Source organism: Procambarus clarkii, chromosome 53, assembly GCF_040958095.1.
Source record: "Procambarus clarkii isolate CNS0578487 chromosome 53, FALCON_Pclarkii_2.0, whole genome shotgun sequence".
Taxonomy (NCBI): domain Eukaryota; kingdom Metazoa; phylum Arthropoda; class Malacostraca; order Decapoda; family Cambaridae; genus Procambarus; species Procambarus clarkii.
Genome location: NC_091202.1, coordinates 10,468,002 through 10,612,180, shown reverse-complemented (window position 1 = coordinate 10,612,180; position 144,179 = coordinate 10,468,002). Strand labels below are relative to the sequence as shown.

Below are 144,179 nucleotides of genomic sequence, written 5' to 3'. Positions count from 1 at the left end.
AGCCTGGTGTGCTGTGAAATACTTACAATAATGATGATCAATGTGCTGGTTGGTATAGATATGAGACAGAAGATTTTGATCAGGATCAATATCAGTGTGCATAGAGATGCAGAGGGATCACGATACAAGATACACGATAAAGCAAAACACAAGAATAAGAGCAGATACAATAAAATAGTAACAATTTAGAAGTAAAATAAAGATCCAATAGATAGCCAGGGAGGACACAGAAGTTACATAAAATAAAACACAAAAAATCAGTAGAGACTGACAATATAAATGTAAAATAAAAAATAATAAGAAAAATAATAATCATAAAAAAAAAAATGATCTTGAAGATAATTAGCTTAGTAATGGTTAATTAACAGGGTAATAAAACCGGCAGGACACAAAGAATAACTAATAAGTGAGACCACATAACACGTAATGTACCCGGCCAAGAGGCCGTAGGCGGAGTGAAGGCAGAGCCTCTCTGTGCGCCCGTATTTATACGGCCCCAGACTGCCCGCGCAACGCCGCGGGACGCGCTGCGCAAATGTTTCTCTCTCCCCCATCAGAAAAATCCCAGCTTGCGATCAAGCAGTGACCATTTCTAAGGTTTGAGTTGAATTCGGACACATCAGTGTTAGGAATTCTATAAACTGCACCCACAGACAGGATAGACTCGGCACCCTTGACTCTGAAGCTGGCGAAGATATACTCCCCATAGCAGTCTCTAGTTCTAATTTCTTTTAAGCATGTTAGTTCTTGGTGGTAGTAAAGAGCAGTGCCACCACCTCTCTGAAGTTGACGACAGTTGTGGATTGCTGAGTAGTTAGGCATGTTAAAGAGTTGAGTAGTATCATCTTTCAACCATGTTTCAGTAAGTATAATAAAAAAGAACACTGTTTCCCAAAAACGGTGGGTTTTCTGAGTGGAAGAAAACGTATGTCTGGAAGCTGACTCTAACCGCCCCAAGCTGCGCGCGCATTGACCCGAGGTTATATAAACCGGGACGGAGACGGCGTGGCCCCCTTTCTCAAGCCAGCAGCTGCTCTTACATAACGCCCACCCTCCTCTCGGGATCCTCTGCATCCCCTGTTTTAATTTAGAAAGGGATGGCCCACAGATGTGCTCAAGGGGCACTTGCTCTAGCATGCTAAGCATTTGCTGTATCTTTGGGGGTGCTCCGCCAGAACCCCCAAAGTGATAAGCCTGCAGATAGCTAAGAAATATTCCCATGAATTGTAATTAGTCTAATTAATGCAACTTTCATTTACTACCTATGGATGTAGTTATTAATTGTAATTGATCTCTCCTTTATCATTAAGGATTATTCATTATAATTATTCCTTAATACTTTATTGTAATGCACTAGTCAATAATTATTTATCATTCATCCTAATTAGCTATTTGATTCATTAAAAATAATTGCTTATCATTATACTATTTGTTATTATTATTATTTATTATATAATAATAATTTTATTAATTATTAATTTATTATTTATTAATTTATATAATAAATTAATTTATTATATATTAATTTATTATATATCAATTTATTATTTACCATTATAAAATAAACAAGTCCCCAATCTGAGCACGTTTTCTTCCAACCTCAGAAAAGAGAATTTGTTGTCAATAGCTTCAATCAAGGCACTAACATCATCGAAGTGTTTACCTAGGGATCTAACGTTCAAATTGATTACAGAGATATTGTGATTATGAGTTAATACATTGTTTACATCATGTGCTGCAAAATATCTGCAATTTAGATCATTAAAGTGATTATTGTCATAGATAGTGGATAAGAGGTTAAGTTCTGGGTCTATACTTGACTGCATAAAAAAAGCTGATTGCAGGAAAAACAAGAAAAACAAAAAGAAAAAAATGTACACAATACTGTACCAAACAAACACAAAAGGGGCTTACAGGGGTACAATGGAGTAAGGACAAGTCAGACAATCCTTGTAAATATTTGTTGTATGTATGTACCTTACCTAAATAAAATTGTATTGTATTGTATTGTATTGTAAGGGAGTATGGCTAGGCTAGGAAACCTAGGTAATGAATGAGATTAAAGAAAAAAAACATATAAACATGGACTATACAAAACACAAGATATAGATATACAAAACAAAAAAATAAACAAGACTAAGCAATACAAAAAAATTTGAGCAAAAATGAAAAATGAGGTAGGTTGCTTACAGGTACACTGTAAGTAACAATAGACAGAATATATATATCAGTATAGAAAAGAATGTCACAATACAATAAGGTAAGCAATACATGAACAGATGAAAAACAAATCTGCTGTAAAATAGGAAGTAATTATAGCAAAACACAATATAATAATATAACAATACAATACAATACAATTTTATTTAGGTAAGGTACATACATACAATAAACATTTACAAGGATTGTTTGACTTATAGGTAGAGCTAGTACATACAATGCCTAAAGCCACTATTACGCAAAGCGTTTCGGGCATGATAAACTTAAATGACAAGCTTAATACTAATTGAGCATAATGAGTAGAATGAAAACAAGAAATGAAAACATAGATGAAAAAGCAGCACAAATACAATTATGTCGACAAACAGCGCTCTTTAAAGAAAAAAACAGACATTGGTTGACAATAGAAGGGTAAGGTAGGTTACATGGAATTTATTAGGTATAGCTTCGCTTTTAACTTAAACTGGTTGAGAGAGGTACAGTCTTTAACATGGTTGGGAAGGTCATTCCACATTCTGTGCCCCTTGATTTGTAGAGCATTTCTAGTTTGATTAAGTCGTACTCTAGGAATATCAAAACTGTATTTATTTCTGGTGTGATGCTCATGGGTTCTGATACAACCTTCTATGAAGCTTTTGAGATCAGGATTGGCATTATAGTTTAGCGTTTTATATATGTATAATACACATGAGAGAATGTGCAGTGACTTAATGTCTAACATATTCAGAGATTTGAGTAGGGGTACCGAGTGATGTCTGGGGCCAGAATTGGATATTGTCCTAATAGCAGCTTTGTGTTGAGTAATTAGAGGACAATACAATAAGAGCTTACAAAGTATTGAGTCTGCTAAATTAGAGAATAATTATGGCAAGACACAACAATAAATGCAAGTAAACAAAGAATTGAAACAATTAGAGGTAGAATTAAGATCACTAGATAGCCATGGAGGATACACAAGTTTGGCGGAGAGAACAAAAAATCAGTAGAGACTGTCAAGATGAATATATAAAAAAAATTTGACAAATGATAATTGTAAAGTAAAATAATCTTAAAGATAATAAATTTTATTAAGCATAGTTTTAACTTATAATTAGTATGAACTTAATTAAAAGAACAAAAATGAGATCAATAATTGATTTCAATAAATGACATAGATCAATACAAATAAATTTAAAATATAAATGGAATAGGGTAAGATTAGATTTAAGAGTAAAATTTTACAATGAAACTGAGGTAGATGCTTGCATAAGTGCATGGAGACTTGATGGATTATTTACACAAATTAAGTTTGACTCTGGGGATATCAAAGAGATATTTATTTCTGGTGTGGTGATAATGGGTCCTATTGCATCTGTCCAGGGAAAGTTTCAGAGCAGGATTTGCATTTAAGAACAGGGTTTTGTAAATGTAGTTAACACAAGAGAATTTGTGGAGTGAGATTATGTTTAGCATGTTTAGGGAGTTAAACAAGAGGGCTGAGTGTTGTCTGAAAGCAGAATTTGTTATTATTCTGATAGAAGATTTTTGCTGGGTAATGATGGACATGAGGTGATTTGCAGTGTTTGAACCCCATGCACAGATACCATAATTAAGATAGGGATAGATTAGTGCATAATATAGAGAGATGAGAGCAGAGTTAGGTACATAATATCTGATTTTGGAGAGTATATCAACTGTTTTAGTGACAGTTTTGTTTCCCTTGTTTTCTGTAATTCCCACACTGAACATAGATTCATCCCTCCTTTTCCAAGTATAATAATAATAATAATAATAATTTTTATTTAGGCAAAGGTACATACATAAAGAGATTTTACAAAGTTTGTTGGCTTTATAGATAGAGCTAGTACATACAATGCCTAAAGCCACTATTACGCAAAGCGTTTCGGGCAGGAAAAAACACTACTGACTAAAGCTTAAAACTAATGGGTAAAAAGAAAAAAATGCGTTGAGTACAAATAAAAATAGGGGTGAAAGAGGGGGGAACATTGTTGAAAAAACAGCACAAATACAATTACAAATTATTACAGAAAATTACATTAAAACAGCGTTGATTTGAAAAAAAAAAAAAAAACATACATGGGTTGACAATAGAGGGGTAAGGTAGGTTACAGGGAATTTATTAGGTATAGCTTCGTTTTTAACTTAAACTGGTTGAGAGAGGTACTGTCTTTAACATGGTTGGGAAGGTCATTCCACATTCTGGGCCCCTTGATTTGTAGAGCATTTCTGGTTTGATTAGGTCGTACTCTAGGAATATCAAAACTGTATTTATTTCTGGTGTGGTGCTCATGGGTTCTGTTACAACCTTCTATGAAGCCTTTGAGATCAGGATTGGCATTACAGTTTAGCGTTTTATATATGTATAATACACATGAGAGAATGTGCAGTGACTTAATGTCTAACATATTCAGGGATTTGAGTAGGGGTACCGAGTGATGTCTGGGGCCAGAATTGGATATTGTCCTAATAGCAGCTTTGTGTTGAGTAATTAGAGGACGTAAGTGATTTTGGGTAGTAGAGCCCCAAGCACAAATACCATAGTTGAGATATGGATAGATAAGGGAGTAATAGAGAGTCACCAGGGCAGGGCGTGGTACATAATATCTGATCTTAGAAAGAATGCCCACAGTTTTTGAAACTTTTTTTGATATGTTTAGAATGTGTCCCTGGAAATTCAGCTTGTGGTCAATGAGAATGCCAAGGAATTTGCCATCTAATTTGTTACAAATTTGGGTATTGTTTATTTTGAGATTTATTTGATTAGAGGATTTATTGCCAAACAGAATATAGAAAGTTTTGTCAATGTTAAGGGTGAGTTTGTTGGCAGTTAGCCACAGATGGACTTTATTTAGCTTAGTATTTACTGTGGCATTTATAGCAAGGGGATCAGGACTGGAGTAAATGAAGGTTGTGTCGTCAGCAAATAGGATTGGTTTGAGGTGTTGGGAGGCATTTGGAAGGTCATTAATGTAGATGAGAAAGAGGAGAGGGCCAAGTATGCTGCCCTGGGGAACACCAATGTTGATGGGTAGGGTGGGAGAAATTGTATTATTCACAGAAACACATTGGAGCCTGTCAGTAAGGTAGGATTTGAGGTATTGTAGGGAGTGTCCTCTGACACCATAATGATGTAATTTAAGAAGAAGGTTTTGGTGGTTGACAGTATCGAAAGCTTTACGCAGGTCCACAAATAACCCAACAGGGAACTCATTTTTATCAAGAGCTGTATGAATCGAGTTAAGCATACTAATAAGTGCATCGTTAGTGCTTTTTTTGGGCCTGAAGCCATATTGGCAAGGGCTAAGTATATTGAGTTTGGCTAGATATGAGTAAAGCTGCTTATAGATTAGTTTTTCAAAAATTTTTGACAAGTTTGGCAGGATTGATATAGGTCTGTAGTTGTTAACATCTGTGAGATCACCACATTTGTGGACAGGCGTTACTCTCGCTTTTTTTAGAATATCTGGAAAGGTTTGGAGTTCAAGTGACTTGTTGAAGAGCAAAGCAATAGCAGGGGCTAAAGATCTGGAGGCTTTTTTGTAGATTAAAGTTGGTATCTCCTCAAGGGCACCAGACTTGGTTTTAAGGGAAAGGATTATCTCATTGACGTCAATGGAATTAATAGGCTTTAGGTACAGAGACTGGGGATAGTTCCCTGTAAGATAGTCCTTAATGTCAGTACTGGAAGATGGAATATCATTAGCAAGGGATGAACCAATGGAAGAGAAGAACCTATTGAACTCAATAGCAGAATCAGAGGCTGAAAGCTGACCATCGTTATTAGACAGGAGAGTCGGTTTGTTATTTAAAGACTTCTTTGATCCCAATATTTGTGAAATTGTTCTCCATGTTTGTTTAATGTTGCTCTTTATTTGGGTAAATTTATCTTCGTAGTATTTAGTTTTGGCTCGTCTAATTATCTTAGATAGCAATAATGAGTAATTCTTTGAGAATTCTTTGGAGACAATTCCTAACCTATACTTTTTCTCAAGGTCATGTTTTTTATTAATAGATTTAAGTATTCCCTTTGTAAGCCAGGGATTGTTAAGCCTTTTGGTTGTGACTTGTTTTGTAAGCATAGGACAGTGGGTATTATAAAGGCTAAGAGTTTTTTGAAGAAAAGATTGAAATTTTTAAAGTAATTTTGAAGTAATTTGGGGATCAAGTTCCAAGGTTTTAATTATCGATTAATTGGTCCAGACCCCGATTAATTGACGCTTCTGGTTAATGGTCTGGTAGTGGCAGCAGAAGGAGATCCTTGAGTTTGCTAGAAGTCTAGTACGACGTCATGGGGGCTGTAGAACCTTAGCCGATTGAGCGGCTAAGACCACGTGGCGTGGGACTCGGCTAGAGTTAACCCTAGGGTCCCCTTGGTATTAAGTTAAAGTAAATATAATATGGGCGGGTAATGGACGGAGGTAGAGCCAATACCTCCCTCCCCCCCGGTGTTACAATGTACATGACGATGAGAGCAGATCTACTGGCGACAACGTTGAATCCCCCAGACCATCAGGTGTGAGGCAGCAACTCTTTCCTTCACCTTGAAATGAAGAATCATCATCTGACTCGGCTAGAAGACCTCGTAATGTGGATAAACCCGAACGTCTGAACAGAAACTTGAACCATTCTCGAGTTCGTATCGAAAAAAGTTTGAAGTGTCGTGTCTGCTACAAGTAAATAATAAATAAATAAATACATAAATAAATAAATAAATAAATAAATGTTTATTTAGGTAAGGTACATACATACAAGAGATTTTACAAATATTGATGGATTTATAGATAGAGCTAGTACATACAATGCCTAAAGCCACTATTACGCAAAGCGTTTCGGGCATAAAAAACTTAAATGACTAAAGCTTAATACTAATTGAGTATAAAGAATAAAATGTGTTGAGAACAAATAAAAATAGAGATAAAAAAGGGGGGAACATGGCTGAAAAAGCAGCACAAATACAATTAGGTCGACAAACAGCGTTGTTTAAAAAAATAAACAGACATGGATTGACAATAGAAGGGTAAGGTAGGTTACAGGGAATTTATTAGGTAGTGCTTCGTTTTTATCTTAAACTGGTTGAGAGAGGTACAGTCTTTAACATGGTTGGGAAGGTCATTCCACATTCTGGGTCCCTTGATTTGTAGAGCATTTCTAGTTTGATTAAGCCGTACTCTTGGAATATCAAAACTGTATTTATTTCTGGTGTGGTGCTCATGGGTTCTGTTACAACCTTCAATGAAGCTTTTGAGGTCAGGGTTGGCATTACAGTTCAGCGTTTTATATATGTATAATACACATGAGAGAATGTGCAGTGACTTAATATCTAACATATTCAGAGTTTTGAGCACGGGACGTACCGAGTGATGTCTGGGGCCAGAGTTGGATATTGTCCTAATAGCAGCTTTGTGTTGAGTAATTAGAGGACGTAAATGATTTTGGGTAGTAGACCTCCAAGCACAAATACCATAGTTGAGATATGGATAGATGAGGGAGTAATAGAGAGTCACCAGGGCAGGGCGGGGTACATAATATCTGATCTTAGAAAGAATGCCAACAGTTTTTGAAACTTTTTTTATATATTTAGAATGTGTCCCTGGAAATTCAGCTTGTGGTCAATGAGAACGCCAAGGAATTTACCATCAAATTTGTTACAAATTTGGGTATTGTTTATTTTGAGATTTATTTGATTAGAGGATTTATTGCCAAACAGAATAAAGAACACTGTTTTCCCCAAAACGGTGGGTTTTCTGAGGAAGAGAAAACGTATGTCTGGAAGCTGACTTTAACCGCCCAACCTGCGCGTGCAACGGGCTGAGGTTATATAAGCTCGGCCTGCAGACTGCGTGGCCCCTCTTCCCGACAAGCAACCAGCTGCTCACTTACAAAACGTCCACCCTCCTCCCAAGATCCTCTGCATCCTCCGTTTTATTTTGAAAGGGACGGCCCACAGACGTGTTCAAGGGGCACTTGTTCTAGCTTGCTAAGCATTTGCTGTATCTTTGGGGGTGCTCCGCCGGAACCCCCGAAGTGATAAGCCTGCAGATAGCTAAGAAATATTACCATGAATTGTAATTACAGTAGTGTAATTAAACTAATGCAACTTTCAATTACTAACTATAGATGTAGTATTAATTGTAATTGATTTAATACTTTATCATTATAAGGATTATTCATTATAATTATTCTTTAATACTTTATTGTTATGCACTAGTCAATAATTATTTATCATTCACCTTAATTAGCTATTTGATTCATTAAAAATAATTGCTTATCATTATACTATTTGTTATTATTATTATTTATTATATAATAATAATAATTAATTTATTTATTAATTTATTAATTTATTATATATTAATTTATTATTTACCATTATAAAATAAACAAGTCTCCAATCTGAGCACGTTTTCTTCCAACCTCAGAAATAGAAAGTTTTGTCAATGTTAAGGGTCAGTTTGTTGGCAGTTAGCCAAAGATGGACTTTATTTAACTCAGTATTTACTGTGGCATTTAGAGCAAGGGGGTCAGGACTGGAGTAAATGAAGGTTGTGTCGCCAGCAAATAGAATTGGTTTGAGGTGTTGGGAGGCATTTGGAAGGTCATTAATCTTTAATCTAACATAATTTTAGGTAGGTAAATTCTATCATCTCTAGTATGTATGTACCCTACCTGTATAAACATTTTATTTTTATTTTACATAGCTCTTTGATAGTAATTGGGGTGACCACATAGCTAGGTTGCACCAGTTGTGCACAGTTCTGAAAAGTGCAAATGTAACTCTAAATGCAAAAAAGTGTCATTTTGGCCAAGGCACAGTGACGTACCTCGGTTACGAAGTGGGACAAGGAAAAGTGTTACCTCGGTAAGATAAAATGAGCGCCATTCTGGAGTATCCAGTGCTCCGGTCTAAAAAGGATGTTTAAAGGTTTATCAGTATGTGTGCGTACTACCGACGCTTTTGTCAGAACTTTTCCAGTGTCGCCACTCCTCTCACGGACTTGTTGTGGAAAGCTGTTAAATTTAAGTGGTCAATAGACTGTGCAGAGACATTTAAAAATTTGAAATTGATCTTAGCTTCCGCCCCAGTGCTTACTAGTCCAAGGTTCGACCGACCGTTTAAAATTCATGTTGACACGTCTGACTCAGGTGCTGGTGCAGTGTTGTTGCAAACTGGGGATGATCAAGTGGACCACCCAGTATACTATTACTCTGTAAAATTTGACAAGGCGCAACGCAATAATTCAGTACTTGGTAGAAAAGGAAGCGTTGATGCTAGTGTTGACATGTAAAAAATTTGAAGTATATCTAACAACTAATATAGTGGAAGTGTACACGGACCATAACCCACTGATGTTATACACCAGATGAAGGCGAAAAATAAATGCATCCTCAAGTGGGCATTGTACCTACAGGACTTCAATCTTTCCATTATCCACCTACCGGGCCGGCTCAACGTGATAGCCAATGTGCTGTCCTGGTTACCTGAATAACATTCATCTGAGCCATAGGAAACCATATACCAACTGTCACGCTAGTTATTTTTTGTTTTAGGTTCTCCTGTGACATTAAATATTCCGTATCAAATTTATTTACTTCCCCAATTTTTTTTTTTGGTATGTGCTTTTTCTTTTAGAGAATTCCTTTGTGCTTTTTCTTGCAGAGAAATTTTGGTTTTTGTTTGATATTCTTTCATTGCATAGATTTTCCTTTTTATTCTCTGTATACTCTTACAAAAAATATGACTACTATTCTAGTAGCCACATTTTTTCTTTCTCTGAAGGGAGGAGGAGTGTTACAACCATGGGTTCCTTAGTAGGAAACCAGAGGTCAAATTGAGCTCTAAATAATTACTTTACATTAATTGATAGGACTGCTGATGTGTTTTTGTTCCTATCTTCCTTGCCAGACGTAAGACGAATCTTGTTTCTCACAGAGCATTAAGACTATGGGTTTATTGATTATTAAATATTGAACTAGTTATCAGCTATGTTTAGAAATGATTTAAGTAAATAGTAAAGTATGTCTGAGTAAACTTGGAATGATGGCTGCAGTACTATTAGCTGAGTATTCGGCCGGCAGCGATCAGAGGGAGCGCAGAGGCTGCTTCTTTCTTGTCTGGACTACTGTGCTTGGGTCAACACCTCTACTGTGTGGCTCTGTCTCCTCTTCCCTTACCCCATGCTGGGGTTATTTCTCAGATAAGTTAATTAGTATTAAGGTATCGTGCTACTAGCTAGGTGTGTGTGTGTTTGATTTATAAGTATTGTGTAGTATAAGCCAGTGTTTTGGGCATCCCAAAGTGTTTGTGTTGTGACTAGGGTACCACGTGGGGCTTAGCTACCCCAGGCTGCTTCAAGCCTTTCATGTGCCTCTCTTCAAGTAGACTTTACCCTAGTTTTGTCCAAGTTTAAACCTTGTATCCTGTCTAATTGGACCAAGGTAGTTAACGTACGATAGTGTGGTAAAGTGTTGTTATTAAAGTAATGTATATGGGGGGGGGGGGGGTGTTAAGAGGGTTTAATAAATAGGTTAGTTTTTGAGGTGTATCCATTAATCCTGTTGCAGTGGTGTAGATGATTGTATACTAGACAGCAGATCTGCTTCTAAAACCTTGAAGCATTAACAGGAACCTATGTTCTTGGGGGCCGGGCCTATCTATTCCACTATTTTTGAAACATCTTAGATTCAGATGTTTATTCAGGTAAGGTATATACATACAAGTGAAGTTACATTAATGGATTGATATATAGATAGAGCTAGTACATACAATGCCTAAAGCCACTATTACGCAATGCGTTTCGGGCAAGAAAAACATTAATATCTAGAACTTAATACTAATTGAGCATAAAGAATAAAAAGTGTTGAGAACAAATACAAATAAAGATAAAAAAAAGGGGGAACATGACTGAAAAAGCAGCACAAATACAATAGGTTGACAAACAGTGTTGATTAAAAAAAAAAAAAGAAAATAACAGGCATGGGTTGACAATAGAGGAGTGAGGTAGATTACAGGGAATTTATTAGGTAGTGTTTAGTTTTTATCTTAAACTGGTTGAGAGAGGTACAGTCTTTAACATGGTTGGGAAGGTCATTCCACATTCTGGGCCCCTTGATTTGCAGAGCATTTCTAGTTTGATTAAGACGTACTCTAGGAATATCAAAACTGTATTTATTTCTGGTGTGGTGCTCATGGGTTCTGTTACAACCTTCTATGAAGCTTTTAAGATCAGGATTGGCATTATAGTTTAGCGTTTTATATATGTATAATACACATGAGAGAATGTGCAGTGACTTAATATCTAACATATTCAGAGATTTGAGTAGGGGTACCGAGTGATGTCTAGGGCCAGAGTTGGATATTGTTCTAATAGCAGCTTTGTGTTGGGTAATTAGAGGACATAAGTGATTTTGGGTAGTAGAACCCCAAGCACAAATACCATAGTTGAGATAAGGATAGATAAGGGAGTAATAGAGAGTCACCAGGGCAGGGCGTGGTACATAATATCTGATCTTAGAAAGAATGCCCACAGTTTTTGAAACTTTTTTTGATATATTTAGAATGTGTCCCTGGAAATTCAGCTTGTGGTCAATGAGAATGCCAAGGAATTTGCCATCTAATTTGTTACAAATTTGGGTATTGTTTATTTTGAGATTTATATGACTAGAGGATTTATTGCCAAACAGAATATAGAAAGTTTTGTCAATGTTAAGGGTGAGTTTGTTGGCAGTTAGCCAAAGATGGACTTTATTTAGCTCAGTATTTACTGTGGCATTTAGAGCAAGAGGGTCAGGACTGGAGTAAATGAAGGTTGTGTCGTCAGCAAATAGAATTGGTTTGAGGTGTTGGGAGGCATTTGGAAGGTCATTAATGTAGATGAGAAAGAGGAGAGGGCCAAGTATGCTGCCCTGAGGAACACCAATGTTCATGGGTAGGGTGGGAGAAATTGTATTATTCACAGAAACATATTGGAGCCTGTCAGTAAGGTAGGACTCGAGGTATTGTAGGGAGTGTCCTCTGACTCCATAATGATGTAATTTAAGAAGAAGGTTATGGTGGTTGACAGTATCAAAAGCTTGATTCTAGCTATAGGCCCTTCTCATTAATACTCCATACCCCCCATAACTAGTAAACAATTTCATAATAACAACCTCGGTGGAATTTAAAAAAGGCCAAGTGGAATATATATCAAGTAAGTAATTATAAAAAAAGGCACCAAACCGGGAAGGCTATGTAGCATCATCAAATGTGCGGGATAATCAGAGGGCGTTAAATATCACCAAGGATGCCAATACGAGAACAGAAACGCATAAGGCGAACAATATCAAAAGTATCCGAGTCACCAAGAATACTATCAAGGGACAAGCGACCGCGGGGGACGGTCGGAAAACAAGACACATGCTTGTCCCAGAAGTCAGGACATTCAAGAAGGATATGCAAAACTGTAAGAAGGACAATGCAATTAGGACAATAAGGAGCAGGGCGGCGCTCCATCAAGTGACCATGAGTTAAGCAAGTATGGCCATTACACAACCTCGCCAGAGCCGTTTCCCATCGCCGGTTACGATGGTAGGAGGGCCACGAGGACACACAACTCTTAAGAGGACGCAGTTTGTTACCAGTAACAGACGACCAACAAGCCTGCCAATGGGTAAAGATGGAGGATTGAATAACCGGGTAAAAGTCGGAATAAGGAATACCTTTACGAGAGATGGGGAAGCGGACAGCTTCCCTGGCAGCAGCATCCACACACTCATTTAAAGACACACCAACATGGCTGGGAACCCACCAAAACTCAACTTTCCTAAATTTACTGTGAACAAGAAACAGCCAATGCTGGAGCTCGACAACCACTGGATGAACCAGATTAAAGGACTCAAGAGCCATGAGGGCACTATGAGAGTCAACAACAACGACAAAGGAAGATTAACAACAAGAACGCAGGAGACGAAGAGCATAGAGAATAGCATAAAGTTCTGCTGTGAAGATGCTAGTCTCCGGAGGTAAGTGACACATATAAGTCCAATCAGGAAAAACAACAGAGTAGCCAACACCGTCCACAGACTTAGACCCATCAGTGAAGATGGAAACGGAGCGGGAGTGAGAAGAAAAGTGCTCAAGCAAAAGGCGTTTTAGAGCCAAAGGAGGGGTAAAAGCTTTAGTGATCCGGGTTAAGGATGTACAAAACTGCGGAAGGGGGACTCTCCACAGGGGCAAAGAAGGAACAACACAAGTAGAAATATTAGAAATATGAACTGAAAGAAAATCCTGTAATCGAGATAACCAGACAGAAAGAGGGAAGTGGTGAAGAGGAACAGGAAGAATATATATCAAGTGTAACTTGAAAAATGGTATGCAACATACACAGCACCAGAGGATTTGAACATACACGAGACAAATCTCCAGGAAACCATGGCAGCTGCTGCAAACAAAACTATTCCAATCATTATCACAGGAAACACAAAACAAAAGAGCTATTGGCTCTATAATAATGAAGTTGAAGAACAAAACCACAAAGTCAACATCTTCAGAAAACATCTAAAGAGAAACCCCACACCAGAAAGAAAAACTCTGCTAAGAGCGGTGATATCTGAAGCAAGACTAGTTTCTAAAGAGTTTAATGAAGCAAGATGGTTTGAGTGGTGACAAATTCTAAATAAACATAGTAGTCTTGGCAAGATATAGGGTCAGATTAAAATCATATCAGGTCGACCAGCCCGACCACAGGCATGTATTCAACCATTGCAGGAGGCTGAGAGGCTTGCTCTCCAATTTGCAGAAACAACAGCTTCATATGAGCTTCCTGCTATGGTCAGAAGGCAGCAAGAATAATTAAAGCAAGAGAGGTTGACAGCCATTCATGAGAGCATAGCTACAAATGACAAATGTGATTGTCCCTTCACCAAACAAAAACTAATCAGGCCCAAGAAATGTGGTAAGGACACTGCACCAGGTGCTGATAACATTACATACGCAATGATCGCACATGTAGGTCCTGCTGGAGAACAAGGGATATTGGAGACTGGATTGGATTGGAGACAATCAATGCATCTTGGCAGCAAGGCTGTTATGAATTGTTACTTGTTATGGGGGGTATGAAGTATTAATGAGAAGGGCCAATAGCTAGAATCAAGATGTATCAAAAATAGTGGAATAGATAGGCCCGGCCCCCAAAGAACATAGTTTCCTGTTAATGCTTCAAGGTTTTAGAAACAGATCTGCTGTCTAGTATACAATCATCTACACCACTGCAACAGAATTAATGGATACACCTCAAAAACTAACTTATTTATTAAACCCTCTTAACAACCCCCATATACATTACTATAACAACAACACTTTACCGCACTATCTTACATTAATAACCTTGGTCCACTTAGGCACGATACAAGGCTTACACTTGGACAAAACTAGGGTAAAGTCTACTTGAAGAGACAGACATGAAAGGCTTGAAGCAGCCTGGGGTAGCTAAGCCCCATGTGGTACCCTATTCACAACACAAACACTTAGGGATGCCCAAAACACTGGCTTATACTACACAATACTTATAAATCAAACACACACACACCTAGCTAATAGCACGATACCTTAATACTAATTAACTTATCTGAGAAATAACCCCAGCATGGGGTAAGGGAAGAGAGGAGTAGGAAGAGGAGGAGACAGAGCCACACAGGAGAGGTGTTGACCCAAGCCCAGTAGTCCATAGAAGAAAGAAGCAGCCTCTGCGATCCCTCACTCTGATCGCTGCCGGCCGGATACTCAGCTAATCATACAGCAGCCATCATTCCAAGTTTACTCAGACATACTTTACTGTTTACTTAAATCATTTCTAAACATAGCTGATAACTAGTTCAATATTTAAAAATCAACAAGCCTAGAGTCTTAATGCTCTGTGAGAAACAAGATTCGTCTTACATATGGCAAGGAAGATAGGAACAAAAACTCATCAGCAGCCCTATCAATTAATGTAAAGTAATTATTTAGAGCTCAATTTGACCTCTGGTTTCCAACTAAGGAATCCAGGGTCGTAACAAAGGCAAACTGCCGACCTCTTGGAAGAAAGCAGACATCATTCCGACTCCTAAGCCAAAAGAACCTGGCAATTACAGACCCATTTCATTAACATTATGCATTATTAAAAGTGCAAAACGGATGGTCTTAAATAGGCTGCTGTGGAAGACTGGAAACCTGCATAATCACATATTTGGCTACACTAAAGGAGTAGGTACTGCCAACTACATAGCAACATTACTAGAAACAGTTAACTCAGGTCCAACTATAGTGATCTTCCTTGATCTAGAAAAAAACATTCGAACTTACAAGCCCGCAAGCAATTTTACACACCTTAGTTAAAAAAAATTGTAAAAGGAAATATGCTTACATGGATTCAAGATTATCTAAGTTACAGGTATGCCAGAATAAAGTTGAAAGGACTAGTGTTGGACTACCACTTGCATGAGAATGTGACTCCACAAGGAGTCCTCAGTCCTAGCTTTTTAACATCCTTATGGAAAACCTCGTTACCATGACATTTGCAGAAGGTAGTTACATTGCTAAGCTATGCTGATGATATAGCATTAGTAGTCACAGGTCCTTCACTTTTAAATAAAGCACCAGGGGCATTAGATAAAGTAACAGCTGAATGCATCATTTTAGGGTTAAAAATATCTGCACAGACGTCTAAGATAATGAGACTAAGTGGCAACTCCCCAGACAGGCACCTACACATTCAAGACATTAACCTTCAGTGGGTTACACAATATTAATATCTTGGAGTGTGGATGGATTCTAAAATGACATTCAACAAACAAATTCAATATCTGAAGGAGAAAGCAAAATAACTACTGAATATAATGAGAGCAATCACAGGGCCTCGTCTAGGAGCGGAACCCAAAAATGTCAAGAATGTTTTACATACACACTGTTTGTCTATGTAAAACAGGCGTTGATTATGCAATGCCTGCCTTACTCACTTTTTCTCCTGGCCAGTAGGCAAACGTTGAGGTTATTCAAACTGAAGCAACGCGAGTCATAACAGAGGCTCCCAGATGGACTAAAATACTGAACCCAAAACTAGAAACCAAGTTAATGTTGATTGAAATAAGGGTAAAAGGGATTGTTGCATGCATGCTGACCAAGAATCAGTTCACTTAAAGATATAATCACTGGAGCATTAACTCGGGACAGAAAAGCCTCCAATAGCAACAGGTGGACCCATTGTGCAATAAACATCATCAATACATTCGATATAACAAATATAGTCACTGAGAGGGAGTGTCGACGAAATACATGTAGACTTCGTTATGCAAGCCCCTTGGGAATCACTGCCAGCAGAATTTAAGATTATGGTTCTTGAGGGAAAAAAGAACCAGACTAATCCTCATCTGCTAAGTAATATTGCACAGATGCAAATAGAAGTAAATTTGGCATCTGACAGCTTCAAATATTTCAGAGTAGATCAGTAGATCAGCACGGACAAGAAACTGGAGCTGCAGTTAAGGCAGGAAACTGTAAATAGTTGGAGACTCTCAAACGGGTGTTCAACTTTACAAACAGAGATGCTAGCCATTCAAAAGACTTTGGAACATTCTCTTGCTGAACACCGACAACATGTTATCATACATACAGATTCGAAAATTGCCATTGAAACCTTGCAACAAGAACACATACATGACAACATCCATCTGATAACAAATGTCATATCATTAATGCAAACACTCAAACATCAAGGCCGTCGGGTACTTATCAACTGGGTGCCAAGTCATGTGGGAATAATAGGAAATGATATTGTAGACAAAGCTGCAAAACTTGCAACTAAGAGAAGAAATGCAGACATTTACATACCACAGAGTCTATCACAAATTAGGAAAGTAATTAGAAACAGAGCAATGCAAAAGGTGTACAGTGACCACAACACAGCAGCTGTAACATCAGGACCAGCAGGTTGGTACAAGAATTCAACTATGAACCACTTATTTTGATGAAATGGAGCAGTAGAACAACAGAAGTACACTTATATCGTATCAGGCTTGGATACCCATGTGCATGGAAAATATGCATACAGGGTTCCAGAAGATGAGAGTTAATGTCAGCACTGTGGAGAAATGCCCAACAGACCACTAGAACATTATCTAACACAGTGCACAGTTACAAACCCAATAAGATTTCAACTTAGAATCAACAGAGCAGAAGTTGTTAAACACATGGGACAAAATCTTACTGAAGCGCCATACGACCATACGAGTCATAAATACTCACACTCCGCCTAAGTAAAATAGAAACAAGCAACACTTAGTGGGCCAGCCAGAGGCTTAGGGTCCACGCAAGAATTTCCCTGAGAAAAAAGGTGTTTATTTAGGAAGAAATTGTTAAGATGTGTAGAATCCAGATGGTTGAGATAAAAGTAGTTAGTCCATATAACAGGACCAAACAAGGAGTGAAATGTATTAGCACGGGAAGGAATCGTGTGAGTGCGTCTGGTCTGTGGGGGGTCGGTGCCAAGCACCCCCAGTAAGTGTGGGGGAGGGAAGGGGGGAATGGTAAAAAGTGCAGGTGTCACAATGAGGCAAGTAGCTGCTCCAGGTGATGAGGTGGTCACCACTGGATGCTTGGGGCTCAACCCTACCACAGAGGGAGGAGGAGAGCAGAGGGGGGTAGTAGGGTGGGTCAGAGTAGCAGCTTGGTCTGGGCCCAATGTAACAGGGGCTACAGAGCTAGGTCTTCCAACACAGTCCAACTCGGGGGCCGGGTTACCCACCCCACGGGAAGTTATTCAGTGGCATAGAAGCGAGTAGGTAATAATTTAATTCACGAATAAGCCCCCATACCCACCATGAAGCCACAATTAGAGGAAAGTATACATGACAAGGTGGGGTCCCCCAAACAGGTGTATTGTGAGTATATGCCCTGCAATCGCCACCTTAAGAACTTTAAGTATAGTGGTACCTCGGTTTAAAAGTTGAATTCGTTCCTGGAGACAGCTCGTATTCCGAAAACTCGTAATCCGAAGCTAATTTCCCCATAAGAAATACTGTAATGGGAAATGAATTAATCCATTCCTGACTACCCAAAAACCTCACTTCAAACTAAATTTTATACCTAATTCATCTAAATAAACCTACAAAACTATGTTCAAGTTATTACTTACCCTAGCTGATGACTGCTGTTGGCATATGGAAGATGGTGAGGAGGAGGGAGGAGGAGACGTGTTACTGTTCAGAAGGGGCGTCCCCTTCCATTATAACATCAGGCGGTGAGGACTTCACTGGTGTGCACTCTCTGGCACATTTTGCCTGCATACCACTAGGACTTGCTTGTCTTACTAAGAATCTGTCTAAAGACACTTGTTTTTCCCTACATTTTAACACTTGTCTGTAGTAAGTAATTATCAAAAAGAAGGCACCAAACCGGGAAGGCTATGTAGCACCATCAAATGTGCGGAATAATCAGAGGGCGCTAAATATCACCAAGGATGCCAATACGAGAACAAAAACGCCTAAGGCGAACGATATCAAAAGTATCCGAGTCACCAAGAATTCCATTGAGGGACAGGCGACCGCGAGGGGCGGTTGGAAAGCAAGACACACGCTCGTCCTGGAAGTCAGGACATTCAAGAAGGACATGCACAGCACGACTGTAAGAGGGACAATGCAATTAGGACAATAAGGAGCAGGGTGGCGCTCCATCAAGTGACCATGAGTTAAGCGGGTATGGCCAATATGCAACCTCGCCAGAGCGGTTTCCCATCGCCGGTTACGGTGGTAGGAGGACGGCCACGAGGACACAACTTTTAAGAGAACGTAGTTTGTTACCAGTAACAGACGACCAACAAGCCTGCCAACGGGTAAGGATGGAGGAATGGATAACCAGGTAAAAGTCGGAATAAGGAATACCTTTACAAGAGATGGGACAAGAGTGGACAGCCTCCCTGGCGGCAGCATCCGCACACTCATTTAAGTTGACACCAATATGGCTGGGAACCCAACAAAACTCAACCGACTTAAATTTACTGTGAACAAGAAACAGCCAATGCTGGATCTCGACAACCACTGGATGAACCGGATTAAAGGACCCGAAAGCCATGAGGGCACTACGAGAGTCAACAACAACTACAAAGGAAGATTGACAATGAGAGAGCAGAAGACGAAGAGCATAGCGAATAGCTTAAAGTTCTGCTGTGAAGATGCTAGTCTCTGGAGGTAAGCGACACATATAAGTGTGATCAGGAAAAACAACAGAGTAGCCAACACCGTCCGCAGACTTAGACCCATCAGTGAAGATGGAAATGGAGTGGGAGTGAGAAGAAAAGTGCTCAAGGAAAAGGCGTTTTAGAACCGTAGGAGGGGTAAAAGCTTTAGGGATGCGGGTCAAGGACGTACAAAACTGCGGAAGGGAGACTCTCCACGGGGGCAAAGAAGGAACTACACGAGGAGAAATATTAGAAATACGAATGGAAAGAGAATCCTGTAAGCGAGCTAACCGGACAGAAAGAGGGAGGCAGTGAAGAGGAACAGGAACCACAGGAGGGGTAAAAGTTAAAGCACGACAGAGGTGAGAGGAAGGATGTTCCAAGGACCGTGCTAGATAGCGAAGACAGTAGCGATCACGGCAGTCCTGGAGAGATAGGAAGCCAGTGTCAACATACAAGCTGAGGACGGGAGTCGAACTAAAGGCACCAGAACTGAGGCGCAACCCAGTATGGTGCAAAGCATCAAGACGGCGAAGTTGTCTGTAGTAAGACATCACATTGTCATTTAAAAGGTCAATGTAACGGCCTGCTACAGCTTTATCTGGGCGAGTTTTTTCAGCAAAACTTTGCAGTTCTTCCCATACTTCACACATTTTCTTAATCAAAAAGGGACATCCTCTACTGCCTCAACTCACAGCTATTTTCTTAGGTTGAACCTTACCAATGGCTTTCTTGAGACCCATGGCGAGATATATAATAATAACTTTTATGCTCAAATGGCCAAAAACCATTGTTGAATGTAATGAAACGCCATTTTCTGGGTGAGTCCCGGAGGCTCCCCGGAGCTATCCCAGGCTGATATGCTAATGTCAGACTTTGGCATCAGTCATGTGTATGGAGTTCTTAGGCCTACCGGGGACCATGGCCAGAACCGGGCCCCCTCAGAGAGGCAAGGGGAGCAATGGCCTATAGAAGCCCCCGTGTGGTTGGAAGCATTCTATGTCTGCCATCGACCAGAACAGGCACCCAGAAAGGTAAGTGCCTCAAAACAAATCCCTATTCTGGTTAAAATTGCTACCAAAAGCCGAACTAGTGGATAGAACTGCCCAACCGAAAACAAGCAAACTAGTGTGACATCACACACCGCCGCGCCGCTGTCTGCGCAGCTCCCCCCTCCCCAGGAGGGGGAAGGGGGAGCCCCAGACCCCCACGCCGCCTACCCACACCTCAGTTCTTGAGGCTGGATGTCAAAAACGCGAAAAAACGCCGACCGGAGGGAGGAAGGGATGCCAGGGAGCCTCCAGGACTCACCCAGAAAATGGCGTTTCATTACATTCAATGCTGGTTTTCTGGGGGGAGCCCCGTCGGCTCCCCGGAGCTAACTACCCACAGACAGAAAAAAGAGGGACTTACTCGGGAGGCGGTCGTCGCTCACTCCTCAACTCGAAGCCGAGACAACTGGCTGCAACCGCCGACCCAAAGCAACACAGGCCCGACGGGGCCCATGGACATTCACAAGGTAACGAGCAGCCAGGACCCTGTTCGACCGCCAAAATCCCCGCACCCGAATATCAAACCAAGACATATTCCCAAAGACAGCAGCAAGAGCCGCGAACTTACGAACGTCATGGGCACGGAGATAGACAGCAGGCTGGCTGGACTTAATAACCCTGCGGACGACCTGGGAGACCCGAACCCGCGAACAGGGAAGAAGGGAAACCGGATCAACCCACAGCGCGTCCCCGGACACAGAAGCTGTGGCGCGCAAATAACGGCGAAGCGCCGCAATCGGACACAAAACATGATGCACCCCCGCCCTGACCAACCAAGCATCAACCACCCATGGACCCCTCCGGAACGCAGCAGTCTCATTCTTCGCCAGAAAAGAAGGAGACGGCTGCAAACGAACAAAACAATCACCACGACCAAAAGAGCAGAAACCCCTGCGCCGGAGGAGAGCATGAAGCTCCCCTACCCGACCCCCAGAGGCCAAAGCCAACAAGAAAAGTGCCTTGGAAAAACAATCCTGGACCGAAGGGGCCACAACGAAACGAGGAGACGAAAGGAAAGCGAGCACTCTGTCCAAAGACCAGGACGGCTCAGGCGACGCATGAGCAGGCCGGAGGTGAAACAATGCACGAGACAGCTTGCGAAACGGCGCAGACGTAACATCGATACCGAAAGCAAGCTGAAGCGGCTCCGCCAGCGCTGCACGATACGAAGCAACAGTGTTAGGCATAAGATGACGGTCCTGAAACAACCACGAGAGGAAGGACAAGACCACCCGAACAGGCAAGGAACTAACACGACAAAGACACAATAAGAAACGGAAGGACCGCCAGGAAACTTCATACTGCCGCCGAGAAGAAGCCCTCAGGTGGGACACCAACAAGGAGGCCACCTGATCACCATAGAGATGATGATAGACTCAAGTCAAAAAATCCATACGCGAAGACTCGAAGAGAAGATCGAACCAGCCACGTGACGTACCGGCCCGATCTGCTGAAAGAGGCGGAGCCGCGGGAAAACCCTTGGGTTCGGACACCGAGCAACCAGCGCCTGAAACCAAGGCTGGGCCGGCCACCAAGGGGCCAGAAGGACAACTCTCCCCTGGTAAGTCTCTGAGTCATAACCTGGAGCAACAGCCGAACTGGGGGAAAGAGGTACAGGAACCCCCACCACGACCAGTCTAGCCGAAAGTCATCGACCCCGACGGCCTCGCGATTGGGGAAGGGCGCTGCATAAACGGGAAGACGCCGCGACCACGCCGACGCGAAGAGGTGCACCTCGGGGCGCCAACACGTCTGGCAAAGCCAACGGAAGGACTCGTCGTCGACCGTGCACTCCGTGGAGAGGGGAACGAAGCGAGACAGGGCGTCGGCCAAGACGTTGGACACGCCCCGTACGTGAACCGCCAGGAGAGCCAAACCCCGAGAACTCAGCAGATGAGTCACCCGAAGCGACCAACCCCAAAGAGACAAGGACCGCATCGAACCCCCGCGGTTCAGGCAATGAACCACCGGAGAGCAGTCCGAATGGAGCCGAATTGTCGATCCGCGGGCCACCCGAATCCTCCCCAGAGCAAACCACACTGCCGCAAACTCCCGCACCGTGCTGTGAGCTCGACGGAAGGACGGATCCCAATGCCCCTGGCCGGCCTGGTGAGCACTGGTCACAAAACCCCAGCCGAGAGACGACGCATCCGTGTACACATCGAGCGAGGGCTCGGGTAGGCACCAAGGCACTGAACCCCGAAAAACCCGAAGAGGAAGCCGGTGACGCAGCAACCGACGCAAGGCCCCCGGGGGTCGAACTCTGCAATCGCGAGAGAGGCGGAAGGGGGAACCCCGAAGGAACCAGAACAGCCGTCGAAGCCAAACTCGACCCGGCGGGTAGACCACCATCGCGAAGTTCAGGCTCCCGCACAGCCCCTCGAACAACCACCGGGTGACCCGAGGGCCCTCCAGAAACAGACGAAGGCGGGACCGCAGCCGCAGGAGAAACTCCGGAGGGAGAGACAAGGAGGCGGTTCGAGAGTCCCAAACAAGACCCAGCCAATTCCGAACCTGAGAGGGAACCAGATGGACTTCCTCCAGTTCACCAAGAACCCGTACTCGGCGAGCTGGGAAAGAACCAAATCCCTGGCTAGCAAGCAAGCTGACTGGCTGGGAGCCCAAACCAGCCAGTCGTCAAGGTAGGCCAACACCCGAACACCTAGGAGACGCAAACGAGCCACCACAACCCGTGTAAGGCGCGTGAACATGTGAGGTGCCAGGTTCAACCCGAACGGGAGACAACAAAAGCGGTAACTCAGACGCCCCACAACAAAACCGAGCCAGTCCCTGAATCGTGGATGAATTGGGACATGCCAATAAGCGTCCCAGAGGTCCAGGGACACCATCCAAGCTCCTGGCTCCAAGAGGAGCCGAACCTGAGACAGCGTAGTCATCCGAAAGGAGGGGCAATGAACCCAGGGGTTCAGACGGGACAAGTCCAGAATGAACCGCAGGTCCGCGCAGTCCCGTTTCGGAATCAGAAACAGACGGGAAACCCATCTGAGGGACAACGTCGTTTCGACGACGCCCAAGCGTACCCACTCCAAGACGACTCGACAGAGTGCAGGGGAAGAAACCTGCCCTGCCAGCCCCGACCCCCCAAAAGGGGGGAGGGGCCACCCAACGCCACTGCAGGCCGCGAGACACGACCCGAAAGGCCCACGAATCGTGGGACCAAGCACGGGCGAACAGTGCAAGCCGCCCCCCCATTGCCCCGTGAAGGGGGCAAACCGCGAAAGGGCCGGCGACCCTTACGAGACCCAGAACCCCGCACAGCGCGAACACTGCGCCGACCAGACGAGGGAGGGTCCCCAGGAGGAGCCAACCCCGAACCTGACACCAGAGGCCTACCACGACGAGAGGAACCCCGAGCCCTGGCACGACCTTTCCGGGAAGACCCACCCCGGGACCCCCGGAAAACCAACAAGTCCGACATCGGACGACAAGCTGCCGACGCAGCCTGAAAAAACTGCGCCACGGCAGACTCCTCAACAGAAGAGGACAAAAAGGTGAAAAACGCCTAAGAGCCAGAGCCCAAGCAGATTCCACGGAGGAACCCAGCACTGCCTGCCAACACGCGAGACGGGAAGCATAAAACAGGGAAACAGCATCCCGCAAAATCGGCGTGAACAGCTTCAACAAGGCAGCCGACGAACACGCAGCCGAGGACAAGGTGCCGGACCCCGGGACGGACTCAAGCGTCCTCATCCATCCACGAGCCAATCCGAAGACAGCTCCAGGAGGAAAAAGAACCGCAAGGCCGAAGCCAAAAGGCCCCGTGTCATGGCCCTATTGGGTCGCAACTGGGTTCTTCTCTGATGTTATTAGAGTTTGGGTATCCGGCCCCAAGTTAGTAGTGGCTTTCAAGGGGTGCATTCCGTAACGCAAGTAAATTAAAGAGGAAAGGGATACAAATGCACTAATTTTGCATATATAAACACCACCACCATAAATAAATATATAAACTGTCACACGGGGGGGGGGGGGGGGGTATAAATACACAATGTACAGAATCGTCTTCCTCTGAAGACACGGGATGCTCCACGGTGCTCAAGATGAGTAGCCCTGGTTCTCTTTGTCGTGGCCCACGATGAATCCTCTGATTTATCGGCGAATCTACCCCGGCCACAGGCCAGCCAAATCACAGTCCCACTGGGTGCACCGTCGTAGAGGCCTTCAACCACAAATCCAGCCTGTAGCTGGCAGGTTCCGATCAGCTCCGCTGTGTAGGCCACTCCATGATCGATACTAGGGTGGCGAGCCCTAGGCAGGAGCCTCATGTGATTCCACAGATCACTCTCCTCACCACAGTGGCTAGTCTCTTCCACCAGCCAGCCCCCAGATACGACGATTCCTGGTACTGCCACGTCACAGGCAGGCTAACACACTCAACAGTGTTCGTCCGGGGGTAACTAACAGCTTCTGCAGCAAACACGTGGAGAGACTATGGCTGCCTTGGGTAGACTGCCCCACCGTTCAATACAGCAGTCCCAGGTCGACTCTGTAATCAGACACGTCATTAGTACTAGGGACACTCTAGGGCACCTCACTTACAGGCTTAGACACAAACGTCCACCTATCCACTCCATAGATGGCGTTGCTGTCTAAGCGCCACCTCACCAGAGGTCAGCAGCGGCTATGTCACGAGCTGATTAAGACGGGAAACCAGCCCCTGTGGCTGGTATATCTCGTCCTCACTAGATGGCGTCGTCCATTTGGAGGGGGTTTTGGGAGCTGACTCACAGATGGCGTGGTCGTCACTGCTCCGTGCTCGGACGCTGGACTCGGGTCCGTAACACCCCGGGCGCGCAAGTCCTCCGCAACGAGTGCCGCTGAAAGGGAGGGAACCTGCACATGGAGCTGAATAACGCCCACATCGCAGGGAAGGGCAGGGGCAAACAAGCACTCATTCAGGTACTCAAGCTCGACCCCCAGGAAAACCTGAAGCACCGTGGAAGCTTCCCGCCACTCCAGCGTGCGGGAACGACAGAAGGAATGCCAGGAATCCAGACCAAACAAGGGGCAGTCTGCTAGCCAGGACGACTCCGGAACCTCGTAACGGAGCCAGAAAGGGAACGAAGTGTAAAACCTGAATGCGGACGGATCCATTTTTGAGGCATAATCCGGGTCACGCAGGAGGTAAGCTGCAAAGGCCGCTCGCACCACACCAGGTTGGATGCAATAAGCCGAAAACCTCCGGAAGGACGGAACCGACGTACCCGGGAGAACACGGAACCGAACCCGGGGAGGGGCCGACACCAAATCCAACTCGTACGCAGAGGGGGGAAAAGAAAACCCCACTCCTTGTAACAATAAGCCCAGCTCAGAGGGAAGAAAAACCCAGGCGGGGTCCAGCGGGGCCCAAGGCCCCCCAAGTCAGCCCCTCCCCAGCCTTGAGGTCCTTCACCACAGGACCCGAGGCCGAGTCCTCTCCCCAAGCCCCGACCCCACAAGACAAGGACGGAGCAGCCGGAAAAGCTGGAGGAAGGGGGGCCCACTGGTCAGACCCAGAAGCTTCAGCCGGGAGACAAGACTCGAATGCCTCTGCCGCCCCCCCCCCCCCCCGAAGCTGCCCGAGTCTCGAGATCAAGTAACCCCTGCTCCGACCCCGAAACCCTCAGACGCTTCGGGGCCGGAAGCAGGGGGGGGGGGGACCAGAACGAACAGAAGGGGAAGGACGAGGTGCGGACTGAACCAGAATCGAAGCGACCCCCACCCCCAAGTCCGGGTCTCGAAAAGCAAAGCGGGGCAGCCCCGGGGCATCCGGGTGAGCAACCAACCGAGCGCGTTGCAACAGACAAAACCTAGACTGCAACGCACGCGCCACCTGTACCCAAATAGAATCATCAGAGGATTGGGTAAATTGAGTCACAAGCAAGCAGCAACACTCACAGGACTCAGGGTCGAAAGTATCACCGACCCAACAGGCAGCGTGGCAGAGGCAAAAACAATGAGGGTCACCCTGAGACAAGGGAACCGAGCAACCCTCAAACTCACACACAGCGAGTGGGGACTCCGGGGTCACATCCATCGGACCCACGTGCCCCCTAGGGGATTCCCAGGGTCCTGAGCGTTTACTTTAAGAGGACTCGCGCTCAGGTAGTCCCAGGCAGGGTGCTGCAAACCGGCGCCCAAAACTACCAAGCAAACCTCTAAAGCTGAACCCCAGGGACGTGTACACTCACGGGGACCTAGCAGGCGGCGCCACCGAGGAGAACAGAGGAAGGGCAAAAACAAACTGAATAAAATGACAGAACCCCCCACCAGGCAAAAAGAAAAAGAAAAACAAAACCCCACAAGGGGACAGCGAACCCCAAGGAACAGAGCTGGCTGCGATGTCGGGAATTACAAGCTGAGCAGCACCCTGCGCCCCTACCAGTGCAAACTGCCTCTTACCTGCCGGTAACAAGGGAGAACAGAACACCCAAGAGCCCAACAGGCGGCCGAAAAACCGAAAGGTAAAACGGACCAGCAGAGGCAGACCCCGAGGAGCCTGTGGAAGGTGGCCCCAAGCCCCAAGGGCAGTACTTACAGGGCACCTAGGGAAGGCAGCCCTAGGCGCATGCAGCCCGAGTACTGAAGATAACTCCTGGCTCTCGCACCCACAAAACCAACACCACACGCAAAGCACAGTGCAGTAGTGACACCGGAGCCAGGGCACACGACCATCGCCTATAGCATCAGCCTCAAGAACTGAGGTGTGGGTAGCCGGCGTAGGGGGTCTGGGGCTCCCCCTTCCCCCTCCCGGGGAGGGGGGAGCTGCGCAGACAGCGGCGAGGCGGTGTGTGACGTCACACTAGTTTGTTTTCGGTTGGGGAGTTCTATCCACTAGTTCGGCTTTTGGTAGCAATTTTAACCAGAATAGGGGTTTGTTTTGAGGCGCTTACCTTTCTGGGTGCCTGTTCCAGTCGATGGCAGACATAGAATGCTTCCAACCACATGGGGGCTTCTATAGGCCATTGCTCCCCTTGCCTCTCTGAGGGGGCCCGGTTCTGGCCGTGGTCCCAGGTAGGCCTAAGAACTCCATACACATGACTGATGCCAAAGTCTGACATTAGCATATCAGCCTGGGATAGCTCCGGGGAGCCGATGGGGCTCCCCCCAGAAAAAACGACAAAAAACTATAAATCGTTGTGAAGAATTCAGGCGGGATAGTCACTGGGCGTGAGACACTGGTAAACTGAGGCGTAATCGCGGTGCCACCACGCGCTAGTCGGCCTGTACGTGTATCAACACCCTCGTGTTCCGAGGCAACCCCCATCTTCCGAGGCAAATTTTCCGAGCAAATCCTGCTCGTATTTCGAAAAACTTGTATACAGGGACACTCGTATTCCGAGGTACCGTTGTACTTTGAGATCGAATTCAGCAACAAAGATGAAGATTGATAATAAATGCATCCCATTGCTCGCAACATTGGGTACCACAGTTCTACGGGTGAGAGTGTGCCTCCCCAAATACCCGGGCGTTAAAACAGAAGATGTCTGAAAGAATAATCAGGAATGGCAAAAGGTCAGCAGGAAAGACAATGAGAAAGGAGAAGAGAGGGATGGGGGGAAGAAAAATTAAAAATAAGGAAGAGATAATAGCAGCCGGCACAATTAGTGAAGATGGCAGCAGGAGCATAAGGCTTCAAAAGACAGAGAACCGTCCCATGGAGCATCACACCCGGGCAGCCGCCCACCAAGCCCCCTCACGACAATAGCGGGCTGGAAAGGGACAGGGCAACTGGTGGAAGGAAATGGCTCTGGCGAGGTTACGTATTGACCACAGACTTTTAACTCATCAAATTTGATTTGATTAATCTCTCTCATTACTTATGAATTACTCTCTCATCTATCCTTATCTCAATTCTAGTGCTTGGGGTTCTATTACCCAAGTTCATCTACATCCTCTAATTCCTCAACACAAATCTGCTATTAGAACAATAACAAACTCTGGCCCCAGACAGCACTCTGCACCCTTAATTAACTCTTTGAATATGTCAGATATTAAGTCACTGCACATCCTCTCATGTGTACTCCTATATATTTAAAACTTTGAACTGCAATGCCAATCATGACCTTAAATGCTTCCTAGAAAATTATAACAGAGCCAATGGGCACCAAACCAGAAACAAATACCAATTTGATATTCCAAGAATGTGACTTAACAAAACTAGAAATGCTCTGCAAATCAAGGGGACCCAAAATGTGGAATGACCTACCCAATCATGTGAAAGGCTGTACCTCTCTCAACCAGTTTAAGAGAAAAACTAAGTACTACCTAATAAACTTCATGTAACCTACCTTACCCCCAAAATGTCAACCCATGACTCTGTATTTTAAAACAATACTTTTTTTTGACCAACTTGTGTAACTACTGATGTCTGCCATGCTGTTTCCCCCCCCCCTCCCCTCTTTCCCTTTTTCAATGCAATTTATGCTTTGATCTCATATAGTATTAAGTTTTAGTCTATGTTTTTTTCCACACTTATGAAACGCTGTAATACAGTAGTGGTTCTAGGCATTGTCTGTACTAGCTCTATCTAGAACTCCAATATTATGTTTGTAACTCATCTTGTATGTATGTACTTTTACCTGAATAAACATTTGATTTGATTTTGATTTGAATCAAGTCATAAAATTTGCAGATAACATTAAAATCTATGGTACAGTGGGAAGTGAAGATGATATTGAGATCTTACAAAGAGATCTACATGAACGTTACAAATGGTCAGATGACTGGCAAATGTTTTTTAACGTTAATAAATGCAAGATCTTGCATGTGGGGCACAACAATCCACGTCACAGCTACCAAATTGACAGCCCTACCTTAACAGATAGATGAAGAAAAGGACCTTAGAGTTGAATCCATCATTCATTAAAAGTTGCACAATAAGTGGGAGCAGCAGTAAATAAAGCAAGTCAAACCCCTGGGAATAATCAAGCATACCTTTACCTTCAAGGAAAAGAAAGTAGTCATTAAATTGTATAAATCTCTGGGTGCACTTCCACTTGGACTATTGCATCCAGGCATGGAGACTTCATTTTCAGACATAGCTGCTTTGGAGAAGGGGAAAGTGCAACACCAGGCATCAAAAATCATACCAGAGCTTAGTTATCTCACGTATCAGGAACTGTTGAAGCCCACTGGGCTAACAACACTGCAAATCAGACATGGTAGGGCGAATCTCACCGAAACCTTTAAAATACTGAACCATTTGGAGGATATCGATCTAGTCAATTTCTTCAAAAGATCAGATGTAACACAAATGAAGAGCAATGGGTTCAAGCTTAATAAACCACAATGCAGGACAGAAAATAGATGCTTTTTCATCCCATAGGGTTGTAAACCCGTGGAACTGCCTACCCGCTAAAGCCGTAAAGGCCAAACTCTGCTGGATTTTAAAATTCAACTGGAAAAAATCATCAGGGCAAATGGGGACCCCTTTGACAGGCTGCCAGCTTCCTGTCATCATCAAGGCCACTAGTATTAGTGGCCCTCAGGTAAATTCAGGTAAAAACTCACGGGTATTTAATGGAGCACCACCCTGCTCCTTATTGTCCTCCTCCTGATGATGCATATCCTGTTGAATGTCCTGACTTCCAGGATGTGCGTGGGTCTTGCTTCCCGACTGTCCCTTGCGGTCACCTGTTACTCGATTGAATCCTTGGTGAATCAGATACCTTTGATATCATTTGCCTTATGGGCTTTTATTCTAGTATTGACATCCTTAGTGACATTTAGTGCCTTTTGAATATCCCACACCTTTGAAAGTCCTACATAAGTCTCCCCGGCTTGGCGCCTTCTTTAGATAATTACTTACTTCCCATGAGACCAAATGATGATTAGCCTGCCAATTGAGAAGCAAACTGGGTCAAACACAAGGTCAGCTGGATGCACATATATAACTGGAGACATCATTTGTCTGCTGGAGACAAAAGCATCAACAATCGAGTTACAACTCCCATACTAGATGCTACAAGCCATGCTACGAAGCAGACGATCACTACCAGCCTCATCCGAGCTCTCCACTCTCACCCACTCTCTCTCTCTCTCTCTCTCTACTCTCGGATTCATTACAGCTCGCCTCTCCAGGCCTCGCACAAGATCTCTACTCCCGGCCACCTTCAGCACCATATCCTACTTGACTCTACCAGCAGTACGTAACAAGCATCCTCATCCCAATCTATCACAACACCATCCTTCTATTTCTAACATCCAGCTAGTATACCTAAACTACAGCATATTAAATAAACAACTAAATCCACAATAATTTTTAAAAATGTCACTCAGTCATATAAGGTAGATATTTTTGGAGACCCAAACCGGGCCTCACCAATGCAGGACAAAGTATCTATGACAAAGTAGACAAAGGACAGCTGCCCTCCAAAGAAGGGGGGCTACAATGATGCCTGTGGCAGTCTAGGTGGGGTTCCATATATAAGCAACAAGGTGCTTATATGTGAAAATCAGCAGGGTACATGTGTGTTCTTCATGACAAATACAAAAATACTTAGGCTATGCAGCATGTTTGAGTGTGGGGATAGTGCCATGATTGTTCATTAAGGAGGGGTAAACGGTGCAGTTATTACAATGAATGATTGAGCCACCCCAGGTGATGATGTAGTTAGCACTGGGGACTTGGGGTTCAACCCTGTGGAGGAAGTAGGAGGGCAATGGACAAGATCAGTTTGGGTAGCCAAAGAAGTCTGGTCTAGGCCCAATGTAGCCGGAGCAATGATACCTGATCTTCCATTATTGTCCGATGCCTCTATGGGCTGCCCCTCATGGGCAACCCTTCCAGTGGGTGATCCAATGGGGCTCCAGTCATGAATGGGAACTATGTTTGTTCCATTTTGCACATACAACACTTGGAGAGCAGCAGATGGAGGCCAAAGCAGCCTCCACCTGCTCCTCAGAGCCGTACACGAGTCCCGCCCTTCATCACAAGGTGAAACTCTTGTGGGGAGAAAGTGGCGAACTCGCTCTCAATGCCTGGATAGGGGCAGGAGAAGGAGGGGAGGGGGGGCTAAGGCAACCCTCAATGACCCCAGAATCATACCCGAGTCCCCCCTCACCATGACAGTGAAACTCTTAAAAGGGTCTTCTGATAATTACAATGGGATTTCCATAATGACAAGGATGGACAAGGAATGAAATGCTTCTGTTTTCTGAGCATTCAAAACAGCATATTCAGAAAACAGCATCTCCTGTTTTCTGAGTACTGTATAAGTCATAGTGCAAGACTTAGTTGGAGGGAACGTAAAGCCATGAATAGTAGCCCAGGATGACACACTACTGACTGCAAGATGGATTTGGTGTTATATTAGGAAGAAATGAAAGTTCTGTATGTAAAGGCTCATCAGGAAATGAAATGAGCAGCAAGATTCTGTATTAAACATGAGAACAAATGCTGAACTCAAAAGTACAATAAAATATACAAGGAGGATGGGTTACCATGACCATGTTTATCATCCTGTAACTACAATTAGGTATAGTAATTACAATTAAATAATTGCACTAATTGATCAGTGGTCTTTGTGCCAGGCTTAAAATCAAAATGACATCATTACTAACTTGTTCACTAACAATATATGAAAAGGAGTCTAAATTCTTTGGTTTGTCATGATTTTGACTAAATCTTCAAAGAGACTTAAAACCTCAAATGATTTTGTAGATTGTTCATATAACTTAAAAATCTCTATCACCAATAAACTTTAATTATTATTTTCAGTTAAATATATAATGCACCCATTTATATAATTAGTAATTATTATTTGACTGCTAAGTATCATTTGATTTGTTGTCATAAATTTAATTACAGTAATGTTTAGTCAATGCCTTCTCTTTCTCTCCAAGCTTTTTTCATCATTTCTCTTTTCAGTGATTTTTTATGCACCTTTGAATTTTTTAATTCCTGTATTCTCCTGAGCTGAGAATCTACACTCATTTCTCCATTAAAATGATTATCCAATTTTGTTATCATTAACTGCCGTGCCTTCACTCGATTTCTTTGCAAACTTCGGTCTTCGTGGCACTTGACGACAAAACCTGAAGGAAATAATTTTAAGACATTAGTTATTAATTACTATAAATGTTTATGTTTATGAGCTAAAGCCTAATTTTCCTTAAATAAACACACATTACTGTAAAGTACTCTTCGTTATCTTTTCTGGGAGGAGCCTCTTCAGGAGCCCCTGAAGCTATCTCGCCGAGATGGCTCCCAATTAACAGATCGCATCAGCCATAGAATTCAGTTCAGCTCACTGAAGACCAGAGTCAGAATCTGGGCCGCCTAACAGAGGTGCAAAGAGCAGGTAACACATTGCCACCTCAGTGGAGAAGGTTCTGCTGGGTTCAAGAGACACTGAAGCCTCACAAACCACTGAATGAACTCTCTCAACAATGCCAAGCCGGGAAGTCTCGTACTTTAGACAGTACAAGAGAGGAGCGTGCGCTTATTCACTCCCCAAGAAGTATGAGACTAAACCTTAAGTAGGTTAAGGGCCTTAAGAGCATTCAACTCAGAGGTAAGAGATAGGGGCAACCAAGACAAACGAGTGTCAAAGATTAACCCCAAAAGCTTAGCGGAATTTTTGTTCACAAGGGGATGACCATATAGCGACAAAGAGGAATGAAGAACAACATGCTTCCGAGTAAAAGTCAGAGCACAAGTCTTAGTTGCAGAGAACTTGAAGCCAAGATTGGTGGCCCAAGACGACGACAGCATCAATCGCAAGTTGAAGCCACCATTGAAGGAGAGGCGAATCATCACCTCAACAGGAAAGAGTAAAATCGTTGATATAGAGAGCGGAGAAGACACCAGAAGGAAGAGAGTAAGCAAGACCATTGGGGGCAACCAGAAAAAGAATAGTGCTCAGAACACTACCTTGGGGTTCACCTTTGTATTGCCAAAAAGAATCAGTGTGTGTCACCAAGCCTCACTCTAAAGGAATGATGAGGGAGGAAGCTTTGGAGGAAGAGAGGGAGATTACCACGAAGGCCAAAAGAACGAAGTTGGGACAGAATATGGTATCTCCAAGGAGGGAGGGAAAGGCCAGGGCTCATGCTGTCCACTGGCTTAAGTAAGTAAGTCCTTTTGCTAATGCAGCATGTGCAACACATCTGCAGTAGGGTTCCTGGGTCATCAGTAAGCCATTACAGTCCCTGGTGCTTTTCGCCTAAGTGACTTGCTTTTAATCATATGGATGGTGAAATTCTACAGAAACTGTTCTTGATTTTTCTGAGATCAAAATTGGAATATACAGCAGTTGTATGGTGCCCATATCTCAAGTAGCATATAAATAAACTGGAAAAGATGCAAAGGCATGCTACAAAACGGCTTCTGGAGCTGAAAAACAAAGAGTCACAAGGAGAGACCGAGGCTTTAAACATGCCAAACCTAGAAAATAGATGAAAAAGAGCTGATCTGATCACTACTTACAAAATACTAATAGGAATCGACCAAATTGACAAGGAGGAATTCCTGAAATCAGCAACTTAAAGAACAAGGGGGACACAGATTCAAGTGAAGGAAACAAAGGTGCCAAAAAAATATTAGAAAGTTTTCTTTTGCAAATAGAGTTGTAAACGGTTGGAACAAGTTTAGTGAGAAGATGGAGGAAGCCAAAACTGTCAGTAATTTCAAAGCATTGTGACTAAGAGTACCGGAAAGACAGGACACCACGAGTGTAGCTCTCAACCTGTAACTACATTTAGGTAATTACCCAAGTGCAGTTACAGGATGAGAGTTGCACCAATGTTGTCTCGTCTTCCCAGCACTGTCACATAATGCTTTGAAACTACTGACAGTTTTGGCCTACACCACCTACTAGCTTATTCCAAATGTCTAACACACTATTTGCGAGTGATTTTTCTTATATTTCTTCAGCGCTTTGTTTAGTTAGCTTAAATCTATGACCTCCTGTTCTTGAAGTTCAGGTCTCGGGAATTCTTCCCAATAAATTTTGTTGATTCCAGTTACTATTTTGTAGTGTGTAGTGATCATATTGCCTCTTTTCCTTCTGTTTTCTAGTTTTGTCATATTTAATGCCTGTCTCTCCTTGTAGGTTGTCTTTCAGTTCCAGGAGCCATTTAATTGCATGTCTATGCACCTTTTCCAGTTTATTGATGTGCTTTTTAAGATATGGGCACCAAACAACCACTGCATATTCCAGCTATTTTCTCAAAGGTTGTGAACAATTTCTTTACTATGTCACCATCCACGTATTTAAAAGCAATTCTGAACTTGGAAAGCATTGCATAGGCTCCTCTTACAATATTCTTTATGTGATCATCAGGTGATAGTTTACTATCTAGACCACCCCTAGAACTTTTACTTTATCAGAATTTTGTTTAAAGCTTTTTCACCTAATTTGTAGGTTGTGTGTAGTCTATTCTATCCTAATCCTCATTCCAAAACATGGCATTTATTCACATTAAATTCCATTTGCCAAATTAAATTTTCTATTCCTTCTGATAGGTTATGCAGACAATGGACACTATAGGTGCAAAAACTGAACCCTGTGGTAATCCACTCGTGACACTTCTCCAGTCCAATACATTGCCTCTGATTACTACCCTCATTTTTCTGTTAGAAAATTTGTCATCAATGTTAAAAGTCTCCCGGTCCCTCCTCCAGTATGATCCAGTCTCCAGAACAATCTTTTATGTGGAACTCTGTCAAAAGTCTTTTTTAGGTTCAGATAAATGCAGTCAACCCAACCATTTCTTTTCTGTAAAATCCCATGGCTCTATCTTAGAAACTAAGTAAATCCATAACACAGGATCTGCCAGATCAAAAACCATAATGTCTGTTATTGTCATTTTTCTTCAGGTGTTCTACCCATTTAGTTTTATTATTTTGTCCAATATTTGAACTGCTACACTTGTCAATGATACAGGTCTAATTACGGAGGGTCTTTCTTGCTGCCACTTTGTAAGTGGCAACAAGGAAGAGGGGTAATGGTCAAAGTACGACATAAGCGAGAGCGAGGGGTGGGGGGGACCACGTAACTTAGCGAAGACAGTAGCGATCACAGCGATCCTGTAGAAATAGGAGGCCGGTTTCAACATACAGGCTCTGGGTAGGAGTCGAATGAAAGGTACCAGAGCTGAGGAGGCCCAGTATGGTGAAGAGCATTGAGACGACGAAGGGTGGAGGGAGAGGCAGACTAGTAAGCAGAACACCATAACCGAGTTTAGACGGCACAAGAGAGGAATGTAAAGAGAGGAGCATGTGCCTATCAGCTTCCCAGGAAGTATGGGACAAGACCTTAAGTTAAGGGCCTTAGAGCATTCAACTCGGAGGTAAGAGATATGGGGTGACCAAGACAAATGAGTATCAAAGAATAACCCCAGAAGTTCAGCAGAATCCTTATAAAAAGAGGATTACCATAAGCAACAGAGGGGGTCGAAGTACGACCTGATTCCGAGTAAAGGTCATAGCACAAGTCATAGCGGTAGAGAACTTGAAGCCACAATTGGTGGCCCAGGACGACACAACATCAATCGCAAGTTGAAGCCACCATTGGAGAAAAGGAGAGTCATCACCTTGGCAGCATAGGGTAAGATTGTCAACAAAAAGAGCAGAAAAATGTCAGAGGGAAAGGAGGAAAGAAGACCATTGAGGGCCACCAGGAAAAAAAAAAAGAGTAGTGCTCAGAACACTACCTTGGGGCACACCTGTGTATTGCTGAAAAGAAGTAGAGAGTGGTACCAAGCCACACCTGAAAGGAATGACGAGAGAGAAAGCTCTGGAGGAAGAGAGGAAAATTACCACAAAGGCCAAAAAAGCGGAGTTAGGACAGAATATGGTATCTCCAGGTGGTGTCATATGCCTTTTCTAGGTCAAAAAGAACAGCAACCACAGAGGTCTACACAGCAAAGGCAGTACGAATAATGACCTCCAAGTTCACGAGGACATCAGTCATGCTGCGACACTTACGAAAGCCAAATGTAGAAGGGGAGAAGAGGTGATAGCGTTCCAAGAACCACATCAGACAAACATTGATCATACGCTCAAAGAGTTTGCAGACACAACTCGTGAGAGCAATGGGGCGGAAATCTCTAGGGGATGACCCTAGAGAACCAGGTTTCCAAATAGGAAGAACAACTGCCTGAAGCCAGTCCTCAGGGACTGATGACGACTCCCATATACCATTATAAACACTCAATAAATACTGAAGTGTACATGGAGGGAGATGGCGAAGCATCTCATAATGAATATCATCTGAGCCCACTGACGTACAACCGCAGGGGGACCCGGGCAGACTGGAGTTCTGAGAGACAGGATTATTATAGGGATGCCAAAGAGAAGTGCAAAAATCAAAGGGATAAGACTCAAGAAGAGGCTTACGAGTAAGGAAAGGAGGAAGATGAGAACTGGAGATAACAGTCAAAAAGTGTGAACCCTGTTCAGTCGCGACCGACACCGTATCTGCCACAATAGAACCACGGAGGTGAAGGACTGGTGAGACATCTGGAACAACCGCAGCCGCAGGGGGACCCGGGCAGACTGGAGTTCTGAGAGACAGGATTATTATAGGGATGCCAAAGAGAAGTGCAAAAATCAAAGGGATAAGACTCAAGAAGAGGCTTACGAGTAAGGAAAGGAGGAAGATGAGAACTGGAGATAACAGTCAAAAAGTGTGAACCCTGTTCAGTCGCGACCGACACCGTATCTGCCACAATAGAACCACGGAGGTGAAGGACTGGTGAGACATCTGGAACAAACTTACCCACTACCTTGTGGATTTTCTTCCAGATCAGGGGCAGAGGAGTATCAGACGTAGTGGTGGAAATTAAAAATCTCCAAGCCCCCACGCTTAGCTGTTCGGATAGCCCTATGGGCCACCGCACTCGCCTTCTGAAACAAAATAAATGAATCAGGCGTCCTTTGGTGACGGTGTTTTAGGCCGCATGCTTACAGCAGACAATGCAAGCACAGTCTGAATTCCAACAGGTAATGCATTTCCGTGCACCTCAGGAGGTAGAGCAAGGAACGGAGCAGAGGGCAGCATAAAAAACAGTGTAATGGAGGAAGACTCAGGGAAGAGGCAGATCAGAAAGAGTACCGTGTAAGGTGAAGAGGTTCCAGTCAGCTTTGGCAACTGTCACCTTGGGAAGGAGAGGGGAGGGTGAAAAGAGAAGGTGACAAGGATGGGGAAATAGTCACTGTTATGTAGGTCATCAAGAACCCACCAGGTGAAATCCAAATAAAGAGAAGACTACGCAGAGAGAAAGATCAAGACAGGAAAGGGTGCAAGTGTGGGAGTTAACATAAGTAGGTTCACTAAAATTCAGAAGAGACAGAGAAGATGAGAGGACAAATGGTTTAAGAAGGCAGCCCCGGGTGTTTGTCAGAACATCTCCGCAGAAGGTATCCCCGACAGTAAAAATCACCCAAAAGGAGCACAGGCTCTTTTGGGTGATTTTGATTGGGAAGACCCAGAAGAACAAACTGGAGGGCACCGGAGCAAGGGCAGCATCCAAGAGAGGATCAAGGACCAAGGAAACCTCCATAACTGGGACAGGTGACCCAGCCACTGAAATGGGAAGGGAAGCAGGGATAGTATCGGAGTCGGAAGGTGAGAGCTATATAAAAGTCTTCTTATCCGTTGGGAAGGAAGATAGAGAAAAGCCAGGCTAACACTTCTGACGTAGAGAGACAGGCATACTATCAGCAATATAGTGGCACCTCAACTTACGACTGCCCTTACTCATGAATTTTTTGAGTCACGACGTAAATTTCGTCGGAAAATGCGACTCGACATACGACCTTTGCCTCGACTAGCGACTTTGTTGATACACATATGGGTCGATTGACTGTGTGGCACGGCCGACCCCGCCTCAGTTTACCAGAGCCGCCCGCTTAGTGACAATCGTGCTTGTAAAGAATTTCATTATTTTTGTGCCTTTTCATTTTTTGAACATAAAAGTAATTATTATATATCAAGTCAAGGGTCCCAAGGAAATCAGTGGTAAGGTTCAACCTAAGAAAACACATGTGTGGATGACCATAGAGGAAAAACAAGAGATCAATCGTAAACATGAAAATGGTATGAGGGTTGTTGATGTAGAGTACAGGATGTCCCTTCCTCATCTATTAACAAAAATGCGTGCAGAATTGCAAGAAGTGGAAGAATTGCAAAGTTTTGCTGAAAAGTGTCACCCAAATCAAGCTGTAGCAGGCCGTTGTGTTAAGTCTTTTTAATGACAATGTGATGTCTCACTTTAGACAAGTGTTACAATGTAGGGAAAAACAAGTATTGCTAGACAGGTTTTCAGTGAGAACAACAAGCAGTGAGCCACAAACAGGTCCTAGTGGTATGCAGGCAAAACATAGGAGAGAGAGTATCCCAGAAAAGTCATCACTGCCTCATGTTATAATGGAAGGGGACTTCCCTTCCAAACACTAACTCCCCTCCTCCTCACCATCTTCCATATGCCAACAAGAGTCCTCTTTCAAGGTAAGATACACATACAGTACTGTATTATAGCTAGTACAAAATGAGTGTTATTTGGTATAAAATGTATTTTAACCCTTTAACTGTGCAACGCGCCTGCAGGCCCAGGCTTCGGGTGCGCAACGCGCCTCCAGGTGTTTTTATTTTTCACGTTCCATTCAAAACTCCCGCGGATACATGGGGTTCACATCAGCTTCCTCAGGGCTCTTGTAAACAGATGCCATCTTTAAAAAAAATCATGGTCCACATTGCCGGGTGTCAAAGCCTCAGTAGTGAGTGAGCAACCAAGGCTGGTGCTCGCAGCATAAGCGCACAGCTCTGCTGTTCAGCGTGTGACCACAGCATCGCCTAATAATGTCAAAATATATAAATAACCTGCATTTTATTTAGGTTTAGCCGTGATAGTATTATAGAAGAGTTTGAGTGGGATAATGACTGGGTACAATGTTCAAATATCAGTGATTCAATGCTGTTCACGATGTTCACAGCGCTAGCCACAGCACCACAGCATTATTTCGTCCATCTAGGAATCTTCAAACAACTTCTTAGGTTCCTTTTCAAAATAAACTTGTGGTCAATTATTCATTTACAGAAATTAGTGACCAGGATTGGCCCATAGAAGGCAGCTGCTATTGACCCATATGAGGCAGCTGCTATTGGCCCATACATAGCAAATAACATTATAATAGGAGTTATATATAGGCCACCAAATTTAGACAGAATGGAAGCAAAGCATCTATGGGATGAACATAAGAACAAAGGTAACTGCAGAAGGCCCATTGGCCCATACGAGGCAGCTCCTATCTATAACCACCCAATCCCACTCATATACATGTCCAACCCGCGCTTGAAACAATCGAGGGACCCCACCTTCACCACGTTACGTGGTAATTGGTTCCACAAACCAACAACCCTGTTACCGAACCAGTATTTACCCAAGTCTTAACTAAATCTAAACTTATCCAATTTATACCCATTGTTTCGTGTTCTGTCTTGAGTTGATACATTTAATACCCTATTAATATCCCCTTTGTTATGTCCATTCATCCACTTGTAAACTTCTATCATGCCACCCCTAACTCTTCGTCTTTCCAGTGAATGCAATTTAAGCTCTATTAATCTTTCTTCATATGAAAGACTTCTAATTTGGGGAATTAACTTTGTCATCCTACGCTGGACACGTTCAAGTGAATTTATATCCATTCTATAGTACGGCGACCAAAACTGAACTGCATAATCTAAATGGGGCCTAACCAGAGCAAGATATAGCTGAAGAACCACACCAGGTGTCTTGTTACTAACGCTTCGATTAATAAATCCCAGTGTCCTATTCGCCTTATTACGAACATTCATGCATTGATCCTTTTGTTTTAAATTCTTACTAATCATAACTCCCAGATCCCTTTCGCAATCAGACTTCGCAATCTCAACACCATCTAGCTCGTATCTTGTAACTATCATCATTACCTAGCCTCAAAACTTCACATTTATTAGCATTAAACTGCATCTGCCAGTCTTTTGACCATTTTAAAACCCTATTTAGATCAACTTGAAGTGATAGCGAGTCTTCTTTCGTGTTGATTTCCCTACCGATTTTTGTATCGTCTGCAAATTTGCAGATGTTGCTACTCAAACCTGAATCTAAATCATTTATATATATTATAAACAACAGAGGTCCCAGGACAGAGCCCTGAGGTACTCCACTATCAACATTATCCCACTCTGACTTAACCCCATTTATACTAACTCTCTGTTTCCTTTGGAATAGCCATGCCCTTGTAACACTGTAAGGTGTTTGGTTTAGTTGTATTTAAAATACATAGAGATACATGAGTCACAGACAAGGATTTGACAGGCGCCATTCTGGCGGCCTGAATCTCACACCTCTAAGAGTTAATGACCACCAAGCGACCTAAGGTCAGATCATGCGAATTTCACCTTGCTTCTGCTAATCTTATAATTGGAGCCTGGTAGCCTTCAAACATGCTGACGTTTAACCCTTAAATGGCGCATAGCTATATACCATTTGACACCCACAGGCGCACACCAAAAAAAAAAAAAAAAAAAAAAAAAAAAAATTATTTTTTCTTCCTAACCTGTTAATTTGTGTTCACTGATCACGAGAAAAATAATAAAAAACCAGCGTTGAATGTAATGAAACGCCATTTTCTGGGTGAGTCCCGGAGGCTCCCCGGAGCTATCCCAGGCTGATATGCTAATGTCAGACTTTGGCATCAGTCATGTGTATGGAGTTCTTAGGCCTACCGGGGACCACGGCCAGAACCGGGCCCCCTCAGAGAGGCAAGGGGAGCAATGGCCTATAGAAGCCCCCGTGTAGTTGGAAGCATTCTATGTCTGCCATCGACCGGAACAGGCACCCAGAAAGGTAAGCGCCCCAAAACAAACCCCTATTCTGGTTAAAATTGCTACCTAATACCGAACTAGTGGATAGAACTCCCCAACCGAAAACAAGCAAATTAGTGTGACGTCACACACTGCCGCGCCGCTGTCTGCGCAGCTCCCCCCTCCCCGGGAGGGGGAAGGGGGAGCCCCAGACCCCCCGCGCCGGCTACCCACACCTCAGTTCTTGAGGCTGGATGTCAAAAACGCGAAAAACCGCCGACCGGAGGGAGGGAGGGATGCCGGGGAGCCTCCGGGACTCACCCAGAAAATGGCGTTTCATTACATTCAACGCTGGTTTTCTGGGGGGAGCCCCGTCGGCTCCCCGGAGCTAACTACCCACAGACAGAAAAAGAGGGACTTACCCGGGAGGCGGTCGTCGCTCACCCCTCAACTCGAAGCCGAGACAACTGGCTGCAACCGCCGACCCAAAGCAACACAGGCCCGACGAGGGCCAGGGACATTCACAAGGTAACGAGCAGCCAGGACCCTGTTCGACCGCCAAAATCCCCGCGCCCGAATATCAGACCAAGACATATTCCCAAAGACGGCAGCAAGAGCCGCGAACTTACGAACGTCATGGGCACGGGGATAGACCGCAGGCTGGCTAGACCTAATAACCCTGCGGACGACCTGAGAGACCCGAACCCGCGAACAGGGAAGAAGGGAAACCGGATCAACCCACAGCGCGTCCCCGGACACAGAAGCTGTGGCGCGCAAATAACGGCGAAGCGCCGCAACCGGACACAAAACATGATGCACCCCCGGCCTGACCAACCAAGCATCAACCACCCATGGACCCCTCCGGAACGCAGCAGTCTCATTCTTCGCCAGAAAAGAAGGAGACGGCTGCAAACGAACAGAAGGGGAAGGACGAGGAGGTGCGGACTGAACCAGGATCGAAGCGACCCCCACCCCCAAGTCCGGGTCTCGAAAAGCAAAGCGGGGCAGCCCCGGGGCATCCGGGGAAGCAACCAACCGAGCGCGTTGCAACAGACGAAACCTAGACTGCAACGCACGTGCCGCCTGTACCCGAATAGAATCATCAGAGGATTGGGTAAATTGAGTCACAAGCAAGCAGCAACACTCACAGGACTCAGGGTCGAAAGTATCACCGACCCAACAGGCAGCGTGGCAGAGGCAAAAACAATGAGGGTCACCCTGAGACAAGGGGACCGAGCAACCCTCAAACTCGCACACAGCGAGTGGGGACTCCGGGGTCACATCCATCGGACCCACGCGCCCCCTAGGGGATTCCCAGGGTCCTGAGCGTTTACTTTAAGAGGACTCGCGCTCAGGTAGTCCCAGGCAGGGTGCTGCAAACCGGCGCCCAAAACTACCAAGCAAACTTCTAAAGCTGAACCCCAGGGACGTGTACACTCACGGGGACCTAGCAGGGGGCGCCACCGAGGAGAACAGTGGAAGGGCAAAAACAAACTGAATAAAATGACAGAACCCCCCACCAGGCAAAAAACAAAAAGAAAAACAAAACCCCGCAAGAGGACAGCGAACCCCAAGGAACAGAGCCGGCCGCGATGTCGGGAATTACAAGCTGAGCAGCACCCTGCGCCCCTACCAGTGCAAACTGCCTCTTACCTGCCGGTAACAAGGGAGAACAGAACACCCAAGAGCCCAACAGGCGGCCGAAAAACCGAAAGGTAAAACGGACCAGCAGAGGCAGACCCCGAGGAGCCTGTGGAAGGTGGCCCCAAGCCCCAAGGGCAGTACTTACAGGGCACCTAGGGAAGGCAGCCCTAGGCGCATGCAGCCCGAGTACTGAAGATAACTCCTGGCTCTCGCACCCACAAAACTAACACCACACTCAAAGCACAGTGCAGTAGCGACACCGGAGCCAGAGCACACGACCACCGCCAATAGCATCAGCCTCAAGAACTGAGGTGTGGGTAGCCGGCGCGGGGGGTCTGGGGCTCCCCCTTCCCCCTCCCGGGGAGGGGGGAGCTGCGCAGACAGCGGCGCGGCAGTGTGTGACGTCACACTAATTTGCTTGTTTTCGGTTGGGGAGTTCTATCCACTAGTTCGGTATTAGGTAGCAATTTTAACCAGAATAGGGGTTTGTTTTGGGGCGCTTACCTTTCTGGGTGCCTGTTCCGGTCGATGGCAGACATAGAATGCTTCCAACTACACGGGGGCTTCTATAGGCCATTGCTCCCCTTGCCTCTCTGAGGGGGCCCGGTTCTGGCCGTGGTCCCCGGTAGGCCTAAGAACTCCATACACATGACTGATGCCAAAGTCTGACATTAGCATATCAGCCTGGGATAGCTCCGGGGAGCCGACGGGGCTCCCCCCAGAAAAAATCGTAAGTGGCATATATTGCCCACTATAGGGCGGGGAAGTGTGGCAAAAATCAAGTGCTGACTGAGCGTGCGTCCCAGGCGGTCTGTTGATCGCCAGCTGTTAGGCCAGAGTTTCCACAAAGAGATAATTACCTAATTATTTCAATGTCTCTGATTAATTTTTCGTAGTTCTTTTGCTGTAATATTATTCAATAGTGTGTAGTGTGATATAGTTATATAATAAAATGAGCGAATCATCGCTGTACTCAAAAATATGGTGTGCATATTGTTGATTCAATTATGTTCATCAAACAGTGAACAAATACTTTGTTGGTTATTACACCATATACACAGGTTATATATAAGTATCTGCATGTTTTATTCACCATGACAAACCACTAAGTTGGTGTGCTGAGTGGCAGTGGCAGTGGCAGGCAGTGACTGGCTGCCACTGGCTGCCACTCCCTCCCTCACCTCACCTCACCTGACTTGCCACCATTCTCCACCCACCATACTGTTTTTGCTTTTATATACAGACGTTATATATAAGTATTTACATGTTTTGTTCACCATAACTGTACATCTAAGCTTGTATGGTGAGTAAAGGCACAGAGACGTAGCTACTCGCACAGTCAGCTGGTGGCGGCCGCCCTCAAGGCCAGACGCACTAATATTTCTCCTACAACAATACTGTTTATGGTGTTATTACGCTATATACACACATTATATATAAATATCTACCTGTTTTATTCACCATACTTGTACAAGTAAACTGGTATAGTGCCCAAAGACCATCGTGGTCATCAGTAAACATGATAAGTCCTGCAGACGACGCTCCACCCTCACCAAAATGGCGGCTCCCAACCTCCTCCTCTCGCTGTTATCTCACACTATACACACGTTATATATAAGTATCTACATTTGTGTTCACCATAGCAAACCACTAAGCTGGTATGGTGAGTGCAGTCAATAAAAGGTGGCCACACACACTCAAAAGACAACGCCACCATCCTCCCTCCCACAGCATTACTCCTCCCTCCATGGCGCACAGCGCCAAATATCACCACAATCCTGCTATTATCAGAACCCTGGTCAGTTTTATCACAGTCAGGGGTCTTCTGTAATAATATCATCGCTACATAATAGCATGAACAAGTATATTATGGCATTTTTAGGCGATGCTGTGGTCACAAGCTGAACAGCAGTGCTGTGAGCTCATGCTGCGTGCATCAGGCTTGGTTGCTCACTCATTAATGAGGCCCCTAACACCCGGGAGTTTGGCCCACGATTTTTTTTAAAAATGGTGTCTGTTTACAATAGCCCTGATGAAGGTGTGGTGAACCCCGTGTATCCGCGGGCCATTTAAATCTTGCGTAGTACTCCAAAGCATCACATGATGTGATGCGCAATTTACTGCAAGTCGGTCAAAGCATCATATGATGCGATGCGCAATTGAAGGGTTAAGGAGTGGCTTGGTAGAGTGCCTGAGGCTATCTACCTGTGGGCGGAGTTAGTTACTAGGTTCCCCAATATATACTCTGAGAGCTATCGATTCGAGAGATTAAGAGAAGAACAGCAGCCAGCAGAGGAGAGAAGACGGCCTAGCAGGGAGGCTGTCGGCCGGCAGGGCGGGACAGTCTCTGTCAACTACAGACCCCCCCCTCTATCCAGCTATAGGCAGACACTTGGTGAGTTGAACATTAACCCTCAAACCGCTAGGGGCCCAAATGGAATTCACACCCACAGGCGCAACAAAAAAAAAAAAAATCCAAAAAATTCTTTCGTCTTATAGAAGTGTTCATTTTTGTTCCCTGATCACGGAAAAAATAACAAAAAAATCGTAGGTGGCATATTTTAGCCGCAATAGGGTAGGGAAGTGTGGCAAAAAAGGGGCGTTGGCAGAGCCTTCGCCAGACAAGGTCTACTCCGCCCGAGCTGTCAGACGGCAGTTGCCACAAATATATTATTACCTAATTATTTCAATGTCTCTGATTTTTTCTTAGTTTTTTTGCAGTAATATTATTCCATACAGTGAATTGTGGTATATTTATATTATAAAATGTGTGAACCATCGCTGTACTCAAAATTATGGCGTGCATATTAGTGATTCAATTATTATGTTCATAAAACAATAAACAAATAGTTTTGCTGTTGTTACACTATATACACAGGTTATATATAAGTATTTGCATGTTTTGTACACCATAACGAACTACTAAGTTGGTCTTGTGAGTCAAAAAGCAACGAGGAGTGAAACACCAAACACCAGCGAGCCACTCACTGCCACTCCCTCCCTCAACACCACCTCACTCACCCTCATTCACCTCCCACAATACTCTTTTGTATTTATTCACTATACACAGATGTTATATATACGTATTTACATGTTTTGTTCACCATAACTGTACATCTAAGCTTGTATGGTGAGTGAAGGCCATAAGACGTAGCTACTCACACAGTCAGCTGATCGGCAGCCGCCCTCAAGGCCAGACGCACTAATATTTGTCATCCAACAATATTGTTTGTGGTGTTATTACGCTATATACACACATTATATATACAGTATCCACTCAATTTAACGGCCTCTTTTATACCGATCTGCCGGTAATAACGACCGGTTTGGGAGATCGGTATCTGGACCCTCATATACCAGTCTGGCGGTCGATATTACCGAAGGTCGGTATTGAGTTTGTTTTGGCATCGGCAACCCCTCACGTGGCAACAGGCCACCGACTTCCAAGGCCTTGCGGGAGGGATGGGAGGCAGTGATTGATGGAGGGAGGCATTGAGGGGGAGAGTGTTGGGGGTGGTGGTGAGGGTGGTAGGGGAGAGTATTGGTGGTGGTAGTGAGGGAGGGAGAGGAGTGGTTTTGAGGGAGGTAGGGAGAGGAGTGGTGTTGAGGGAGGCAGGGAGAGGGGTGGTGTTGAGGGAGGCAGGGAGAGGGGTGGTGTTGAGGGAGGCAGGGAGAGTGGTGGTGTTGAGGGAGGCAGGGAGAGTGGTGGTGTTGAGGGAGGCAGGGAGAGTGGTGGTGTTGAGGGAGGCAGGGAGAGTGGTGGTGTTTAGGGAGGCAGGGAGAGTGGTGGTGTTGAGGGAGGCAGGGAGAGTGGTGGTGTTGAGGGAGGCAGGGAGAGTGGTGGTGTTGAGGGAGGCAGGGAGAGTGGTGGTGTTGAGGGAGGCAGGGAGAGTGGTGGTGTTGAAGGAGGCAGGGAGAGTGGTGGTGTTGAAGGAGGCAGGGAGAGGGGTGGTGTTGAGGGAGGTAGGGAGAGGGGTGGTGTTGAGGGAGGCAGGGAGAGTGGTGGTGTTGAGGGAGGCAGGGAGAGGGGTGGTGTTGAGGGAGGTAGGGAGAGGAGTGGTGTTGAGGGAGGTAGGGGGAGGGGTGGTGTTGAGGGAGGCAGGGAGAGGGGTGGTGTTGAGGGAGGCAGGGAGAGGAGTGGTGTTGAGGGAGGCAGGGAGAGAGTGGTGTTGAGGGAGGCAGGGAGAGAGGTGGTGTTGAGGGAGGCAGGGAGAGGGGTGGTGTTGAGGGAGGCAGGGAGAGTGGTGGTGTTGAGGGAGGCAGGGAGAGGGGTGGTGTTGAGGGAGGCAGGGAGAGTGGTGGTGTTGAGGGAGGCAGGGAGAGTGGTGGTGTTGAGGGAGGCAGGGAGAGGGGGGGTGTTGAGGGAGGCAGGGAGAGGGGTGGTGTTGAGGGAGGTAGGGAGAGGGGTGGTGTTGAGGGAGGCAGGGAGAGTGGTGGTGTTGAGGGAGGCAGGGAGAGGGGTGGTGGTAAGGAAGGCGGAGGGCAGAATTGCTGACCAAGGCGATGGTGCCAAACCTCTCACCCCATACTGTATTAAATTTTGTAATCTTAGTTGTAAAATATTTATGCCAAAATGTTAATTTTCGTATATAACTATACATTATTAATCAATAACATGTTTTATAGTTTCCTATTTGTTAATTAAACAAATATAGTTTTATTTATGAATTATGCACAGCTGGCATCTGTGAGCAGGCGTTGACAGATGTCTGAGTAGCCAGGCCTCGACCCCTATAGTAGCTCCCTCGACCCCATTAGTAGCTCCTTCCTCCATCACCTGCTGTTCTCATGTTATGAGGAACGCAGTGAGGGAGGGGATGGAAGATAATGAGGGAAGGGATGGAAGATAATGAGGGAGGGGTGGAAGATAATGAGGGAGGGGTGGAAGATAATGAGGGAGGGGATGGAAGATAATGAGGGAGGGGATGGAAGATAATGAGGGAGGGGATGGAAGATAATGAGGGAGGGGATGGAAGATAATGAGGGAGGGGATGGAAGATAATGAGGGAGGGGATGGAAGATAATGAGGGAGGGGATGGAAGACATTGAGGGAGGGGATGGAAGACATTGAGGGAGGGGATGGAAGATAATGAGGGAGGGGATGGAAGATAATGAGGGAGGGGATGGAAGACATTGAGGGAGGGGATGGAAGACATTGAGGGAGGGGATGGAAGACAATGAGGGAGGGGATGGAAGATAATGAGGGAGGGGATGGAAGACATTGAGGGAGGGGAAGGAAGGAGGTGTTTGGTTTATATGGTTCACTTGTTGTGTGGTCCACTTGTTATACAGAATAAAGTATATCCTACCTGAATGTTACTTGAAAAATTACCGACATCTTAACTTCGGAAATACCAGAACTCCGGAAATAACGACCAGGGTACAGCCCCATATAGGCCGTTAAATTGAGTGGATACTGTAAGTATCTACCTGTTTTATTCATCATACCTGTACAAATAAGCTGGTATGGTGCCCAAAGACCACAGTGGCCATCAGTAAACACCATGCCAAGTCGTGCAGACGACGCTCCTCCCTCACCAAAATGGCGGCTCCCAACCTACTCCTCTCGCTGTTATCTCACACTATACACACGTTATATATAAGTATCTACATTTGTGTTCACCATAGCGAGCCACTAAGCTGGTATGGTGAGTGCAGTCAATAAATGGTGGCCACACACAGTCAGAAGACAACGCCACAACCCTCCCTCCACAGCCTTACTCCTCCCTCCATGGAGCACAGCGCTAAATATCACCACAATCCTGCTTTATCAGAATCCTGGTTAGTTTTATCATAATCAGGGGGCTTCAGTAATACTATCACTGCTAAATAATAGCAGTATCATTTATATTATGGTATTTGTAGGCGATGCTGTGGTCACAAGCTGAACAGCGGTGCTGTGAGCTCGTGCTGCATGAGCCAGCCTTGGTGGCTTGCTCAATACTGACACTGTAACACCCAAGAATGTTGGCCTGGATTTTTTTTCTAGGTGGCATCTGGCAACTATCGGTCGTGGCTGTACTATTGCTGCCCCTATCCCAGGCGGGGCGTTTAAATTATAGCGCTAGACACGAAATTATATATAAATGATGTGCGCGGTATCGGTTTTGTCACTGATATCATTTATATATGATATGCGCGGTTTGAGGGTAAAGGTGACTTGGTCGTGTGATGATCAGGGGCAGTCAGTTGTAGGGTTCTCAAATTCTTGGATGATGGCTCACTTTGAATATTAATCTTTAACATTTTTAATTGAATTGCTTAACGTATGATACTTATCATGTGAAATATAATTGAATTTATTATTTAAATGGTCTTTAAATTTGTTTCCTAGAGTTTTGAGTTGAGATGAGAAAGCCTCTGCGGTTTCATGATTTAATGAGTACATGGTTGGAGTTGATACATGGTAATAACATCCTTTGAGAATATTTGATACAGACAAGTTCCATTCCTTGTCTTGTATGTAATGGTCTAGAATGGATGGTGGCAGCATTTCGTCTTCTACTATCTACTTCTATCTACTTTTCTACTTCTACCTATCTACTTCTCTCCCTCCACCCCTCTCTAAACTTTCACTTTCAACTAATGACCCTCCTCGCTCCTCCCACCTCTCTACCTCTCACCCCAAACCCTCACTAATTACTTCACTATTCATTTCTTTCCTTTCGTTTTCTCTTATACGTTTGTGGCAGTGAAATGTATTCTAGAGTTCTCTCTAGGGTTTTCGGGTAGCTGATCAAGTTACGGAGCCTTGTAGTCGCCGCACCTAGGTAGTCAAATACCTAGGTTACAAGGTTTTGAACGAGAGGTTGCCTTAGGAACTCTGGGAGTGCTCTAGAATAGTTAGCTAACTGGGGACAGGATAACGGACTAGAGAGAGCTGTTTTCCCCGGCCTCGTTAGTTAACTGGGGGGTTGGAATAATGGACAAGATAGAGCTATTTCCCCCCCCCCCATTACACCCTAATCTAACTTAATATAGCACCCCCAATACCATGAGCTTCTATTTTTTTAATTAGTCTTTTATATGGCACTGTATCAAAAGCTTTGCTAAAGTCAAGGTACACAACATCGCAATATTTACCACTATCAACTGCCTCAACTATGCCGGAATAAAAAGTTAGCAAATTTGTTAAACATGAACGGCCATTTGTAAAACTGTGTTGCGACTCATTTATTAATTTATGTTTTTCAAGATGGAGACGAATTGCATTTGCAATTATTGATTCAAGTAACTTTCCCACAATAGACGTCAGGCTAATTGGCCGATAGTTTGACGCAAGTGATCTATCTTCTTTCTTAAAAATTGGCACCACATTAGCTACCTTCCATGACTCTGGCACTTTGCCTAACTCTATTGATTTATTAAATATGGTAGACAGTGGCTTGGAAAGTTCCTCTTTGCATTCTTTAAGCACCCTGGCAAACACTTCATCCGGCCCTGGGGATTTGTTTGGTTTTAGTTTTACTAATTGTTTAATTACATCCTCCCTGGTAACTGTTAAACTAGTCAACCTGTCCTCATCCCCACCCACATAGACTTGTTTGGCTGAAGGCATATTGTTAAGTTCTTCTTTAGTAAATACAGATACAAAATATTTATTAAAAATACTACTCATCTCCTTGTCATTATCCGTTATTTGACCTGTCTCAGATTTTAATGGACCTATCCTTTCCCTAGTCTTAGTTCGATATAACTGAAAAAACCCTTTAGGATTTGACTTTGCTTGCTCTGCTATGCGAACTTCATAGTTTCTTTTTGCTTTCCTAATCTCTTTCTTAACATTTCTAACCAGTTGTATGAATTCCTGTTCTAAACTGACTTCCCCATTCTTAACACTTTAATGCGCGGCAATCGCTGAAAAAAAAAGCGCCTTGTGCGCGCGGCGTTCTGGGCGCTCAAGCGTAAACACAAAAAAGTTTATAATCTTTTCACGCTCCTAACATCAATTCTCGAGCTACGTTTTTCATTTTGGCATCAATGCGTTGGCAATAAAATTCTCTACAAGATCATATGCATAAAATGTCACCCAAGCATTTGCTATCCCACCACGAAGTAAATAAACACAAAGATGACTCGCCGTGACACCCAAACAGGAAGTAAATGTTCATACTCTTTCGTTTGTTGCCAGCCTCACAGTCATCCTACAGCGCTTATTTTGATATCACTGAACTCACAATAAAATTCCCCACCCAGACATATGCCTATCAATGTCTAATTATGTTCCGCACGAGTGTGGGAACTGGGCGAAGCGTTAGCCGTGATTTCAGCAGCGATGACACTGTTGTGATGCAGCGCTTTGAAAGTTTATACTTATTTCACTGTCCTGACATTATTTCTCGAGCTACGTATTTCATTTTTATAGCAATGTGTTCGCAATAGAAAGTTTTATATATAACAATAGAAAGTTCTATAAGAACATGGGTAGAATTGGCCAACAAAGCGTCAAATAAATTTGCGGCGAATAAAATCTTACGCGTGTTTGTACCCGTGAGCGTAAAAAGTTTTTACTTTGCTCATGTTTTTTCAAGTTTATACTTGTTTCACACCATTTTTTTTTGTTTGTATAGTGTTCGGAATAAAATTCTCTACACAGACATATGCATATAAATGTAGAATCATGATCGCGGCCAACACAAGAGTGTGTGGAGCAACGATTACCCTCGTTGTGTCACCAACTCAATAGTCTCTCCTCTAAGTTACAATACACTGCCGTTTTCTCAAATAGGCACTGTGCCTATTAGAGAAAACAAAAATTTAATGGCAAACATATTCATACAAAACCCAAGTCGATCGAGTAGTAAATACCCACTATAACACGATCCGTAAATTTACGTCGTGATCCGACAAGCGGTTAAGCAAAACGCCTGTAATTCCAAGTGGAAAATCCAGGAAAGTGTTAATCCTTTTGTACCAAGCTCTCTTTTTACCTATAAGGTTCTTTAAATTATTTGTTATCCACTTTGGGGTCATTAGTATTTGATCTATTCAATTTGTATGGTATACTACGTTCCTGTGCTTTGTTTAGAATATTCTTAAATAAATTATATATTAAATCCACATCGAAATCCCCTTTTACGTCACCTGTCACTGGGTTCATGTCTCGCTCCAAGACCGGCCCACACCCCATACCCAAGACTTTCCAATCTATTTGACCCAAAAAAATTCTTAGGCTATTAAAATCAGCTTTTCGAAAATCTGGCACTTTAACAGAATTTTCTCCTACAGGTCTATTCCATTCTATGCTAAATCTGATTTCTTTGTGATCACTGTTCCCTAGCTCACTCCCTATTTCGATGTCATTAATTTGTGTTTCCCTGTTAACACTAAATCTAAAATATTATTTTCCCGCGTTGGTACCTTAATGTGTTGCGTAAGAAAGCAATCGTCAATTAATTCTAGAAAATCTTCTGCTTCGCTATTCCCTGTTTTGTTCAACCAGTTTATTCCACTAAAATTAAAGTCACCCATGACATAAATACTGTTAGATCTAGATGCTCTAGATATTTACGGAAATCAGCGAGGAGCGGCGGAGCACAGGCCCCTCAGGCTGCTCAGAAAGTTAAGGAGGTACCGAAGCGAATTTTGGTTGTGGGAGATTCCCAGGTGAGGTATTTAGACAGAACGTTTTGTGCCAGAGATAGGGGGAACAGATTAAGGGTTTGCTATCCGGGAGATGGAATTGGTGATATTGTTGGAAACATGAATGATATTATGACGGGAAATGGGAACAAACCCATTATTTGTATTAGTGCAGGGGGTAATGATGTTGGACGAGTTAGGAGTGAGGAACTAATACAGAGATTCAGGACAGCCATTGAATTAGTTAGGAGCAAGGGAGGAATCCCGATTATATGTGGCATTCTTCCAAGAAAGGGAGTGGGAAATGAATGGATGTCGAGGGCACTTGGTGTCAATTGCCGGCTGCGCCTACCTTTCTTGGTGCCTATCCCGGTCGATGGCAGACATAGAATGCTCCCAACCACAAGGGGGTTTCTATAGGCCATTGCTCCTCGTGCCTCTCTGAGGGGGCCAGGTTCTGGCTCGTGGTCCCCGATAGGCAAGAACTCCTAGCACTTTGACTGATGCCAGAAAGTTATACATATCCATTCAGCCTGAATAGCTCCAGGGAGCCGACGGGGCTCCCCCCAGAAAAGAAATTATTTCTTCTTCATTCTTGCTCTCATTTAAACATTTTGCCTCTATGAGGTTCAGATTCAGCTTCTCTGTCTTCCTTTGAAAGATCTCATCCCAATGACCATAATTTGGTCAATGGTGACACCTCAACCTTGACCGGCTGCCTCCAAGGACAAGAACAAGAAACCCCTAGAACACAAAAGATCCAAAATAGGATAGTAGGAAGTGGCTGCAGACGACAAGACCTGAACAACCACCACCTAGGAAAGAGAGAGGCAAAAAATGGGGAGGTGGACAAGAGGGCCAGGGCCCACACACAGTCCAACAACTGGGTCAACACAAACTGAAATGCTATGCATGATAGTGGCTTTGCATGAATTTAAGAACAACTATGTTATGTACTTTCACAAGCCCAATGTACCTTCTTTAAATAAATAAATAAATAAATAAATAAATAAATAAAATAAAAATAAAATACATAAAATAAATAAATGAATGAATGAAATTATTAATTAATTAAATAAATAAATAAATAAATAAATAAATAAATAAATAAATAAATAAAACAATAAAACAAAGTAGGCAGTGTAGAATGTGGCCCCCGCCTCTCGGAGCATGGGCATGTACAGCTTGGGGAGACTTGCCACAGTGGTCATCAAAACCATCGCATGAGGCCCCGAGCCAAGCGCCTCAAAGTCCTTGTGGATGACAAATTTTCTAACCACCAGAAAGATGAGGGTAGTAATCAGAGGCATTGTATCCAACTGAAGGAGTGTTACAAGCAGAGTACTAAAGCGTTCTTGCACCAGTAATGTTCATCATCTATATAAATGATTTACCAGAAGGAATACTGAATTATATGAACATGTTTGCTGATGACACTAAGCTACTAGGAAAGATAACAAACTTACACAATTGTCATGTCCTTCAAGAAGGCCGGGAGAAGTTATGTGTATGGAGCAACACTTGGCAAATGGAATTTAATGTGAATAAATGCAACATTATGAAATGTGGAACATTAGAATAGGCTACACACAACCTTCAAATTATGTGCCAAGGAATTAAAAACACTAACAAAGAAAGAGATCTAGGGGTGGTTCTGGATAGTTGACTACACATTCCAACTTCAAGATCACCTTTAAATGCATGTATGGTAAAATAATAAAGAAACTGTTCATGAGTTTTGTGAGAATAAAACTGAAATATGCAGTAGTTGTATGATGCCCCTATCTCAAGAAGCACATCAACAAACTGGAAAAGGTGTAAAAACATACAACAAAATTGCTTCCGGAACTGAAAGACGAGCTAAGAGAGGCTATCTTCTTGAGGTTATCTTGAGATGATTTTGGGGCTTAGCGTCCCCGCGGCCCAGTCCTCGACCAGGCCTCCTTTTTGTTACACACCCCCAGGAAGCAGCCCGTAGCAGCTGTCTAACTCCCAGGTACCTATTTACTGCTAGGTAACAGGGGCATTAGGGTGAAAGAAACTCTGCCCATTTGTTTCTGCCATCGCCAGGGATCGATCCCCGGTCCACACGACTATGAATCCATAGTGCTGACCACTCAGCCACAATCTCCTTATACAATTTTCCTCATATAGGCTAGAGGAGTTAAATATGCCAAAGCTAGAAGATTGAAGAAAAAAGAGGCAATATGATTACTATGTACAACATAGTAATGGAATTGACAAAATAGATAGAAAAATTCTTGAAACCTGGAACTTCAAGAACAAGAGGTCACAGATTTAAGCTACTGAAACAAAGCTGCATAAAAGATCAGAACATTCAATTTTGCAGAGTGGTAAACGGTTGGAAGAAGTTAAGTGAGAAGGTGGTGGATGCCGAAACCGTCAGCAGTTTCAAAGTGTCATGTGACAAAGTGTACTGGTGTTACGAACCCGACTCCATCGTCGGAGTATGGAGTAGCAACGTCAACGCCATCTGTGAGTCTGCTCCCTAAACCCCTACTAAATGGACGATACCATCTGATGGTGGCAGTATGATACCTGCAAGAGACGCTAGATTCCTGCCTTGGTCAGCCCAAAGAGTCACTGTAGCTGACCTCTGGTGAGGCGGCGCCTAGAAATCAGCACTATCTATCGTGAGAGGAGGCGTATGTCAATGTCAGAGTCCGTAAGTGGCATGTCCTAGTTTCCCAAGTACTGGCCAGTTTACTGATGACATGTCTGTATCCACAGAGGCAACGTAGGGCTGCAGTGGTACAAAGACAGGCAATCTACCCAGGGCAGCCTATTTATCTCTCTACTCCATTCTGCTTTACGTGTGCAGTGAGCCGCCGCCGAAGAGGAACTGAGTAGTGTCTGCTGTCTGCCTGTGAAGTGGCAGTGACAGAATTCGGCGTATCCCGGGACTGGCTAGAGGAAGAGACGATTGACAGTGAGGTGCTACGGAGAAGTGTAACTAGCTAGTTGCAAGAAACTCCTGCCAGTGGTTCGCTACCCTAGTATTTGTTCGTGTAGAGGCCCAGCAGCGTGAGGCTGATGTTCTCTGCCAGCACCAGGCTGGAGAGTGATTGTGGGCGTTCACGAGGAGCACCTAGTGAGACTGTAGATAGGCTGGCCCTTGGCTAGGGTAGACTCGTTGGTGTTTCCCAGTACTGGTTGAGGACAGTACTGTGTGTTGAGGAAACACGGAAGTTGACAAGACTGCATTGAATGAGCATCGAGGAGCGCTTAGTGTCCTATGAGAGCGACACATATGTATATATCAGTGTAGTAATACTTCGTTTATGATTCTATTTAAGGTGATGGGAAAGTGATAATATGTGAATATATTGATACTTGATGAAGTGTCGTATTCCTTTCAACTCTCCCCTTGTGTTTTACTTGCATTACCAAGCTCACTCTTTGAAAGCCACTACCGACTTGGGGTCGGATACTAGTACTTTGGTTCCTCCAACAAAGAACCCGGTTGCGACCTATAGTGGCCGTAACAACTGGGAAGATGGGACACCATGAGTGTAGCTCTCATCCTGTAATTACACAATGTACACAGAAATGCCAAAAATGGCAAGGTCCCAAAAGTACTTAGCTGGAAAACAATGGAATCTTAACAGCAGAAAGGTGACAGGGAATTTTGAAGCAGTCATGTGGTTGTGACTGCATCAGTGTAAGAACTGAGGGTTCAGGCCCTTGGAGAGAGTGATCTCTTTCCCTCTCCCCCCCCCCCCCCAGCCCCCAAATGAGTGTGGAAGGTGAGGTGAATGAGCACATGCTAGTTTTGAGAGATTCAATAGTGTGTTTACATAATTGGGGAGTTTATTAACCCTCAAACCGCTAGGGCCCAAATGGAATTCACACCCACAGGCGCAACACAAAAAAAAAATCCAAAAAATTCTTTCGTCTTATAGAAGTGTTCATTTTTGTTCCCTGATAACGGAAAAAATAACAAAATAATCGTAGGTGGCATATTTTAGCCGCAATAGGGTAGGGAAGTGTGGCAAAAAAAGGGGTGTTGGCAGAGCCTTCGCCAGACGAGGTCTACTCCGCCCGAGCTGTCAGACGGCAGTTGCCACAAATATATTATTACCTAATTATTTCAATGTCTCTGATTTTTTCTTAGTTTTTTTTGCAGTAATATTATTCCATACAGTGAATTGTGGTATATTTATATTATAAAATGTGTGAACCATCGCTGTACTCAAAATTATGATGTGCATATTAGTGATTCAATTATTATGTTCATAAAACAATAAACAAATAGTTTTGCTGTTGTTACACTATATACACAGGTTATATATAAGTATCTGCATGTTTTGTACACCATAACGAACTACTAAGTTGGTCTTGTGAGTCAAAAAGCAACGAGGAGTGACCGCCAAACACCAGCGAGCCACTCACTGCCACTCCCTCCCTCAACACCACCTCACTCACCCTCATTCACCTCCCACAATACTGTTTTTGTATTTATTCACTATACACAGACGTTATATATACGTATTTACATGTTTTGTTCACCATAACTGTACATCTAAGCTTGTATGGTGAGTAAAGGCACAAAGACGTAGCTACTCACACAGTCAGCTGATCGGCGGCCGCCCTCAAAGCCAGACGCACTAATATCTGTCCTCCAATAATATTGTTTGTGGTGTTATTACGCTATATAGACACATTATATATAAGTATCTACCTGTTTTATTCACCATACCTGTACAAATAAGCTGGTATGGTGCCCAAAGACCATAGTGGCCATCAGTAGACAACATGCCAAGTCGTGCAGACGACGCTCCTCCCTCACCAAAATGGCGGCTCCCAACCTACTCCTCTCGCTGTTATCTCACACTATACACACGTTATATATAAGTATCTACATTTGTGTTCACCATAGCGAGCCACTAAGCTGGTATGGTGAGTGCAGTCAATAAATGGTGGCCACACACAGTCAGAAGACAACGCCACAACCCTCCCTCCACAGCCTTACTCCTCCCTCCATGGAGCACAGCGCTAAATATCACCACAATCCTGCTTTATCAGAATCCTGGTTAGTTTTATCATAATCAGGGGGCTTCAGTAATACTATCACTGCTAAATAATAGCAGTATCATTTATATTATGGTATTTGTAGGCGATGCTGTGGTCACAAGCTGAACAGCGGTGCTGTGAGCTCGTGCTGCATGAGCCAGCCTTGGTGGCTTGCTCAATACTGACACTGTAACACCCAAGAATGTTGGCCTGGATTTTTTTTCTAGGTGGCATCTGGCAACTATCGGTCGTGGCTGTACTATTGCTGCCCCTATCCCAGGCGGGGCGTTTAAATTATAGCGCTAGACACGAAATCATATATAAATGATGTGCGCGGTTTCGATTTTGTCACCGATATCATTTATATATGATATGCGCGGTTTGAGGGTTAAGCAGATTACAAGGTTTTAGTAATCAGAAAAGCTAAATAAACTCTTGGGGTAATCAAGCATACTTTTGACTATAAGAAAAAGAAGGTAATAGTTCGACTGTATAAATCTCTGGTGAACCTCCATTTGGATTACTGTATCCAAGCATGACGACCTCATTTTCAGAAAGACATAACTGCTAAGTCTGAGATGAGCCAAGTCATCTCCCGTGTCAGGAACGCTTGAAGGCTACAGGACTAACAACACTGCAAACCAGGCATGACAGGCCGAATATCATTGAAACTTAAAATACTGAACAAGTTAAAGAACGTCGATCCAAATATTTTCTTCAGAAGGTCATATGTAAAACAAACAAGGAGCAATGGTTTCAAGCTCAACAAGCCACAATGTAGGACTGAGAAAAGAAGATGCTTTTTCACCCAAAGAGTTATTAACCCATGCACCCACCTACCTGCCAAAGCTGCAACTGCCAAAACTGTGTTGAGTTATAAAATATACCTAGAAAAGAACATCAAGGAAAATGGGGGGACCTTTGACAAGCCAAAAATTACTAAATTTCTCCCAAATGTTGGTCACAGGGGTTATTGTTGTCTCTCCACTGTTTCTTCCTTGTTCCAGCTGTACGATCTTGCCTTCATTCAGAGCTTTATTTACCCTACATGTGGGTGCTGGCTTGGAATCTCTCATGTGAGGCTTTATGGGGCATAGAGATGAACCAGCATTGTGGATGCCTCGACAATTGCAGCAAGATGGCAAGAATATTTCTCCTTTTCAATCCTGACTACACTCTCGCGAGTCGCGCTTCTTTCCGCAGTACTGACATCTGGGGGTCAAACTGCCATTTCCAAGCCATATGTCCCCAATGAGAACACTTCATGCATAGTACGGGCGCCTCAATATATTTTGCCACTTTCCTGAACCCCAGTCCTTGCACAAAAATTCTTTCTGGAGCCTCACCCTTTAACAAGGCAACAATCTGGCTTTGTTTTTTTACCACATACAATGTTCCTCTTAGCACATCTTTCATTGTTAAGATGCAGAAATTCAGGAGCCATGTATGTTGCATACATAAAACTATAACCTTTGTGTAAATTATTTTTACTTCAAGAGTAACCTAAATAATATTCTTGAATCCATAAGTTGTTAGATGTTCCACTGCCTCTTCTGTACCAACTATTATGTAGGGCTGGCGAGTGCCTTCCTTAACCACTGCACTGTGCTACCCAACAGAGCATGGGGTATGGTGGTGTGCCACCCAACACCTGTAGGTTGGTAGATTAAAAAAAAAAAATTCCCAGCATGCCATAGGCCCTTCAATTTACGGGCTCACTATAGTCCATGCTACATGGACATTTTGTTCTGAGTAGCTAAATCTAAAACAACAACTCTCTTTCAAACACATCACTTGATAATGGTCCAGGATGAACTGTAACGTTGTAGTTTCTCCATCGTCTGATGCGTGGTTTAGTCATTATATCTTCAGCCATATTATTGCGACTCATTGTCTGCACATCTGTGTTTTACCTCTCTGATAGCATTTAAGGCCATGTGATAGTGGTCTAGCAACTGTACAAGCAGGAGCACCCTGTTTTGAACCCATGTTGTCCAGAATTATGTAGTTGTGATTCCATGTGATTTGTAATCTTATTTCTTAGTACTCTCTCAAAGATTTTTATTATGTGTGAAGTTAGATCTACTAGTCTATCATTTTTTGTATTAGCTTTAATTCCTCCTTTGTGAAGTGGCATGATCTCTGCTGTTTAATGTATGTCGGGGATAACACCGGTATCTAGGCTCCCTCTCCAAGAGATGTTTAGGGCCTGTAACAGTGTTTTGCACATCTTCATGAATATAGAATTTCAGGATCCCGGGCCTAGTACAGAGTAAATGGGCATGTGTTACGGACCCGAGTCCAGCGTCGGAGCACGGAGCAGCGACGACAACACCATCTGTGAGTCTGCTCCCGAAACCCACTCCAAATGGACGACGCCATCTAGTGGTGACAGGATAGGCCAGCAATAAGTGTTGGATTCCTGTCCTAGTCGACTCACGACGTAGCCGCTGCTGACCTCTAATGAGGTGGTGCTTAGACAGTGAACGCCATCTATGGAGTGAAGAGGTGGACGTTTCTGTCTAAGCTTGTGAGTGAAGCGTCCCAGCATTAATGACGTGTCTGATTGCAGAGTCGACCTGGGACTGCTGTGTTGGACGATGGGGCAGTCTACCCAAGGCAGCCAAGGTCTCTTCACGAGTCTGCTTTGAAGAAGCTGTGAGCCACCCCCGGACAAACTCTGTTGAGAGTGTAATAGCCTGCCTGAGGCGTGGCAGTGTCGGGAATCGCCTTATCCGGGGCTGGCTGGTGGAAGAGACTAGCCACTGTGGTGCTTAACGAGGAGAGTGATCAGCGGGTCACACGAGGCTCCTGCCTAGGGCTTGTAACCCTAGTATCAGTTGTGGAGTGTCCTGACAGTGAGGCTGACCGGTACCTGCCAGCTACAGGCTGGATTGTGGTTGAAGGCCATCACGACGGGGCACCCAGTGGGACTGTGATTTGGCTGGCCTGTGGCCAGGGTAGATTCGTCGTATAGTTATCGTGGATTCATCGTGAGCCACGGAAGCCGAGACCAGGGCTACCTAGAAGAAGCATCGCCGAGTGTTGAGCGTCTTCAGAGAGAGAGACCTCATTGTACATTGTGTAGTAATAATTCCCTTTTATGACTTTAAATTACGGTGGTGGGAATATATATATATATATATAAATTAGAATACTTGTCTTTAATGTACCTTCCTTGATAGCTTTGACTTGCATTACGGAACACACCCCTTGAAAGCCTCTACTAACTTGGGGCCGGATTTCCAAACTCTACTACCATCAGAGAAGAACCCGGTTGCGTCCCAGTAGGGCTGTAACAGCATGTTGTCTATAGCTACTTCAAAGTCCAGTGGGGTTAGGGTGACATCTAATGGTTCGATGTTGATGTCACATCCATGAAGAATTCCTTTGGATTATTGATCTTCAATGTGTTCAGGGGTCCACTGAAAACAAAATCGTACTGAAACCTCAGTATTTCACTCATTTCTTTGTTGTCATCTGTGAAAGTTCCATCACCATTGAGCAAGGGCCCAATGCTCAATGTAGTTTTGTTCTAGTTTTGTGCATAGGAGAAAAAGTATTTTGGAGTCCTCTCTTTTTCACTTATGGCATTTTGCTCTCTTTGCCTCTCCTGGATTTTATATAATTTTTGCATCTTGAGTGCGATCATTTTTATTTCCCTACATAGTCTTCCTTGTCGTTGTTGGAATAGAGTGGAGTGCTTGAAATATTCTGCTATTTGTTTTCTTCAACTATAGAGGGAATGCTGTTCTCATTCGTCCTTTTCTCATTTTCTTAGACATTTCCTTGGATATGTGCCTTACACATATTTCTAGTGCTGCTATGCTTATTTTCTCTAAGCACTAGTTTTAAATTTGCATTATCTAACTGTTCTTTCCAGCATATTTCTGTGAGGGCTTGATTTATTCGTTTCCAGTTATCAGTTTGTTGTTGAAAATGAACTTGCTGAATTCTCCTTCTCTTGGATTTGAGGCTGGCTGCAATATTCCACTGTTCATGAACTTCGATTTGGTTGTGATCTGAGTAACATGTATTTGTAATTATTAGGTTCCTAATCAGTTAACCATTGATTGCAAAAATAAGGTCTAAGGTATTTCCATTTTTAATTGGTTCTACTTTTTGCAACACGTTCTCGCACTTGCTTAGAGTCAATATTGGCTTATTTAATAAGTGCATATGTGACATACTAATTGACTGTGAATATTTTAGTTTACCTCAAAAAGCTTCATAGAAAACACTGACCTCACCTAACCTTCTTAGTATGTTAAGATAAGCATCTTATTGCTTCTTATTTACAATTATTACTTAACCTATCAATGGTATAGGTTAAGTAATAATTGTAATTAAGAAGCAATAAGATGCTTATCTTAACATACTAAGAAGGTTAGGTGAGGTCGGTGTTTTCTATGAAGCTTTTCAAGGTAAACTAAAATATTCACAATCAATTAATATGTCACATATGCACTTATTAAATAAGCCAATATTGAGTATAAGCAAGTGCGAGAACGGGTTGACTTTTTGCTGGTTTAAACCAAATCAGGAGCAACAAGCAATCAACAAGAAGCACAAGACCATTCAGAGATGCCCAAAGTGCAGCTAAAATCATTCCATCATAAAAGAGCGAGGGAACAGCAAAATGGCACAAAGCACCAAGAGAACATCTGGTGGCCAGGTACACCAGAACCCAAATCACAAGAGGCAGGACAGGAACGTGCAGGAGGCACAAAAGAAAACCACTGAGAGAGAGTGTCTCTCAAGATTCTCCCACAGCTGACTTGAATGGCTCACTGCAGTGCACAGTAATTACCTAAGTGTAGTTACAGGATGAGAGCTACGCTCGTGGTGTCCCGTCTTCCCAGCACTCTTTGTCATATAACGCTTTGAAACTACTGACGGTCTTGGCCTCCACCACCTTCTCACTTAACTTGTTCCAACCGTCTACCACTCTATTTGCGAAGGTGAATTTTCTTATATTTCTTCAGCATCTGTGTTTAGCTAGTTTAAATCTATGACCTCTTGTTCTTGAAGTGCCAGGTCTCAGGAAATCTTCCCTGTCGATTTTATCAATTCCTGTTACTATTTTGTACGTAGTGATCATATCACCTCTTTTTCTTCTGTCTTCTAGTTTTGGCATGTTTAATGCTTCTAACCTCTCCTCGTAGCTCTTGCCCTTCAGTTCTGGGAGCCACTTAGTAGCATGTCTTTGCACCTTTTTCACTTTGTTGATGTGCTTCTTAAGATATGGGCACCACACAACAGCTGCATATTCTAGCTTTGGCCTAACAAAAGTCATGAACAATTTCTTTAGTATATCGCCATCCATGTATTTAAATGCAATTCTGAAGTTAGAAAGCATAGCATAGGCTCCTTGCACAATATTCTTTATGTGGTCCTCAGGTGATAGTTTTCTATCTAGAACCACCCCTAGATCTCTTTCTTTATCAAAATTCTTTAAAGATTTCTCACATAATATATAGGTTGTGTGGGGTCTATGTTCTCCTATATTACAGTGCACTGATCTTCGTGCACAAGCCTATTTCTCTTAACTCTGGATAGTGACCTGGCATGTCGGGTATCTCCAGAATGCCCACTTAACCAGGAACACTTTTATAATACAGAGGCCACCGTATGTCCAGGCAGGAAGTAGATACAGGGAGTTAAGCATACTTGCCACCAAGGGTCAGTGGGTACATTGGCCGGTGCAGACCGTGAGAGAGGAGAGGGACGCCTGCGAGGCGACAGTGTGACCCTGAGGTCAACCTCAACCGGCGCGATGGAAGAATAACAGCTATGACGTGGTCGTGGCGTGTTCATGACGTCACTCCTGCTACTGCTCATTGAACGAGGTATCAACCACAGTTCTCACCTTCTCATACCTGTCACAGGTTATAGGTGAATCGACGGTGAATGCGTGTTTATCTGTGTGGTATCGCTGCATTTCACTAGTCTGTGAATGTGAGTTTCACATACAGTACACCACACATTTAGTTATTGTGTGATAATATTATTGTGCATGTTATTGCCTGTCCCAATGACAGTGTATTTGTGATTTATTGCATATCATCATTACCGAGTATCAGGTTGGAACTCTTGTGATCCCTTTGCATACCGGCAGTTAGGTTGCCGTGTTAATGATTGGTTGTCAATTGTGTTAAGTTAGGTGTTTCTCCATGAGTGGATACGAGTCATTTAGCCAGACGTCAAGAGTCTCGCTAATACCTGTACAACCATAGCTTTGCTGACGCCAATCTAAAGTAAATCAAGCACCCTGTGTATTAGTGGTTAAGTTAGTAAATAAACTACTGTTAAGCTTTATGCGGTGTTTCCGTTGAACCACTTCTGAATACTGCCAACATTACTCAAGCCTTCAGCTCTAGGTGTCTTCAACACCGAGTTGCCTATTATTCACTAAACTATAAATGTGATGAGGACCCTAGGAGTCCCTTAAAGTGTTAAATCATTGAGGAGATTCCAACGATCAACGTGGAGCAGGACCAGGTGAGGCTAGTCTGAGAAGAGACCCTCAAGGACTCTAACTCGACCTTGCTCCCAGGCCCTGTACGGTTGCTCTCGTATTTTCTATTCTGCTAATTCCGAAAGCTTCGTGAAGCATCTGCCACATGTACACTGGCGACGTACGCATTGCAGTCGTGAAAGCAAAAAAAGAAAACCCCCACAACCACACCGCCATGAAGGGACCCGAGAGGCAAGTACCTGCGGGGTGCCGACCTCAGTGGCCCTGTGCCTGCGGAACCATATCCAGGGAATGGGCAGGGGAATGTTTACACCCAACTAGAAACATACATGGAGGTGGGAAATAAAAAAAATCCTGTAGCCAAAGTTCCACTGTGGAATGCATAAGCAGCCACAGAGTCAAAAAGGGCCCAAAGGTCCCAAACCTGACTACCCGCAAGCCCCGGAAATAACTGTCAGGGGGTCCCAGGGCAGAGCCAAAGGTTCAACGCCCACCACCCAGGATAGAGAAGCGGAGTTCAAGAGAGGCTTCAAAGGAAGAAGGGCTGGCCTTAAATTGTGTCCATTGTGTCATTCATTTTTTTTTTTTTTACTGTAAGTGTAAAGACGCACACAGAAGCCTTGATAAGTCCAGTAGGCTCAACTGCCTCCAGGCCCATATCGTATGGGACAACCCCGGGAGCTGACCGAGCCACATATCGAACTAAAACCCCATCACCAACTTCAAAACCCTCAGATGTTTCAAGGCCGGAAGTAGGGGGAGAAATGAAAGAAAGGGCGATATTCGCCCTTTTGACAGTTGCCGCCCTTTCGGCGCCTACTCATTTTTTCAGAAAAGGATGAGAAGGCACTGACAGAATCATAGAAGAAAAACTTCCAATTCCATGACCCTAACTGGAGGCAGCTCCAGGGCATCCAATTAAGCACAAAACCCTGACCGCTGCCAACTGAACACCACAGATGCAAGTGGTCACTGTGTGAAAAGCCCAAACCTCAACAGGTGGGCCAGCAGGAGAGTAACATGAAGGGATCCAGTCGCTATGACTTAGGGTCGAAGGTGTCACCAACCCAAAAGGCAGCAAATGGAGGCAGACAGACCAAGTGTCACCACATGGCACAGACGACGCTCAACCCCAAAACTCACTCAAAGCAAGAGTGAGGAAGGTGTGAATACCACTAGGACTACGGAACCCGCAGGGGTTTTCCAGGCACTGGGAATGTTACTCCAGTAACACCTATAAAAATAGGCTCTCTTGATATCTGCTGCTAACAGAATGGGTAAGAGAAAACAGAGAGGAAAATAAATCTGTTGATAGGAACATAATGACAAAGAAATGAAAGATAAGGGACACCAGACCAAGAAGAATATGAGTAGGAAAGAGAGAATAGTAGGCCAACACAGCAACACAAGGCTGCGAAGGCCGACCTTGGCATGCCGATAAGGTCGCTGATAAAATTGCCTATTTTCCTAAGTCCACTTCATACTAAGTCTGCCCGAAACGCTGCGCGTACTAGTGGCTTTACAAGAATGTAAATACTGTACTATCCAATGTATTCTCACAAACCCAATGTACCTTCCTGTATATATATAAATAAAATAAAATAAAATAAAATAAAGTATGAACCACAGTGCGCCCCGCCAGCCAAAATTGCCCCAACCCGAGAAAAGACAAAGCCAAAGACCACTGACTCACCTAGGACGAGGGCCTCCATGAGTGAGAAAGAGGACCCCTAAAGGGGCAATACCTTAACATTCCATTCCATAACATAACATTCCAGGGTTACCTTCCAGAGAAGGTAACCCTGGCAGTGCCTAGGCAGCACTAAAGGTGTGGCCAGGGAAGACAGCCCTGTGCCCATGCAGTCCCAAGTGCTCATACATGGAGATGAGATCTGACTCTCACTGTACCAAAGTGGACAGGAACAGCTACAAGGGCAATACCCTACTTAGCTGACAAAATAAGACATTGGAGCAAGAGCGACAGGGAGAACACCACACACCTCTACCACCAGCAAAGAACTGAGGGTGGAGCAGCTGGCTAGCCTGGGCTGCCTCCCAACTCCCCCAAATGAAGGGGGGGGGGGGGTAGGTAGGGTGAACTAGTTTGCACTAAGTTCCTGAATTTTGGATTATTTGCTTTGTTGGGAAGTTCTTTTTGCAGTTTGGAGGCTTCAATCTCGTTTCTAAACAGCAGTGGTCTGCTTTATCTCTGTGACTTTCTGGGTGCCTTCCTCGGTGGCAGACACAAATAAATTCATAGAAATTTTATTACACACGCCACTGCTCCCTGCACCTCTCTAGACAGAGCCAGGTTCTGGCTTGTGGTCCCTGGTAGGCCTAAAAAACTCTGCAACTGATGGCACCTAGTAGTTTGGCATTATATCAGCATAGCAGCTTCAGGAAGCCACTAGGGGCTCCCCTCAGCAAATAGAAGAAAAGAGGGTAGTGAACAGGTGGGAGATCTCCAAGCAGGCTCCTGGAGAGAATCTAACATGAAAAGATAATAGGAATGATGAGCTTCATTTAAATTTGAAACCTCACCCACAGAAATGGTGAGCATTGGAATGGTAACAGCCAAGAGGGCTGAGGAAGAGGGAACGCCAGAAATGAGACTGAGATCTTCCCAAAACAGCCCAAACCTGCTGCACTGCAAAAGAGCAGAGGTGAACACTTTGGCCTACCACCACCAATTCCAGTGATAAAAGGGAAACCCGAATATGGAGCTGCCATGTCCCTACATCCCAAAACAGGGCAGAAGCCTATTTTCCTTTACATTGACCTCTGTAAAGGAAGAGACCCAGAGAAAGACATGAAAAAGTGGGCTACCTCCTTTCAATCAAGGAAAGTCCACCTGCAATGACAAAGTCAAGAAGCGGAAAATGAACCAAACTACCAAACTAAAAAAAAAAAAAAAAAAGACTAATGCCGAAGTATGGTCCCAGCTCCACATCAGGTACAGAAACCAATCCCACACCAAGAAATGATTGAAGAAAGACAGGTTCTCATATGTGAGGTTCTGTGCTCAATGATGCTCAACCATTAGTACTGTATGTGAACATTATAATACCTGTACTGAAAATAAAATAAACAATTATTTTATCAAATTTAATAAGTTACTTTAACCCTTAAAGTGTGCATCACGTCATATGACGTGCTGGACGTTGTTCCAGTCAACTGCGCATCACGTCATATGATGTGTTGGAGTACTACGCAAGATTTAAACAGCCCGCGGATACACGGGGTTCACCACACCTTCATCAGGGCTCTTGTAAACAGACGCCATTTTAAAAAAAAATCGTGGGCCAAACTCCCGGGTGTTATTGGCCTCAGTATTGAGTGAGCAACCAAGCCTGATGCACGCAGCATGAGCTAACAGCACTGCTGTTCAGCTTGTGACCACAGCATCGCCTAAAAATGCCAAATTATACTTGTTCATGCTATTATGTAGCGATGATATTATTACAGAAGACCCCTGACTGTAATAAAACTGACCAGGGTTCTGATAATAGCAGGATTGTGGTGATATTTAGCGCTGTGCGCCATGGAGGGAGGAGTAATGCTGTGGGAGGGAGGGTGGTGGCGATGTCTTTTGACTGTGTGTGGCCACCTTTTATTGACTGCACTCAGCATACCAGCTTAGTGGTTCGCTATGGTGAACACAAATGTAGATACTTATATATAACGTGTGTATAGAGGGTATAAACAGCAAGAGGTTTGGAGCAACCATTTTGGTGAGGGCGGTGGCGTCGTCTGCACGACGCCACCGTGCAGACGACAGTGTTGTTTACTGGTTACCACGATGGTCTTTGGGCACCATACCAGTTTATTTGTACAAGTATGGTGAATAAAACAGGTAGATATTTATATATAATGTGTGTATATAGCGTAATAACACCACACAGTATTGTTGGAGGAGAAATATTAGTGTGTCTGGCCTTGAGGGCAGCCGCCGATCAGCTGACTGTGTGAGTAGCCACATCTTTGTGCCTTTACTCACCATACAAGCTTAGATGTACAGTTATGGTGAACAAAACATGTAGATACTTATATATAACATCTGTATATAGTGAATTATAGCAAAAACATTATTGTGGGAGGAGAATGTTGGTGAGTCAGATGACTGGAGGGAGGGCGGGAGTGGCTGGCTGGTACACGGCGGTCACTCCTAGTTACTTTTTGATTCATAATAGCTACTTAGTGGTTCGTTATAGTGAACAAAACATGCAGATACTTATATATAACCTGTGCTTATAATGTAATAACCGACAAAGTATTTGTTCACTGATTGATGAACATAATTGAATCAACAATATGCACACCATATTTTTGAGTACAGCAATGATTCACTCATTTTATTATATAAATATATCAAACTACACACTATTGAATAATATTACAGCAAAAAAAGTATGAAAAATCAATCAGAGACATTGAAATAATTCGGTAATTATCTCTTTGTGGCAACTCCGGCCTGACAGCTTGCGAGCAACAGACCGCCTGGGACGCACGCTGAGTCAGTGCCTATAATTTGCCAGACTTCCCCGCCCTATAGCGGGCAATATATGCCACTTATGATTTTTTTATTATTTTTCCCGTGATCAGTGAACACAAATTAACAGGTTAGGAAGAAAAAATCATTTTTTTTTTTTCAAAATGACATGCGCCTGTGGGGATGACAGGATATTAAACCCCGAGCATGTTAAGGGTTAAACTAACTTTACCTTTCTATAACAAATTAATAATTTTAGATACTTAACCCATAATTGAGTAACTCTCACCTGTAGGTATGTGCTTCAGCACACAAGCACTTGATGTCTTGTTAACACTCTGTCCACCTGGTCCACTCCCTCTAACAAACCTTTCTTCCAGATCTTTCTCATTCAGAATTGGTACTCTTGATTTATCTATATTCTTATTGAGACTAAATGTGCTGGTATGTAGTCCATTCAATAGATATATATTTGTACGTGAAGATAGATATGGATTCACCATATGCATGTGAAAATACCTTTGAATAAAATAAATCGTTTCTTTATCATATACAGAACGTTTTCTATTGTACAAATTATTTTCCCTTGCAAAAATGCAGGGAGAGTAGATACTTGCATTTGCAGTTCTGGTTACATTTATATTATGTTGAAAATTTAAAAACTTTTGCCAACAATTTCTTAGGTGCCAGTTAAACACATGTTGAAGCCACATTTTTAACCCCTGAAAAGTAGAAAAAACCAGTGTTGAATGTAATGAAACACCATTTTGTAGGAGAGTCCCGGAGCCTTCCTGGAGCTTACTGGGCTGATATGTATGTATTAGACCGTGGCATCAGTCAATTCGATGGCATTCTAGCCTACCGGGGATCACGAGTCAAGACCTGGCCCCCTCAGAGAGGCACAAGGAGCAATGACCTATAGAAACCCCTATGTGGTTGGAAGCATTCTATGTCTGCCATCTACCGGGTCAGGCACCCAGAAAGGTAGGCATCCCAAAACAAACTACAGCTATCTTGAGGTTATCTCGAGATGATTTCAGGGCTTTTTTTTTAGTGTCCCCGCGGCCCGGTCCTCGACCAGGCCTCCACCCCCAGGAAGCAGCCCGTGACAGCTGACTAACACCCAGGTACCTAATTTACTGCTAGGTAACAGGGGCATAGGGTGAAAGAAACTCTGCCCGTTGTTTCTCGCCGGCGCCTGGGATCGAACCCAGGACCACAGGATCACAAGCCCGCGTGCTGTCCGCTCGGCCGACCGGCTCCCCCCCCCCCCAGCTGGCTAAAGATTGTGACTGAAAGCCGAATTAGCAAGCAGAACTCCCCAAACCAAAAACAAGCATGTCACTATCGCTGCTGTGCTGCTGTCTGCGCAGCTCCAATCTCCCTGGAAGGGGGAAGGGGAAGCCCCAGACCCCCAGCACCAGCTATCCAACCCCAGTTCAGAGGCTGAATGTCAAAAACGCGAAAAAATGCCGACCAGAAGGAGGGAGGGTTGCTAGGGAGCCTCTGGGACTCTCCCAAAAAATGGTGTTCCATTACATTAAATGCAGGTTTTCTGTGGAGAGCCCCTCTGACTCCCCAGAGTTACCTAACAAAAAACAAGAAAAAGAGGGACTTACCCGGGAGCCGGTTGCCACTTGCCCCTCAACTTGAAGTCGAGACAACTGGTTGCAACCTGCAACCCAAGGTTACACACGCCCGAGCAGGGCCAGGAACATTAACAAGGCACCATGCGGCCAGGACCCTGTTTGATCTCCAAAAACCCGGTGCCCGAATGTCAGCCCTGGACATGTTACGAAAAACAGCAACCAAAACCCACAAACTTACAAACGTCATGGGCACGGGGATAAACTGCAAGCTGGCTGGACCAAATGACCTTGTGGACGACCTGGGAGACCCCGTGCCCTGGAACAGGGAAGGAGGGAAACAGGGTCCACCCAAAGCGCATCCCCAACCACCGAGGCAGTGGCCCGTAAGTACAGTAACAGCAAAGAGCCGCAACCGGACACAAGACATGATGCACCCCCGGCCGAACCAAGCAAGTATCAACAACCCACGGACCCTTCCGGAAAGCAGCAATCTCATTCTTCACCAGAAAAAGGAGAAGGCTGCAAACTAACAAACCGACCACCAGGACTGAAAGAGCAGAAAACCTCTGCGCTGGAGGAGAGTATGAAGCTCCCTGACCCCCAGAGGTTAATGCCGACAAGAAAAGAGACTTAGAAAAATAATCTTGAACCGAAGGGTCCACCACAAACCGAGGAGAAGAGAGAAGAGAGCACACCCAATCTAATGCAGGACGGAGGTGAAACAACACACGAGATAGCTTGCAGAACAGAGTAGAAGTGACATCCACCCTGAATACAAGCAGAAGCGGCTCCGCCAGCGCCACACAATATGAGGCGACAGTATTTAGCATAAGATGACGGTCCTGAAACAGCCAAGAGAGAGGATAAAACAATCCGATCAAAAATCGAAGACAACCTACGAAGAGACAATAATTGATGAAATTATTGCCAGGAAACTACATATTGCTGCCGAGAAAAAACATGCAGGTGGGACACCACCAATGAAGCCACCTAATCACCATACTAGTGGTGATAAACCCACGTTAGAAAGACCAGATGCGAAGATCAGAGGAGAAGAATGAACCAGCCACGCACCGGACCGGACCAACCTGCTGACAGAGGCAGAGCCACGGAAAGAACCCTGGATCGGATTGGACCTCATGTTCAAAGAGTCGGTGTCAACTGTCCATTCCATGGACAGGGGAATGAACCGAGATAGACTGTCCGCTAGGGCGTTAGATACTCCCTGGGTATGAACCGCCCAGAGAGCCAAACCCCAAGAATCCAGCGACGAGTCACCCGAAGCGACCAGCTCCAAAGAGCCAAGAACCACATCGAACCCCCACGGTCTAGCAATGAACCACAAGGGAGCAGTTTGAATGGAGCTGGATCACTGATCCATGAGCGATGAGAACCCTCTGAAGCGAAAGCAAAACCACCGCAAACTCCCGACTGTGCTGTGAGCCTGACGGAAGGACAAATCCCACCGACCCTGCCCAGCCCGGTAAGTACTGGTCACAAAACCCCAGTAGAGATATAACGCATCCGTGAATACATTGAGCAAGGGCTTTGGTAGGCGCCACAGCACTGAACACCAAAAAACCCTTAGAGGAAGCCAGCCGACGCAAGGCCTCCCGGGGTCCAAGCCCAGCGATCATGAGGAAAAAGACATCCCTGAAGGAACCAGAACAGCTGCCAAAGTCAGAGCCGACCCGATGGGTAGACCACAACGGCAAAGTTTAGACTCCCGCACAGCTGCTCGAACAACCGACGAGTGACCCAGGTTCGTTCTAAAAACAGCCAAAGGCGGGACTGTAGCCGCAGCAACGCCGCTGGAGGGAGAGAAAAGGAAATGGTCTGAGAGTCCCACACAAGACCCAGCGAAGTCCGAACCTGAAAGGGAACTAAATGGGACTTCCTCAAGTTCACCAAGAACCCAAACCTAGCAAGCTGGGAAAGAACCAAATCCCTGGCGAGCAGACTCGAGGACCGGCTGGAGGCCCAAACCAGCCAGTCGTTGAGGTAGGCCAGAACCCGAACCGGGTAAGGCGTGTGAACCAGAACAGACGCAAATGAGCCACCATGACCTGGCTAAGGCATGTGAAAATGCGAGGAGCCAGATTCAAGCTGAATGGAAGGCAACGATAGCGGTAAGCATGATGCTCTACAACAAAACCGAGCCAGTCCCTGAACCCCGGATGAATCAGGTTGTGATAATATGCGACTCGGAGGTCCAGAGACACCATCCAAGTGTCCAGCTCCAAAAGAAGCCGAACCTGGGAAAGAGGGGTCATCCGAAAATAGGGGCAAAAGAATGTCCAGAATGAACCTCAGATCCGCACAGTCCCATTAGGGCACTGGAACAGGCGGAAAACCTACCTGAAGGACACTGGCATTTTGACCACGCCCAAGTGTACCTCCTCCAGCATGACCAAACAGTGCAGAAGAGGCTTGCCCTGCCAGCTTCAAACCCCCCCCCCCCCCCATCCCCGAAGGAGCAGCCACCCAACGCCACAGGAGGTCGGAAGAAATGACCTGAAACATGCATAAATCGTGAGACCAGGCTTGGGCAAACAGGGCGAGCCTCCCCCCCGAATCATGAAAGGGCCAACGACCCTTATGCAGGTAAAAATGTGCAAGACCGAAGCCAAATGCCCATGGGCACGCAAGTCCTCAGCCACCAAGGATGTCGAAAGGGCAGGAACATGCACATGAAGCTGTACTTGGCTGACATCGCGAGGAAGAACAGGGATGAACAAAGTACGCATTGAGGCGCTCAAACTCGCCCCCCCCCCCCCTCCAGGTAAACCTGAACCAGCGGAGTAGTCCCCCCCCCCACCTAAAGCGAGGATCTAACAGAACGCATACCACGCCCCCAATGAAAAAAAAATTGCAGTCTGCCAACCTGGAAGACTCTGGCACCTCGTAATGCACCTAGTAAGGAAAAGAGGAACCAAACTCAAATAAAGAAGAATCCATTATCAAGGCGAAATCCGGGTCTCACAGGAGGTAAGATGCAAAAGCCTCCCAAACCTCCTTAAGCAGGATGCAGGAAGCCGAAAACCTCCGGAAAGAGGAAATTGAGGAACCCAAGGGAACCCAGAACCGAACTCATATTAAACTCTTACAGGAAGAGGGGGGGGAGAGGAAAACCCCTCACCCTGTAACAAGAAGCCCCGCACCGAAGGTACCAACACCCAAGCGGGGTCAAATGGGGCCCAAGCCCCCCAAGTCAACTCTTCCCCAGCCCTGGGATCCTCCACGTCAGGATCCAGGGCCGAGCCGTCCTCCAAACCCTCTGTCTTTGGAGAAAGAGAGTCCACCGGAAAAGCAGGGATGAAGGGGTCCTGCTGGCGTGACCTAAAAGCTCCAACAGGAGGAACAGGCTCGAATGCCTCTGCTGCCGATCTGGACGGGGCAATCCCTGAAGCTGCCCGAGACTCACCACCAGGCAAATCCTGCCCCGACTTCGAAACGCTCAAGAGAGACGTTTGAGAGCCGGGAGCAGAGGGGGTTGAGCAGGATGAACCACAGCAGAGGAAGGACTAGAGGGTACAGATGAAACCAAAGTTGAGGCGACTAACAACCCCCAAGTCCGGGTCCCTATAACCAAAGCGGGGCAGTTGAGGGGCATCCGGAAAGGGAAGCAACCTTGTGCGTTGCAGCAGCCTAAACCACGCTTGCACCCGAATATCAATCTCAGTGGACTGGGTGAATTGGAGTACAAGCAAGGAACACCACTCGCAGGACTCAGTGTCAAAGGTGTCACTGACCCAACAAGCAGCATGGCGGAGGCAAAGACAATGATTGTCACCCTGAGTCAAGGGAACAGATTGAAGAGCAATCTTCAAACTTGCATAAAGCGAGGTGGGACTCAGAGGTCTCCTCCATCAAACCAAGGAGCCCCAAAGGGGAAGGGGATCCCAGGGCCCTTATGCTGACTGCTAAGGGAAGCCCAGGCGAGGTACAGCTAACTGGTTATCCCAGAGCTACCAAGCAAACTAACTAAAAGCTGAACGCCTGCAACATGTGCAAGCACTGGGACCAAGTGGATAGCCATCAAAATCATACAAGTGGTCTTACAGCCACACCAGGCAGACCCACACCAGACAAAGCAAAACAAAAACCCTGCAAAAAGACAAACGTCTCCAGGGGGACCAGAATTGGTCACTATGCATATATCAGACAGCTGCACAGTACCCCATGCCCCAGACAGTGACAAAACTACCTCCTACCCAAGGGCAAACAGGACATAGAACCCCCTTCCCAGCTGAACCCCAAAGGCAGGCAATCATCGAGCAGCAACAGAACCTCGCAGAGGTAGTTCCCAAATGGCTCAGAGAAGATAACCCTAGGCCGCAAGAGGAAGTACTTACAGGGCACATAGGGAAGGTGGACTTAGGTGCATGCAGCCCAAGTACTCATATTACTCCTGGCTCGCACTCCACCAACACTGAACAACACCGCTATGCAGTACTGCTCAAAGGATGGAGCCAGAGTCAATCGACCGCCACCAACACAACAGCCTTCTGAACTGAGAAGAGTAGCCGGCATTGAGGTCTGGGACCCCCCCCCCCCCGTCCGTCTCCTGGGGTGGGGGGGTTGCGCAGACGGAAGCACGGCGGTTATGGTGACATTATGCTTGTTTGCTTATTTTTGATTGGGGAGTTCTGCTTGCTAGTCCGGCTTTCAGTTTGCAATTTTTGACCAGTGGTTTGTTTAGGAATTCCTACCTTTCTGGATGGCTGACCGGGTAGATGGCAGACAAAGACTGCTTCCAATTACACGGGGGTGTATTTAGGCCATTACTCCTTGTGCCTCTCCTTGAAGGGGGGCCCAGGTTCTGGCTCTGGTCCCCAGTAGGCCTAGAACTCCATCAACTGACTGTTGCCATGGTCCAATATATGCACTTCATCTTGGTGTAGCTCCAGGAAGCTGAAGTAGCTCTCCACAGAAATATTAACTTAAAATACATTTTATACAGAATACTACTCAAATGTTGTACTACAGTATATCTTACATTTATTGAGGACTCATTTTGGCGTATGAAAGACAATGAGGGGAGAGGGGGGGGAAGGAGGAGAGGTGTTAGTGTTTGGAAGGGGAAGTCCCTTTCCATTATAACATCAGGTACTGATGACATTTCTAGGATACTCTCTCCTACATTTTGCAGGCATGGCCACAACTATTTATTTATTTATTTATTTATTTATTTATATATATACAAGAAGGTACATTGGGTTTGCGAGAATACATTGGATAGTACAGTATTTACACTCTTGTAAAGCCACTAGTACGCGCAGCGTTTCGGGCAGGTCCTTAATCTAACAGATAATTTTAAGTAGGTAATTTCTATCAGAATTGATAAATGATAAAGATACATTGCAAGAGAAAAATGAGATGAGAGAGCTTAGTAAGTATATTAAAGCACATTGTTATATTAAAGCTCTGATTGATTACATTGACAGCTTGATTAGTAATTTAAACAAGACTAATAGACACCATACAGCAGATTGACAGCTGTTACGACCCTGGGTTCTCCAGTGGAAACCAGAGGTCAAAATTGAGCTATTAAACTTCCTAAGTAGTACAGTTGCTCTTTCTCAAAGAGCATTTAAAGACAGAGCTGGGGGTTGATTATTAAATAATATCATAGGCACCAACTTTGCTTACTAATACTTTCTAATCATTCATAAAGTAACAATACGTTGCATAGGGGAAGATCTTTAATGTGCTTAGCTGCACGATCAATTAGGCTCCTCCCGGCACCACGATGAGGGAGGCAGCAGGTGGTCGCGAGGAGCTCGCTCTTCTCTTGGCTGGTGGCGTGAGGTTAAGACCTACTCTGTGGCTGTATCCCTACTCTCCTTCCTTCTCCTCTTACTTATTTCCCTTACCTGAAGTTCCTGTACCCTTAAGTTAAGTATTATATGGTGTAAGTGTGCCTACTCTGGTAGTAACGATTGGTGAGACCTGGGGATAGTATTTTGCCAGTGTTTGGGTACCCCTAAGTGTTGTGTTTTGTATTAGGGTCCCACGTGGTTTCACTACCCTAAGCTGCATCCAGCTTCAGTGCTTATCCAGTAGTACTTTACCCTAGCTTGTTATTAGTGTAAACCTTGTATCCTGCCTACGTGGACCAAGGCTTTTAACGTAAGATAGTGTGGTAAAGTTATTATTATTATTGTTATTGGTGTGAGTGTATATGGGGGATTGTTAACGGGTTAATAAATAAGTACATGAATTACAGAGTATCTCTTCTTCCAAGGTGGGAGCGCAGTGATCAACCCTTAGACGAACATATTTGGTCTTGTAGCAAGTTATTACTACTGTGGATAGTTTATTTTGGGGGCCGGGCCTTTTAGCTCTCCCATATTTGATACTCCTGTCTTCTAACTACCTATACCCCTTAATAGTACCAGTACCCCATAGAAGCCCCACTCATATCAGTTATAACAAGTGGTTGGCCTGTCCGGGAGGAACATTATAAGTGTAAAAAATTAGATTCTTGAGTGCCAAAATTAAAATTTTTTATTTCCGCAGAACGGTTGTGTGCTAGCCTAGGGTCCAGCTCATCTAGCAAAGGACATTCTTGCACTGACTGGACACCCAGCTGGATCCCTTCACGATTAAGGTTAGTGTGGCCTTGTGTTAGGGGCCGTGCAATTTTTTGTTTTTTTCCAATTTTTATTTTTTAATTTTTTCTTTGGCTGGAAGCTAAAATTATTAGTGATGTCTTCTGAAATGCAGAACCTGGCAAGGGAGCCTTCAGTGGTAGAGATAAAGAAACTTAAAAAGTCTAATTTAGTATTGTTAGGCCAGGAATTTGGCCTAGAATTAAATGTCGCAGATAAAAAGTGGACTTTGGTAAATGAAATATTAGAACATTGTATTGATGAACAACTATTGGCAAGTGATACACCTTTATGCCAGCCTAGCCAAGCAGAAAGTGCAACTCATAGGGAAAGTGAATTAGCTTTAGAGTTAGCAAAAATAAAATTAGAGGAGCAAAGACTCAAAACCGAGGAGGCTAAAATTAGAGCGAATGCCACTGGAATTCCACCTGCCGGGGATTCAAACCCCAGGCATTATGAGAAAAAGCATAATTTGCCTGAATTTTCCGAGTCTGACCCTGAAAGGTTTTTCAACCATTTTCAGAGAGTGGCCACGTCCATGAACTGGCCAAAGGAAGAGTGGGTGAAAATCCTACAGGGAAGACTTAGGGGTAAAGCACAAGATATTTTTATAAACATGCCTGACGACGAGTGTTTCGAATATGATAAAGTCAGAGAATGTATTTTGCGGGCATATGAAATTACTCCTGAAGCTCACCGCCAAGTTTATCGTAACCTTAGGCCTACTCACAACCAACCGCTCACTGAATTTGTGAATGATCAAATTCGATTATTTGATAGATGGATTCGCTCGGCAAAAGCCGAAACATACGAGGCTCTCAGGAACTTAATTTTAATGGAGCATTTTATAGATGTTATGCCAGAGAACGTATCACAATACATTAAAGGAAGGATAGAGTTAAATTCTAAAATAGGGGATTTGGCCAAGTTGGCAGAAAACTACCAATTGGTGGGCAAAAGGCCCAATAAAAATAATTATACCCCACAGAGTAGCAAACCTTATACCCACAGCCAGTCCAGACCAGCTCATTCTAACCCTTTACCTAATGCACCTTCTGTTTCAGACATAACTAACCCTGTTAAAGTGTCTAGCCCAACGGCACCTAAAGGTGAACCGAAGGGTAATTCTGTTAGTAATGTCTCTTCTCCCCGACGTTTTTGTGGTCACTGTAATCGTTCAAACCACAATATTAGCCGTTGTTGGCAACTGTACCCTGAAAAAAGACCCAATGCTCTAGTTGTGACACAGGGCTTGAGGCTTTCAGAAGGGTTAGGGAGTAAGACCTCCAACCCACAGTGGTTGGACTTGCTTACCCCATTCTTATCGAAAGGGAGACTACTTTTGTCTGAGGGTTCTTCCTGGAAGGACGTGGTGATCTTCAGAGACACCGGTGCCATCCAGACTTTAATTTTAGAGAGTGCGTTGCAAGGTGCCAACACTCTCGACACTGGAGAGGTGGTACTGGTCGAGGGTGTCACTAGTGATACTCGGGCAGTACCCCTCCATAAGGTTACCCTGGAATCTGATTTCCACAAGGGTGTTTGTACAGTCGGAGTCACTTCATACCTACCTTTCCCTAATGTTGATGTAATAGTTGGTAATGATTTAGCAGGGAATAAGGTAGGGGACTCCAGACTGCCTATTATGTTGCCTACCCCTAAGGTTTGCCTGGATCCACCCGCCGCAGAGGATAATGTTGTGTACCCTGCGTGCGCGGTGACCAGGTCTATGGGACTTAAATGTAAGGGCAGCCCTGTGCTTGCCAAGGTGGTAAATCCCGAGGTCACGAGGAGCTTTCCGAGTGGTGAAAACCAAGTGGACCTCGCGGACACATTCATGGCCCGACTCGATGACGTGGCCGAGGACATTGTGGAGAGCCTGCCACCGCCATCTACTGAGAGTAGTGGGGAGGTGGAGAACACTGTTGAGCCTCGGCCAATGGCATCTGACCAAGGCCTAGATGCCTCCTTGAGTGAGTTACAGAAAGCTGACCCCACTCTTGCAGATTGTCATGAAACAGCCGTCTCTATGGAGGAAATTGTAGACGCAGCAACTGGGTACTACTACAATGATCGGATTTTGATGAGAAAATGGAGACCACAGAGTGCTCCCTTGTCAAATGAGTGGGAGGTAGTCCACCAGGTTATGTTGCCGACTTGCTATAGAGAAAGGGTTTTGGCAGCTGCTCATGATGATCCTATGGGGGGACATCAAGGTATTAATATTACGTATCACAAAATTTTAAAGTATTTTTTCTGGCCCAAGCTGAAAAGCGATGTGGCTAAATTTTGTAATGCGTGTGTTGTTTGTCAACTGGTTGGGAAACCAAACCAGACTCCACCTAAAGCTCCTCTAAGGCCTATTGTCGTGCCAGAGGAACCATTTTCTCATGTGGTAATGGACTGTGTTGGACCATTACCTAGAACTAAGTCTGGTAATATTTACCTAATCACGATGATGTGTATCACTACTCGTTACCCAGAGGCTTTTGCTGTAAGGAACATCCGAGCAAAAACTGTTGTTGCTCGTATGTTGCAATTTTTTTCCACTTTTGGACTGCCTCGGGTCGTGCAAACTGACAATGGTACTAATTTTAAGTCTGATGTTTTCGAGCAATTTTGTAAGGAACATGGAATAACTCATAAGGTTTCCAGCCCATACCATCCACAGAGTCAGGGGGTAATTGAACGTTTCCATCTAACTCTGAAGCAGATGTTGAAGACATCGTGCGAGAGTTCCCACACCTTCTGGGATGAGAATTTACCGTATGTTTTGTTTGCGGCTAGAGAGGGATTACAAAGTTCACTGGGCTGTTCTCCTTTTGAGTTAGTCTTTGGCCATAAAGTTCGTGGACCCTTGCAAATGTTACAGGAGAATCTGTTAGGGAACGTAACGTTATCCGAAGGTTCGGCTTTCTTTGCGCAACACCACCAGAGACTCAAGGACTGCAAGGCGGCTGCATTAAAGTATCTTGGCAAGGCCCAAGAAAAGATGAAAGAACGTAACGATGCTAAATCTAAGTTACGGGTATTTCAGCCTGGCGACCCTGTCCTGGTATTAAAGCCTCGACTAGGGAACACTATGTCCCACAAGTACGAAGGCCCCTACATTGTGACAGAAAAGACTGGGGACCTCACGTACAAAGTGAGGCACTCTGACAAACGTAACCAGGTAATGCTCATACATGTAAATCGACTGAAGAAGTTCCAGGGCCCCAGGCCCATTGCACTAACCAATGTTTCCATTTCCAGTGAGAGAGGGGATGATTGTTCTGGGGACCCAACTAATCTCATTTTCAATAATTCTAGTTCTGTGAATGCTGTGGAGGAACTGTCCCATTTGCAGATGGCCCAACGTGAAGAGGTGCAGTCGTTGGTTGATGAATTCTCCAGTCTGTTCGGGGAGGTCCCGACCCAGACTGATGCCATTTGCCATGATGTCGAGTTGACGGACTACACTCCCATTCGCCTTCAACCCTATCGGATGAGTCCAGAAAAGAAGGCCATCATACGGAAGGAGGTCGACTTCTTGCTCCAGCACGGCCTCATCCGGCCGAGCCAGGGCTCTTGGTGCTCGCCCTGCCTTTTGGTCCCCAAACCAGACGGCTCATGGCGATTATGCACCGACTATCGGCAGCTCAACAAGGTGACCATTGTGGATGCCTATCCGCTGCCCCTCCTCGAGGACTGCATTGACGAGTTGGGAAATGCCAAGTACGTTTCGAAATTCGACCTCTCGAGGGGGTATTATCAAATCCCACTCACTGAACGTGCTAAACAGCTCACTGCGTTCGTGACACCCGAGGGTGTTTTTGAGTATCAAGTGTTACCGTTCGGCTTGCGTAATGCCCCTGCCACGTTCCAGAGACTCATGAACTCTCTACTCGCTAAGGTGCCAAATTGTCGGGCGTATTTAGATGATATCGTGCTGTTTGACAGTAATTGGGCTGACCACATAGCTAGGTTACGCCAGTTGTTTGCCATCTTGAAAAGGGCAAATCTTACCTTAAATGCTAAAAAGTGTCATTTTGGCCAAGGCACAGTGACGTACCTCGGTTATGAAGTGGGCCAAGGAAAAGTGTTACCTCGGCAAGATAAAATCAATGCCATTCTGGAGTATCCAGTACTAAAGTCTAAAAAGGACGTTCAAAGATTTATCGGTATGTGTGCGTACTATCGACTTTTTTGTCAGAACTTTTCCAGTGTTGCCACTCCTCTCACAGACTTGTTGCGGAAAGCCGTTAAATTTAAGTGGTCATCAGACTGTGCAGAGGCATTTAAAAATTTGAAATTGATCTTAGCTTCCGCCCCAGTGCTTGCTAGTCCAAGGTTCGACCGACCGTTTAAAATTCATGTTGACGCGTCTGACTCGGGTGCTGGTGCAGTGTTGTTGCAAACTGGGGATGATCAGGTGGAACACCCAGTATATTATTACTCTGTGAAATTCGACAAGGCGCAACGCAATTATTCAGTGGTAGAAAAAGAGGCGTTGGCGCTAGTGTTAACATGTAAAAAGTTCGAAGTTTACCTCACAGGTAATATAGTGGAAGTGTACACGGACCATAACCCACTAGTCTTCCTGACTCAGATGAAGGGTAAGAATAAACGCATCCTCAGGTGGGCGTTGTACCTACAGGACTTCAATCTTTCCATTACCCACCTACCGGGCAGACTCAACGTGATAGCCGACGCTCTGTCCCGGTTGCCTGAATAACATTCATCTGAGCCACAGAAAGCCATTTACCAACCGTCATGCTTTAGTTAATTTTTTTTAGGTTCTCCTGTGACATTAAATATTCCGTGTCCAATTTATTTACTTCCCTGTTCTTTTATTTTTGTTGTGTATGTTTTTTTTTCTTTCAGAGAACTCCTTTGTATTTTTTTTTTTTTTGCAGAGAAATTGCTTTTGATTGATTTTTTGTTTTTGTCATGTTTTTCTTTTTGTTCTCTGTATACTCTTACAAAAAAAAAATGACTACTATTCTAGTAGTCACATTTTTTTTTTCTCTGAAGGGGGGAGGAGTGTTACGACCCTGGGTTCTCCAGTGGAAACCAGAGGTCAAAATTGAGCTATTAAACTTCCTAAGTAGTACAGTTGCTCTTTCTCAAAGAGCATTTAAAGACAGAGCTGGGGGTTGATTATTAAATAATATCATAGGCACCAACTTTGCTTACTAATACTTTCTAATCATTCATAAAGTAACAATACGTTGCATAGGGGAAGATCTTTAATGTGCTTAGCTGCACGATCAATTAGGCTCCTCCCGGCACCACGATGAGGGAGGCAGCAGGTGGTCGCGAGGAGCTCGCTCTTCTCTTGGCTGGTGGCGTGAGGTTAAGACCTACTCTGTGGCTGTATCCCTACTCTCCTTCCTTCTCCTCTTACTTATTTCCCTTACCTGAAGTTCCTGTACCCTTAAGTTAAGTATTATATGGTGTAAGTGTGCCTACTCTGGTAGTAACGATTGGTGAGACCTGGGGATAGTATTTTGCCAGTGTTTGGGTACCCCTAAGTGTTGTGTTTTGTATTAGGGTCCCACGTGGTTTCACTACCCTAAGCTGCATCCAGCTTCAGTGCTTATCCAGTAGTACTTTACCCTAGCTTGTTATTAGTGTAAACCTTGTATCCTGCCTACGTGGACCAAGGCTTTTAACGTAAGATAGTGTGGTAAAGTTATTATTATTATTGTTATTGGTGTGAGTGTATATGGGGGATTGTTAACGGGTTAATAAATAAGTACATGAATTACAGAGTATCTCTTCTTCCAAGGTGGGAGCGCAGTGATCAACCCTTAGACGAACATATTTGGTCTTGTAGCAAGTTATTACTACTGTGGATAGTTTATTTTGGGGGCCGGGCCTTTTAGCTCTCCCATATTTGATACTCCTGTCTTCTAACTACCTATACCCCTTAATAGTACCAGTACCCCATAGAAGCCCCACTCATATCAGTTATAACAACAGCACATATAAGACAGCAATGAACACAATGGTAAAGATGTTCAGATTGGGTACATAAAGATTGGGAGACTGGGTAGCAATAGATACAGATAAACAAGATTAATAAACACCATACAGCAGAATGGCAGCACATATAAGAAGACAGCAATGATCACAATGGTAAAGATGTTCAAATTGGGAACATAAAGGTTGGGAGATTGGGTAGCAATAGATACAATGCAATTTTAAGGCAAAAAGTGAAAAACTATGAAGATGAAATTAGGTACTTTTTAGTATTGATTTTGAATGATGTAAAAGTTGGACAGCTTTTCAATTCAATAGGGAGTGAGTTCCATAAACTGGGTCCCTTTATTTGCATAGAGTGTTTACACAGATTAAGTTTAACTCTGGGGATATCAAAAGAGATATTTATTTCTGGTGTGGTGATAATGGGTCCTATTACATCTGTCCAGGAAGAGTTTCAGAGCAGGATTTGCATTTAAGAACAGGGTTTTGTAAATGTAGTTGACACAAGAGAATTTATGGAGTGAGATTATGTTTAGCATGTTTAGGGAGTTAAACAAGGGGGCTGAGTGTTGTCTGAAAGCAGAGTTTGATATTATTCTGATAGCAGATTTTTGTTGGGTGATGATGGACTTGAGGTGGTTTGCAGTGGTTGAACCCCATGCACAGATACCATAGTTGAGATAGGGATAGATTAGTGCATAATATAGAGAGATGAGAGCAGAGTTAGGTACATAATATCTGATTTTGGAGAGTATACCAACTGTTTTAGAGACTTTCTTAGTTATGTGTTGTATGTGGGTACTGAAGTTGAGTCTCTTGCCTAGGAATAGACCAAGAAACTTTCCATCATTTTTATTGCTAATGTTTACATTGTCTATCTGAAGCTGAATTGCATTTGTAGATTTGCTTCCAAATATTATGTAGTAGGTCTTTTCTATGTTAAGTGTTAGTTTGTTGGTTGACATCCATAAGTGGACTTTTTTTAGTTCATTATTAACAACATCATTTAGTGTATGTGGGTTGGGGTTGGAGTAGATGAGGGTAGTATCATCAGCAAACAAAATAGGTTTCAGAATGTTAGAGACATTAGGCAGATCATTGATGTATATAAGAAATTGAAGAGGTCCCAAGATGCTGCCCTGTGGCACTCCAACGGTTATTGGTAGAATGGGAGAGGTTATATTATTGATGGCTACACATTGGTGTCTATCACTAAGATAGGATTGGATATAGTCCAGGGCATGGCCTTGGATTCCATAATGATGGAGTTTACATAAGAGGTAAATGTGATTAACAGTATCAAAGGCCTTTCTCAGGTCAATGAAGAGTCCAATCGGAAACTTGTTTTTGACAAGGGCTGAGTAAATTATATCAAGGAGACTAATAATTGCATCGTTGGTACTCTTTTGAGAGCGGAAGCCAAACTGACAGGGGCTAAGAATGTCGAATTTTACGAGATAGGAGTAGAGCTGTTTGTAGGTAATTTTTTCAAATATTTTTGATAGTATGGGTAGGTTCGATATTGGTCTATAGTTGTTTATGTCTGCTGGATTACCGCCTTTATGAACTGGCGTTACTCTTGCTTTTTTAAGGATATCAGGGTAGGTATGACACTAGGGATTTGTTGAACAGCAGAGCTATAGGTGGCGCAAGGGCATGGGAGGCGCTCTTGTATACAATGGATGGGATTTCACTGATGTTCCCAGTTTTGGTTTTTAGTGAGTGTATGATGGACACAACATCTGTCGGGCTGACTGGTGAAAGGAGAAGAGAGTTTGGATAGCTGCCTGAGAGATATGTGTTGATATGTGCCTGAGTCTGTGGGATTTTACTTGCAAGGTTAGCACCAATCGATGAAAAGAAGACCTAGTTGAAGACTTGAACTAGGACCTAGTTGTGGCTCACTGGTTGCTTGTCTTGCTTGTTCCCAACCCAAATGGTGCAGCTTCATGGGCTGCCCAAGCCTCATTACCATCTAAACCCCACTCCGACTCCGAAACCCTCAGACGTTTGGTAGCTGGAAGCAGGGGGTGAGCAGAACGAACAACAGGGGGCAGGACTAGGGAGCGCAGACAGAACCAAAGTCGAAGTGACTAACGCCTCCAAGTCCGGGTCCCTATAACCAACACGGGGCATCCAGGCGGACAACCAACCTAGCGCGTTGCAGCAACCTAAACTTAGTATGCAACATGGATGCTTCCAGTACCGTAATATCAATATCATCAAAATGGGTAAATTGGAGAACAAGCAAGGAGCCCGTCTCGCAAGACTCCGGGTCAAAGGTGTCGGTAACCCAACAGGCGGCATGTCTGAGGCACAAGCGGTGACTGTCACCCTGAGACAAGGGGCATACAGCAACCTTCAAAATCGCACGAGGCAAGCTGGAACTTGGAAGATGCATCAATAGGTTCACCGAGCCCTGACAAGTTTTTCCTGGGCCCATAGGCTAACTGCTGCGAGAAGCCCGGGCATGGTGTTGCTAACCGGTTGTGACCCAAAGCTAACAAGGGGGAGATCAAAACACTGAAATCCCTGCAACGTGTACAATCACAGGAGTCTAGTGGAGGTCTACCAATAGAAGTGAACCTATAGCCACACATGACAGACCCCCACCAGGCAAATAACAAAAAGAAAAGAACCACCCCCCCCCCCCGCACAACGTCCCCAGAGGTAACAGGAAATGGCTGCTGTGTAGGTAAGCTGGCTGTGCCATGATGCCCCAACCAGCAACAATACCACTCCCTACCCAAGGCCAAACAAGGGCCACGAAACCCCAGCTGGCCACAAGAGTGGGGGTAAATGCCGAGCAGCAAAACCCCTAAAGAAAAGGCGTCCTGAATGCACCCGGGAAGGTCACCCTAGCATGCAGGGATAGTACTCACAATGCGCTCAGGGAAGGTCACCCTAAGCGCATGTAACCCCAGTACACTTGGTTACACCTGGCCACCATGCCTCAACACTGCAGAGAATACCACTGCCTTGAAGTTACCTTGAGATGGTTTCGGGGCTTAGCGTCCCCGCCGCCAGGTCGTCGACTAGGACTCCTAATTGCTGGACTGGTCAACCAGGTTGTTGAATGAAGCTGCTCGCAGCCTGATGTATGAGTCACAGCCTCGTTGATAAGGCATCCTTTAGAGGTGCTTATCAAGTTCTCTCTTGAACACTGTGAGGGTCGGCCAGTTATGCCCCTTATGTGTAGTGGAAGCATGTTGAACAGTCTCGGGCCTCTGATGTTGATAGCGTTCTCTCTCAGAGTACCTATTGCACCTTTGCTTTTTAACGGTGATATTCTGCACATCCTGCCATGCCTTCTGGTCTCATTCGACAACCACCCTAGATCGCAATAGTCAATGAACTGGGGTTGCTGGGTAGCCGGCATGTAGGGTCCATGTCTCCCCCCTCCCCTTCTGATGGGGGGGGGGGCTGTGTGGACGAGCTGCACGGCGGTAGTGTGTGACGTTTGGTTGTTTGATTGTTTCCTTGGGAATTGGGGGAGTTCTGCAACTCTGTTAGATTTTTGGTTGTACTTCTCTTACCATGTGGGGCTCTGTTTTGTTATGCCTACCTTCCTGGGTGCCTAACCCTGGTCAATGACAGATTAGTTAAGTCCCCAACCAAAGGGGGGGAGTTTTCCAGGGGGAAAACAATGTGCTTTGCTCATTGCTCCCTGTGCCTCTCTGAGGGGGGGGGGGCCATGTTCTGGTTAGTGGTCCCCGGTAGGCAGAACTCCATAGACTAATGCCCTGGTCTCATGATGTGCATATTAGCCCAATAGTGCCAGGAAGCCAAAGGGGCTCCTCACAGAAAAGTATCCAAAACAGTAGACATTCTCTTCAAGATTAGATACATGTACTATGTACTTTCTCCTGCCTTGGAAACACTATTATTCTTTCATCTATCCATATCTGACCTATGGTATCTATGCCTGGGGATCTATAACCAAAAATTATCTTTGACCACTAATTACTCAACATGAATCAGCAATCAGTGTTATTACAAACTCCAGTCCTAAACAGAACTCAGCACCCTTACTGAAATCCTTGAATATGTAAGTATTAAGTCACTGCACATCCTCGTGAGTGTGCTCTACATGTATAAAACTCCGCACTGCAATGTTAATCCTGACCTTAAGCACTTCATTGAAGACTGTAACAGAACCTATGTGCATCAAACAAAAAACAAGTATATTTTTGACTTCCCAAGAGTGCAACTTAACCGATGCAAAATTGCTCTGCAGATCAAAGGTCCTAAACTATGGGATGACCTCCCAAATGAAGTTAAAAATTGCTCTTGTCTTATCCAGTTTACAAGAGAAACTAAGGAATACCTTATTAACTTTACTTAACTAATTTTCCCTAACTTTTTCTCATCCTACATATCAGCCTGTTTTTTAATGTTATTGCAATTATTACTTATTAATTACCTCTTATTTGTTGTTTCTAAATACTGTACCGCTGTTCCTATATATATCATAAAGCATTATTATGTTATTTTTCTTATTCTCATCTACTTTTAAAAATTAGTAACGTCATATGTACTGTATGTACTGTTAAGTGTCCTGTTCGTTCTCAATGCACAATCAAGAATTCCAGTTTCAAATCCCGGGCAGGACAGAAATGGTTGGGCACATTTCCTTTCACCTAATTTAACTTCACCTAGCAGTAAGTAGATACAGTGGTACCTCGGAATACTAGTGTCCCTGTATACGAGTTTTTCGGAATACGAGCAGGATTTCCTTGAAAAATGTGCCTCGGAAGGCGAGGGTTACCTCGGAACACGAGATCGTTGATATGCATACAGGCCGACCTAGCGCGTGGTGGTACAGCGATTGTCACCCCTCCGCCCCTCAGTTTACCAGTGCCTCGCGCCCAGTGACTATCCCACGTCAATTCTTCACCCGGATTTTCAGTGTTTTGTTGGATTTTTGGTTATTTGACCATAAAATTTTTTATTATATATCTCACCATGGGTCCCAAGAAAGCCAGTGGTAAGGATCAAGGCAAGAAAGCCCATGTGAGGATGACAATAGAGGAGAGACAACAGATCATTCGGAAGCATGAAAATGGTACACATGTTACTGAACTTTGTAGGCAGTACAACAAAACCACATCAACAATATGCACTATACTTAACAAGAAAAATTAGATTATGAGTGCTAAAGTGGCAAAAGGCATAAGAACAATGACAAAACAAAGACCACAAATACTTGAAGAAGTAGAAAAGTTGTTATTAATTTGGATACACGACAAGGAATTAAGGGGTGATAGTGTTTCAGAGGCCATCATTTATGAGAAAGCCAGGGTATTGCACGAAGACCTTGTAAAGAAAACCCCTAGAATGAGTGATGCAAATACGTAAGAGTTTAAGGTAAGCAGGGGCTGGTTTGAAAAATTTAGAAAAAGAAGTGGTATCCATAGTGTTGCGAGGCATGGGGAGGCAGCCAGCTCAGACAAACCAGCCGCTGAACGATTTATTGAAGAATTTAAACAGTTTGCAGAGGCTGAGGGATACCTACTGCAACAAGTGTTTAATTGTGACGAAACAGGACTGCTTTGGAAAAGAATGCCGAAGAGGACATACAATACCAAGGAGGAAAAATCCTTGCCCGGACACAAGCCTATGAAAGATAAGTTTACGCTTGTGCTGTGTTCAAATGCGAGAGGCGATTTGAAAATTAAACCCTTGCTAGTGTATCATTCTGAAAATCCAAGGGTTTTCAAACAGTATAAAGTGCAGAAAAACCAAATGTGTGTGATGTGGAAGTCTAATAAAAAAGCATGGGTGACTAGGCTTATTTTTTCAGAGTGGGTGAATGAAGTACTGTGCCCTACCATAGTAAAATATCTGCAGGAGAAAAATTTGCCACTCAAGGCCGTGCTACTCCTCGACAATGCTCCTGCTCATCCTCCAGGATTGGAAGATGAATTGATGCAGAGATACTGTAAATTTCTCACAATAAAGTTTCTTCCTCCTAACACCACTCCTCTAATTCAGCCTATGAACCAGAAAATCATAGCGAATTTTAACACTTTCACTCGGGGATGACGCAGCATTGCGTCATCCGTTTACTGTCGGTAATGCCGGGGATGACGCAGCATTGCGTCATCCACTTTAAAAATTCGCCAAAAATCAGGTTTTTATCCAATTTTTTTGGGACTAGTTTTAAAATGTGCGCCGATGTCTTCCCATTTTCTTTGTTGCGCCTAGTGGCCCGCAGGCGGCGCGGCACACGCCGTCGGCCCATTGCTTTCGCTCCACTGTTGTGACCGGTGTCGCCTCCCCTCGCGTCTCAAACGTGTGAACATTTCGGCTATTTTCCGTGGCTATATTTCTTACTGCGGCTTCAGAAACTATCTACGCTTACTCCACGATGGATAGTGATCATGAACAAGGCCCTTCCAGGAAGAAAAGCAGAAGCTGAGTAGTGTACAGGAGAAGTACAAGCATGTGAGACTAACTCCCTCTAAGTTTCAGGCTGTATTTGACGATTTGTCTGGGTCATCTAGTGATGAAACTGATGTTGGTATTGATACTGATGCAAGTAGTGAACATTTAGAAACAGAGACGGCCGATGAGGATTTTGATAGTGATGAAAGTGAGGAAAGTGAGGAGTCTGAGGTCGAGACTGCCACTCGTGCAACGCGCGGTACTGGAGCTCGTGCTAGAGCCAGACGTACCACACGTACCCCAGCACCAACAGATTCTGATGATGGATGGTGTAGTGACAATACTGCACCCTTTGTGGACAATTTTACAGGTACACCAGGCTTGACTGTTCCTGTACCTACCACTGTTCTTGGTTTCATTCAACTCTTTCTGACAAAAAAATTGCTGAAATATATTGCCTATGAAACAAATTTATATGCTTCCCAAAATAAGGCAGGTACTGGGCAAAGGACAAAGCACAGATGGCAACCAGTGACAGTGAAAGAAATTGCTAGATATATGGGACTGACGATCTTGATGGGTATTTGCCCGTTGCCAAGACTTGGAATGTATTGGCAAACAGGCAGATTCTGGCACATGCCTTGTTTCAACACCTTCATGACAGGTAAGCAATTTGAAATGATTGCTAAATATTTCCATGTTTATAACAATAAGTCCATACCACAAGGCCAAGGAGTCGACAAACTTATCAAAGTTCGCTCACTCATGCAATATCTCCTGAATAGATTCAAGAGAATATACATTCCCAATAAAAATTTGAGTTTGGATGAAGTGACAATGCCATGGCGTGGCCGTCTATCTTTCAAGACCTATAATCCCAATAAACCAGATAAATACGGAATAAAGCTCTACATGCTAGCTGAAGCCACCAGTGGCTACATTTATGATTTTGAAATCTATTCAGGAGTTGGGAAAACGACGATTGACACAGTTATGGCCTTGATTGAACCACTGAAGGATAAAGGTTACCATTTATATATGGACAACTATTACAATTCAGTCAGATTGAGTGAGGCACTACTTCAAGTAGGGGTATACACCTGTGGTACCCTCAGACTGCAGCGTAGTGCACCTAAATCCCTTCAGATGCAAGCAAAGGGTAAAGTGCCAATAGATAAAACTTTACTCAAACGCAAGGACAATACTTTCATAATTTTGTGGAAAGATAAACAAATTGTTTCACTCATAACAAATTGCCACAATGCAGAAACACAACAGGTTCAACGCAGAAAACGAGTACGGAATCGTGATGGAACAACCTCAGTGCAGTAGGTAACTATCAACAAGCCGAATGCAATCTGTGGCTACAATACAAACATGAAAGGTGTTGATCACTTTGACCAAATGATCAAATATTATCACTTCACAAGGAAAACACACAAATGGACGAAGAAAATGACCTTTTATTTTGTGCAAATGGCTATCTACAATGCTTTTGTGATGTACAACTACTACACAACAGATAGAAGGAAACTGACATTACTCCATTTCCATGAACAAGTCATCACTGCACTATTGTTCTATAAGTCTAGTAAATGGCCTGAGGAAGATGATGACATCCCACATGCTGCTGCTGTCAATGCCACTGGAGCCAATGTTGCAACACCAGGACCATCAACACCCAGAGCTCCAACAGCAGGACCTTCAGGTGTGAGGCGCCCACTATTCACTTCACCTGTACCTGCAGACTTACCTTCATCGTCTGAGTCAGAAGACGAGGCTGTGATTATCACTAGTGGTGCTTCTGCTGCAACAAGACCCTGTATTGTGGATAATCCAGACCGCCTCAAAAGAAACTTGTCCCATACCCAAGTAAAGATACAGAAGCGTCTGAGGTGTCGTGTGTGCAAATTGTCGGGTAAAAGGAAGGACACACACTATAAGTGCAAGACGTGTGATGTGGCATTGTGTCCTGCACCATGCTACAGCAGATACCATCGAAAGAAAAAATTCTGGGCCGATAAGCAGTAATGCTTGCCCACCATCCACTCCACCTATACAAAACATGGGTTGACCCTGCAAGAAACGTTTTCCAGGAGCAGGTGGAGTGGATAAAACAAATGTTCAACCCATGTCATGTTCAACACACAATACTGAGGTGGTAAGTACAAATTTTTTTATTATTTTTTTTTTTTTTTTCATACTTTCTTTCTTGATGTTACCTAGCAGTAAAATAGGTACCTGGGTGTTAGTCAGCTGTCACAGGCTGCTTCCTGGGGGTGGAGGCCTGGTCAAGGACCGGGCCACATGGATACTAAAAAAAAAAAAGCCCCGAAATCATCTCAAGATAACCTCCCGTATTGTACAGGCAATGTTGTTCTTCAATTGGCCCTTATATGCACATATCCATCTGAAGAATTCAATTAGGAACATTTTCATACCTAAATGAGCGCTGTAACACGAAAATTGAGATTACCACCAGGAAATAATACTAAACATTTGTGGGCGGGAATTGGGAGTGTAGCTGGAAGGCGTCTGAGCGCTCGCTCACGGCTAACGCGTGGCCCGTCTTCAACTCGTCGGCGGTTGGAGCGTGACCAGGTTTTTTATTTTATATGCTAATGTTCCTCTAGAGAATTCTATTATGAACCCATTGAGACCAAAATGAAAGACCTAGGACGAAAATTGAGGTGACCAAAGATCAGAAAGAATACCAGGAAGTAGCCTAAATGAACAGGCACATGCAAATGACCTGCTACGGATGTGCGATAGGTTTGCCTTAAACCAGCAAATAGTAGAAGCAACTAGGAAGGAGAACACGCTGGACCTCATTTTCACTAATAATGATGAATTGATCAGGAACATAATGATTACAAATACCTGTTACTCAGATCACAACTTAATTGAAGTTATGACAACCATGGGGAGTAGACCTTCAAAACCAGTCCAGATTCCCGGTGGAGGAGATTTCAGCAAATTCAACTTCAATACTAAACAGATAAACTGGGAGCAAATAAACCAGGACTTCACAGAAATAAACTGGGAAGAACAGCTAGAAAATGCAAACCTGAACCAGTGCCTGGAAAAAATAAGCTCAGTAGCACTAGAAATATGTTCAAACCGCATACCTCTAAGAAAAAAGAGGCAGAGATGCAGATTGGAACGGGAACGTCGTTCCCTATATAGGCGAAGAAAACGAATCGCGGAACAACTTGAGAGTCGCACCCTATCTCAAGAACGGCGAAGAAGGTTAGGTAGAGAAACAGAAACAATTGAACGGAAGCTACAAGAATCATACAAAACCCAGGAGAGGCAAAGAGAGCAAAAGGCCATGAGTGAAATAGAAAGAAATCCAAAATATTTTTTCTCCTATGCCAAATCAAGATCAAAAACCACATCTAGTATCGGGCCCCTGCAAAAGGGAGATGGAACTATCACCGATGACAACAAAGAAATGAGCGAGCTACTGAGGACGCAGTACGACTCTGTTTTCAGCGAGCCATTAAACACACTAAAGATTGATAACCCAAATGATTTTTTCATGGATACGATACCAACATCAAATCATATATCAGACGTCACCCTATCCCCACTGGATTTTGAAGAAGCCATAAACAGTATGCCTATGCACTCTGCACCAGGCCCGGATTCTTGGAACTCCATATTCATAAAGAACTGTAAAAAACCACTATCGCAGGCCCTCCACATTCTGTGGAGACAAAGCCTAGATACTGGCGTTATTCCTGATATACTAAAAACAGCAGAGATAGCACCACTTCATAAAGGAGGAAATAAGGCAGAGGCAAAACATTACAGACCGATAGCACTAACATCGCACATCATAAAAATTTTTGAGAGAGTGCTAAGAAGTAAAATCACAAAATACATGGAATCACAGCAACTCCATAACCCCGGACATCATGGTTTCAGAACAGGGCGCTCTTGCCTGTCGCAGTTGCTGGACCACTATGATATGGCATTAGATGCTATGGGAGACAAACATAACGCTGATGTAATTTACACAGATTTCGCAAAAGCTTTTGATACATGTGACCATGGTGTTATTGCACACAAAATGCGTTCAAAAGGAATTACCGGAAAAATAGGCAGATGGATCTACAATTTCCTGACCAACAGAACCCAATGTGTAATAGTCAACAAAATAAAATCCAGCCCATCAACCGTGAAGAGCTCAGTCCCCCAGGGTACTGTGCTTGCTCCAGTACTTTTTCTCATCCTCATTTCGGACATAGACAAGAACACAACCTATAGCACTGTATCATCCTTTGCAGATGACACTAGGATCTTCATGAGAGTAGGCAACATAGAGGACACGGCAAACCTCCAGTCAGATGTAGATCAGGTCTTTCTATGGGCTACAGAAAATAATATAGTGTTTAACGAAGATAAGTTCCAGCTCATGCGCTATGGAAAAAATGAAAATATAAAAACGGAAACCACGTACAAAACTCAGGCAAATCATAACATAGAACGAAAAGGCAATGTAAAGGATCTGGGTGTACTCATGTCGGAAGACCTTACCTTTAAAGAACACAATAAAGTAGCCGTCACAACTGCAAGAAAAATGACAGGTTGGATAACAAGAACTTTTCACACTAGAGATGCTATACCGATGATGATACTTTTCAAAACGCTTGTGCTCTCTAGAGTAGAGTACTGCTGCACAATGACAGCACCTTTCAAAGCTGGAGAAATTGCTGACCTGGAGAGCGTGCAGAGATCCTTTACTGCTAGAATCCACTCAGTAAAACATCTAAACTATTGGGACCGACTAAAGAGCCTAAAACTGTACTCCCTTGAGCGCAGGATGGGAGAGGTACATAATAATTTACACGTGGAAAATATTAGAGGGGCTGGTCCCAAACCTGCACACAGAAATAACATCACATGAGACCAGAAGATGGCAGGATGTGCAGAATACCCCCGTTGAAAAACAGAGGTGCAACAGGTACTCTGAGAGAGAACTCTATCAACATCAGAGGTCCGAGACTGTTCAACACGCTTCCACTACACATAAGGGGCATAACTGGCCGACCCCTCACAGTGTTCAAGAGAGAACTGGATAAGCACCTCCAAAGGATACCTGATCAACCAGGCTGTGACTCATACGTCAGGCTGCGAGCAGCCGCGTCCAACAGCCTGGTTGATCAGTCCGGCAACCAGGAGACCTGGTCGACGACCGGGCCGCAGGGACGCTAAGCCCCGGAAGCACCTCAAGGTAACCTCAAGGTAAGGTGACCAGAGTGAAAATAGTGAAAACATTTTATCCCGTTTGCACGCTCCTGGGTAACTCGTTCGCACTTTCTCTGTTTGCTGTGGGTAATTAGCCGGGCTTTTGGAGTTTATATGCATTTAGTGCTGTAGAGAATTTTATTGCGAACACAATGATACCAAATTTAATCTCATAAAACGAGAATTGAGGTGACAAAGTTGAAGAGAGTATACACTTTTCGGAATTAACGTGCGCTCCCGTGACACACTGGGGCCCATATCGCACAGTTGAGGGGTGGCGCGCGGGGTGCGCGAAAGTGTTAAGAAACTGTATGAAAGGGTACTTTTCCGGAAATGTTTTGAAGTGACTGAAGCCACAAACCTCACCCTTAAAGAGTTCTAGAAACACCATTTTAACATTTGTAGTGCTTTAAAACTCATTGACAAAGCCTGGCAAGAAGTGACTCAAAGAACCCTGATCTCTGGCTGGAGAAAATTGTGGCCTGAATGTGTGACAGAACTAGACTTTGAGGGGTTTGAGCCTGTAAATGATGCGCCTATTGTTGAGGAAATTGCTACTCTGGGCCGGCAAATGGGCTTGGAATTGGATGGTGATCATGTGGAGGAGTTGGTGGAAGAACACAATGAAGAACTGACCACCGAAGAACTCCAAGCCCTTCAAAAGAAACAGCAAGACGATGCAGCTGATGATTCTTCAGTGGAGGAGGATGAGGCAGTAGTGAATGTCCCTTCTGCAGAAATTAAGAACGTGTCAGATGTGGGAAGAGATTCAAACTTTTATTGAAAAGACTCACCCAGAGAAAGCTGTAGTAGGCCGTTGCCTTAATCTTTTCAATGACAATGTGATGCCTTACTACAGAAACAGCTTGCGAAGATGGGAAAAACAAGCTTCCATGGACAGATATGTTGTGAGAAAATCGAGCAGTGAGCCACAACCAGGACCTAGTGGTACTCAGGCAAAACGTGCCAGGGAGTGCACACCAGAAAGGTCCTCACTGCCTGATGTGATAATGGAAGGGGACTCCCCTTCCAAACGGTAACATCTCTCCTCCTCCCCCCTCCTCACCATCTTCCATACGCCTACAGTATTCAACAACAAGGGTAAGTAATAACTTGAACATAGTTTTGTAAGTTTATTTAGATGAATTAGGTATAAAATTTAGTTTGATGTGGGGTTTTTGGGGTAGTCAGGAACAGATTAATTCATTTCCCATTATTTCTTATGGGGAAATTAGCTTCGGAATACGAGTTTTCGGAATACGAGCTGTCTCCAGAAACGGATTAAACTCTTAATCCGAGGTACCACTGTACTCGGGAGTTAGTAAGCTTGTTATGGGGTTGCATCCTGGGTAGGGTCAGTAATTTGACCTTTGGGGTGGCGGGGGACCTTGATATAAGCCTAATGGGTATGAATACTCACTGGCTTCCTGTCCCCTGACACAATGAATTATTGTTATTATTATTATTATTAAGGTCAGGATTGGCATTGCAATTCAGAGTTTTATAGATATAGAGAACACTTTAGAGTATGTGCAGAGATTGGATATTTAGCATGTTCAAAGATTTTAGTAAGGGGGAGCAGAGTGGTGTCTGGGACTGGAATTTGTGATTGCTCTAATTGCTGATTTTTGTTAGGTAATGAGGAGTAGGAAGTAATTAAGGGTTGTGGATCCCCAGGCACAGATACAATAGGCGAGATATGGATAATTGAGTGAAGAATACAGAGTAACTAGGGCAGGGCAAGGAACATAGTACAGTATCTGATTTTGGAGAGAATACCTACTGTTTTAGAAACCTTTTTGGAAATACCTTGTATATGGCAATGGAAATTTAGCTTATTGTCAATGTGAACACCAAGGAACTTCCCATCTACTCTACTCACAATTTGGGTATTGTTAATTCTTAGATCAATTTGATTGTTGGACTTGTTACCATACAAAACATAAAAAGTCTTGTTAATGTTAAGGGTAAGTTTGTTAGCATTCAACCACAAATGGACTTGATTAAGTTCAGTATTCACCATGCCATTTAGAATAAGTGGGTTAGCATGTGAGAAAATGAAGGTTGTATCATCAGCAAATAGAATTGACTTCAAATGTTGAGTGGCATTTAGAAGAGTGCTGATATATACATATTTATTTACTTGAGCAGTCTCCGTGGTGTAGTGGTTAGACACTCGCCTGGCGTTCCGCGAGCGTTATGTCATGGGTTCGTATCCTGGCCGGGGAGGATTTACTGGGCGCAATTCCTTAACTGTAGCCTCTGTTTAACGCAACAGTAAAATGTGTACTTGGATGAAAAAACGATTCTTCACAGCTGGGATCGTATTCCAGGGACCTGCCCGAAACGCTACGCGTACTAGTGGCTGTACAAGAATGTAACAACTCTTGTATATACAGTGGAACCTCTATTAACGAGTTTAATCCGTTCTGGCACCGAGCTCGTTACCTGGAAAACTCGTCTTTGGAAACAAATTTCCCCATTTAAAATAAAGGAAATAAATTTAATCCGTTCCACTCCCAAAAACATCCATACTTGTATGACATTTTTTAATGTCAATAATACTGCACATGTAATTATAAATGTTTTGTTGTACTGTTTTAACATTTACTTTACCCTATGAAGAGTCGTTGCTGGCTTGAGGGAGACGATGGGGAGGTGGGAAGGAGGAGAGGGGTTATGGTGTGGATGGAGAATCCACCTCTGAGTCAGGCGGGCTCTCTCTCCTTGGGATTTTCACCCCACTGGGACCGGGTTATGGTTCACTATCACTGGCTCTTCGTTTCTCTACTTTTGGAAAGAACTTTTCTATTGACAATTGCTTTTGTCTTTGTTTTAGGATGTCCCTAAAACGAGACAGCAAATTGTCATTAAACATGTTCACACATCGGGTTGTCACTGCTTGATCAGGGTGATGTTTTTCCAAGAATGCGGTCACCTTTTCAAACATTCCTAACACTTCCCTGATCTCACTTGAAGAGGCAGCAGCATCCTCCCGTACCTCCTCCTCCCCTGATGAGAACTCTTGTTCCTCCTCTTGATTAATCTCCTTCTGAAGTTCCAGGAGTTCCTCAGTGGTCAGTTCCTCACTGTGCTCCTCCACTAACTCCTGCACATCAGCAGCATCCAACTCCAGACCCAAAGTTTGCCCCAGATCAACAATATCATCCACTAGATGCACTTCCGGGTCTTCCACAGGTGCAGATGCAGGTGCAAGACCGAAACCTTCAACGTCTCGCTCAGGGACACCCTCAGGCCACAGGTTACGCCATGCAGAGTTAAGGGTCCTCCTTGTCACTCCTTCCCAGGCCTTATCGATCAAACGTAAGGCACCCAGGATATTGAAGTGGTTCTTCCAGAATTCTTTGAGGGTCAGCCCTGTATTGTCAGTCACATCAACACACCTCTCCAACAAGGCCTTCATGTAGAGTTTCTTAAAGTTTGCAATGACTTTCTGGTCCATAGGTTGAAGGAGTGGAGTGGTATTGGGAGGAAGGAACTTGATGGTGATGAACTGATTTTCGGGATACAATTCATCTCGCATCTGTGGAGGATGTGCAGGAGCATTATCAAGCACAAGCAAGGCCTTGAGTGGCAACTGTTTCTCTTCAAGATATTTCCTCACTGAGGGGCCAAAAACATCATTGATCCATTCAGTGAAGAATATCCGTGTGACCCAGGATTTCTTATTGGACCTCCACATCACATTCAGTCGCGCCTTATACACTTTACATGCCTTGAACACGCGTGGATTTTCTGAGTGGTAGACTAGCAGCGGCTTGACCTTGCAATCGCCACTTGCATTGGCGCAGAGGACGAGAGTAAGCCGATCCTTCATTGGTTTGTGGCCAGGCAAAGATTGTTCCTCCTGTGTGATGTAGGTCCTCTTCGTCATTTTCTTCCAAAACAGGCCAGTCTCGTCGCAATTAAAAACTTGTTGGGGCAAGAACTCCTTTTCAGCAACAAATTCCTGGAACTCTGGTACAAATTTCTCAGCAGCAGCTTTATCAGAGCTGGCAGCCTCCCCATGTCGCACAACACTGTGGATACCGCTTCTCTTCCTAAATTTCTCAAACCATCCACGGCTTGCCTTAAATATCTCCTCCTCTTCAGACGACGCACCTGGTGTCTTCCTGACAAGGTACACATACAACTTCTTGGCCTTTGCACAGACAAGAGCTTCAGAGACACTATCGCCATGCAATTGCCTTTCATTCATCCAGACTAGCAGTAGCTTTTAAACCTCTTCTAGGATTTGTGGACGTTTCTTGTTAACCTTGGTAACTCCTTTAGCCACCTCAAGCGTCTTAAATTGTTCCTTATTCTTCAGAATGGTACAAATCGTTGATGAGGTCCTGCCATACTCCCTGACGAGATCAACCACACGCACACCACGCTCGTGCTTTGCTATTATTTCCTTCTTCACTTCCACAGTAATTGTCGCTTTCTTCCCCTTGCCAACACTGTCTTTAGCAACCAGCTTCTTTGGCGACATCGTGCGTTACAAATTGCAGTCACAAAACCGCAAAAAAACAGAGAAAAACGCAAATAAATCCAGAGGGATGCTTGTCGTGTGAGATACAACAACAACACTGGCGTCGGAGGCGTCCGAGAATTTGCGAGAACCCGCGAGACGCTAGGAAGCGCCATGTGGTTCCACTCGTTAATAGAGGCGAGCTCGTCAATAGAGACAAATTTGCTGCGAGTGGCTTGCTCGTTATTGGAAAAACTCGTTAACAGAGCCACTCGTTAATAGAGGTTCCACTGTATCTCAAAAAAAAAAAAAAAAAATCTCAAATTTATTTATATACAAGAAGGTACATTGGGGGTTAAGAGAAAACATAGGAATGATGTTGATTTTACAATCTTGTAAAGCCACTAGCACGCATAGCGTTTTGGGCAAGTCCTTAAATATATATACTTAAATATATATAGTCCTAGATAATTTTTAGATAATTTACAGTAGAATTGACAAATGTTTATAGGTACTTTACAGCTTTACTTTACATTTACAGGTAATTTTTTAAGTAGATAAATTACAGTAAAATTGACAAGTTTTGTTTACGGTATTTGTTATATTCTGTACTCTTTTTATGTTACTGTATTTAAAATTCAAATAGAAATAGTTTTTAAAGTATGTATCTTAATAAATTTGAACCTTATATTATTTAACATCAACAAATTAGATTTCGAATGTTAAAACCAATTTCAACCAATTAAAGGATGTATCCATTAATATTAAAAAAAAATTCAAACTGAAATAAATATATAGACACTGCTTTTAGCAGAAAAGTGGTGCTGTTTCTGGCGGGGAAAAAAAAAAAAAAAAGAGAATTGCGCAGCGCGTCCCGCAGGCGAAGCGCGGACAGTACAGAGTGGTATATAAATAGCCAAGGGAAGAGGGATGATGCCCTCATTTTGCTCCTGCCTCGGACCGCCGCACTCGAAACTACCCTCGACCACGGCGAGGGTAAGCCGCAGCCATATGGTCTGAAAGCTACAAATATTTACAATGGGGTGGGGGGTAGGGGTGGATAACATTTCCTCTTCAAGCACGCGCACATGAATGAACTAGGTTACTTAACTGGAAGCACTCGTGCAACATAATTTACACGATTTCTCAGGATTATTATACTTCTTACAAGCATATACAGTATTCTAGGAGTTCTCTTCTAAGATATCTAAGATAATTAGAAGAACCCAAACAAGCTACTGTGGAAATGTGCAGGACAAACATATCAATTGTGACACTAGTTCTCCACATATGTCATTTGCTTAATTTAGAAACTGTACTTGTGGTTGATCTCGAACCCATTGTTGATGTGACGATGTGTTATGAATTTTGTGGCTAGCTACTCAAGATTGTAACTTGCTTAGGTAAATAAATTGTGGGTTCAGTCCCTGAGCCCATTATGTGCATTTGTAACCTTTTCTACTACTGGACACAAGATGGGTATGGGGTGCATAATAAATTAACTAAACTAAAAACTATAGTATGGTGACGAAACCTGAACTGCATAATGTAAATAGGGGACTAACCAGAAAAAGATATAGGTGAAGAATAACACCAGGTGTTTTATTACTAACATTCTTTAAGCACAACTGGCAAATCCTTCGTCCGGTGATTTGTTTGGCTTGAGTTTAATATATGTTTAATAACAATAAAACAGAGAATGACTGAGACAATTCTTAGGTTTAAACGCTTTACCCCCAAGAGCTTAATACAAAAATTCAAGTTGTTGAACGATTTTTATTTGAATTGTTCTGCCGAAAGATATTTAGAGAAGTTTTTTAGTGATTATGTATGTGCTGTTTAGAACCAGCACATCTGGATGGTCTCTCTCTCTCTCGAGTCCTGCTGCCAGATTGGGTTAAAAAAGCAGTCCCCGTGGCATAGTGGTAAAGCACTCGTTTGTATCTACCGGGGAGGATTGATCAGGTGCCAATCCTTAACAGCAGCCTAGCTCTGTTCACCCAGCAGTGAATGGGTACCGTTGTTAAACGATTTGGAGGGTCGTATTCCAGGGTCAAAATAAGGATTAAGGACATGCTATGCGTGGTAGTGACTTTACAAAAATATAAGAACTTTAGTAATATAAATAAAATAAATAAAAAAGTAGCAAATTAGGCTAGTTAGTTTTGAGTGCCCGGCGCTCATAAATCAACTCATCATCCTTATAGACGTTGGGCTACTAATGTTAAAGTCAATGATTGATTAGTTATCCACATATAAATGTAATATGTGTAAATGACAGCTGCGTCAAACAGCCTGGTGGACCAAACTACAAACCGGAGGAGGCCTGGTCCTCGGGGGTAATTAGCGTTGGGTAATTACACTGACCCCTTGAGTGACGTGATGAATATGGGGGGCACAGTAAACTAAGACTCACAGGATGAGTATGTGGGTTCAAAATATATACTTTAATGACAAAAATTTTAAAATATATTTTTTGTTTCTGAATTTCTCATGATATATAATATATAAGGTTTATACTTAAGTTAAGAGCTGTACTTGTAGATGACATTCGCCGGTTTGGCACCTTCTTTTGAAAATTACTTGCTTGTGGCTGACATATATAATGACTGTGTCAGCCATAATTCACCTAGACATCGATCCTGTGTCATATGATGATAGAGTGCAATTACGGTAATACTGCAACTTTATAGGAAATCGTTAAATCATAAATATATCTTGGTTCTTATACTTGAAATATTGTTACATTCAACGTTTGAAAATAAAGTTTATATCTGTATTTTTAATAAAATATAAAACATTAATGTTTATCATCTCATCTCTGTTAATTTAGTTAATTTATTATGCACCCGATACCCATCTTGTGGACAGTAGTGGAAAGGGTTACAGAGGCACATAATGGGCTCAGGGACTGAACCCCACAATTCATTTAGCTAAGCAAGTTACAAACTTGATGAACTAGTTACAAAATTCAGTATAAGTCGTCACATTATAAATGGGTTCGAGATCGACCACAAGTAGTGCATTACATAATTTATCAGTATTGAGCAGCCTGTGATCCCCGCCTGGCTGGATACTGATACACTGTACCTAGGTAGTTTTCATGTGTCCGGACACCGATGATAGGGTGGTATTATTTATTTAACTTAAGAGATATATATTTTTAAATGTTGTCACATTAACGGTTACATCTTCCTTTCTTCTGACATATAGATTTTTAAGGTTAATTAAAATGTATGGAAACTAATTATACAATTTATTGGCTGGTGTGCAGGGCTTCACACTCTCAGAGCTAGCCATCAAGTAACTATCAAAATGCATATATCTTCGTTTTCACTTCAGTTATATTTATGACAAAGAATTTTAAATGTAACCTTTATTTCTACCTTTCTGACGACATAAAAACTTTCGTTAATTACAATATCCAGATCAAACTAACATTGATTTTCAAAAGGTTGTATTTTCTATCAATGGAGAGCATCAGCCAAGAAACCTTCTTTAAAATATGAATATCTTTCCTCACCCAATAAGATCTAATCTCCGAATAAAATGCAAAAACGACTTGATTGTAACCTATCCACCGCTGCCCATTGGATGGGGGGAGGGGGTTATGTGTAGGATAAACATATCAATTGTGACACTAGCCCTCTATATATGTCAGTTGCTTAAATTATAAACTATACTTGTGGTCGGTCTCGAGCCCATTGTTGATGTGACAATGTGCATTGACTTTTGTAACTAGCTCATCAAGATTATAACTTGCTTGGCTATATGAATTGTGGGGCTCAGTCCCTGAGCCCATTATGTGCCTCTGTAACACTCCACTATCACCCATAGGATGGGTATGGGGTGCATTATAAATGAACTAAACTAAACTCTCTGCCTTTTTGATAACATATACAATTATAAGCTTTATTTGTGAATCTCAATTAATTAAACAATATATCACAGAGCCTGTAGGGTTCGGTGAGATGAGCAAAGAGACATGGGAGATTTTACATAAGTACAGTATATGGTAGTTTAAGTAGCGAACGCATGTCAACGAATAACGAGTATATATAGCAAAACTATTATCCTATGAAGTCGATTTAACTTCCAAACATGTATTTTTTAATAAATGTTAAATGTTTTCTGGCTAGTTATGTTAGATTTTATTAAAAATACATATTCTACTTGTTAACATCATAATTTAAATTTGTGATAATTTGAGCAGAGAAGTGCGACGACTGGATATGCCAACAAACACTTTCCAGACAACGATATATCTTGGATAAGTCGCTCCACAACATAGACGCTTGGACCGTCGACTTTCTTTGATGCCACTTATTTACTTATTTCATAATGAAAATATATTATTTTGGAGTAAATATATGTTTTCTCATGTTCTGCATTCAGCACCCACATTATAGTGAGTAAATATACCATATTACTTCATTACTTAAGTAATGCTAGGAGGGTTTGAGTAGCTTTGGGTCTTTAGGTGGCGATTATAAAAATACATATCTTTGCTTTAAATTTAAATATGCCCATGGTAAGGTATTTAGAATGAAGCTTATATTTCTATCTTTCTTGTGATATATAAAACTCTTACGTTTATTAAGGAATCTGCGTGAAATAAGCATTGTTCTGAGATGAATGCTCAGAACATATTATATTATATGGCTATTATAAAAGTACACGCATGATTACCTGGTTGATGGGGTTCTGGGAGTTCTTCTACTCCCCAAGCCCGGCCCGAGGCCAGGCTCGACTTGTGAGAGTCTGGTCCACCAGGCTGTTGCTTGGAGCGGCCCGCAGCGCCACGCACCCACCACAGCCCGGCTGATCCGAAACTTCTCTTAGAAAACCGTCCAGTTTTCTCTTGAAGATGTCCACGGTTGTTCCGGCAATATTTCTTATAGTCGCTGGGAGGACATTGAACAACCGCGGACCTCTGATGTTTATACAGTGCTCTCTGATTGTGCCCATGGCACCTCTGCTCTTCACTGGTTCAATCTTGCATTTTCTTCCATATCGTTCACTCCTGTACGTTGTTATTTTACTGTGTAGATTTGGAACCTGACCCTCCAGTATTTTCCATGTGTATATTATTTGGTATCTCTCTCGTCTCCTTTCTAGAGAGTACATTTGGAGAGCTCCGAGATGATCCCAATAATTTAGGTGTTTTATCTCGTCTATGCGTGCCGTATATGTTCTCTGTATTCCCTCTATTTCAGTAATCTCTCCTGCTCTGAAGGCTCTGAAGGGGGAAGTGAGTACTGAGCAGTACTCGAGACGGGACAGCACAAGTGACTTGAAGAGTACAACCATTGTGATGGGATCCCTGGATTTGAAAGTTCTCGTAATCCATCCGATCATTTTTCTGGCTGACACGATATTTGCTTGGTTATGCTCCCTAAACGTTAGATCGTCGGACATCATTATTCCAAAATCTTCGTTTTAAATTTAAATATGCCCATAGTAAGGTATTTAGAACAAAGCTTATATTTCTATCTTTCTTGCGACATATAAAACTCTTACGTTTATTAACAAATCTGCGTGAAATAGGCATTGTTCCGAGATGAATGCTGCGGGTTTTGAGCTTGATGAGTGATGATAACTGCCACTTTTATAATACTACAAATATCTTCGGTTTTATTTAAAATATTTGTCTGGTAAAGGTTTTACGTATAGATCAGGTTTCTGTCTGTCTTCTGACTAATAAATAATTTTGGTTTAATAAGTTAACAAGATGTTTTCAACAGTATTCTTTCGGTGTTTGTCTTTTCCAACATGGGTGACCCTTTTGGAAACGCAATACTTGGCTTAACGCATCCCATAGTAGGGTCAGTTTTCATTATGGTTCGGAACATAAACATTGTTCTGAGAGAGTTGCTCCGTCGATCGATCTGTCCGGGGTCGGAGCTCAGCTATTATAAAAATACCCGTATCTTCACTTTAAATTTAAATATGCCCATAGTAAGGTACAGGTATTTAGAACGAAGCTTATATTTCTATCTTTCTTGCGACATATAAAACTCTTACGTTTATTAACAAATCTGCGTGAAATAGGCATTGTTCTCAGATGAATGCTGCGGGTTTCAAGCTCGACGAGCGATGAAAACTGGCACTTTTATACAACTACAAATATCTTCGGTTTTACTTAAAATACTTGTCTGGTAGAGGTTTTACATATAGATCGCATTTCTGTCTTTCTTCTGACTAATAAATAATTTTGGTTTAATAAGTTATTATGATGTTTTCAACAATATTCTTTCGGCGTTCGTCTATTCCAACATAGGCGACCCTTTTGGAAGCTTGATACTTCGGTTGACCCATCCCATAGTTGGGTATGATTCCAACAGGGGTTCGAATGAATATATGAAAATATATATATATATATATATATATATATATATATATATATATATATATATATATATATATATATATATATATATATATTAAATATGACCGAAAAAGTAAGATTAATAATTCTAACACAAATTTTCTCAATGTTTCTTATATTTTTCTTCACTGTTGATGGTAACTGAAAAATCAATTCTCCAAAATTCATTTTTTTCAGTGTCGACTTAAAAGGGCTGGTGTCGACTTTTTAAGAAGTCGACACCAGCAATCAACAGCCAATTAATGCACAACTATATTCTACCCACTTCAAGACTCCGCACCAATATAGAAGCATCAAGACATGTGGGCCAATAGGCCCTTTGCAGTTACTTCCATTCTTCCCTTTAACTTACAAAATATTATACCCATTGTTTCGTGTTCTGTCTTGTGTTGAAAGTTTGTTTTCACCTCATCCAAAACTGTTGTAACATATCACCTCACCCAAATGCAGGTATAAAATCGAAGATGTTTAAGCTCTGTTCAGTTATAGGTGTGTCTGTGTAAATTAAAGTCTTTGAAAATGTAATAAGTTTTACGAAACGCGTTCAAGTGTCGCATCAGACTAGAAATAAAAATGAATTTTGGAGAATTGATTTTTCAGTTACCATCAACAGTGAAGAAAAATATAAGAAACATTGAGAAAATTTGTGTTAGAATTATTAATCTTACTTTTTCGGTCATATTTAATAATATATGTCTACAGGAAAGACTGCTACCAAAATATACTAAAATATATTATATATATATATATATATATATATATATATATATATATAACACTGGCACCTCAACATACGATTGCCCCTACTTACGATAATTTCGAGTTACGATGTAAATTTCATCGAAAAATGCAACTCGACATCCAATATTTGTTGGTACACGTTCGGATCGACCAAGCGTGGTTCCCAGTCACGCGGGCCGACCTGCCTCAGTTTACTACAGCTGCCTGCTTAGTAACGATCGCGCCTATAAGAAATTTCGCTTTTGTGGTGATTTTTTGCATTTTGAACATTAAAGTAATTATTATATATCATGCCATGATTCCCAGGAAAGTCAGTGTAAAGCTCAACATATGAAAACCCATGTAAGGATGACCATAGAGCAGAAACAAGAGTACAGAATGTCTCTTCCTCAACAATTAAGAAAATGTGTGCAGCATGGGAAGAATTGCAAACCTTTGCTGAAACGACTCACCCAAATCAAGGTGCAGTAGGTCATTGCCTTAACCTATTCAATGACACTGATGCATCATTACAGACAAATGTTAAAACGAAGGGAAAAACCTAGTGTTAGGTCCTAGTGTTATTCAGGCAAAACGTAGGAGAGAGAGAGTACCCCAGAGAAAACATCACTGCCTGATGTGATAATGGAAGGGGGACTCCCCTTCCAAACAGTAACAACTCTCCTCCTCACCCCTCATCACCATCTTCCATACGCCATCAAGAGCCCTCCATAAAGGTAAGAGAAACTTTGGTACTGTATTGTAGTTAGAAAAAACATTGTATTCAGTATAAAATGTATTTGTAGGTTAATATTTTGGAGGGTGGGGAACGGATTAATTCAATTCCCTTTATTTCTTATGGGAAAAATCGCCTCGACTTACGATACTTCGACTTACAATCCGTCTCTGGGAACGGATTAGCATCGTAAGTTGAGGCCCCATTGTATGTATGTGTGTAATTACCTAAGTAATTACCTAAGTGTAGTTACAGGATGAGAGCTACGCTCGTGATGTCCCGTCTTCCCAGCACTCTTTGGCATATAACGCTTTGAAACTACTGACGGTCTTGGCCTCCACCACCTTCTCACTTACCTTGTTCCAACCGTCTACCACTCTATTTGCGAAGGTGAATTTTCTTATATTTCTTCGGCATCTGTGTTTAGCTAGTTTAAATCTATGACCTCTTGTTCTTGAAGTGCCAGGTCTCAGGAAATCTTCCCTGTCGATTTTATCAATTCCTGTTACTATTTTGTACGTAGTGATCATATCACCTCTTTTTCTTCTGTCTTCTAGTTTTGGCATATTTAATGCTTCTAACCTCTCCTCATAGCTCTTGCCCTTCAGTTCTGGGAGCCACTTAGTAGCATGTCTTTGCACCTTTTCCAGTTTGTTGATGTGCTTCTTAACCCTTACACTGCTCAGGGGTCCTTGGGACATTTACACCTCTGTGCGCAAGAAAAAAAAAAATTCAAAAATTTTTTTTCGTCTTCTAAACATGTTAATTTGTGTCCCCTGAGCACGGAAAAAAAAAAAAAATCGTAGGTGACATATTTTGGGTGCAATTGACCGAGGAAGTCTGGCAAAAAGTGGGCGTTGACAGAGCGGTCGTCAGACCCGGTCAGCGTCACCCGCGTTGACAGATGGGAGTTGCCACAAAGATATTATTACCTAATTGTTTCAATGTCTCCGATTGATTTTTTCTTAGTTTTTTTGCAGTAATATTATTCAAAAGTGTGTATTGTAATATATTTATATAATAAAAGTGGTTAATAATCGCTATACTCAAAAGTATGATGTGCATATTAGTGATTCAATTATTATGTTTATAAAACTATAAACAAATAGTTTTGCTGCTATTACACTCTATACACAGGTTATATATAAGTATTGGCATGTTTTGGTCACCATAACGAACCACTAAGTTGGTATTGAGTCGAAAAGCAACAAGGAGTTACCGCCACACACCAGCCAGCCACTCGATGCCACTCCCTCAACACACGCACTAAACTTTCTCCCCCAACAATACCAGTTGTGGTGTTATTACACTATATACAGACGTTACATATAAGTATGTGTATATTTTATTCACCACAACTGTACAGCTAAGCTGATATAGTTAGTTCAGGCACTAAGAGTCGTCGCTATACACAGATGGCGGCTCCCTCACTCTTTCAAGGTCACACGCACTAAACTTTCTCCCCCAACAATACCTTTTGCAGTGTTATTACCCTATATACACATATTATATATAAATATCTACATGTTTTATGCACCGTAACTGTACACCTAAGCTTGTAGTGCGCCCAAAGAGCATAGTAGCCACCCTCTAAACAGCTAGACAAATCGTGCAGACGACATCACCTCCGTCACCCATATGGCTCCTCCCAGCATAATCCTTTTGCTGTTAATACACTAATACACACATTATATAAAAGTATCTACATTTGTGTTCACCATAGAGAACCACTGACCTGGTATGGTGAATGCAAACAATAACAGGTGGCCACACAGTCAGTAAACGATGCTGTCTCCCTCCGTCTCTCAGCATTACTCCTCCCACAGCGCTAATTATTACAACAATCCTGCTATTATCACAACCCTGGTTATTTATATCACAGTCATTGGTCATCTGTAATATTGTCATCGCTAAATAATAACAATTATATATTTATTTTGACATTTTTCGGCGATGCTGTGGTCACAAGCTGAACATCAATGCTGTTCGCTCATGCTGCATGCGCCGGCCTTGGTTGCTCCAACAGTACTGTGCCTCTCACACCTGAGAATATTGCCCACGATTTTTTTTTTAAATTGCATCTGTTTACAAGAGCCCTGAGGAAGCTACTGTGAACCCCGTGTAGCCGCGGGCCATTTGAATCAGGCCTGGCACCTTATGGCGTATATATACGCCATGCGCACCATGGGACATGTTACTCAGGGCGTATATATACGCCATGTGCAGTTTAAGGGTTAAGATATGGGCACCACACAACAGCTGCATATTCTAGCTTTGGCCTAACAAAAGTCATGAACAATTTCTTTAGTATATCGCCATCCATGTATTTAAATGCAATTCTGAAGTTAGAAAGCATAGCATAGGCTCCTTGCACAATATTCTTTATGTGGTCCTCAGGTGATAGTTTTCTATCTAGAACCACCCCCAGATCTCTCTCTTTATCAGAATTCTTTAAAGATTTTTCATATAATATATAGGTTGTGTGGGGTCTATGTTCTCCTATTCCACATTCCATAACATGACATTTATTAACATTAAATTCCATTTGCCAAGTGGTGCTCCATATACTTATTATGTCCAGGTCTTCTTGAAGGGCATGACAATCATCTAAATTTCTTATCCTTCCTATTATCTTAGCATCATCAGCAAACATGTTCATATAATTCTGTATACCAACTGGTAGATCATTTATGTACACAATAAACATCACTGGGCAAGAACTGAACCCTGTGGTACTCCACTTGTGACATTTATCCATTCCGATACATTGCCTCTGATTACTGCCCTCATTTTTCTATCAGTCAGAAAATTTTTCATCCATGATAGAAGCTTACCTGTCACCCCTCCAATATTTTCCAGTTTCCAAAACAACCTCTTATGTGGAACTCTGTCGAAAGCCTTTTTTAGGTCGAGATAGATGCAGTCAACCCAACCATCTCTTTCCTGTAATATCTCTGTGGCTCGATCATAGAAACTGAGTAAATTCGATACACAGGAACTTCCAGATCGAAAACCATACTGTCTGTCTGATATTATATCATTTATCTCCAGGTGTTCTACCCATTTAGTTTTGATTAGTTTTTCCAATACTTTCACTATTACACTTGCCAATGATACAGGTCTATAATTGAGGGGATCTTCCCTGCTGCCACTTTTGTAGATTGGAACTATGTTAGCCTGTTACCACACGTCTGCTACGATTCCTGTACACAGGGATGCCTGAAAAATCAGGTGAAGTGGAATGCTGAGCTCAGATGCACATTCTCTCAGAACCCATGGTGAAACACAATCTGGGCCAGCTGCTTTGTTCTTACCGAGCTCCTTTAGCATATTTTCCACTTCATCTCTAGACACCTCTATCCTCTCTATGTTGTTCTCTGGAATTCTAATTGTGTCTGGTTCTCTGAAGATTTCAATTTGTACAAACACACTTTGGAACTTTTCATTTAATGTTTCACACATTTCCTTTTCATTTTCTGTGAATGTTTCCCATTTTCAACCTCTGGATATTATCCTTTACCTGCAATTTGTTGTTTATGAATTTGTAGAATAGGCCCGGTTCTGTTTTACATTTATCTGCTATCCCTTTTTCAAAATTTCTTTCTGCCTCTCTCCTTACTGCTGTATAGTTGTTTCTCGCATCTTTGTATCGCTGGTATGTTTGGGGGTTTGGCCTCTTCCTATACTGATTCCATTTTTGTGTCTTTTGGTCTCTTGCCCTCTCACAATTTCTGTCGAACCAATCCTGTTTTCTGGCCCTGCATCTCTGTTTTGGTATGAATGTTTGTGTGCCTTCCTCGTATAGTTTTAAAAATTTGGCATACATTTCATTTCCCTGCCTAGCAACAATTCTGTCCAATTACACTCATTAAAAAAATTTCGAAGTTCCCCATAGTTGCCTCTCCTTAAATCGAGTTTATCAACTGTTTCAATGTCCCCATTTTCTTCTAGATGATATCTTAAAGCATATTTAATGTCTAACAGGACGTGATCACTCTTTCCCAAGGGAGGAAGGTACTGGATGTCAAAAATCTCTTCTTCTTTCCTGGTGAATACTAGATCCAGTACTGACGGTACATCTCCTTCCCTCATTCTTGTGGCTTGCTTTATGTGTTGATACAAGAATGTCTCCAGAATGAGGTTCACAAATCTGCATGTCCAAAAGTCCTCCGTTCTTGCTTCATAGGCCTCCCAGTCTATTGCTCTAAAGTTGAAGTCCCCCAGTATCAACAGTCGTGATTTATCTTTATCTGCTTGTACAATAATATCTCTCATGACCATTATGAGGCCCTCTCGTTTGTCATCCAGTTCTTCCTTTGTCCACGTGTTGCTTGCTGGTGGGCTGTAGGTATTTACAATTATCAGCTTATCATCCTGATTCCAGACCTGCAATGCCATTATGTCAATATCTCGAGGGTTTTCAAATATTAACTCTTTTACCTTCAGGTGTTTTTTCACCAGTACAGCCACTCCTCCTCCCTTCCTAGTTTTCCTGTCACGTCTCCAAACTGAGTAGCCTCTTGGGAATATGACTTCATTTATTATATTTCCTTCAAGTTTCGTTTCTGATAATGCAACAATATCTGGGACCCTAAGCTGGATTATATCTTGCAACTCCAAAGTTTTTGACCTCACTCCATCTATGTTGGTATATACAATTTTCAGGAACATGTTCCCTTTTCCTTTGCTCTTTACTCCCCCTTCCACTACTGATCTTGTTGCTTTGTTTTTATGTACCATTTCACAAGCTTTCCAGTCCCTGTCACTTTGTAAAAAAAAAGAATTTCTGTCTTCTTCATTTCTATCCCCATTTAGACGTTTTGCCTCAATTAGGTTCATTTTCAGCTTTTCTCTGTCTTCCTTGGAGAGGTCTTGTCTTATTGACCAAGATTTGCCAACCTCATCACTCTGCAGTTTCCTGGCATTTCTTAGCACATCCATTATGTTTTTCACTCCATTAAACGTCACCCTTAAGGGGCGGTTCTTTTCTTTCTCATATTTTCCTATTCTTCTAAAATCACTGACATTTTCCTTTGAGCCTTCTCCTAAACCTACTATTTTCTCTATGATTTTCATCTCTTCTGCCGCTCGGTCCACCCTAGATGAAATTTCCTTCTCTAAACATCCAAAAATGATTATGGACTTAGTTCTATCTGCAGTGTTTTGTACCAGTTTACTGTTGGTAACCAGTTCTTTCCTAATTGCTTGCCTAATTTCTGCTTCTTGTTGGTCATTTCTGGTTTTGACTTCCGAACACACTTCTTTGATAGTCTCTTTCTCTTTTACAACTTCAGCATATGTCGCTTTTATTTCTTCTTTATACTTTTCTAGTTCTTTATTCACCTCCTCTATGTGAGTTGTCAGTGAAGTTTCCAGTTGGAGATCCTTACCTAACTCTATGTTAGCTCTTAGGCTTGCTTGGAGTTGTTCACCATATGAGTCTATCTTCTTGTTTATTTCCTCAAAGTCACCACACTTCACTTTCCATGCCTCATTTTCTTTCACTAGTTCCTTGATTTGCTCCTCCTGATTTGTTACCTTGTCTGTTAATGCAGTAATAATCTTACCTTGTTGAAGCATACTCCCTTTTAGAGTGCAAAGCTCACTCCAAAGAGCTCCATTGTCCTCTTCCAATTTAAGCACTTTTTCTTCATACTTCTTTTGCATATCCTCAATTATCTCTAACCTGCCAAGAACACCTCCTTTCCTTATATCTTGTGGTGAGAATCCTTTGAAAGCATCATCTGTTGGTGTGTCTACATTCTCAGTGGGGGTGGTGGCGGCGGCCATCTTTGATTTTGTTCTAGACCAAAACAAACTTTTCCACTCGGCTATTTTCACTCACTTTTACTTGTTTATTGTATTTTATTTGCTTTTACTCTTCCCTGAACCTTTATGTAACCTGGAACACCACTGTAGCCCTCAACCTGTTCCCAATACTTAAATAATTCGATATTTCCAGGAGCTTGCTGCAGTGTGACTTCTGCCTCCTCCAGCTCATACAACCTCCAACAACAACAAAAACGTGTAATTACCTAAGTGTAGTTACAGGATGAGAGCTACGCTCATGGTGTCCCGTCTTCCCAGCACTCTTTGTCATATAACGCTTTGAAACTACTGACGGTCTTGGCCTCCACCACCTTCTCACTTAACTTGTTCCAACCGTCTACCACTCTATTTGCGAAGGTGAATTTTCTTATATTTCTTCGGCATCTGTGTTTAGCTAGTTTAAATCTATGACCTTTTGTTCTTGAAGTTCCAGGTCTCAGGAAGTCTTCCCTGTCGATTTTATCAATTCCTGTTACTATTTTGTACGTAGTGATCATATCACCTCTTTTTCTTCTGTCTTCTAGTTTTGGCATATTTAATGCTTCCAACCTCTCCTCGTAGCTCTTGCCCTTCAGTTCTGGGAGCCACTTAGTAGCATGTCTTTGCACCTTTTCCAGTTTGTTGATGTGCTTCTTAAGATATGGGCACCACACAACAGCTGCATATTCTAGCTTTGGCCTAACAAAAGTCATGAACAATTTCTTTAGTATATCGCCATCCATGTATTTAAATGCAATTCTGAAGTTAGAAAGCATTGCATAGGCTCCTTGCACAATATTCTTTATGTGGTCCTCACGTGATAGTTTTCTATCTAGAACCACTCCTAGATCTCTTTCTTTATCAGAATTCTTTAAAGATTTCTCACATAATATATAGGTTGTGTGGGGTCTATGTTCTCCTATTCCACATTCCATAACATGACATTTATTAACATTAAATTCCATTTGCCAAGTGGTGCTCCATATACTTATTTTGTCCAGGTCTTCTTGAAGGGCATGACAGTCATCTAAATTTCTTATCCTTCCTATTATCTTAGCATCATCAGCAAACATGTTCATATAATTCTGTATACCAACTGGTAGATCATTTATGTACACAATAAACATCACTGGTGCAAGAACTGAACCCTGTGGTACTCCACTTGTGACATTTCTCCATTCCGATACATTGCCTCTGATTACTGCCCTCATTTTTCTATCAGTCAGAAAATTTATCATCCATGTTAGAAGCTTACCTGTCACCCCTCCAATATTTTCCAGTTTCCAGAACAACCTCTTATGTGGAACTCTGTCGAAAGCCTTTTTTAGGTCCAGATAGATGCAGTCAACCCAACCATCTCTTTCCTGTAATATCTCTGTGGCTCGATCATAGAAACTGAGTAAATTCGATACACAGGATCTTCCAGATCGAAAACCATACTGTCTGTCTGATATTATATCATTTCTCTCCAGGTGTTCTACCCATTTAGTTTTGATTAGCTTTTCCAATACTTTCACTATTACACTTGTCAATGATACAGGTCTATAATTGAGGGGGTCTTCCCTGCTGCCACTTTTGTAGATTGGAACTATGTTAGCCTGTTTCCACACGTCTGCTACGATTCCTGTACACAGGGATGCCTGAAATGTGATTGCCTGAAATGGGATGTGTGTGTGTGTGTGTGTGTGTGTGTGTGTGTGTGTGTGTGTGTGTGTGTGTGTGTGTGTGTGTGTAATTACCTAAGTGTAATTACCTAAGTGTAGTTACAGGATGAGAGCTACGCTCGTGGTGTCCCGTCTTCCCAGCACTCTTTGTCATATAACGCTTTGAAACTACTGACGGTCTTGGCCTCCACCACCTTCTCACTTAACTTGTTCCAACCGTCTACCACTCTATTTGCGAAGGTGAATTTTCTTATATTTCTTCGGCATCTGTGTTTAGCTAGTTTAAATCTATGACCTCTTGTTCTTGAAATTCCAGGTCTCAGGAAGTCTTCCCTGTCGATTTTATCAATTCCTGTTACTATTTTGTATGTAGTGATCATATCACCTCTTTTTCTTCTGTCTTCTAGTTTTGGCATATTTAATGCTTCTAACCTCTCCTCGTAGCTCTTGCCCTTCAGTTCTGGGAGCCACTTAGTAGCATGTCTTTGCACCTTTTCCAGTTTGTTGATGTGCTTCTTAAGATATGGGCACCACACAACAGCTGCATATTCTAGCTTTGGCCTAACAAAAGTCATGAACAATTTCTTTAGTATATCGCCATCCATGTATTTAAATGCAATTCTGAAGTTAGAAAGCATAGCATAGGCTCCTTACACAATATTCTTTATGTGGTCCTCAGGTGATAGTTTTCTATCTAGAACCACTCCTAGATCTCTTTCTTTATCAGAATTCTTTAAAGATTTCTCACATAATATATAGGTTGTGTGGGGTCTATGTTCTCCTATTCCACATTCCATAACATGACATTTATTAACATTAAATTCCATTTGCCAAGTGGTGCTCCATATACTTATTTTGTCCAGGTCTTCTTGAAGGGCATGACAGTCATCTAAATTTCTTATCCTTCCTATTATCTTAGCATCATCAGCAAACATGTTCATATAATTCTGTATACCAACTGGTAGATCATTTATGTACACAATAAACATCACTGGTGCAAGAACTGAACCCTGTGGTACTCCACTTGTGACATTTCTCCATTCTGATACATTGCCTCTGATTACTGCCCTCATTTTTCTATCAGTCAGAAAATTTTTCATCCATGATAGAAGCTTACCTGTCACCCCTCCAATATTTTCCAGTTTCCAGAACAACCTCTTATGTGGAACTCTGTCGAAAGCCTTTTTTAGGTCCAGATAGATGCAGTCAACCCAACCATCTCTTTCCTGTAATATCTCTGTGGCTCGATCATAGAAACTGAGTAAATTCGATACACAGGATCTTCCAGATCGAAAACCATACTGTCTGTCTGATATATCATTTCTCTCTAGGTGTTCTACCCATTTAGTTTTGATTAGTTTTTCCAATACTTTCACTATTACACTTGTCAATGATACAGGTCTATAATTGAGGGGGTCTTCCCTGCTGCCACTTTTGTAGATTGGAACTATGTTAGCCTGTTTCCACCCGTCTGCTACGATTCCTGTACACAGGGATGCCTGAAAGATCAGGTGAAGTGGAATGCTGAGCTCAGATGCACATTCTCTCAGAACCCATGGTGAAACGCCATCTGGGCCAGCTGCTTTGTTCTTACCGAGCTCCTTGAGCATTTTTTCCACTTCGTCTCTAGACACCTCTATGTGTTCTATGTTGTTCTCTGGAATTCTTATTGTATCTGGTTCCCTAAAGATTTCATTTTGTACAAACACACTTTGGAACTTTTCGTTTAGTGTTTCACACATTTCCTTTTCATCTTCCATGAATCTATTTCCCATTTTCAACCTCTGAATATTATCCTTTACCTGCAATTTGTTGTTTATGAATTTATAGAATAGACCTGGTTCTGTTTTACATTTGTCCGCAATCCCTTTTTCAAAATTTCTTTCTGCCTCTCTCCTCACTGCCGTGTAGTTGTTTCTCGCATCTTTGTATCGCTGGTATGTTTGGGGGTTCGGCCTCTTCCTGTATTGATTCCATTTTTGTGTCTTTCGGTCTCTAGCCCTCTCGCAATTTCTATTGAACCAATCCTGTTTCCTAGTTCTGCATCTCTGTTTTGGTATAAATTTTTTTGTGCCTTTATCATATATTTCACAAAACTTGCCATACATCTCATTCACTTCCTTGCCTAGCATCAAGTCTGTCCAATTATACTCACTAAAAAAATTTCTAAGGTCACCATAATGTCCTCTCCTGAAGTCTGGTTTTTCAACTGCTTCAACCTCCTTATTTTCTTCCAGCTTATAACGCATTGCATACTTTATTCCCAAAAAGACATGGTCACTTTTACCCAAGGGAGGAAGGTACTGAATGTCAAATATCTCTTCCTCCTTCCTGGTAAATATCAAATCTAGCATGGAGGGAACGTCCCCTTCCCTCATCCTCGTAGCTTGTTTAACATGTTGATACAAGAATGTTTCCAGGATGAGGTCTACAAATTTACAGGTCCAAAAATCTTCTGTTTTAGCTTCATATGCTTCCCAGTCTATGGATTTCAAGTTGAAGTCACCGACTATCAACAGTCGTGATCTATCGTTATCCGCTCTCGCTATAATCTCTCTCATTATTGTTATAAGACCTTCACGTTTACTATCTAGCTCCTCCTTTGACCATGTGCTGCTTGGCGGTGGACTATATGCATTTATCATCATTAGTTTATCATCCTCATAGCAGATCTCTAGTGCTATTATGTCAACTTCTTGTGGATTGGCAGTCATTATTTCCTTCACCTTTAGGTGTTCTTTTACCAGCACAGCAACGCCACCGCCTTTCCTAATTTTTCTGTCCCGTCTCCAAATTGAGTAGCTCCTTGGGAATATGACCTCATTTAAAATTACATCTTCAAGTTTTGTCTCCGTGAGTGCAACAATGTCTAGTGTCTGCAGCTGTATTACATCACTTAACTCCAGTATCTTCGATCTCACTCCATCTATGTTGGTGTATGCAATCTTCAGGAACTTGTTCCCCCTCTCCTTATTCTTCACTCCCCCTCTCTCTATTGATTTTGTTGGTTTGCCTTTATGTACCACTTTACTGGTTTGCCTACCCCTATCACTTTGTAGAAAAAAGAATTTATTTCTTCTTCATTCCTGCTCTCATTTAAATGTTTTGCCTCGGTGAGGTTCAGTTTCAGCTTCTCTCTATCTTCTTTTGAAAGATCTCGTCTTAATGACCACCCTTTCCCATCCTCATCCCTTTGCAATTTTCTAGCATTCCTTAGTACTTCTTCCATCTGTTTGGCACCGTTTAGGGTGATCCTCAAAGGTCGATCTTTCCCTTTTACGTACCTGCCTATTCTCCTGTAGTCGCACACATTCTCTCTGTTTGTAAGACCTTCCACGAGGCCAACAATTTTATCTACTACTTTAGCTTCTTCTACAGCTCTTTCTGACCTAGATGTTATCGCCTTTTCTTTCCAGCCAAAAATGATCAGGGACTTACTCCGATCAACTATTACTCCAACGGATTACTCCGTGTAATTACCTAAGTGTAATTACCTAAGTGTAGTTACAGGATGAGAGCTACGCTCGTGGTGTCCCGTCTTCCCAGCACTCTTTGTCATATAACGCTTTGAAATTACTGACGGTCTTGGCCTCCACCACCTTCTCACTTAACTTGTTCCAACCGTCTACCACTCTATTTGCGAAGGTGAATTTTCTTATATTTCTTCGGCATCTGTGTTTAGCTAGTTTAAATCTATGACCTCTTGTTCTTGAAGTTCCAGGTCTCAGGAAGTCTTCCCTGTCGATTTTGTCAATTCCTGTTACTATTTTGTATGTAGTGATCATATCACCTCTTTTTCTTCTGTCTTCTAGTTTTGGCATATTTAATGCTTCTAACCTCTCCTCGTAGCTCTTGCCCTTCAGTTCTGGGAGCCACTTAGTAGCATGTCTTTGCACCTTTTCCAGTTTGTTGATGTGCTTCTTAAGATATGGGCACCACACAACAGCTGCATATTCTAGCTTTGGCCTAACAAAAGTCATGAACAATTTCTTTAGTATATCACCATCCATGTATTTAAATGCAATTCTGAAGTTAGAAAGCATAGCATAGGCTCCTTGCACAATATTCTTTATGTGGTCCTCAGGTGATAGTTTTCTATCTAGAACCACTCCTAGATCTCTTTCTTTATCAGAATTCTTTAAAGATTTCTCACATAATATATAGGTTGTGTGGGGTCTATGTTCCCCTATTCCACATTCCATAACATGACATTTATTAACATTAAATTCCATTTGCCAAGTGGTGCTCCATATACTTATTTTGTCCAGGTCTTTTTGAAGGGCATGACAGTCATCTAAATTTCTTATCCTTCCTATTATCTTAGCATCATCAGCAAACATGTTCATATAATTCTGTATACCAACTGATAGATCATTTATGTACACAATAAACATCACTGGTGCAAGAACTGAACCCTGTGGTACTCCACTTGTGACATTTCTCCATTCTGATACATTGCCTCTGATTACTGCCCTCATTTTTCTATCAGTCAGAAAATTTTTCATCCATGATAGAAGCTTACCTGTCACCCCTCCAATATTTTCCAGTTTCCAGAACAACCTCTTATGTGGAACTCTGTCGAAAGCCTTTTTTAGGTCCAGATAGATGCAGTCAACCCAACCATCTCTTTCCTGTAATATCTCTGTGGCTCGATCATAGAAACTGAGTAAATTCGATACACAGGATCTTCCAGATCGAAAACCATACTGTCTGTCTGATATTATATCATTTCTCTCTAGGTGTTCTACCCATTTAGTTTTGATTAGTTTTTCCAATACTTTCACTATTACACTTGTCAATGATACAGGTCTATAATTGAGGGGGTCTTCCCTGCTGCCACTTTTGTAGATTGGAACTATGTTAGCCTGTTTCCACCCGTCTGCTACGATTCCTGTACACAGGGATGCCTGAAAGATCAGTTGAAGTGGAATGCTGAGCTCAGATGCACATTCTCTCAGAACCCATGGTGAAACGCCATCTGGGCCAGCTGCTTTGTTCTTACCGAGCTCCTTGAGCATTTTTTCCACTTCGTCTCTAGACACCTCTATGTGTTCTATGTTGTTCTCTGGAATTCTTATTGTATCTGGTTCCCTAAAGATTTCATTTTGTACAAACACACTTTGGAACTTTTCGTTTAGTGTTTCACACATTTCCTTTTCATCTTCCGTGAATCTATTTCCCATTTTCAACCTCTGAATATTATCCTTTACCTGCAATTTGTTGTTTATGAATTTATAGAATAGACCTGGTTCTGTTTTACATTTGTCCGCAATCCCTTTTTCAAAATTTCTTTCTGCCTCTCTCCTCACTGCCGTGTAGTGTGTGTGTGTGTGTGTGTGTGTGTGTGTGTGTGTGTAATTACCTAAGTGTAATTACCTAAGTGTAGTTACAGGATGAGAGCTACGCTCGTGGTGTCCCGTCTTCCCAGCACTCTTTGTCATATAACGCTTTGAAACTACTGACGGTCTTGGCCTCCACCACCTTCTCACTTAACTTGTTCCAACCGTCTACCACTCTATTTGCGAAGGTGAATTTTCTTATATTTCTTCGGCATCTGTGTTTAGCTAGTTTAAATCTATGACCTCTTGTTCTTGAAATTCCAGGTCTCAGGAAGTCTTCCCTGTCGATTTTATCAATTCCTGTTACTATTTTGTATGTAGTGATCATATCACCTCTTTTTCTTCTGTCTTCTAGTTTTGGCATATTTAATGCTTCTAACCTCTCCTCGTAGCTCTTGCCCTTCAGTTCTGGGAGCCACTTAGTAGCATGTCTTTGCACCTTTTCCAGTTTGTTGATGTGCTTCTTAAGATATGGGCACCACACAACAGCTGCATATTCTAGCTTTGGCCTAACAAAAGTCATGAACAATTTCTTTAGTATATCGCCATCCATGTATTTAAATGCAATTCTGAAGTTAGAAAGCATAGCATAGGCTCCTTGCACAATATTCTTTATGTGGTCCTCAGGTGATAGTTTTCTATCTAGAACCACTCCTAGATCTCTTTCTTTATCAGAATTCTTTAAAGATTTCTCACATAATATATAGGTTGTGTGGGGTCTATGTTCTCCTATTCCACATTCCATAACATGACATTTATTAACATTAAATTCCATTTGCCAAGTGGTGCTCCATATACTTATTTTGTCCAGGTCTTCTTGAAGGGCATGACAATCATCTAAATTTCTTATCCTTCCTATTATCTTAGCATCATCAGCAAACATGTTCATATAATTCTGTATACCAACTGGTAGATCATTTATGTACACAATAAACATCACTGGTGCAAGAACTGAACCCTGTGGTACTCCACTTGTGACATTTCTCCATTCCGATACATTGCCTCTGATTACTGCCCTCATTTTTCTATCAGTCAGAAAATTTTTCATCCATGATAGAAGCTTACCTGTCACCCCTCCAATATTTTCCAGTTTCCAGAACAACCTCTTATGTGGAACTCTGTCGAAAGCCTTTTTTAGGTCCAGATAGATGCAGTCAACCCAGCCATCTCTTTCCTATAATATCTCTGTGGCCCGATCATAGAAACTGAGTAAATTCGATACACAGGATCTTCCTGATCGAAAACCATACTGTCTGTCTGATATTATATCATTTCTCTCCAGGTGTTCTACCCATTTAGTTTTGATTAGCTTTTCCAATACTTTCACTATTACACTTGTCAATGATACAGGTCTATAATTGAGGGGGTCTTCCCTGCTGCCACTTTTGTAGATTGGAACTATGTTAGCCTGTTTCCACACGTCTGCTACGATTCCTGTACACAGGGATGCCTGAAAGATCAGGTGAAGTGGAATGCTGAGCTCAGATGCACATTCTCTCAGAACCCATGGTGAAATGCCATCTGGGCCAGCTGCTTTGTTCCTCCCGAGCTCCTTTAGCATATTTTCCACTTCATCTCTAGACACCTCTATCCGCTCTATGTTGTTCTTTGGAATTCTTATTGTGTCTGGTTCTCTGAAGATTTCATTTTGTACAAACACACTTTGGAACTTTTCATTTAATGTTTCACACATTTCCTTTCATTTTCCGTGAATCTGTTTCCCATTTCCAACCTCTGGATATTATCCTTTACCTGCAATTTGTTGTTTATGAATTTGTAGAATAGGCCCGGTTCTGTTTTACATTTATCTGCTATCCCTTTTTCAAAATTTCTTTCTGCCTCTCTCCTTACTGCTGTATAATTGTTTCTCGCATCTTTGTATCGCTGGTATGTTTGGGGGTTTGGCCTCTTCCTATACTGATTCCATTTTTGTGTCTTTTGGTCTCTTGCCCTCTCACAATTTCTGTCGAACCAATCCTGTTTTCTGGTCCTGCATCTCTGTTTTGGTATGAATGTTTGTGTGCCTTCCTCGTATAGTTTTAAAAATTTGGCATACATTTCATTTACTTCCCTGCCTAGCAACAATTCTGTCCAATTACACTCATTAAAAAAATTTCGAAGTTCCCCATAGTTGCCTCTCTTTAAATCGAGTTTATCAACTGTTTCAATGTCCCCATTTTCTTCTAGATGATATCTTAAAGCATATTTAATGTCTAACAGGACGTGATCACTCTTTCCCAAGGGAGGAAGGTACTGGATGTCAAAAATCTCTTCTTCTTTCCTGGTGAATACTAGATCCAGTACTGACGGTATATCTCCTTCCCTCATTCTTGTGGCTTGCTTTATGTGTTGATACAAGAATGTCTCCAGAATGAGGTTCACAAATCTTCATGTCCAAAAGTCCTCAGGTCTTGCTTCATAGGCTTCCCAGTCTATTGCTCTAAAGTTGAAGTCCCCCAGTATCAACAGTGTGTGTGTGTGTGTGTGTGTGTGTATCTATGTATGTATGTATATATATAATATATATATATAATATATATAAATAATATATATATAATATATATATATATATATAAATTCCGTCCATTGTGAACAAGAGAGCCTCCCATGCCCTTGCCCCACCCATAGCACTACTGTTCAACAAATCTATAGTGTCACACCTTCCCTGATATCCTCAAAAAAGCAAGAGTAACGCCAGTCCATAAAGGAGGCAATCCGGCGGACATAAACAATTATAGACCAATATCAAATCTACCCATTCTATCAAAAATATTTGAAAAAATTATTTACAAACAGCTCTATTCCTACCTCGTAAAATTCGACATACTCAGCCCCTGCCAGTTTGGCTTCCGGTCCCAAAAGAGCACCAACGATGCAATCATTAGTCTCCTTGACGTTATCTACTCAGCCCTTGACAAAAATGAGTTTCCGATTGGACTCTTCATTGACCTAAGAAAAGCCTTTGATACTGTTAATCACAACTACCTCTTACTTAAACTCCAGCATTATGGAATCCGAGGCCTTGCCCTTGACTACATCCGATCCTATCTTAGTGACAGACACCAATATGTAACCATCAATGATACAACTTCGTCCACTCTACCAATTACCGTTGGAGTGCCACAGGGCAGCATCTTAGGACCTCTTCTATTTCTTATATATATAAACGATCTGCCTAATGTCTCTAATATTCTCAAACCTATACTGTTTGCTGACGATACTACTCTTATCTATTCAAACCTCAACCCACATACACTAAATAATGTTGTGAATAATGAATTAAAAAAAGTCCACTTATGGATGTCAACGAACAAACTAACATTAAACATCGAAAAGACTTACTACATCTTATTTGGAAGCAAATCATCAAATGCAATTCAGCTACAGATAGACAACATTAACATCAGTAATAAAGATGATGGCAAGTTTCTTGGCCTATTCCTAGACAAGAGACTCAACTTCAGCACCCACATTCAACACATAACTAAGAAAGTCTCTAAGACAGTTGGTATACTCTCCAAAATCAGATATTATGTTCCTAACTCTGCTCTCCTCTCACTATATTATGCACTAATTTACCCCTATCTTAATTATGGTATCTGTGCATGGGGGGTCTACCACTGCAAACCACCTTAAGCCCATCATCACACAGCAAAAATCTGCTATCAGAATGATAACTAACTCAGCTTTCAGACAACACTCGGCTCCCTTGTTTAAATCCCTAAACTTGCTAAATATTAACTCCCTCCACACATTCTCTTGTGTCAACTACATTTACAAAACCCTGTTCTTAAATGCAAACCATGCTCTGAAACTCTCCCTGGACAGATGTAATAGGACCCATTATCACCACACCAGAAATAAATATCTCTTTGATATCCCCAGGGTCAAACTTAATCTGTGTAAACACTCTATGCAAATTAAGGGACCTAGTTTATGGAACTCACTCCCTAGTGAATTGAAAAACTGTAAAACTTTTACCTTATTTAAAAGCAAAACCAAAAAGTACTTAACTTCATCTTCTTAGTTTCCTACACTGAGCTTTAAATTTGCTCTGTACCTAGTGTTACCCAATCTCCTAATTTTTATGTAATTTCAAACAACCTTATCATTGTGTTCATTGCTGTCTTCTTTTATGTGCTAGCCATATGCTGTATTGTGACTATCAATTTTTGTCAACTACCATTCAAGCTGTCATTGCAACCAATCTTATATTGTTTCTGCTGTATTATGCCTACCAATTTTTTTGTCAACTACCATTCAAGCTGTCATTGCAATCAATCTTAGCTACCTATGTGCTTTAATATACTGTACCTACAATTTTCTCTCATCTTTTTTTTCATTTCATGTAATCTGTTATCATTTTTTGTCTATAATTTTGCAAGTATTTACCTCCTTAAAATTTTCTTAGATTAAGGACCTGCCCGAAACGCTGCGCGTGCTAGTGGCTTTACAAGACTGTAATTACCATATTTGTATCCTCACATTCCTTATGTACATTCTTGTATATGCATAAATAAATAAATAAAATAAATATATATATATATATATATATATATATATATATATATATATATATATATATATATATATATATATATACAGTGGTACCTCGCATAACGATTGCCCCAAAAGACGAATATTTTGGGTAACGAACGGCTCGATCGGCGTCAAATCGTCCCGTATGACGAACGCTGGTTTGAGTAACGTCAACACCACATGGTGGGGTCGCGCTGCTTCTTGCTCATTCTTAGACGCCTCCGACGATGCACATAACTTAGGTTGTTCTTGTTTAAAGATGCTAATGATGCCTGGATATAAAAGGGTGACTGCTGAGATGTTGCAAAGCATTGACGTATTTGTAGGAAAAAAGAAATGAAATGTCTGATATACAACAAATGTCAAAAAGGTTCGTTCGGAGGTCGGCAGGTAGGCTGCTCCATGTTTCTTACATACAAAAAACGTAAATAATAAAAAAATGAAGAATTTTGAAAACCAGTACAAATGTCAAAAAGGTTCGTTCGGTGGTCTACAGGTCGGCTGCTCCATGTTTCTTAAAAAAAAAAAAAAATAAATAAAAAATAAAAGAACTGTTGAAACAATTTGAAAAATGGACAAATGTCATAAAGGTTCGTTCAGTGTTTGTCGGGTAGGCTGCTCCATTATTGAGACGTAAGTGACAAATACAAAACAAATGGAACACATTTGAAACAAAGAAAGATTGTCATAATGGAGCAGCCTACCCAACAAACACTGAACGAACCTTTTGCTATAACGAATATGAAAGACAAGGGCTGCTGGCTGGGTTAGTACTGCGTGAGCAACCATTTGTGGCACACGTGCCTCTGGCTCTCAAACACCTGTCCCACACGGTATTGAAAGACTGTGCTCAGTCGGTGCAATTCAGACCCTATTGTTTGAAGAACATAAGGGTCATAACATTGGTGAAGCTTGGCGCAATAAGGGCTTAGCACAACGGTCGGATGCCAGTGATACAGCACCTATGAGGATGATACAGCGAGCGTATCCAGGTGTAGCTCTGAGCCCCACCCTTGCCGTCTCTAATGTATATAGATGATACATAGATGAATCGTTTTCTGCGTTCAGTGATGATGCATCTGATACAAGTAGCATAGATGAACAGTGTTAGCGGCTTCCATGGTGGTGTTCATTGATATTTTCAAGAATACCTGAATCTCTTCCTGACTGATGGACACTCTTTGAGGCTAGCTGAATCTCTTCCTGTGTGGGACCTTACAAAGCGATCTTTTCAAGACTACCTTACAAATTGAGCTTTTCCTATAATCGTTTCAATACTACTTTATGCTTTACAAGCTTGGCTACATACCACCTACAAGTACTAAAGCCAAGGGTGCACGTGAGTGCGTTATTTGCAAGCACACAGAACGATGAAACAGGAAACGAAAATCTATCTGTAGCTGGTGCAAGGAGAGCAAAGTCGCGCTGTGTACCATGGACTACTTCGTTGGCTATTACGCACCTCCAAAGTACTGAGTGTGTAATACAGTGTGTTACTGTGTAAATAGTATGTGAAACTGTACATATTGTAATTTTAGTGAATTTTTACCACGTAATATTGTGACAATAAACATTTATTGTGGACACATTACTGACACATGTATCACAGTTTCATGGAAAATTATGAACATTCTACTGTATACATATTGTAAAGGTCACAAATATGCATCATATACGATAAAAGAAACAAATAAAACCGCATTGGAAATGCATAGAAAAAATATTTAAAAATATATTTGTGGCAACACGCGGAGCTTGAATGGCCTGCGCGACCATGTCTGGGAGCTTCACACACGGGCGACCAGCCCCTGATGACGTCACAGCGCACCTTGTCCACGCCCTCACAGCCAAAGTAAGTGGAATTTGGTAATTATTTTTACATAGACATGTTCAGGGACGGTAATTTATCATTTTACAATTAAAAATTATATTTTGGGGAACATTTGATGTCATGCACACTGGGGAAATTTCACAACAAACACAGTGCATCACACTGGTTACATGTGGGACACTCGTTTTGTATGACATCCGTTTCACATGACGAACATGGAACGGATTAAATTCGTTATGCGAGGTACCACTGTGTATATATATATATATATATATATATATATATATATATATATATATATATATATATATATATATATATATATATATATATATATAAAATATATATATATATATATATATATATATATATATATATATAAAATATATATATATATATATATATATATATATATATATATATATATATATATATATATATATATATATATATATATATATATATAAAATATATATATATATATATATATATATATATATATATATATATATATATATATATATATATATATATATATATATAAAATATATATATATATATATATATATATATATATATATATATATATATATATATATGTCGTACCTGGTAGCCAGAACGCACTTCTCAGCCTACTATGCAAGGCCCGATTTGCCTAATAAGCCAAGTTTTCATGAATTAATATATTTTCTCTAATTTTTTTCTTATGAAATGATAAAGCTACCCATTTCATTATGAATGAGGTCAATTTTTTTTTATTGGAGTTAAAATTAACGTAGATATATGACCGAACCTAACCAACCCTACCTAACCTAACCTAACCTATATTTATAGGTTAGGTTCGGTTAGGTAGCCGAAAAAGGTAGGTTAGGTTAGGTTAGGTAGGTTAGGTAGTCGAAAAACAATTAATTCATGAAAACTTGGCTTATTAGGCAAATCGGGCCTTGCATAGTAGGCTGAGAAGTGCGTTCTGGCTACTAGGTACGACATATATATATATATATATATATATATATATATATGTCGTACCTAGTAGCCAGAACGCACTTCTCAGCCTACTATGCAAGGCCCGATTTGCCTAATAAGCCAAGTTTTCATGAATTAATTGTTTTTCGACTACCTAACCTACCTAACCTAACCTAACCTAACTTTTTCGGCTACCTAACCAAACCTAACCTATAAAGATAGGTTAGGTTAGGTTAGGTAGGCTTGGTTAGGTTCGGTCATATATCTACGTTAATTTTAACTCCAATAAAAAAAAATTGACCTCATACATAATGAAATGGGTAGCTTTATCATTTCATAAGAAAAAAATTAGAAAAAATATATTAATTCAGGAAAACTTGGCTTATTAAGCAAATCGGGCCTTGAATTGTAGGCCAAAAAGTGAGTTCTGGCTACTAGGTACGACATATATATATATATATATATATATATATATATATATATATATATATAAAATATATATATATATATATATATATATATATATATATATATATATATAAAATATATATATATATATATATATATATATATATATATAAAATATATATATATATATATATATATATATATAAAATATATATATATATAAAATATATATATATATATATATATATATATATATATATATATATATATATATATATATATATATATATATATATATATATGTCGTACCTAGTAGCCAGAACGCACTTCTCAGCCTACTATGCATGGCCCGATTTAACTAATAAGCCAAGTTTTCATGAATTAATTGTTTTTCGACTACCTAACCTACCTAACCTAACCTAACCTAACTTTTTCTGCTACCTAACCTAACCTAACCTATAAAGATAGGTTAGGTTAGGTTAGGCAGGGTTGGTTAGGTTTGGTCATATATCTACGTTAATTTTAACTCCAATAAAAAAAATTGATCTCATATATAATGAAATGGGTAGCTTTATCATTTCATAAGAAAATAATGAGAAAATATATTAATTCAGGAAAACTTGGCTTATTAGGCAAATTGGGCCTTGCATAGTAGGCTGAGAAGTGCGTTCTGGCTACTAGGTACGACATATATATATACATACATACACACACACACACATATACATACATTCAGATTCAGGGAGAGAACATAGCTAATGTACGATGGGGCTAAGTGGCAGAATGGGCAATGGCAGGGCAAGTTACTCGGGAAGTCCACAGAGGGAGGAGTTACACGGCCACAGAGGGAGGAGTTACACGGCCACAGAGGAAAGAGTTACACGGCCACAGAGGGAAGAGTTACACGGCCACAGAGGGAAGAGTTACACGGCCACAGAGGGAAGAGTTACACGGCCACAGAGGAAAGAGTTACACGGCCACAGAGGGAAGAGTTACACGGCCACAGAGGGAAGAGTTACACGGCCACAGAGGGAAGAGTTACACGGCCACAGAGGGAAGAGTTACACGGCCACAGAGGGAAGAGTTACACGGCCACAGATGGAAGAGTTACACGGCCACAGAGGGAAGAGTTACACGGCCACAGAGGGAAGAGTTACACGGCCACAGAAGGAGGAGTTACACGGCCACAGAGAGAGGAGTTACATGACCACAGAGGGAAGAGTTACATGACCACAGAGGGAAGAGTTACATGACCACAGAGGGAAGAGTTACATGACCACCGAGGGAAGAGTTACATGACTACAGTGGGAGGAGTTACATGGACACAGAGGGAAGAGTTACATTGCCACAGAGGGATGAATTACACGGCCACAGTGGGAGGAGTTACATTTATTTATTTATATATATATATACAAGAAGGTACATTGGGATTGTGAGGATACATAACATAGTAATTACTTTCTTGTAAAGCATGACCACAGAGAGAGGAGTTACATGACCACAGAGGGAGGAGTAACATGACCACAGAAGGAGGAGGAGTTACATGACCACAGAGGGAGGAGTTACATGACCACAGAGGGAAGAGTTACATGACCACAGAGGGAAGAGTTACATGACCACAGAGGGAAGAGTTACATGACCACAGAGGGAAGAGTTACATGGCCACAGAGGGAGGAGTTACATGACCACAGAGGGAAGAGTTACATGACCACAGAGGGAAGAGTTACATGACCACAGAGGGAAGAGTTACATGACCACAGAGGGAAGAGTTACATGACCACAGAGGGAAGAGTTACATGACCACAGAGGGAGGAGTTGCATGACCACAGAGGGAGGAGTAACATGGCCACAGAAGGAGGAGTAACATGGCCACAGAGGGAAGAGTTACATGGCCACAGAGGGAGGAGTTACATGACCACAGAGGGAGGAGTAACATGGCCACAGAGGGAAGTTACAAGGCCACAGAGGGAAGAGTTACATGGCCACAGAGGGAGGAGTTACATGACCACAGAGAGAGGAGTTACATGACCACAAAGGGAGGAGTTACATGACCACAAAAGGAGGAGTTACATGACCACAGAGGGAGGAGTTACATGACCACAGAAGGAGGAGTTACATGACCACAGAGGGAGGAGTTACATGACCACAGAGGGAGGAGTAACATGACCACAGAAGGAGGAGGAGTTACATGGCCACAGAGGGAGGAGTTACATGACCACAGAGGGAAGAGTTACATGACCACAGAGGGAAGAGTTACATGATCACAGAGGGAGGAGTTACATGGCCACAGAGGGAGGAGTTACATGACCACAGAGGGAAGAGTTACATGACCACAGAGGGAAGAGTTCCATAACCACAGAGGGAGGAGTTACATGGCCACAGAGGGAGGAGTTACATGGCAAGATTAGGTACTGCCTTGTGTAAGCCTGGAATCTAATATATTACAAGGTTACAAACCTTAAATAATATAACAAAAGTATTACTGGTCCATTCATTAAATCACTTACATTATAATATAAAGCATGTCAACACACTCCAGCGTCCACATCAGCACCACCACACCCACAGCAACACCACCACGCCCACAGCAACACCACCACGCCCACAGCAACAGCAGCACCACCAAACCCACAGCAGCACGCCCACAGCGGCCGGGATGCTGGTCACTTGCTACACAACACGGAGCCCTCACAGGTGATCGGCGGTTTGGTACACAACAATCAGTTCGTTTCCTGACAATTTTGTATACACGAACCTTTTCGTATATACCTACCCAGCACATTGCTGTACTTACCTAATAATAAATAAATAAATAAATGTTTATTTAGGTAAGGTACATACATAAAGAGATTTTACAAAGTTTATTGGGTTAAAAGATAGAGCTAGTACATACAATGCCTAAAGCCACTATTACGCAAGGCGTTTCGGGCAGTTTTTAGTTTAGTTCATGTATTATGCACCCCATACCCATCTTGGGGCGGTAGTGAAAAGGGTTACAGAGGCACATAATGGGCTCAGGGACTGAACCCCACAATTCATTTAGCTAAGCAAGTTACAATCTTGATGAGCTAGTTACAAAATTCAATATAAGTCATCACATCAACAATGGGTTCGAGATCGACCTCAAGTACAGGTTCTAAATTAAGCAACTGACATATTTATTTATTTATTTATTTATTTATTTATGCATATACAAGAATGTACATAAGGAATGTGAGGATACAAATATGGTAATTACAGTCTTGTAAAGCCACTAGCACGCGCAGCGTTTCGGGCAGGTCCTTAATCTAAGAAAATTTTAAGGAGGTAAATACTTGCAAAATTATAGACAAAAAATGATAACAGATTACATGAAATGAAAAAAAGATGAGAGAAAATTGTAGGTACAGTATATTAAAGCACATAGGTAGCTAAGATTGATTGCAATGACAGCTTGAATGGTAGTTGACAAAAAAATTGGTAGGCATAATACAGCAGAAACAATATAAGATTGGTTGCAATGACAGCTTGAATGGTAGTTGACAAAAATTGGTAGTCACAATACAGCATATGGCTAGCACATAAAAGAAGACATCAATGAACACAATGATAAGGTTGTTTGAAATTACATAAAAATTAGGAGATTGGGTAACACTAGGTACAGAGCAAATTTAAAGCTCAGTGTAGGAAACTAAGAAGATGAAGTTAGGTACTTTTTGGTTTTGCTTTTAAATAAGGCAAAAGTTTTACAGTTTTTCAATTCACTAGGGAGTGAGTTCCATAAACTAGGTCCCTTAATTTGCATAGAGTGTTTACACAGATTAAGTTTGACCCTGGGGATATCAAAGAGATATTTATTTCTGGTGTGGTGATAATGGGTCCTATTACATCTGTCCAGGGAGAGTTTCAGAGCATGGTTTGCATTTAAGAACAGGGTTTTGTAAATGTAGTTGACACAAGAGAATGTGTGGAGGGAGTTAATATTTAGCAAGTTTAGGGATTTAAACAAGGGAGCTGAGTGTTGTCTGAAAGCTGAGTTAGTTATCATTCTGATAGCAGATTTTTGCTGTGTGATGATGGGCTTAAGGTGGTTTGCAGTGGTAGACCCCCATGCACAGATGCCATAATTAAGATAGGGGTAAATTAGTGCATAATATAGTGAGAGGAGAGCAGAGTTAGGAACATAATATCTGATTTTGGAGAGTATACCAACTGTCTTAGAGACTTTCTTAGTTATGTGTTGAATGTGGGTGCTGAAGTTGAGTCTCTTGTCTAGGAATAGGCCAAGAAACTTGCCATCATCTTTATTACTGATGTTAATGTTGTCTATCTGTAGCTGAATTGCATTTGATGATTTGCTTCCAAATAAGATGTAGTAAGTCTTTTCGATGTTTAATGTTAGTTTGTTCGTTGACATCCATAAGTGGACTTTTTTTAATTCATTATTCACAACATTATTTAGTGTATGTGGGTTGAGGTTTGAATAGATAAGAGTAGTATCGTCAGCAAACAGTATAGGTTTGAGAATATTAGAGACATTAGGCAGATCGTTTATATATATAAGAAATAGAAGAGGTCCTAAGATGCTGCCCTGTGGCACTCCAACGGTAATTGGTAGAGTGGACGAAGTTGTATCATTGATGGTTACATATTGGTGTCTGTCACTAAGATAGGATCGGATGTAGTCAAGGGCAAGGCCTCGGATTCCATAATGCTGGAGTTTAAGTAAGAGGTAGTTGTGATTAACAGTATCAAAGGCTTTTCTTAGGTCAATGAAGAGTCCAATCGGAAACTCATTTTTGTCAAGGGCTGAGTAGATAACGTCAAGGAGACTAATGATTGCATCGTTGGTGCTCTTTTGGGACCGGAAGCCAAACTGGCAGGGGCTGAGTATGTCGAATTTTACGAGGTAGGAATAGAGCTGTTTGTAAATAATTTTTTCAAATATTTTTGATAGAATGGGTAGATTTGATATTGGTCTATAATTGTTTATGTCCGCCGGATTGCCTCCTTTATGGACTGGCGTTACTCTTGCTTTTTTGAGGATATCAGGGAAGGTGTGACACTCTATAGATTTGTTGAACAGTAGTGCTATGGGTGGGGCAAGGGCATGGGAGGCTCTCTTGTACACAATGGACGGAATTTCACTGGTGTTCCCTGCCTTGGTTTTTAGAGAGTGTATGATGGACACAACATCTGCCGGGCTGATTGGTGAAAGGAGAAGAGAGTTTGGATAGCTGCCTGAGAGATATGTGTTAATATGTGTCTGAGTCTGTGGGATTTTACTGGCAAGATTAGCACCAACCGATGAAAAGAAACTATTAAATTCATTTGCCATTTCTAAATCAGTTGACGGTATATCCCCATCCTTGTAGAGTTTTATCTGGTTATGTGAGTGTTGCTTAGTTCCTAGGATACTAGAGATAGTTTTTCTGACCAGGGGGAGAAAGATACTGGCAGTATGGGGCGTTAAAGTTTATTGAAGATTAAATTCTGCAGAACATGTAAATGTATAAAGTTCAAATATAAAGTAAGTAATTATATAAAGTTTATATTAAACACGGTTTATATTATAGGCTTATAACAAAGTTGATATTATTAAACTTAATATTGAACATGTAAATATATAAAGTTTCAAAATATATAATTTAAGGACTATATAACGTTTATATTAAAATATATAAAGTAAATATATAAAGTAAGAATTAACAGTAACAATTCCAAGTCCGAGGACTAGATTTAACTTAAAAGGTACACCCGTAGTAAGTATGAGACCTTAGCCTATAGTGACATGGAAACTAATTCTGCAGAAACCTAAAGGTTAACTGGTACTAGAATTAAGGCCGAGTGCAAATGTGTAGTAATTATATAACACTAGGATATAACAGGCAGGACACAAAGAATAACTAATAAGTGAGAGACCACATAACACGTAATGTACCCGGCCAAGAGGCCGTAAAAGACCTAATGGATAAGGAGAAGGGGTGTGACTACAAGTAGGGCTTACTAGCACCTAGACTGGGCAAAGTATTAGCTGCGGACAGCGGGACACTTGGGGACCGGCGCTGCACCCCCCTTCCCACATGCAGTGGGGAGACAATCGGGACAACTGTGCAAAGCATGACGGGGGTACAAAAGCAGGCGCTTGCAAAGGGGAGGGAGGGTGGGGTTTTGCGAGGGCAGCGGCGAGGGCAGGCGGAGTGAGGCAGAGCCCCAGTGTGCGCCCGTATTTATACAGGCCCCAAACTGCCCGCGCAACGCCGCGGGACGCGCTGCGCAATTGTTTCTTTCTCCCCCGCCAGAAAAATCCCCGCTTGCGATCAAGCAGTGACCATTTTCTGACCAGGGGGAGAAAGATACTGGCAGTATGGGGCGTTAAAGTTTATTGAAGATTAAATTCTGCAGAACATGTAAATGTATAAAGTTCAAATATAAAGTAAGTAATTATATAAAGTTTATATTAAACACGGTTTATATTATAGGCTTATAACAAAGTTGATATTATTAAACTTAATATTGAACATGTAAATATATAAAGTTTCAAAATATATAATTTAAGGACTATATAACGTTTATATTAAAATATATAAAGTAAATATATAAAGTAAGAATTAACAGTAACAATTCCAAGTCCGAGGACTAGATTTAACTTAAAAGGTACACCCGTAGTAAGTATGAGACCTTAGCCTATAGTGACATGGAAACTAATTCTGCAGAAACCTAAAGGTTAACTGGTACTAGAATTAAGGCCGAGTGCAAATGTGTAGTAATTATATAACACTAGGATATAACAGGCAGGACACAAAGAATAACTAATAAGTGAGAGACCACATAACACGTAATGTACCCGGCCAAGAGGCCGTAAAAGACCTAATGGATAAGGAGAAGGGGTGTGACTACAAGTAGGGCTTACTAGCACCTAGACTGGGCAAAGTATTAGCTGCGGACAGCGGGACACTTGGGGACCGGCGCTGCACCCCCACCGCAGGCCAGCGGCCGGACCCCCCCCCCCCCCCGAAGGGCGAGTGCCAGCTGGCCGCGTGAGGCACTCAATGTAGCAGAGCAACAACGTCCCGCCTGACGTAGGATGTGAGCACTACTCTTCCGCCTGCCGTCTGCCATTATTTCTGATGTGGCGAGCCCGTCCCGAGACAGCTGGGTGCGGAGCGTAGTCATCTGAGTCAAGCCTAGCGCCGAGAGGGCAGCGCGTAGGATCCTGGAGAAATCTCGCCTGGTGACAGGCGCGCTTGTAGGATCTGTGCTTGTAGGATCCGAAGAGTGTTGATTCCTGACCATGTAAGCGATACCTGGTCCAGTCGGAGCGTGCGTCGATTTTTTTTTTTTTTTTTTTTTTTTGTGGCGTAGCTCACCTCCCCCGAGCTGAAAGATATAAGGCAGTAAGGGTGGGCAGAAGCGGCGTGCAGTGTTATCGTGACAGGCAAGAGCACAGACGAGAGGGAAACCCTAGCTGAATCAATACGGAGACGAAAAAACGGGGGAGGGAGCCCGGCAGCAGGAATTAAGAGAAACCTTAATTAACAATCCTGGATGAATAAAGAGCATCCGAATAATTATAATAATAATTTAGGCCTGACCATGTAAGCGATACCTGGTCCAGTCGGAGCGTGCGTCGATTTTTTGTCGCGTAGCTCACCTCCCCCGAGCTGAAAGATATAAGGCAGTAAGGGTGGGCAGAAGCGGCGTGCAGTGTTATCGTGACAGGCAAGAGCACAGACGAGAGGGAAACCCTAGCTGAATCAATACGGAGACGAAAAAACGGGGGAGGGAGCCCGGCAGCAGGAATTAAGAGAAACCTTAATTAACAATCCTGGATGAATAAAGAGCATCCGAATAATTATACTGTAGCAATGAAGGGGGGCTAACAATTCTAAGAATCTTCCAGCAAACGGAAGGGGGAAGTACCTTTGCTAAGAGCAAAGGTGGGAGAAAACCAGTAGGAGAACAGCAAGGAAGCACAAAGCAACTATAACAGGGTAAGACGAAACACTATAAATCTTGAATATAAACAATACATATACCAAGAACGGGTATAACAACTAAGCAACATATACATAAACAATAAAATGGAATAAGAACCAATTCTTAAAGCCAAATCTATAACATGCTTGTGTCCTAAGCGGATGTAGAATGTGAGCGGGGAACATTACCCTTGGTCTCTATCCCATCTCTGCCTCCAGACGGGTGATTGGGCTGGATAGAAGCCAAGGAGTCTGCCTTAAGTGGCCGCTGAGAGTAGTCTTGTGTTGTCAATGAGCGTCTGCGAGCCGCAGCTAGTACGCCGTGAACTTCGGCAACATCTTTAGAACAGGAGCAAAGTGAAATCGACGGCAGGGAGCTGCCATTCAGTAACTGTAATAAGGATAATAATAAGCATACAATGTCGTAAATAATCGTACAATGAAGACTACAATGTAATATCGTAAATAACCGATGACGGCAAGTGCCGCAGAATGGAAGAAATTAAGAAAGCAACGCCAAACCATAATAGCAATTTATATTTTAATAAAATAATACTGGAATGACAGTGACGGTACGGAATAATATTAATACTGCCATATAGCCCAGCAAATAAAGAGAAGATAATAGTATTAACGTAGGCCCTGGGCGGCTGCATCCCGGCACCGCTGCGTGCGTTGATGGTGATCAGAGGAATATCCGGCTCGCGTTCTCTTCCTCGCCGCAGTAGGGTGTGGAAGGGGGGGGGGGGTTCCGGCTTGTCGTGGCTGCGAATAAAGGGAACAGAAGAAGCCGGCATTGAGCGCCAAGCGGGCAGAGCGCAGTGGAAGGAATAGCGGTTGGAGGTAAGGGCCCCTAACCTAATGATAGATGAGGTAAAATTAAATGGAATACTATTACGTAGTAGGAAACAACAATGGCGAAGGAACAAGAAGAGTAAAATAGCCCAGAAGGCCGGATGGCCAAAGAACGTTAGCGACCGTATGGCCAACAGCATGCTGGCTGCGCTGGCCAACCACAAGCTGGCCGACGTCATGCTAACTGACTGGCTTGAGCTTGCCGAAACGTAGGCCGAATGGCCAGTTTTTTGCATGACACCGTGCACGAGGCCATGCTAAACTTCTCGGTAGCATCCAAATGTACCTTAATGTACTGACGATACGATGAAGAATGGGTGGTCAAATATAATGCACAATAATCAGAATATATAATGAGGGAAACGAGTGTAATAGGACGAAATAACCAGAGGAAAAAAAAATTGTGGGGGGGGGCCCCACCCGAATGCACTGCAACTAGCGTACCTTAGCTGAAAATAACTTAAAGGCAGAGAGGCAAAGCAATAGAATAATACAAATCCTAATTGATAGTCCCTTAATAACAAATTGAACGTGAAACTTAAACAAAGAGTAAATTGCGGGAGAAAAATTTGCCGTAATAAATACAAATCAAATTGCGAGTCCAACAATAACAGATTTAACAGACACGCAGACGTAGGAGGAACCAAGGGGACGTTTCCCACAGGCGAGCCCGCACGGCTGGGGGGGGGGGGGCGGAAATGACAGAGGGCCGAAGAAAAGATAACGTCGCCGAGGCGCGCTGGACGGCACACAACCCGGTCTGAGAAAGGACATAGGCCCAAAAGCGAGAGGCGATAACGTAGAATGGGGTGGAAGAATGCGGAAGTAAGCGGGCGAGACCGAGTAAACAGGGAACCAGGGGGGGGGGGGGGGGGCAACCGATAAGCCGCGGCTCGCGCACCGCTAGCCATACCTAAACATACCTAGACAGGAAGGGGAGAAGCATAAAGGTAGCCCAGCAAAAGACTAGTAATTAGTAATTAGTAACTCTGCAAATAGCACATCCTGGCTGACTTAATAATTTACTTAGTAACACTGCAAATAGCACATCCTGGCTGACTTTACTTAATAATTTACTTAGGAACTCTGCAAATAGCACATCCTGGGTGACTTTACTTAATAATTTACTTAGTAACTCTGCAAATAGCACATCCTGGCTGACTTTACTTAATAATTTACTTAGGAACTCTGCAAACAGCACATCCTGGCTGACTACTTAATAATTACATAGTAACTCTACAAATAGCACATCCTGGCTGACTTTACTTAATAATTTAATTAGTAACTCTGCAAATAGCACATCCTGGCTGACATTACTTAATGACGTAAGGCAAGGAAAATGAACAAACATACTGAACACAGCAACGCAAAAATAAACAAGCGACATGAGCAAAGCATCAACTGTCGGAGTAAATTAAGGTAGGCTGTTTGGGAAATGGTCACTGCTTGATCGCAAGCGGGGATTTTTCTGGCGGGGGAGAAGGAAACAATTGCGCAGCGCGTCCCGCGGCGTTGCGCGGGCAGTTTGGGGCCTGTATAAATACGGGCGCACACTGGGGCTCTGCCTCACTCCGCCTGCCCTCGCCGCTGCCCTCGCAAAACTCACTGCTGCTCAGCGAGTCGTAAACACACAAGTTAGCCCGCTCTACTGTTCTCACAGCATGGACCCTACAACAGTTCCTCGCGACAACGACTCGGAGCGACCCGTTAGGGGCGTCCTGCCCTTCTCAACATTTAAGGTAGTTTTTGTGTTTTGTTGGCGCGCGGGACCAGTGTTTGTGTTGGCGCGTCAGACCAGTGTTTGTCTCTTTGTTGGCGCGCGCGCCCTGAAGCACGCCTGGTGGTTCAGCGTTGGTGACCAAATGCAGGTGCAGTGGTCCTAGAGGGGAAGGTGACCCTCGGTGTTATGGGGCACTGGGTTTTCTCCAGTAGGTGGCTGTTATTTGAACCACACTCGGGAGGAGGCCTGTCCACCCCTACCCTCTCCTTCCCCATCTGCTCAGCCCTGTCCTTAAGCTCCCCACCCAGTCGACGTGAGGTATGCTGTTGGGCGACTTCTGTTATGCCGTTATTTATTATTTACGTTCTTTATATGTCCTTCCTTACAGTCTGACTGTTAGTCAGGGTGTGTTTCCTCACGCTACAATATTTACTGTAATTTTACCTTTGCTTTCGCCCCTAGCTTTAATTTTCTTGGATTTGTATTTTCATAAGTTCCTTAATTTATTAATGAATTTAATGGTGGCAAGCTGCATGTTTCTTTTGCAGGCTTTTCATTCAGGTCTGTTTTAACTTTTGCTTATTGCCTTAAGTTATTAGGTAAAGTCAGCTAGGTTAGGCTAGCTGCCGAGTCACAGGCCTCTGGCCACCTGCTTTAAGTTTAATGGACTAGTTTTTCCATAAGTTTCCTTAACTTATTAACGAATTTATTGCAGTGTCAAGCTCCCTGTTTCTTTGCAGGTTGTACATTTAGTTTTATTTAACTTTAGCTTATTGCCTTTAAGTTATTAGGGAAAGTCAGCTAGGTTAGGCTAGCTGCTGTGTCACAGGCCTCTGGCCCCTAGCTTTGTTTTCATGGACCTGTTTTCCCACAAGTTTCCTTAATTTACTACTGAAATTTATGCAGTGTTAAGCTGCATGTTTCTTTAGCTGGATTTAAATTTAGGTTTGTTTTAACTTCTGGTCATTGCCTTTAAGTTAGTAGGTAAAGTTAGCTAGGTTAGGCAAGCTGCTGTGTCACAGGCCTCTGGCCCCTAGCTTTGTTTTCGTGTACTTGGTTTCCCACAAGTTTCCTTAATTTACTACTGAAATTTATGCAGTGTCAAGCTGCGTGTTTCTTTAGCTGGTTTTACATTTAGGTTGTTTTAACTTTTGGTCATTGCCTATAAGTTATTAGGTAAAGTCAGCTAGGTTATGCTAGCTGCTGTGTCTCAGGCCTCCGGCCTCTAGCTTTAAATTTTCTTGGACTTGTGTTTTCCATAAGTTTCCTTAATTTATTATTAAATTTAATGCAGTGTCAAGCTGCATGTTTTCTTTGCAGGTTTTACACTTAGGTTTGTGTAACTTTGCTTGCCTATAAGTTATTAGGTAAAGTCGGCTAGGTTAGGCTAGCCGCAGTGTCTCAGGCCTCTGGCTCCTAGCTTTGTTTCATGGACTTGTTTTTCCATAACTTTCCTTTATTAATGAATTTTATGCAGTGTCAAGCTGCACGTTTTCTTTAGCTGGTTTTACATTTGTTTGTTTAACTTTTGCTATTGCCTTTAAGTTATTATGTAAAGTCAGCTAGGTTATGCTAGCTGCTGTGTCACAGGCCTCCGGCCTCTAGCTTTAAGTTTTTATGGACTTGTTTTCCATAAGTTTCCTTAATTTATTAATGAATTTTATGCAGTGTCAAGCTGCTAGTTTCTTTGCTGGTTTTACATTCGTTTGTTTAACCTCCGCTTTGCCTTTAAGTTATTATGTAAAGTCAGCTAGGATGTGATAGTTGTTGGGATCGGGCCCTTGCCTCTTGCTTTAAGTTTCTTCTGGCCCTGCATTTTTGTTTAGTTTCCTCAGCAAATGTCCTGCATTTTACATTGCCCTTGCTGCATGTTTTTACTTTACTGGTTTACAATTGTTTAACTTATGCTTCACCTTTAAGTAAAGTCAGCTAGGATGTCCTAGTTGCTGTCTTCGGGCCTCATGCCTCTCCCTTTAAGTTTATCTCGGACTCGTATTGATTAGTTCCATCCGCAATTTATTACTAATTATGCATTGCCTAAGTGCATGTCATTTTACTTACTGTTTTACCTTTATACTTGTTTCCTTGACTTTGTCAAAGTTATTAAGTACTGACGCTAGACAGTACCAGTTTCGTTTACCAGTACCAGTAAACGTTTTTACAGTCGTTTTGTCTGCCCGGTGTAGCCCAGAAGAATCTGCAGCCTCCCGGCTGCTGGCTTATCCAGACATGTGTGGCCTCCCAGGACGCTGGTTATCAGACGTATTGTCTGCTCGGTGTAGCCCGGAATATACTGCGGCCTCCCAGGCCGCTGGTTATCAGACGTATTGTCTGCTCAGTGTAGCCCGGAAGATACTGCTGCTTCCCAGGCCGCTGGTTTATTCAGACGTTTAGTCTGCCCAACGTAGCCAGGAAGCCAGGAAGGTTGACAGCCGCTGCCGTCTTAGCTGACTGCGTTCAGGGGCTGCTCCCAAGCCGACGTCCTTCCTGCGATGAGTTAAGCCGACGTCCTTCCTGCGATGAGTTAAGCCGACGTCCTTCCTGCGATGAGTTAAGCCGACGTCCTTCCTGCGATGAGTTAAGCCGACGTCCTTCCTGCGATGAGTTAAGCCGACGTCCTTCCTGCGATGAGTTAAGCCGACGTCCTTCCTGCGATGAGTTAAGCCGACGTCCTTCCTGCGATGAGTTAAGCCGACGTCCTTCCTGCGATGAGTTAAGCCGACGTCCTTCCTGCGATGAGTTAAGCCGACGTCCTTCCTGCGATGAGTTAAGCCGACGTCCTTCCTGCGATGAGTTAAGCCGACGTCCTTCCTGCGATGAGTTAAGCCGACGTCCTTCCTGCGATGAGTTAAGCCGACGTCCTTCCTGCGATGAGTTAAGCCGACGTCCTTCCTGCGATGAGTTAAGCCGACGTCCTTCCTGCGATGAGTTAAGCCGACGTCCTTCCTGCGATGAGTTAAGCCGACGTCCTTCCTGCGATGAGTTAAGCCGACGTCCTTCCTGCGATGAGTTAAGCCGACGTCCTTCCTGCGATGAGTTAAGCCGACGTCCTTCCTGCGATGAGTTAAGCCGACGTCCTTCCTGCGATGAGTTAAGCCGACGTCCTTCCTGCGATGAGTTAAGCCGACGTCCTTCCTGCGATGAGTTAAGCCGACGTCCTTCCTGCGATGAGTTAAGCCGACGTCCTTCCTGCGATGAGTTAAGCCGACGTCCTTCCTGCGATGAGTTAAGCCGACGTCCTTCCTGCGATGAGTTAAGCCGACGATGTTCTACAGGTATTATATTTATATTGGTCATATAAATACACGGCCTTCCTGGCCGCGGGTTTATCCAGACGTGTTGTCTGCCGGTGTAGCCCGGAATCTACTGCGGCCCCCCAGGCCGCTGGTTTTCTCCAGACGTTTTGTCTGCCCAATGTAGCCACGAAGGTTGGCATAGCCGCTGCCGTCTTCGCTGTCTGCGCTCGGGGGTTCATGTCCAGCCGACGTTCTTCCTGTGGTGAGTTAAGCTGGCGATGTTAGCCAGGTATCTTATTTACATTGGCCATATAAATATGTGGTCTTTCAGGCCGCTGGTTTATCCAGACGTGTTGTCTGCCTGGTAGCCCGGAAGCCACAGTGGGCCCCCCCCCCCAGGCCGCTGGTTTATCCAGACGTTTCATCTGCCGGTGTAGCCCGGAACGTTTCCACAGCCACCGACTGTGGAAACTTACAAGTGTTAATCCCGTTTCTCTAACGAATTATAGTCCAGCTTTATTTTGAGCATACTTTGTTTTGCAATTTATAATTATTTATGTTATAATTGTATTAATTGTAATTATGTTATAATAGCACAGTTTGCCTAGTTTCCTCAGTAGTTACAGTACTTTCGTTTGGCTCTTGCAGTTATTCACGTCGCTTATTTGGTTATATTTGTTATGCATCTCCTCCGTTCCCTTAATGTAATATGGCTATATATCCACACCGATTGTATACCCTTTTTGTACTTGCAGATACCACGTGCCATGCCTTGCCCTATTCATAATTATGTTCTACATCTCGGCGCTAACATGCCTCCTGTTTCAGGTTACCTCGGATTTTCTTTCCCAATCAGCCTCCTTAATTTACTCCGACAGTTGATGCGTTGCTCATGTCGCATGTTTATTTTTGCGTTGCTGTGTCCAGTATGCTTGCCCACTTTTACCCTGCCTTACGTCAAGTAAAGACAGCCAGGATGTGCTATTTGCAGAGTTACCAAGTAATTTATTAAGTAAAGTCAGACAGGCAGTGCTAGTTGCAGAGTTACTAAGTAAATTATTAAGTAAAGTCAGCCAGGATGTGCTATTTGCAGAGTTCCTAAGAATTATTAAGTAAAGTCAGACAGGATGTGCTATTTGCAGTATTCGCGGGCCCTTATTTTAGCTTCACGTCTCCTGGCCCTGCATTTTTGCCTAGTTTCATCGGTAGTTACAGTAGTTTATGCTTAGCTTTGCAGTTTAGTTTCCTCAGTGGTTACAGTATTTACGCTTGGCTCTTGCAGTTTATTCACGTTACTTATCAGGTTATATTTGTTATGCTTTCCCTCCGTTCTCTTAATGTAAAAATGGTTATATATGCACGCCGATTGTATACCCTTATTTTGTACCTGCAGACTTCACGTGCCATGACTTGCCCTATTCAGGTGACCTGGACAGGGGGGTGGCCCCCACGTTGCCTGGGACACGGTACACTCCAGCAGATGGCGGCGTCGAAGCGTCGTCGGGAACGTCGTATATTTAATGATATCCCGTTCTTTGCCTTCCTAAGACAATGTAAATTAAGATTTTATACGCTTATATGGAAGGTTTCTTATTTTGTACTGGCAGACATCTCGCGACATGCCTTGCCCTTCCTCTTAATTACGTTCTACATTTCAGCACTAACATGCCTCCTGCTTTCAGATTACCACGGATTCCTTTTCCCAAACAGCCTACCTTAATTTACTCCGACAGTTGTTGCTTTGTTCATGTCGCATGTTTAATTTTGCGTTGCTGTGTTCAGTATGTTTGTTCTTTTTCCTTGCCTTACGTCATTACGTAAAGTCAGCCAGGATGTGCTATTTGCAGAGTTACTAAATAAATTATTAAGTAAAGTCAGCCAGGATGGGCTATTTGCAGAGTTACTAAGTAAATTATTAAGTAAAGTCAGCCAGGATGTGCTATTTGCAGAGTTACTAAGTAAATTATTAAGTAAAGTCAGCCAGGATGTGCTATTTGCAGAGTTACTAAGTAAATTATTAAGAAGTCAGCCAGGATGTGCTATTTGCAGAGTTACTAAGTAAATTATTAAGTCAGCCAGGATGTGCTATTTGCAGAGTTACTAATTACTAATTACTAGTCTTTGGCTGGGCTACCTTTATGCTTCTCCCCTTCCTGTCTAGGTATGTTTAGGTATGGCTAGCGGTGCGCGAGCCGCGGCTTATCGGTTCCTCCTACGTCTGCGTGTCTGTTAATTTTGTTATTGTTGGACTCGCAATTTGATTTGTATTTATTACGGAAAAATTTTTCTCCCGCAATTTACTCTTTGTTTAAGTTTCACGTTCAATTTGTTATTAAGGGACTATCAATTAGGATTTGTATTAATCTATTGCTTTGCCTCTGTGCCTTTAAGTTATTTTCAGCTAAGGTACGCTAGTTGCAGTGCATTCGGGTGGCCCCCCCCCCCCCCCACAATTTTTTTTTCTCCTCCGGTTATTTCGTCCTATTACACTCGTTTCCCTCATTATATATTCTATTCTGAATTTGTGCATTATATCTGACCACCCATTCTTCATCGTATCGACAGTACATTAAGTTACATTTGGACGCTACCGAGAAGTTTAGCTGGCCTCACGCTCGGTGTCATGCAAAAAACTGGCCATTCGGCCTTCCTTTCGGCAAGCTCAAGCCAGTCAGTTAGCATGACGTCGGCCAGCTTGTGGTTGGCCAGCGCAGCCAGCATGCTGTTGGCCATAGGTCGCTAACGTTCTTTGGCCATCCGGCCTTCTGGGCTATTTTACTCTTCTTGTTCCTTCGCCTTTGTTGTTTCCTACTACGTAATAGTATTCTATTTAATTTTACCTCATCTATCATTAGGTTAGGGGCCCCTTACCTCCAACCGCTATTCCTTCCACTGCGCTCTGCCCGCTTGGCGCTCAATGCCGGTTTCTTCTGTTCCCTTTATTCGCAGCCACGACAAGCCGGAACCCCCCCCCCCCCCCCCTTCACACCCTACTGCGGCGAGGAAGAGAACGCGAGCCGGATATTCCTCTGATCACCATCAACGCACGCAGCGGTGCCGGGATGCAGCCGCCCAGGGCCTACGTTAATACTATTATCTTCTCTTTATTTGCTGGGCTATATGGCAGTATTAATATTACTCCGTACCGTTACTGTCATTCCAGTATTATTTTATTAAAATATAAATTGTTATTATGGTTTGGCGTTGCTTTCTTAATTTCTTCCATTCTGCGGCACTTGCCGTCATC

General features: G+C 42.9%; 3 protein-coding genes and 2 long non-coding RNA genes across 5 annotated transcripts in view; 2 read left to right on the top strand and 3 right to left on the bottom strand.

Annotated features, from left to right (window-relative positions):
• Positions 1-31,793: 31,793 nt before the first annotated feature.
• LOC123767097 (mitochondrial translation release factor in rescue) lies at positions 31,794-129,897 on the bottom strand. The gene is made up of 3 exons (XM_069304725.1): positions 129,671-129,897; positions 68,770-69,202; positions 31,794-32,494 (listed from the first exon to the last, which is right to left on the bottom strand). The coding sequence occupies exons 2-3, from the start codon at positions 69,191-69,193 to the stop codon at positions 32,274-32,276; spliced, it is 645 nt and encodes a 214-aa protein (XP_069160826.1). The 5' UTR covers positions 69,194-69,202; positions 129,671-129,897; the 3' UTR covers positions 31,794-32,273.
• On the top strand, positions 87,616-90,369 carry LOC138352322 (piggyBac transposable element-derived protein 4-like). Its single transcript, XM_069304703.1, has 2 exons — positions 87,616-87,663; positions 89,053-90,369. Exons 1-2 carry the CDS (start codon positions 87,616-87,618, stop codon positions 90,367-90,369), a joined length of 1,365 nt encoding a protein of 454 aa, XP_069160804.1.
• LOC138352321 (tigger transposable element-derived protein 1-like) lies at positions 97,046-98,509 on the bottom strand. Its single transcript, XM_069304702.1, has one exon. The coding sequence runs from the start codon at positions 98,507-98,509 to the stop codon at positions 97,046-97,048; it is 1,464 nt and encodes a 487-aa protein (XP_069160803.1).
• Positions 129,898-132,604: 2,707 nt separating the features above from the next.
• LOC138352343 (uncharacterized) lies at positions 132,605-137,402 on the bottom strand. Its single transcript, XR_011222763.1, has 2 exons — positions 134,752-137,402; positions 132,605-134,449 (listed from the first exon to the last, which is right to left on the bottom strand). It is a non-coding gene; the product is annotated as an uncharacterized lncRNA (long non-coding RNA).
• Positions 137,403-137,410: 8 nt separating this feature from the next.
• LOC138352342 (uncharacterized) overlaps positions 137,411-144,179 on the top strand; it is a 7,805-nt gene continuing 1,036 nt past the window's right edge. The window contains exon 1 of the long non-coding RNA XR_011222762.1: positions 137,411-137,715. This is a non-coding gene — a long non-coding RNA (uncharacterized lncRNA). The remainder of the gene's footprint in view (positions 137,716-144,179) is intronic.

Bases quoted from the DNA above. Each gene is read 5' to 3' on its own strand.
- LOC123767097 (XM_069304725.1), bottom strand. From the start codon at position 69,193: ATGTGGCTTCAACATGTGTTTAACTGGCACCTAAGAAATTGTTGGCAA. The intron at 32,495-68,769 runs GTGAGAGTTACT...TATTTCCTTCAG, and splicing joins GCTGAAGCACATACCTACAG to GTTTTGTCGTCAAGTGCCAC.
- LOC138352322 (XM_069304703.1), top strand. From the start codon at position 87,616: ATGGGTCCCAAGAAAGCCAGTGGTAAGGATCAAGGCAAGAAAGCCCAT. The intron at 87,664-89,052 runs GTGAGGATGACA...AGGCCCTTCCAG, and splicing joins ATCAAGGCAAGAAAGCCCAT to GAAGAAAAGCAGAAGCTGAG.
- LOC138352321 (XM_069304702.1), bottom strand. From the start codon at position 98,509: ATGAATGAAAGGCAATTGCATGGCGATAGTGTCTCTGAAGCTCTTGTC.